The sequence below is a fragment of the Dipteris shenzhenensis genome, chromosome 18, assembly GCF_047967505.1.
Source record: "Dipteris shenzhenensis isolate YYH24624 ecotype China chromosome 18, Dip_SZ_1.0, whole genome shotgun sequence".
Lineage (NCBI taxonomy): Eukaryota > Viridiplantae > Streptophyta > Polypodiopsida > Gleicheniales > Dipteridaceae > Dipteris > Dipteris shenzhenensis.
Window position 1 is genome coordinate 18,594,044 of NC_141613.1, and position 124,766 is coordinate 18,718,809.

Here is a 124,766-nt window from a genome sequence, read left to right on the forward strand (position 1 = left end):
CAATGGAACTGTAATGAGGTTCTCTAACCTCATTGATTCTCACATTCAAACAAATGCAACATCTTCAAGAACAATGAATGATGGTTAAGTTTCCAATACAACACTAGGTTTGGAAACAAGTTTTCTCATGATGAAAATTCCATGTAGGTCCCTAGGTCTTCAACGAAAATATGTTGTACAAGTGAAGCCATCTGGCGAGTTTCACTTTACTCGCAAGCAAAGGATTGAGAAGATACATGGTATTGCTTTAAGAAGAGAGCAACGCAGCCCAATTATGAACACAAGTAGTTTGTTGGTTTCTTTACCAAAGCACGCTTAGACTTCAAGCATACATGCTTAGAGATCACGTTCAAAGGCAACTTTAAGCACACAAAAGATAAGCGCTACTGAGAATAAATCAAAGTTGCGATCAAAAGCGAAAGAAAGCAAATAACAATCATCATGATGAGCTTGCAACCTACGATGAGAGTGGATGTTTCTCACAAATGGAGCTAACAATCAAAGTTGGTATCTCTTTTAGAGGAGCTTTGATTTAATCAAATAATCAATCATTACAATGCTTCTCTAAAAAACAATGACATCACACAACGTGTTCCAAGAAATATATACCTCGCAACCAACTACCTTAGTGTAACACAAATCAAGAACAAATCTCAAGCGTCTTTGTTAGCCACCTTGTCATCGCTATTCAAGAGCTATGTATTATGTATTATGTATTAAGACGTCGAGTCACGTGGGTGGAATTGTGCCGTTATATACATACGAACGAGCTTGATTTTTTTGCCCAACTGGTTGTTCAACACCCACCAAAATAATCGTCTCAACCCAGCATCAGCCATCTCTTTTCAAATCCATAGAAGTTTCTTAACATACCATTTGCCACCCTGCCTCCTTACTTTCTTTTTTCTTAACTTACAATCGGAAGACTCGTTGAGATCAATGCCTCTACAGAATTCACAGTCAAAGCATCAGCACAACCATTGTCCAGCAGCACCAGCACTAGCTTCCGCTGCTCAACTTCCCCCTCCTCTTCCTGCCGCAAAGTAAGTCGTGACGGCCGCCTGTTTCTTTTTGGAGCTTCTGCCTGAATTACGTTAGTCTCATCCATAATCTCTCCGTTGACCAGCATCAGATTTCGGTGCTTCTGGAAGACGATCATCTACGATGTTTTGAAAGCTCGCCAATGGACAGAAACTGACAGGTATATAGTACATTTGCTTCCTTGAATACAACAAAATTAAAAACTTTATTAATTGCTTGTAATTGTAGCTACCATCATGTTCATTCATCACAAAATGGAAGGCTATACTTTATGATGATGACGCCTTTTGGATAGTCCTGAGTAAGACTAATCCGACAATTTCAATCTGAACAGCGATGTAGATTGGGACTTCTTTTGGTCAGATGTGACTTGGATGTACGAGTTCTTTGATCATATTCACTTGGCAGAACATCAGGTCCTCTCTCAAACACTAAGACTCCAAGATTGCTAGCTTTGCTTGGGATTTCATTTAAAAGTTGAATTTTTCTTTTACATTAAAGCATGGAGGTTCTGCTATATATTCAAGCGAACAGTACAATGTACAACTGCTTGAAAGACTCAAGGTTCTTTTAAGTTTTTTCCAAAGAAAAGAAACTTGTATTAATAAACTCCTTAGTGACACGGACACCAAGGAAAATACAACTCCCCAATGAAGGGCACGATATAACAAGAGAGCACATGATGTGCTCGACAACACTGCCTTCATTATTTTCGATGTTTTTTAGCTGTTATGGAGCGTTTGAATATATTGATCGAGGAGGCTGATGCGAGTTGATTGGAGAGAGAGAGAGAGAGAGAGAGAGAGAGAGAGAGAATAATCAAACACGAGAATGCAAAATGCAAGTAGCTCACACACAAGCAAAATTAGAATAGAAAGGAGTGCTTTTTTTTGGGAGACCCTTGTTTCCTTTCACCGCAAGTATTACAGGGTGGGACATGGAGGCCTGTTGCAGGTTGAGACAGGTAGGGATGGTATGGATGAGGGGGCCATGAGTGGCAGCGGATTACGGTAGTGGGCGGCTTAGGCAAGGAATGACACATTGATTCGGACAGAGTCTTGCCAGCCCCGGAGGGAGCAGTTTGGTGTTTGTGGCTCTAGGAGGGCCGGCCCCTCCGTGATATTTAGTGGGAACCGGGGGAGTGGTTTTGGCCAGTCACAGTGGGGAACTCGAGCAAGGTAGAGGAGGTGCCCTTTTTCTTGTACACGACTCACATCGGCCATGTCTTCAGCTAGAGGCAAATGCTTGGACACCCTCGTGGGAGCGCTATTGGGTCGAGTAGGAGGTTTCTCAGGAAGTCGCTCTCAATTCTGGCCTGGTCTCTGGACTAGCATGAGACCATGGAAGATCTCCTATTTCCTTTGGTACTGGGCCCGTGGGGGATTGCCCATTGGTCCCTGGCTAGAGAAGATGCGTGTAGATGGCAGATCCTTTTGTTGCATAGAGGGAGTTCTGGAGATGACATCCCATTGCCTATGGGGATGTCCTGCAGCTTAGAGGATTTGGCTCGTGGCCTTTAGGATTGAAGCCCACATGTAACAAATATGGCAAGACTTCACTTAGGGGATGCTCGCATGGCTCACGAAGGCATGCCTTCTTGATTGACCCAGTCTCGCTAGCGTACAGGTCCATGGCCAACATGTCTTTCGGATAGAGACTGATGACACATCGCTGCTTTCCTTGTACGCCCGACACCCTCACCAGAGGTTAGTGTTTGGGAGACAATATCGTGCATCATTGCCGAGAACATATGGGTCGTAGGGTGTAGTTAGGTGATGGGAGGTCAGTAGATCGCTCCATCAGCTACCCTTGTGCCATCTAGTAGGACATTATCTTACCTTGCGCGCCATTTGGGATTATGGTATTCCAAGATTGAGAGTGGTTGTCGAAAGACAGGAGCAGTTCCGCAAGGCTTGGCCTGCATGTGTCTTCTACACCCTTTCCGCAATGGATGTTACTCATGTCCCGAAGATTCCCTAGGCAGTGTGCTGGGTTCTCTAGGAAACAGGTTGGTTATTTTCTGATAGCTAGTTGTTTCTCTTGTACTTACCTTCCTTAGCTCCTTTTAGCAGCTGAGTTGTATGGTGTTTTTAACCATTAATAACAGCTTTTCTTTTTTGGGGGAAAAAAAGAATAGTAAGGAGTGAATTGAGGCAAGGGCATGGGATGAGTGTCCAAAATCGATTGAGAGGACATTTAAAAAAAAAAAGTATTCGTAGAATGTCTAAGAGTATGAATGATATCTTGACAAATGTCGGCTAGCGTCTTCAAGCCTGATGTGGTCTGTTGCACTATGGCCTACCTGTACATAGCTGTCCATATGGACCAGACAATGATGCTTACTATCAGCTCCCATCTATCGCAGTGCCTAGGTGTCCACATCGTGTCTGTTAATTCCCGAGTATGGAGAAAGTCAACTTGTGCCCTACCACTCTGAAGGACCAACTTCCTTGAATGTTCTTGTACCCATGAGTAGGTCCTCAGTCTGTAACCCAAGCCACTGCTCCCCAGGTCACACCATCTCATCCATAATCCTAGGGAAGACTATCCTCAAAGCTCTCTGCCAAATCTCCTGTGCTAATGGGCAATCCCAAATGCATTGCCTATGAGACTCCTCTGTGAAACCACATCGTGAGCATGTAACTGGAAAATGACCAAACCCAACTTAGGTGCCCATGGCAAGGGCTCTGTGTGCCAACAACCAAAGGAAGTGGGAGATCCTCCTAGCTATCCCAAGAAACCTCTAAGCGAGTCCTTGTCTGTGCCAATGCTTTGCTGCTAGTGTGCCATCGATCCTCCCCAGTAGGATCCTCCTTCCCAATCTCACCGAATAGCTAAAAAAAGGAGTGTCAGGGGCATCCTAAGTGAAAGGGAAACCACTAAGCCTCCTTTGCTTTGCATGGATTTGGATCAAGGTAACCCCTCCTTTGATATTGAGATATCTAGACTCTCTAAGATGTACATCCTCCAAAATCCTCCATCCTAAACTCATCTCTGCATTTTGATGTCGTCTAGCACCATAAAAATGTGAATGAGGACGACCTGAGGTGCCCACCACCAAAAGCAAGATGTCAAGTCTTGTAAAATACCCAAGCCGTGAATGAAGTTGTGCAACATGTGGCTCTTGAGCAGCTCTTGAGTCCTCATCAGCGATTGCACGCTTAATCTCCTCTAACAAAATCTTGAGCAGCTCTTGAGTCCTCAGCGATTGCACTCTTAATCTCCTCCTAACATAATCTGGGATCCGAAGTCCTTGAACTCTTTGTCTTTGAGCAAGTGGGGGTGACTTCGTGAGAAAAAAAGGGCTGGAGCAAAGGGCGCGCTAAGACCCTTGCTGAGTAATATGCTTAAATAAAAAAGTTCAATAACTTAAGTAGAATCAAGTACAAAACATGGGAGCTCCTAATCTCCCTCCCAAGTCCGAGACGTGTGGAGCCAGAGGAGATCTAACCGTATGATATGATTAATCTCATCTCGCGGGATCGACTCAAGGGGTGCATCCATACTGTACTCAAAGGGAGGGAGACTATCCATTTGACTCCCGTATCTGGCAAACCATGTGGATATATGTGCCTACCATGTGTCCTCCCCCCTCTCAGCTAGTCTTTTGGATGACTCCAGGGCCAGCCTTGGTAGTCTCCAGTGGGGTAGGTCCCAGACTCTATGAATGAATGTCAGTGTATGGAAGATGGTATCAGTCTGTAGTGGTGTCATGGTGAACTCTGCCTGTACTTTCTCATGAGGGACTGAGAGCTTGTTCTGAATCATCTTGTATCCCATAGTCACCTGTAGCCGCTCAAATCTCCTCCACTCTGCTATTGGTAGATCACAACCCCAAAAGGGTGTTGCATACATGACAATCGGTTGCACTAGCATATCGAAGAGCCATCACTTTGTCGGTGGATCCTGAAAGTGTGCCTGGAAGCACTGTCTTTCCAATCGTGCCAAAGCACCCCGTCCTCGTGTGAGTCGTGCGTGGGCTGCATGTGTCATAGTGAAAAGAGGTCTTGTGAAGTCTGCTCCCAAATATGTGTAGGACTGCACTATCTCCACTGGCTCGTCTCGATAGGTGAAGCTGAGCCGACGACGCGGTGCATGTGAGGTGTTGAAGACCATAACCTTGGTCTTCCCAAGGTTGACTATCAGTTCTCTCTCTCTCTTTGCATAAAACCTCCAGGGCCTCCAAATGTCTTTGCAGCCCCTCCGCTGAGGATGAGATAAGGACTATGTCATCAGCATATAGCAATATCTGTATCATGAGATCGGCCAGCAGTGATCCTTTGCCTCTAAGGCGGTCTATGAAGGAAGTGATCTCATCAATGTAAAGCCCAAAAAGGGTCGGTGAGAGGGGACAGCCCTACTTCACTCCGAGCGTACTCTCGACCCAGTACGATAGACCACTTGGGATACGAACTCTACCTCTGCCTGACTCATATAGGCTCATCACCCCCCATATTAGTATCTCTGGAATCTATAGCTCCTATAGTCTCCTGATCATGCAGGATTGTGGGACAGTGTCAAAAGCCTTCCAAAAGTCTACAAAGCATGTATAGACCTTCTGGTGTTTAGATCTCACCTCCTCAATGATAGCCCTCTGTTGAAGACTTAGTCTCCACCTACGTGGCCAATAACCCAGGGTCACCATAGGTTAGGATAAGTCAGTCCCATGGCACAAGGCGGTTACTAAGCATATAGTGGATACCACTATTTGTAACTGATAAGTAGTGGGCTAATGCAATAGTATGATGTTTTGTAACAAGGGCTGTTACTAAAAGATATAACTGACTGCAGACTTATAATAGTCGGAAGGGATATGGACAGCTATAAAAGTCCTGTAACAACCCATTTTGAGGTTGAGTTGTTGTTTATCTCTGCTGAAGCATAATACAAAATATTCATTTTGCAAATTCACGAGTTCTTTGCTGTTCTTTCATTGTTTAGTTCAGCCTACATGCAGTCCGACTCCTGTCAGTCTCTTGTCCAACTCCTTGCACCTGTTGCATTTGAGTTGACGTGTGTTCTGTATTTTCATTAGTTGAATGCACTCTAAACACATTTGGCGATCCTCACAGTGTTCATTCCTAGAGTCTCTGGTTCACGCTTCTTCACGCTGATAACAATAGCAGAGATAGCAAAGCGACAACTCCACAAAAACAAAAGCACGTCGAAGCAGAAACAATTTTACTAGATAATCTTCCTCTGCGAGTACGCCACTCATACAAACCCACAGCCCAACCGAATACGGTAGCGAGGCTGAAGCGGTGAACGATCATTCATAGTTCACACACCAAATCTACGTAGTTTGCATTACTACAAAAGCTGCTTACAATTCATTCACATCGAATAGCCAGGTGCAAACGACCACCGAGGCGAGCTACAGCCAAACAAGCTAGGCTGCATCAATACAGAATTCCTAAGACAACAATAGTCGGATTACCGGCGGAAAGAAGACCAACAACAGACGACAACAAATAAAGACATTAACAGTCAGATTACCGGCGGAAAGAAGACCGACAACAGACGACAACAAATAAAGACAACAATAGTCGGATCACTGGCGGAAAAAAGACGGGCAACATGCGACATTAAAAACAACGACAAGCAGCTACAACAAATACAATCCAACATCAACATGGAGTCGCAATAGGCAGAGCAGCATTCGAGGCTTCAAACTCAAGAACAATCAATTGACTGAAATCCGGTGAGTAAAACTTTCTCCATTTATTTCATGGAAAGCACAGTCCATGTCAAATAGGCTTGAGGAAGATATCTCTCCACGTCACGTTGGTATTGCATACTTCACACGAAATAGAAGTCGGGCAGAGACTGCATCACAAACGGAAGATCGAGGCGACATTCTACACGACTCTTTTTATATTCCAAGTGGCACAAGTTCCTCAGATAATTCATTACATAGCAGGGAACTGCATGAAGCACAAGCTGAATCACAAAAACTGATGCTGCCCAGTTCTACACAAGAACTCCTACAAAGAGCACTTGCAGCAAATATTGCAACTAATGTATTCGTGAGTGCAAGACAGAGGCTGAATTTCAATCCCCTCCCCAAACCTCCTAAAAAGAAGACCTCCCAAGTGCAAGCTAGTGCGCCAATACAACCAAAGATGCAGAACCCACTAGTCAAAGCAGCCAAATTTACTGGCAAAGATAAAGAAGACCCTGACAGTCATGTTGGACAGTTTGAGACAAGATGGACAGCTAGTGGATTTGGACAATTGTCAGATGCTACCAAGAAAGAACAATTTGCAGCTACCTTCAATGATAAAGCAATGAACTGGTTTTATGCAGTATGGTGTTGCTCATTTTGCTGACTATGACACATTAAAAGTAGCATTCTTGAGTCGTTTTAGAAAAGGGAAAACTCCAGAGGATATCCTCAAGAAACCGAGAACTATGAAACAAAAAGATATTATGGTTGAAGATTATTATCAGATGTTTCGAAACCTCAACAGACAACTAACAACAAACCAACAACCCACCCAAGAGCAACTGGGGGATTATTTTTGCAAAGGATTAAACAAAGAACTGAGAACTGCAGTAGGTGGCCGGGACCAGCTTGGAGGAGCCAATTACTTTAATAATATGGTAGAAGCAGCCCAACGGGTAGAAAGGAGACTTGGTACAGTATCAAAGTCCAAGAAGACAAAGAGGAAAAAGCATTCATATTCACAATCAGATTCAGATATGGTCACTGATACACTGATGAAGAAGAAGCTACCTCATTAGAAGAAGATGAGGATGATGAAGAATATTCCAAGAAGAAAAAGAAAGAGAAGAAGCAGAAAAACAAAGAAAAATTCACAGCAAAAAAGATAACAGATAAAATCTCTAAGCTGGAGAAAATGATCAAGGAGCAGCTTCAAAGCTTGAAGCCACCACCTCAAGCACCATAGCCCCAAAAGATTCCATGTGAATTTTGCAAGAAAGATAACCATGACAAAGAAAGATGTTGGTACAACCCAAACCACAGAGGGAGGGTACCACCTTATGTACAATAACAACACAATCAAGAGCCAGCTGTACCTGCCAATCAAGTAGCAGTAGTAAGGCCAGCCCAACAAAGATATCTAAATGCAGCCCCTAGAAGGCAATTTCAGCAACAATGGGGAAATCAACAACAACAGCAGCAAGGACAAACCCAGGCATGCACTTATTGTGGCATGGATGGCCATAGGCAAGGCCCACAATGTGAACTTTGGTGTAAACACCGTGGGAAAAGAAGTATGCAAATCATCCATTATGATGGAAGAAACAATCAAAATGGTCAACAACAACCACCTCCAGGAGTGAATAGGATGAACAAAAACAGCAGTCCGACACACTTCCAGCTGCTACAGGACTGAACAGAATCGGAACATAGTTAGAAAAGGTTCTGACAGGAGAATCTACAAAAAAGGATATAAATGCAGACAACAACGATGTAGAAAGATCTCTTGCTTCTACATCACCAGAACAAGCAATTCAAGAGGCAAAAATTCAGTTTGAAGAGCAAATGCAAAGGAGTGCCCGGGTAAGACAAGATGACTTGGAAGAAATGAATTTGGGAGACGATGATAACCCACAAACAGTCATGGTAAGTACAAATCTCACCCCACCATTCAAAGTGATTCTCATAAAGTTATTAGAACAGTACAAGGACATTTTTGCATGGCATTACACTGATATGAAGGAGGTAGATCCATCATTCTGTCAACATAGAATAAATCTAGAAACGAATGCAGTACTAATCATTCAAGGGAGATATAGAATGAATCCAAATTATGCCAAGTTGGTAAAGGAGGAAATTGACAAATTGCTGAGGGTTGGTTTCATATATCCCCTAACTCATGTGACATGGTTATCTCCAATTGTTATTGTTCCAAAGAAAAATGGGAAACTGAGAATATGTGTTGATTACAGAAAGTTGAATATAGCAACCATCACTGATCCATTCCCTCTTCCATTTTGTGATTCATTGCTTGATGCTGTGGCTGGACATGAGATTTACAAATTTTTAGATGGTTTCAGTGGGTATAACCAGATCACAATGGCTCCAGAAGATAGAGATAAAACTGCATTTGTAATAGAATGGGGTGTATTTGCATCCAATGTCATGACCTTTGGATTGAAAAATGCACCACCCACTTTCCAAAAATATATACAAGAGATATTTGCGGAGTACCTGACCTCATTCATGAAGGTATTTTTGGATGACTTCTCAGTATTTGAAAAAAGGATAGTTCATTTGCATCACTCGTCATTATGCTTTGCTAAATGCAGATTTGCTGGGAGCATAAACCCAACAAAATGTGCTTTTGTTGTTAATAGAGGTATTCTACTAGGACATATTATCTCACAAGAAGGCATGGAGATTGACCCTAACAAGGGCTCAGCAATCCAGAATGCTAAAGCTCCAAAAAATCTCAAGCAACTACAGAGATTCATTGGCCAAATAAAATGGCACTGCAGATTTCTGAGATATCTTGTTGATATATGTTATCCTCTTACTAAACTCACAAGGGATACCGAACCATTTATCTGGGACACTCCTTAAGAACAAGCTTTCAACATTCTCAAGAAAATACTGATGGGTGCTCCTATATTATAGCCTCCTGATTGGTCTCTTTCTTTTGAAGTCTTTGTGGATGCATCAGATTCAGCAGTGGGAGCAGTCCTCATGCAACAACAATCACCTAAGTGGTTCATACCTATATATTATGCAAGCAGAATCCTGATAAAACATGAAAAGAACTATGCAACTGTTGGAATACTGAAAGGAAAGAGTAGAGTTGACACAAATTCAGAATACTTGCTTATAGAATGAAGAAGAAAGAGGTCCTTAAGTAGGCACCTCATACAAGGTCACTGACATCACTGATGACCTCAGAGCTCCACAATCATCTCCTCAATCTGCTCCTAGATTCTCTCAATCATCCTATGTGGCTTTTCCACCACCTAACTGTGCTTGTGGGCACCTAACTGTGCCTCTAGCACTCACACATAGAAACATAAGGTGTGCCTGAGGCATACACCTTGAGATAAGTAGGCACCTCATACAAGGTCACTGACATCACTGATGACCTCAGAGCTCCACAATCATCTCCTCAATCTGCTCCTAGATTCTCTCAATCATCCTATGTGGCTTTTCCACCACCTAACTGTGCTTGTGGGCACCTAACTGTGCCTCTAGCACTCACACATAGAAACATAAGGTGTGCCTGAGGCATACACCTTGAGATATCCCAACAAACCCCCCCTCAAGGAAATGCCTCAGGCTATGTCAAGGATACATCTAGTCTCATAGTTTCTCATGCCATCTCATGGTGGTCAAGGATAAATCTATGGCTAGGTTCTCATGCTAGCAGGGGTTCCCTTGGGTGTAAGGTAACAAAAAGGGATACAAACAGACCTTCCAATGGTTATCTCCCTTGCATGTACATGCACACAATGTCTGCAAGAGGTACCATGGAACAAAACATACACATGGCCTACATCATAAGGTGACCAGAGGTGTTTACAAAACACACAACACACAATAATTTATTTTCATTCATTTTGGAGGACTATCCAGGCTGAGTACCTTGACATAAAAAGAGAGATCTGGAGCATACATAGAGATGAGTTTAAAATGCATAATCTTCATGGGATGCCTCATCTTGTGGAGGCAAAATATCCATGTCAAGGCAAGGTCTTACCACATGGGCAGTGTCTAGTGCCTTATAAGATGGTGCTATGATAGAATAAGTGGATCTGAAAGTCATATCCTTTAAGAGAACAATTATCTTGTCATCTCCATAGTTGTGTAGAGAAGCATATCTTAGGTGTCTGACCTTCATCTTTTTCTTGTACTTGGAGTCAAATAAAAATGCCATGAGAGGGTAGATCTCTGTAGTTGCTTCCTTTTTGGCAACCATTGTTTTGGCAATCTTCAACAAGGAAGTCAGGTTGGCATTTTCATCCTTTGTAGCATAACAAGACATTGCTTTATGTTTTGGCTTTTCACATATTTGGCATAAGCAAGCCATGAGAGGCTCTAACCCAAGTATTGGGTAGTGTCTTCTCTCTTACAAGGCAAAAATAACTGAAATACTTCCAAAGTATAGGCACTTGATGTAGCAAATAGTAGTGACTAGTTTTCAAACAATGATGCTACTTTTTGCATGCTTCATAGAAGTGAATGAAATAAACACTTTCCAATCACAACCAGGTCTAGCAAGTCAAAACAAAACTGAAGCAACACTTGTAGTGAAGTTATTGAAAACTTCAAAAGCTCAGAAATGCTAGAGTAGCATTTTATGTAGCATCATCCTCAAAACTTGTCCAAAACTGTCAAAAATGAAAAGCTGAACTTGGAGGGCTTGTAGCTCACTCTTCAAAGCAAGGAAAAGAGGGCTTTCTGAAGCAAAAGAAAGCTCATATACCAGAGAAGGTCCAGCACAGAGGTTGGACGAAATGGTGCGCACTTTTGCCCGGGAGAGTTGCTACAGGCTGAAACTGAGTTTTGACGATTTCTCCCTTGTTACTGAACCAAATGACTTGAAAAATGGCTCAAAATCTTCGTCTTGAGGTCGCCCATCTACTCCTAAGAGGGCTCAGGCAATGGCGGAGCAGGCAGGGAGTATTGAGCAACAGAAGAAATTCGCTGTTTGGAGAATGGCAGCCACCACAGACGTTTTTTCTTCAATTGCTTGCAGGTGGAAGTTCGCCCATACTAGAGGAGTTTCCAGCTCAGAGGGTTTGGGCAATGGTCGTTTGTAGATGGAGAACCAAGCTCTCAAAGATTTTGGGAAGAAAGAGGAAAATGGAGAAGAAGAAGATGAAGAAGAAGATGATGATGTGGCAAAAATGGGCTCAAGGGGGATCAAATGGCTCTGATACCATGTTGGAATACTGAAAGGAAAGAGTAGAGTTGACACAAATTCAGAATACTTGCTTATAGAATGAAGAAGAAAGAGGTCCTTAAGTAGGCACCTCATACAAGGTCACTGACATCACTGATGACCTCAGAGCTCCACAATCATCTCCTCAATCTGCTCCTAGATTCTCTCAATCATCCTATGTGGCTTTTCCACCACCTAACTGTGCTTGTGGGCACCTAACTGTGCCTCTAGCACTCACACATAGAAACATAAGGTGTGCCTGAGGCATACACCTTGAGATATCCCAACAGCAACAACAGAAAGAAAAGCGCTTGGTATGGTGTATGCTTTGAATAAATTCAGACATTATCTTTTGGCTAACAAAGTACATTTTCATGTTGACCACCAGGCTTTAATTTACTTGGTCAACAAACAGCATCTAACAGGAAGATTAGCAAGATGGATGCTATTGTTGCAAGAGTTTGACTACACAATTGTCCATAGACCAGGGAAACAGCATGCAATTGCAGATTATTTGAGCACGCTGCAGTCAGGAGAGCCTTCAACAGGTATATCAGATGAACTTCCGGATGCAAATTTGTTCATGGTACGAATTGATGAGCAGCCAAATTGGTATGACAAAATGTTATTTTTTCTCACTGATGGACTAATCCCAGAAACAATGAATAAAGAAGTTAGTCTTGCAAAGCATATCTTTTCTTATCATTGCTGGAGTGTTGCACAGAAGGGGCATTGATCAGATCATTTGGAGATGTGTCCAGGACCATGAGCAAAAAGCTGTATTAACAGAAGCACATGGAGGTACAGCAGGAGGTCACTTCTTAGGAGATATCACAGGTAAGAAAATCTTGCAGGCTGGATTATGGTGGCCCACAGTGTTAAAGGATGCCCACAAATATGCAAAATCATGCTTACCTTGCCAAAGAGATGATAGACTAATGGATAGTGACAGGATGCAACACCAACCCATCCTTCCATTGGGTCCATTTCAAAAGTGGGGATTGGACTTTATTGGACCAATAAAGCCTCCAGCAAAATATTCCGGTAATCGATATATACTTGGTGCTATTGATTATTGCACAAAATGGGTAGAGGCTGTTGCACTCAAAACATGTAAAGCTAGAACAGTTGCACATTTTCTATACCATAATATTGTTATCAGATTCGGTGTTCCAGTTGAGATTGTATCTGATAGAGGGATCCATTTCATAAACAGAACAATGAGAAAGATGACAAAAATGCACATGATGTTGCACAAAAAGTCTACAACATATTACCCACAAGCCAATGGTTTGGCTGAGAGTACAAACAAGTTAATGAAAAAGGTTTACAAAAGATCATCCAAAGGATTGGGATCAGCATTTAGACTCAGTACTTTGGGCACTAAGAACAGCTCACAAGGTAGCCACAGGATTGACATCTTTCAGGCTAGTATATGGATGTGAGGCAGTAGTACCCATGGAATTTATTGCAAGAAGTCTCAGAGTAGCAATTGACAACAAACTTTCCCCATAAGACTCCATCAATGCAAGATTGGAGCAGCTTTTACAATTGGATGATGATAGATTGACAAGCTCTCACACAGTTGACATTATTCAAAGAAGAAGAGCAGCATGGATAAATAGAAACATAAAGTTTAAGCTTTTCAAAAAGGGAGATTTAGTGTTGATGTTCAACGCCAAACTGGGAAAAATGCCAGGAAAATTCAAGCTCAGATATGATGGTCCATTCAGGGTACTTGAGGCATATGAACAAGGGACATTTCTTCTCTCAGATCTCCATGGTAATCCATTTGGCTTCAGACTGAAACCATACATTGAAGATCCTACAACAGAGATAAAAATAAATACAGTTTCTCTGCATAATTCTATAAATACAACAGAATATTTTCACTCCGTTTCAACATTTCAGGTTACCAAAGTACCAAGCATCTCCAAAGTACAAACTTTATGTATATCACATAGCCAAGCACCTGCAGAAGAACGTCACTTACAAGGATTTAAGAGATTACAACTGTTCATTCTACAGAAAATCAAAGCAAAACTATCTCTAGTGACAATGAAGAAAATAATGCAATATCAGAATTATTTTACACACCGACAGATGGAAGAAATCAAGAGCAGCAACTAAAGAGCATTATGCGAGGCAGCAGCAACAAAGATTACTACAAAAGCAGCAGCAACAGCAGCCACCCTGACAGAACAACTCCGACATCAAGCGGTAGCCCGCCCGGCACCGTGACACGGCCTGGTTGAACATCTGTGCTAGGACCTCCTTTCCATGTGCAAATTGCTTAGTCCATAGGCCCTCATGGTCTTGCGCTCTCCGATTGTGTAATCGATGAAGTGCAGCTTGTACATTCTATGTGGTGAATAGGTGACAAGTGGTGGGCTTGGGCATAGAGGAAATATCCTGTGGTGTCTGCATCTGGGCATCATAGAGGGAACATGCATACGTGTGCCACACATCTGGCTCGGTGATGGGAATAGGTGGCTTCCCCTCCGATAGAAACCCCCATCCGGTGGTCGGGTCTCCTCCTCGGAAAGATCTGACAATCTCATCCATCCTATGTGTGAGGAAGGCCTGCCTTTTACGGCGTGAGAATATCCTGTGTGCCTCAGGTGACGTCAGATGACCCAAAGCCCGCTCCTGTGTGAGGCGGCCTCTCACCTCTGTGCACTAGTCGTCGAGCCAAGGGTTTTGAGGCATCTTCCCATCTTGAACCTGCCTGGATCGGGTCGTGGGAAAGGATCTGGTAGCAGTGTCCTGTACCACTGAGACAAGGGTGCCAGAAGCGCTTAAGAGGTCTATATCGTCTCCAAGTAGGGCCGGGAGCTCCCAGGTGACTCACGTACACTGGGTCAAGGGCACAGTCAAAGTGGATTTAAGTGTGTGTGGGCATTGGGGGAGCTCTCCCTGTGGCTGGCATGGTGGTAGAGATATGGAAAGCCAAGTATGAGTGGTCAGCTCCGAGTGGGGGGGGGGGGTATGGCGAAGTCGTGTATTCGTGAGAGAAAGCCTAGTGGGCCTAGTAGATAGTCCACTGTACTAGACCCACCACCATGCGGGAAGCGAGTCTTCCAGAAGATGGCCATCTATGGAGACCATTAAAGATGATTAGGTTGTGGATTGCCCTTAGCTCAAGCAGATGTCATCCATATCCTGTCACTTGTGGGGCATCTGCAGAGTGCCTCAATATCCAGAGCTCAGCTGCATCTAGCTCTAGGACTATGTGTGGATCTCTGTCATCTATGAAGTCAAGCAGGCCCACCTGTCTAGTTCCTGTCCGTGCATTGAAATCCCCTAGTAGGAGTGTGTCTCCCTCTTTGGAGAACTCCGTGATGTCATCATGGATCATCTCATATGGGTTGTGTCCATCTGTAGTGACCTCTCGTGCAGGATGACATGTCTGGAGGGCAGTAGCACACCGCAATGAAGATAGGTTGAGCATCTGGAAGCTGAACTCGTATCCACATGTGTTGTGCATGCTCCTCTCTCTGGACCACAGATATGAGTGGTCTCAGGTGTGATTTGAAAAGGAGGACAGCCACCCCCCGGAGCCTCGTTCTTTGCTCTCTCTCCTCAACTCCCTCCTATGAGCTGACTTCCATGTATATCCTGTTACTGTGGGCAGCCCTCTCTTTGGGCTTTCATGCGTCTCGGTGTAGAAGATCATATCTCTATCATTATATGTCTCCAAGAAACCTCCTGGGTCAGACCATAGTGTGCCATTAGAATTCCATACTGCTATTTTCAGTTCTGTGTGTGCACACATCCCATGGGCTTGACACCATCATAATTCTCCCTCTTCCTTCTCTTCCTTATCCTCCTTGTCCCCTCTTTCTCGGATGATCACTCTACCATCCCTATATGCAGCCCATTTCACTGCTTCCCTCGCTGCCATTACTTGTACCATACCTCTTCGGTGCTCCTGTTGTAGAAGTTTGAGGTCGTCACCCAGGTAGATCCTGGTTCCCTTCAAAGTCGCTCTCGTGCTGATGAGGGTCTTTCTGTCCATAGCTGTCTGGAACTTCAGCACTAGTGGCTTTGTAATTGCCTCAGGTTTGCCCAGTCTCCAGGCTGTCTCGCAAGTGAGATTGACCCCTATTTTGGTGAACAGTATCTTGGCATCTGCCATTGGAGTGTCTCCCGTTGGTAGGCCCCTCACCAAGACATTTAGCGCTTTGCTGGTTCTTCTCTTTTCCTCCTCAAGTGCTTCGGAGATGATCTATTTTTTAGGGGCAGGTGTGCCTTTCTTGACCACATCCTTCCATTCCAACATTTTGGCTTCCTCCATGCTGATTTGCTGTTTCAGTTCAGCGTGTTTTCCTTGCATTGTGGCCTGCATAGCTGCAATATCTTTCTTGAGGCTCTGCTTTGAGCTCTTCCATTGCCTTGCATGTCTCTACCGGGGCTCCATTCATTTCTTTTATGTAATGTACTTCAATTTCCAATGCATGCACTTTACCTTGGAGGCTGGCAGCTACCCATTCCAACTTGTCTTTTTCCCATTCCTCTCGTTCCTCCACTCTTCTTGCATCTTCCCACCCTGTTTCTTCATTTCATAGAGTACCTTATCCACAAGTGCTTTCTCAGCCAATAAGCCCACAGTTGTAGCTTCCTGATTTAGTGCTAGCCTTCATCATGGCTGAGTCAGCCCTTCACCACGGAGTGCTAACAAAAACTCAGTACAAAAGATTGTATAAATGGATGCTCAAGTATGTGTGGGTGTGTGGATTTGTATGTGTGTGAGCATATTTTTATACTATGGTCTACACCCACTGTTGGGCGCTGATTACATCAGTGGGGATGTCATAGTAGCTAGTCCCTGCTATGCGTGATGGAGTTTATGGTTTTCAACCTTACGAGTGACTATCATGAGATTGAAATTGCACTATGTTGTGTTTTTAGAGGATGAGTTCGGGAATGTTCCTGGATTCATCTAGGTATATAGTATATATCTATCTTCTCAGTGAGGGCTGTGCAGACCTTATGAAGGCTGGTAAGGACACTTTCTGCAACCTTGTTGGGTGTCCCTGATGAGTAGGTTGCCATGGCAATATCTAGAGCCTGTTTTCCCCATTTATCTTCAACACAACCACGTGCAGGCATTTTTTGCAAACTTACTGTTTGCTGCCTGCTTGTTTGCAGAAATGAATATATACCTCACATATTTACTGCCCCGGATAATCTTCAAGCATGCTGGTATAGTTTCCAATCTCTCCTTGTCTGTCTTAGTGCTGCATTGTAATGATTTGCTGTTTGGGGTCGCCTCTTCAACCTTTCTTGCTTCAGATGTCGATTTTCTTGTAGGCCCTGAGCTGGTGTCGAGGCTAGGTGAGGCTGTAGGCAATCTCTTTAGGTGCTAGATGAGGGTATAAACAGGCAGGAGGCCTGTTTATCAGATGTCGCTGCTGATAGGGGTGTTGCGCCAAATATGAAGCAGCCTATGCTGCTGTTGGAGTATTGCCCAGGACAACGAGTGTGGCAGAAATTCCGAGGGTGGCGGGGGTCTGAGAAATGACGTGAAGGGGGCGGGGACAAGATGGAGTGCGGCGAGGGGGGCCCTCTGATGGTGGTGGGGGCCTGATAAGGTGTCACGAGGGGGCTAGGGTCTGGCGGGGAGGCTGAGTGGCAGCGCAAGAGGTGGCTGAGGTGGCGGGGGGGTGGTATGCTATAAAGGCTTAAATGCAAAATATCAAGTACATACCAAACTGTTGTACTGCTTGTGTGTTTGCTGTGAAAGCAAACCCTATACCTCATTAAGGCACCTACCAAGAGCATGTGTAATCCTGTACTATCCCCTTCTGAAGTACATCATGGCGGGGAGGCTATTGGCTGGTGGAGAGGCTAGGGATGGCTAAGGGGTGGCGCGAGGCTAGGCGGAGAGGCTGAAAGGGTAGCGTGGGAGGCGGAGGGGTGGCGTGGAGAGGCTGAGGGGTGGCGTGAGGGGGCTGATGTTGAAGTGGAACACTCCAAACGTGGCAACTTGCAAGAGAGCCCTATTTATAGGTACTCGGCCTACTTGACCTAACCGAGGTTAGGTCTGGTGACCCAATCTAGGTTAGATCAGGTGACCTGACCCACCCGACCCATGTTAGCCGAGTGACCCGACCATGGCCAGCCAAAATGCTGGCTTGGTTAACTGTTAGCCTTAGCCAGTTGTTAGAAAACCAACTTGAGACCAGGTTAGATCGGGTGACCTGACCCACCTGGCCGACCCACGTTAGCTGACTGAGCCGACCATGGTCAGCCAAAATGCTGGCCTGGTTAGCCTCAGCCAGTTGTTAGAAAACCAGCTTGAGACACGCCCTTAACTAGCCTATAGCCCCCCAAATTAACCGAGTGTCCTACTCCTTTCCAAGGTAGGCACACCCACATAGAAGCCCTCACTCTTTGTAACACTCAGTACTTATCATTTCGACATGACTATGTAGCACTCGACACTTATCATTCTGCATTGGAGTGGAGGCTCGTTTAGTAGCTCCACCCATACAACTTGTTTGTATCGGGATTTTTCATAGTCTCATAGACCCATTAGTCTTTCAAAGACTTTAATAAAGTTTCTTTCTTTTCTTTCTCCACATATGAGATGCTCTTAATTCTAACATGGCCACCCAGCTAGGGCGAAGGTGGCTTGGGACGTCATTATTCAGCCACAATCTAGAGGAGGGCTAGGCATTGCATCCCCAAAACGCTAGAGCAGAGCGTTGCTTGTGAAGCTCATTATCAAAGGCATGATGAGCTGTGGAAGGAGCTACTCCCTCACAGACCTCATGAGATCCTGCCAGAGTTGAAAGGCCCTTCGAAACCTAGTACTAGATGGATGTTTTCTAGGATTAGGGGTACTCGCTTTGGATAGGAGCTCAAAGGTGAGATTCACAGCAGCAAATATTCTCAAGGTTTGGAATGCAGTGCGAGAGACACTTTATCAAACGTTTTGGTTTGAACCAAGGGGTTTCTCAGAGGCCTACACCGACAGAGACACATGAGAGCCCAGAGAGGGAGCTACCCATAGTGACCTGATACACTTGGGAGTCAGCTCATAGGAGGGCGATGAGGAAAGAAAGAAAGAAAGAAAGATATATTAACGTCCACGGGAGACCTCACAGGAGGGCTACAGGAGGATTTTTTTGTTTCCCTTTCAACTAGGCTTTGACCCAGTTGAAGAGGACAGGCAGGGAGTTTCTGTTTTCATCAGGTTCCCTAGTCTCCCCTCAATTTATCACCGGCTTCTTTCAATTATTGGCGAGAGGTTTGGTGTGGTAGCAGAGACTCCCCCTCTTCCTGGCGAGCCCTCTTCGGCTGTTGAGGCGGTCAGGATGGATGGGGTACTCAGGGTTAGGGTCATTGTCAAGAACCCTAATATTTCAGATGACCACATCATGCTACAGCCACCCGATGGGTCCTTCTTCCGCTAGAGATTTGAGGTTGCAGGTCGGCAGGACCAGTGCAAGATTTGCAAATCCTCGGGGCACTTCGCCAGAGATTGCCCAAAGAAGAAAAAGAGGCCTAGAAAGCAACCAGCTCGTACTAGCTTACGATAGAGAGCAGGAGCAGGACCTACCACTCCACAGGCACCGCCTCAAACATAGGCTCCCCCCCCTCCTAGAGCTACACGAGTCCCTCCGGCACCCCGCACCACCTCTGGCCCACGGTGGGTTCCGATCGTGGTAGGCCCTCTACTTCAGATCACACATCCACCGCTTCGGAGGCTACCCCCTTGGAGCCTCGGGAGGAGACTAGTGTTTAGGAGCCTTGTTCGACTCCATCCCAGGATCAGGCTGTACCTTCCTTAGCAGCCCAGGTTGTTGGCATCTCATCCACAGCACTTCTTGATCAGGACTCAGTACAGGTGCCTCCTTTTGTGGATAGAGGGAAGGGGGTCTTACATTCTCTCCCTGCTTCGGTAGGAATCCTTCGTACCCCCTCCCTAGGACTGGATCAGTGGAACTCCTTTTCCGCTCTGGAGGACCCCTCTGACCTCCCGGATGATGATTTTGTACCTTCCACTTTCGGAGAGCCAGTTATCGGCATCCCTTTTGAGAGATCTTTCTCTATCTCACTTGTGGACTTTCCTCCCCTCGGACCTCGTGTGTATGGCAGGAGGTTAGCTCTAGTGGAGGGTTCTTTTTCCGCCACCAGGTCGGTTAAGGTATTCCCACCCGCTTCCTCCCGCTGATGAGGATAGCTAGTTGGAATATACAGGGATTGGGCGGCATCCCTTATCGCCGTCGTAGACAACTGATCAGGAATCAGCTCCATCTAGGTGTTTCAGGTGGTTTCCTAGACATGCTTTTTCTTCAGAAACACAATTTGGATGTCAGAAATTGCTCCAAGTCAGGTAAGTTGCTTTCAGGCCGGACTTTTTGGCTTCTTGCCTTGGGAACCAGAGGAGATACATGCATATCAGTTTCAGATTCTATTCTCCCTTTGATCATTGGACACGGTACCATAATCCCCTCCAGGGCCCAGTGGGTTCTACTTCTGATTGACGGATGTAAGGTTGGTTTCCTCAACCTCTATGCTTCGAACAATAGAGGGGACCGTGTTCTATTTTTGGAAAGAGTTGCTCTCGTGGGCTGACATTGCAGATTCGTGGATTATTGGAGGTGACTTCAATATGGTTGAGGCACCTTCTGATAAGCAAGGGGGCAGAGAAGATGGTATTCATTCTCTCGAGAGAGCAGCTTGGGATGCCTTCTTGTTCAGATTCAGTGGTAGAGATGTTTGGTCAGATGATGCATTTCATGTTCAGTCTCAGTCACTTTTGTTTTCATGGTCAAACCATAGGGTACAGATGCCTATCCATGCCTGGATCGACAGATTCTATGTGGATGACTGGGCTCTTGATAGAGGGGGGACAGTTTGCATTGCACCTGGTGTTTCCACTCCCGACCATTTTCCGGTAGTTTTGTCCATCTCAGAGCCCCCCCATCTGAGAGGACGGTCTCACAGTATAAGGATCCCTGATGCTTTATACACGGATGAGACCCTCACAGAGGCAGTCTTGGATCTCACATGCAGGGGGGGTGGCCCATCCTTCACATGTGGCCACAGCACTTGACAGTATCAGCGACTTTTTATCACTCAGTTGCTAGTGCTCGGCGAGGTGAGGTACTCAGGCGGGAGATTGGTATCCGCCGGCAGTTGGCAGCCTTGCAGAGGGAGGAGCAGAAATGACCATCAGATGCTTGGGTATAGGAGAGCCTTGCTACGGCAAGGGCTCACTTGCATACATTGCTTGATCAGAGAGCAGAGTATGCCTTCCATGCACGGGAGTCCTTTTGGATACAGATGGGAGGGAGAGTCAATAAACACTTTTTCTCTACACTTGGCCCCAGACATAGTAGAGAGAGTGTCAGGCAGATTATTGACTCTGACGGCATTTTGCAGTCTCATCTGGATACTGTCATGCACTTAGCGACAGCTTTCTATGCCTCCCTTCTTTCCGCAGATCCTGACACATAGGCCAGAGATGTGGCTAGAGATGAGATTTAGCAGAGTTTACGTGTGTTGGTCACACCAGAGATGATATGCTCACTTGTTGAATGCTTTACCAACGCAGAGTTCAAGAGTGCTCTCTCCTCCCTTCATAAGGGCAAATGCCCTGGTTCCGATGGTCTTACTCCTTTTTTTACAGCCTTTTGGGATATGATAGGTGATCATATTACTTCAGCCCTGCAGGGCATTTGGGACTCGGGTGAGATGATTGACTCACTGACCGAGGGACTCATACACCTTATCCCGAAAGGTGGCAACATGAATTTTGTATCCCATTGGAGACCCATCACTCTTTTGGGTACTCTGTACAAAATCCTCGCCAAGGCGATCAGCATCCGGTTGCAGCCCCTTCTTCCAAACCTCATCCATGATACTCATAAAGGCTTTGTGCATGGCAGGAGCATATTTGATAATATATTTTCCTTTTGGGAAGTCACAGAGTGAGCTATGCAGAGCGGGCAGAGGCTGGCAGTTCTACTCTTGGACTTTGAGAAAGCCTATGACAGAGTAGATTGGGGTTTTCTTGAGGGTACTCTTCTACGGTTTGGATTTTCAGATGCATGGATTAGAGGGGTGGCCTCGCTTTACAGATCAGCCCACAGCCAGGTTTTGAGTGGAGGGGTAAGGGGTGACAGGTTTTAGATTTCCAGGTCAGTTCGTCAGGGATGCCCTTTAGCCCCCTTCTTCTTTCTCTTTGTGGCAGAAGCTATGAGTATCTTCCTTAGATCTTAGGCTGAGCTTTATGGGTTGAGATTGCCCTTGAGACAGGAGCAGGAGCTTCTTGACTATGAGTTGGCTTATGACACTGCTATTTTTATTGAGGCCTTTTCGCAGTCATTTGATTCTTTTCGGACAGCCTTGGATTTTTTTTGCTCAGCTGCAGGGGACACATTAATTGGCATAAATCCTTTGGCTTTTGGATCAGTGATGAGGACACTCCAGGCTGGGGAGTTGACATTGGCTTTTCTTGGATTCATAGGGGTGTTCCTGTCAGATATTTGGGATGCCAGGTAGGATTGGGCATCTCTCCAGCACAACAGTTTGCCCCAGTACTAGAAAGTATAAGGAAAAATCTCCTTTTTTGGAGCTCAGGCAAACATGTTCTTAGTGGTACTGCTTCTACTCGTCGAGCTGTAGATAGCCTCCCGTAATACCCGCTTCAGCCTTCTCATTCGGAGTCATCTTTGGCTTGGACTCCTTTTTACCAAAAGCTTGGCCGTCTTTCTTTTGGAACTGGTTGTCCTTCTTCTGATCCTTACCCGCTGTGTTGTTTGACTGCTGCGGGGCTTTGGAATCTTTCTGGACCTGCTTGGGCTTTCCCCCGTTCAGCATCATCTTCTGATTCTATGCGAGAGTCAGCTCTTGCTCATAATCCAACGGGTCGAAGTTCCGAATGGTGAAACGTATGTTTGTATCCAATCCTCGAATGAATTGCTTCATTTTGACGCTCTCACTGTTGCGCCAGCGTGATGACCTTGTTACTGTATGTCAACACACGCAAACCATTCTGGGAGAGACGAGAGAACTCATCCTCCAGGTTAAACATATATTGGGGTGGGAGAAAAGGGGCTTTGAGGTCGGCCACAAACGTTACCCAAACGAAATTCGTCTTAAACGTTTTTGGGTCAGTATGCTTACTAGCCCAATGCTACCACCAAGTCACCCCCTCACCTGTAAGATGAGGGGCTGCCAGGTGGACTTTATCTTGCTCATCTTGAATCCACGCTAACGGAAAATGAGCTACAAATTGATGAATAAATTGGAAAATTGCTGAATGGTCACACTTACCATCATACTTAACAAAATTTGGAGTGGACCGAGTGAGTGGTGTACCTTTGTCGATGGCGAAGCTGTGGCGGAGACGGTTGCTGCGCTCAAACTTGCCTGCATAGCGGCTAACATTTGTTTGTGTTGGAGAAGCATTGCCTCTCGGTCTAGCTTTTGTTGCCTCTCTGCCTGGGCGAGCTCTGCGCATCGTAGTGTCTTCTCATTTTTGCGTTCCTCACGCATCAACAAGAGCAATTTTTCAAAATCTGTGGTTCCTCTTTCTTCCAACGGCTTTTCTGCTTCTTTTTCCTCCAGACGTTGTTTTGTCTGGTCCAGCTGTCTTCTGCTTTCTTCCAGCTGGGATGAATGTTCTTTGAGTTGCTACAGGAGAACCCGATTCTACTCTAGAAGGTTCACCATCACTTCTTGAGCATTTGGCGGAAGCGTATCTTGTTGGTAGTCTTTCTCCTCTTCAAAGTCTTCGAAGTTGAAATTTTTTCCTGACTCTTCCATGGCGCTTGATTGTGTGTCCTTTCTGGATCTCAACACAACCATACACTCGCGGTAGTCAAGCTGGATACAGACCAAAGCTCTGATACCAATGTAACATGCAACGCTAATTTGATTCTTTAATTCATAGCAAGACCTTCTTTAAACCTTGAGCGAGGAATGAGTGTTGTTTACCATAGAGAGAGAAAGGAGATGAGGATAGAGAGACAGTAGAGTCGACAACCGATTGGGTCCCTGTACCCACTAAGGGCCCGCTCCCCCAATCAGGGGAGAATTTGCTTTATACTTGGAGAACTGAGAAATACAAAGAACGCTCTTCGAGAGAGCACGGAATGCGCTTCTGAAGAGCTCAGTGTGCACACATATAGAAAACCCAAAGACCTGAGAGGCAACGCCGACCAATACCGAGACCTTGATGCTGTCCACATTGACGATGTAGGACGCTTCTGCAAGGTAAGGAAGAGGCTTGTGCTGTCTACCAGAATGCAGGGTCACTACGTGAGTGAGAGAGTGAAACCTGAGAGTAATAGATACTGAGAGAGAGCTGAGATAAGACTGAGAAAATAGAGCTAAGAAGTAGGCTGTGTAGCCTGTAAAAGAAAGCTGAGAGAGCTGAGGAAACAGTGTCCAAACCTCTCTCCGTTTGCTGGTTCAAACCTCTGACTGTTGAGCTGCGTGGTCACCTTCAGATCAGGCTGAACTGATGGCCAAGGGACTGAGGCTAGAGCAGGGCCAGATCTGAGGATCTCAGGGGCTGCACAAGGAGGCTGAAGTGGAGCTGTAGGAGAGCTGAAGGCAGGAGCACTGAATGAGGAAAGATGGCAGACAAGGGGCCCTTTTATAGGGCTGGAACTGAGCCAACCCAGTCTGTAAACAGCCGACTGAGTCAGTCAGCTGTAGGAGAGCTGAAGGCAGGAGCACTGAATGAGGAAATAGGGAAGCCAAGGGGCCCTTTTGTAGGGCTGGAACTGAGCCAACCCAGTCTGTAAACAGCCGTCTGAGTCGGTCTGTTTTACAGACTGGTTGGCCTACAACCAGCCTATAAAAGCCCTCCCTGGCTCATTTGCCAAGGGAGTTTTTGGGAAGCCTTTGCAGACTGCCTTCCCTGCTTACCTGTCCAGTCTTTGGGGGCCCTAAAGGGGCTCCTAACCTAGGCTAAGACCTAACCTACAAGATGGAAACACTTAACCTACTGTTCCCCAGCGGGTACTAGTGAACAAGAACTGAATTACTGACTTGACCGAAGGCTGAGAGACTGACCTACGTAGCTTGTGCCTGACTGTCCTTGGACAAGGGCTCACAAAGGGGTCATAGCATACAACAAAATCTCCTATCTAGGAACTATAATGCACTTGTCGATGTAGCCAGTGTATCACCTTGCACCCAAGTGGAGGGGTGCATGTGACAACTCTGGCAATCTGCAGCCAAGTATCCCACCTAAGCAATGAGACTATTGTGGCCGATCCACATAGATCTCCAAGCCCAAGTGTCTCTCCCGGAAACCTAGACCATGAGCTCCCAATGAGCTCTCAAGCAAGTACTTTTTTTGCTTCAGCACACTCTTTTCTGCTAGAGATGTTCCTGTCTCCACCATGAAGGCTTCAAGAAGTTCACCATATTCTCCTTCCCGCAACCTGCATCTAGGCTTCAAAGAAAGACCAATTCTTCCCTCTTTGCCTTCCAAGAAGGCTCTCACCCTCCAATCTCTCACAACCTGAGAAACATGAAGTATAGAATCTGCCCATAGCATGATATTAAAGTTTGAATGAACATACAATGAATGAACATACCAATAGATCCACCCACCTGCTTGCTTGCTTTGAGAACAAGTTATGTATTTTATGGTGGCATCCTGTTGGTGCTTCTCGAGATCGTGCATAGCCCAGCTGAGGAGACTGGTGCAGAACTTTCTGTGGTCTGGCTCAGACGGTTCTGGCACCACCAGAGCCCGGGTTGCCTGGCAGATGGTCATTTTCCCCCAGACAGAGGGCGGTCTTGGCATCATAGATCCAGAACTTCAGAGTCAGGCATTACTTGGCAAGTTAGTCATCCGCGGTCTGACCCCAGGAGGGCAGACGTGGAAGCTCTTGCTTTAGCATGGTCTTAGCGCGTGTATCCCCCAGAGAGGGGGTGATTGGCAGCCTTCTATCCGGTGGATTTTCACTTCAGCCCCGCTCCCCCGGGATCATGTGAGATCGGTGAGTGGTGTTGTCTTGCATGGCAGGCGAGTTATTAAAGTCCCCACACAAAAAAGCATTAGACAGCCATCCCCAGCCTCTTCTCGGTTTGGAGGAAGCTACGGCATAGCCTCTCCCAGGTTCCCCCCAGGTGCCGAGAGGAGATAGACAGACAGCCCCTGATTTGGAGCAGCCAGGTGACATATGATACAGGTCGCCAGCTTGGAGAGAGATCCCATATCCCATGGGCGATCTGGGCGCGTGGGCCTGCGCGCTCGCTCCGGGTTTGGAGGGACATCTATTTCCAGTTAGGCCCAGACGAGCTGGCAGCAGCAGTAGGTACGGCACGTGGGATCCAGGCTCGGCGAGCGGAGATCGATGCTGCCATTCCTGCAGGTTGGAGGATTCCCAGGATTACCAGACAGCTCCTCCCAGGAGATGAGAGGTGGCTAGGGCAGTTCACACCCCGCGGCATTCCTTTGGTGGTTGTAGGCCTTTTCTCGGACTCCTTGATTCATTTCTTCTCCGTCGCCAATGGTAGCCATCTCCAGAGCAGAGAGGCTGTGATCGACCGCCAGCTTCCCTGGTAGCACCTTCGCATCATAGGGCTGCAAGGGAAAGCGTGGCATATGGACCCCCTGGTTGTGTAGGACCAGGACTGGAGACTCTGGATTTGGGAGGGCCGCTCCTTGACAGAGATGGAGTGGGACCCAGGGGAGTGGCGCTGGCCACCACTGGAGACCTCAGAGAACCCTACCCCCTTCTTTTCATATAGCGCGCGCACCGGTAGGCGTGCTCTTGGGGCTCTCCAGGGCAGGCTACCTACCCAAGCACATAACTGGTATGCCCAAGGGATATCTCTGGTCTTTCTTCGTACATTCTGGAAGACTCTTTGGGCAAGCTGGCGGCCGAGGAAGATCTCTTACTTTCTTTGGATGGTGGTCCATAAGGGGCTACCAGTGGGGGGATGGCTGAGGCAGATGGGGCAGGAGGGGCACTGCCAGATGTGTTTTCAGGAGGAGGAATCCCTGAAGCACTGCCTTTGGAGCTGTTCGCATGCTCAGACAGTGTGGAAGGGAGTCATGGGGATCTTAGCGAGGGCTGCACCCGAGCTAGGACCGGTCACTTGGGGAGCCATTTGCTGGTGCAGCACCGAGGTGGGACACCACTTGGCTTATGAGTTCTCTCGGCAGGATCCAGTTTTCTTCATCATGTAGGCCACCTGGGCATACATGGAAAGCCTCCCCTACCATCTGACAGAGACAGATGCAGGAGTGATGACTCGGCACCCAGTTTGGGAGATCATAGGGAGTATTGTAGGTTGGCATATCTGGACTTCCAGATGCGCGCAGACCCTAAGAGATCAGGCTTCTTCTGCTACCCAGACCCTAGCAGACATCTGGAGCACGATCATTCACACGCTCAAGGGTCAGTGGGATCAGATTCAGGGGGACTCCCGGGCAGGGAAGGAGAAGAGACAGCGCTTCCTTCGCGACTGGGACCATCAAGAGCTTTTCTTCCAGCACTCTGCTCAGAGTCTTCAGTGGCATTACTCGCCCCTACCGTGGCTGTTTGTCCACACTCAGATGATTATGCCCTGAGAGGCTTGTAATTATTTTGTTACCACGGGCTGTATCCGTTTTGTGATTACAGCCCGCTGGCCTTTAGGTCTTCTTGTACTCTCGTTTTCAAGCAATATAACTAGCACTACTTTTTGCATTTAAAAAAAAGGTCTGCAAGTTGCAGAAATCACTTTATGGTTTGAAAAAGGCTCCTCATGCATGGAATGCAAGGATTCATCGTCGCTTTCTGACATCTGGGTTTTAGTCATTGAATTTAGATCCATCTGTTTATATAAAAAAGACTACAAAAGACATCCTTATAGTGCTTTATGTTGATGACTTGATCATCACTGACTCCAATGGACATCTCATATTTTAAAAAAAGAGTCAGCTAATCTTAGAGTTTGACAAGAAGGATATAGGATAATTCCATGATTTCTTAGTATAGAAATATGGAGGGATTACACTTTCTCAGGGAAAGTACACTCAAAGGGTACTTAAGCAATTTCACCTACATGACTGCAAGCCACTCCCTACTCCTATGGAATGCCATACCAAATTGTCACCACTTGACACTTCTTCACCTACATGACTGCAAGCCACTCCCTACTCCTATGGAATGCCATATCAAATTGTCACCACTTGACACTTCTCCAGCTTCAGATACTTTACAGTACAGACAGCTCATTGGCAGCTTGATGTATGTGACTATCACCAGGCCAGACTTATCATATGCAGTTAGTGTGCTCAGCCAGTTCATGTAGAGTCCCAAGAAAACTCACCTCCTTGCAACAAAGAGCGTACTCAGATACCTTCATGGTACATGGGATCATGGGCTACTTTAGTTTTGGCTCCATAGCTTAATCATGGCAAAGTAAGAAGCAACCAACAATGGCATTGCCTTCCACTGAAGCAAAATATAGAGAATCCACGAATGCAACATGTGAAGAAATTTGGTTCAGAAGAGTTTGCCAACCAATAGGAGTTCTAAGGGACATTGGGATTAAGAACTAATTAAGACATGTGGCATCCAGATTCGTCTAGGGAGATGAGGGCTTTGGAAAGCTAAGTGTGTGCGAAAAATGAACGTAACTATTGAAGCAGGCTTTACCAAAGATTGGCTGGGTGGAAAGATAGCATGCCTGTGCCCGTGATTTGACATGAAGTTTTTGGTGTTAGCAGTTGATTCGTATCATGGAATAATTCCTAGAATTCTTTATGAAAACAAATAGGAAAGATAGCACCATCACATGCCACCTAGAAAAATAAGTCCCCTCACCAATCGTATGAGTCAATAGGAAGCCAATGTGCGTGGAGTGCCAATAGAAAATATAGGGTTAATCTCCCAATCAGCCCATCTACCATGAGGTCTACCACCAAACTGGATGTGCTGATCGGCACCTCTCTGAACTTCACATGGAAAGAACTAGTTGTTTGTCTCTGTCTTTACGAGTATGGGATGGTGCTTCTGAAGAGACATGGAAGCTAGCTAGGAACGGAATGGAAAGCATAATGAAAGGCAGACTGGAAAGGAAAGAAAGTACAAGTGCAAGGCAATAACCAAAATACTCACAATGTATTGATAGCTTGATGTTGACTGTTGTATTAGACAATAGACAAGTACAACACTATATAGTGTGACACTAGACTCTAGAAAGTCACAATGTCTATGGGATATCTCCCAATATGACACGTGGCATGTCTAGGACTCACTAGACTATGAAACACCACCTAAACCACCTAGAACATTGATTTTAGACTCACTTTGGCTTCATATTCCAACACCTCCCCATGAAAGCAAGGTGAGAGACTACTGGAATGGAACCAAGAACAAAACATGACAATGACGGTCATCAAAACTGTGCATGCCGGTCTAGAACTAGACATGGTTCCCACACAATCTCAGAGGCAAGTGAGCATAGCTCAGAGGCTAGTGAGCATAACATAGAAATCTCATCTAGCATGGCTCGGAGGCTCATCATGCATGGATGCATGACCAACTTAGAGGTCTAGGAGACCAATGTACCAACATCCTAGAATTCTCAAGCCAGGCCTGATAAACAAATAGACTTATCAAAGCCAATACATATGGCTCCCAAAGTACATCCCCCCTTGGCTTCATAACGGGAAACCAGGATGAAGTCACACACCATTCATAAAAGAAATAACATCAGTTTAGGAGGACTATCCAAGGCTGAGTACCTTATAGACTCGATGAAAACAAAATACTCAATACATATCATTTTAGGGGGACTACCCAGGGCAGAGAACCCCAAAATACATCAAGCTGTAGGAATAATAAAAAATAGATCTCTTAGGATTAAGAGATGGCCTCCAAGTAGCCACTGCACATATGTGCACATGATGACTATGTCGATGAAGCACTAGGCATGGATGCCCCAAAAAATGTGTCGGTGAAGTCCATGGGGTAGCTACATGGAGCGGTCATGGCATGACTCTCAAAATAGAAGATGGAGAGTCACCAAAAGTCGATGTAGAGGCCTCAAGTACCACGAGCTATTAGAAGTCAATCAATGTGTAGTACCTCAGGCGCCAATTGGAGAAGCAAGGTCGGAGAAATCACATTTTGATGGAGAGTGGTCTACATCAAGCTCGAGGTAATGCACCAGTGGCGAAGCAGAAGAGAGTGACCAAGGGTAAGGGCAGCTTCACATGAATACTGGACAGGGGCTGCTCAATCGTGACCAGGTTGCTGAAGAGGAGTGAAGGAAAGTGGCGCGCTTTTGGGGCAGATATGCAGCAAGAAAAGTGTGAGCAGCAAGAGCAGCTGCGTGGGTAGTAAGTGAAGTGCGTGGGCAGCGGCAGCAGCTAAAGCTGCGTGGGCAGCAGGAGGTGCGTGAGCATCAGCGTGGGCAGGAGAGCGGGCAGAATATCTCTGATGGACTGTTTGCAGAAGATGGCGCACATTCCGAGGCTGGCTGTACGGGCAGTACTGCAAAAGCGTACGGACAACAGGCCTGTTTGTATGGTGCAACAGTCCGTACAGTCCATACGGCTGTACGGCTGACTGTCTGGCCTGTTTGTTGGTCATTGGAGAGGCATAGGTCTGGGCTGATACGGGCTGTTGTACACGAGGAGCTGAGGCTAAAGAGCAGTCGATGATGAGGCTTGCGTAGGAGAAGAGGAGCTCATGGTGGAGAGGCAAAGGAAGAAGAGGTAGTGCTTCAAGAAATGAGAGGAGAAGAGAGTAGAACTAGAGTGGAAGGGGCTAGTCTCTCCATAGGTCTGAGATGGGCTTCAAGGCCTCCTCATTCCTTGAGGAAAGGTAGCTTTGATACCATATGAAGAAACAGGGAAGCTAGCTAGGAATGGAATGGAAATATGGCAAGCATAATGAAAGGCAGGATGGAAAGGAAAGAAAGTACAAGTGCAAGGCAATAACCAAAATACTCACAATGTATTGATAGCTTGATGTTGACTGTTGTACTAGACAATAGACAAGTACAACACTATATAGTGTGACACCAGACTCTAGAAAGTCACAATGCCTATGGGATATCTCCCAATATGACATGTGGCACGTCTAGGACTCACTAGACTATAAAATACCACCTAGACCACCTAGAACATTGATTTTTTTTTGCAAAAAAGAGACTTCTATTAAGTATTAAAGAAAACCGTTAGAGCAAGCTCCATACGGGAATACGGGATACACCATGCAATGCATGAAAAGCTCAAGAGCCAAAAAGAAAGGATTGGGGCTGATAGTGCCATCTCAATCTGGTAGCAACCACCTAGAACACTGATTTTAGACTCACTTTGGCTTCATATTCCAATAGCTCCATCGCAAAGCCACTATAACATGCACCTAGGTAGGCACAAGAGACTCTTTGTAAAGGGATCGGATGATTGTCAAGGATGTATGCTAGAGTAGGTCCATTGGCATCCATGCAAGCCCAAGCTGCAGAGCACTCTGCAGTACGTTAGAGTAGATCTACTAGCATCCATGCAAGCCCAAGCTGCAGAGCGCTCTGCAATTTGTGGTGCCGAAGAAGCTTACTCGCGCAATGCAATGCATCTGTGAATTGATTAGTCCTAAGCCATCAGTAATCAAAGGAAATCGCATTAGGCTATTCCCATGTTGATGTTGTACTTGGCATGAAGCTGTTAAGCATAACTGAATAAAAAAGGTGGAAGATGCATCACGAGTGATGTGACTCGTGAGGTATATGATTTTGTAGCATGAGTTAGTTAAACAATTTGTGAGAATATAGGAGCTAGAAAGCTTGATTAGTGGGAAAAGAGATGGCCACATGGCAAACATGCAATGGCCTATATAAGCAATCTAATCAAGCTTTATACTAAGTCAGTCTCTATGCAATAAACTCTCACTCTTGTTTGTCTATTCAATATACAGTTCTTCTACAATTTGAATAAGTGTGGATTCCTCACATGGCACGTCAAAACATGATTAAGGTCAATGAAGAAGGGTCTTCGAACAATTGTTGCTAGCACAAAGAAATGTCCATTGCAGATTGCAGAAAGAGCTACGAGCGGCAAACACAATGGAAACATGGAGGCCTGGACAAAGAAGAAGTGGGATTGATCATTGAAGGCTTTGAAAGGATCTGTGTATATCACATCGACCCATTAGAGCCAGGGCCTAGAACATGAGGTTTGGGAGATTCTGCAAAATTCTGCTACAATTTTCAAACCTTGTATTCTCACTGATTGGTTTCTTCCTTAAAGAAAGGAGAACTGAGGACATAACAGAAGTGATACTCCCTCAATCAAGCCATCAGGTGGATAGATCACAGCCTTGGGCTACAAATTTCTTATCAGCCTCTGCAGCTGTGGAGGTCCCTTGACAGTTCTCTCGTCCTCCTACACTGAGCAGGTTTCGAGGTGAACATAGATGGACTCGACAGAGTGCGGACATAGCAACCTATCATTGCCTTTTTTGCCTATTCATTCCAAACGAGCTTTAAAATTAGCTGGTCGATGTATACCTGACATGGGCTCTTTGTCCGCTTTGAAAGACCATCCAATGATTGCAAACTTTTGACCTATTCTTACAGATAGATTTTGCACCACATCTTACTGTAGTGTAAATAAATGCTTCAGACCACCCCCCCCACCACAAAATCAGCTTCAACAATAGTAAGATTGCTCCTTGAGATATGAGACCATCTCAATCCTTAACACTTTTATGAATCCTATATCCCTTTATGAACCCCTATCAAGGGTATTTTTCTGCATGATGTAATTTCTAGTTGTCCTCATAGGTCTCTTTGAAATTTCACTAGTGCTAATCAACCTCTCTCTCTCTCTCTCTCTCTCTCTCATGAGGGCCCTAGCAAGCCCTCTGCCTCAGCCCAGGATGGCTTGTATGAGTTACTCTTTGATTGTACTTTGTCTCATAGGCCCACGAGGCCTCCCGAAGACATAAATAAATAAATAAATAAATAAATAAATGTATGTATGTGTGTTCACCTTGTGAAGTTTTCGCCCGTGTTGCGGCCTGCTTCTATTGTGAAAAATTCTTTCTATCTTAAGTGGTGCATTGCCCTATCAGCTAGATGGTCTAAGCTTTTTTTTTTTTTTTGCTTGGATGCTCGTTTGGGAGTCTAAAAGGAAATCTTTGAGTCTTCACAAGCAGTTCTATCTTGATGAAAAGAATGTTGACTACTTTTTTATTAGCCTTCTCCTCTAGTGCTAGCCTTTGTTATGGGCCATGGCTGAGTCTGCCCTTCATCTTTGGAGTGCTGATAGAAACTTAGTACAAAGACCTTTGTATAAATGGATGTTCAAGTATGTGTGGGTGTGTGGATTTGTATGTGTGAGAGCATATGTTTATACTATGGTCTACACCATAGTTACCAGGGAACGGCGCTTGGACATTCGGAACATTTGGAACGCCGTTTCAGGAAGCAGGCCGGAACCGAAACGGCTCCGGAATGTCTTTTTTTTTTTTGCTCTTGGAAAATTTCAAATGGGTATTTTAGAGCTTATATGTAAAGTTAAAGCTGTAACATAGTTTTCCGTCATATGATGACGTGTTGTGTATGACGTGGTGTTCCGGTTCTTGTTCCCCCGTTCCCCCTTCCTGGAACGCTCCCGTTCCGACATCTAAATTTCTGTTCCTTGGTAACTATGGTCTACACCCACTATTGGACGCTAATGACGTCAGTGGAGATGTCATAGTAGATCGTCCCTGCTATGCATGATGGAGTTTATGGTTTCAACCTTATGAGTGACTATCATGAGATTGCACTATGTGTTGTGCTTTTAGAGGATGAGTTTGGGCATGTGCCTGGATACATATCTCTCTCTCTCTCTCTCTCTCATGTAGCCACAGCACGACTCACACGTGGACGGGGTGCTCTAGCCTGACTAGAGAGACAGTGCTTCCAGGATCACTTTCAAGATCCACCGATGAAGGGCTGGCTTTTCGACACCCTAGTGCGGCCGGCTGCTATGTATGCAACACCATTCTAGGGGTGTGATCTCCCGGTGACAGAGTGGAAGAAATTCGAGAGGCTACAAGTGACCATGGGATCTAGGATGATTCGGAGTAATAAGCCCTCAGTCCCACATCAGATCATATAGGAAGAGTAGTTCGCTATGACACCACTTTAGATCGATGCCATCTTTCAGACAATGACTATTTTGCATAGAGTCTAGGAGCTACCCAGTTGGAGATTGTTGAGGCTGAACGGGGGCAGCACATCATGGTATGCACTTGTATCCGCATGGTTTGCCAGACATGGTATTTAGATGGACCGGCTCCCCACATTTCACTATAGCATGGATGCACTGCCAGAGTCCCCGATCCCCCACGAGATGAGATGAACCGTATCATACAGTTAGACCTCCTCCAGCTTTATATGTCTTGGACTTTGGGGGGGGGGACCAAGAGTTTCCCACCAAGATCCAGCTCTATCACGACCATTTCCTGAGAGTATCAGAGGATGGACTCATCATTAGACCCCAGTACCTTGAGGACAGAGGTGTCTCACATGCATTGAGGATTGCTATTGGATAGATGCGAGTCTCGTCACGTCAGTTGAGGATTGAGGCAGGGAGAGCTGCAGGTATACCCAGAGAGCAACGGACTTGCAGATTGTACATGATGGGGGAGGTCCAGACAGAGGAGCATTTTCTATGCGCCTACCTAGCCTACTATGAGATCCGAGGACGATATGAGTGCCTCTTCCAGGAGGGACTTTGGCTTCGGTCCACTCTCGTGACTGATCCACTTCTAGGACCAGGTTTGCATTGGGCTATACTTGATGGAGATGTGACGACACAGAGAGATCCTATTGTGATAGATCAGAGAGCAGCAGGAGATGACCATGCCATAGGATATTGAGGCAGACCGAGCACAAACGCAGGTCACGGACTTCTATGCATTTGAGTCAGCTCTAGGGCACAGTGGAGTGGAGGAGGAGGAGATAGCTGATATGAGGACATTTTGGATTAGGGGAGACAGTAGACACGGCGCTAGCGAGCGAGGGACACATAGACCGACAGGGAGTGGGGCCAGAGCACGCACGATCAAGGTCCGACCTATCTCAGCTCTCCTCAGAGGAGATTGCCAGAGACGAGACATCACCCTTGACAAAGCACATCGGATCCAGCAATCGAGGACATCACTCCCTCCTCCATAGCGCGAGACAGCCCGATAGATGCAGATCTAGGAGATCTTCATAGCACATCGGAGAGCTACCACGATGCCGGGTTTCGGTTTCTGAGTATTAGACCGCAGCTCACATTTGAGCTTGTATTTGAGTTTCTTTGTCTGAGCTTTTGAGTTTTTGAGCTCCGTATCTTAGCATAGCATAGCACTCAGCAAAAGGGCCGTAGCGTACCTTTGCTTTTGCTTCAGCCCCATGAAGCTTGTATGAACTATATTTTTTCTTGGTGTTTGGGCGCTGATGACATCAGTGGGGATGTCATAGCAGCTAGTCCCTGCTACGTGTGATGGAATTTATGGTTTTCAACCTTATGAGTGAATATCATGAGATTGAAATCGCACTATGTTGCTCTTGTGATGCATTTGCTTCTTTTGTAAACCACCCATTGCACAATGCTTTAGGCTTTGTTTGTGGAGATCAGGAGTGAGTTTTGAGTGGAAAAGAATGGAGAAAGTGTAAATTTAGAGTAGAGAAATCTTGCTTTTTAATTTCTATCCATAAAGCCATTTTTATACATTTGAGCTTTTGATGTTTGGTTGTACAAGAAGGTAGCTAATGTGATTGCTAAGCTTGTTTTATTGTCAGATCCGACTGAAAACACTAAAAAATGAAGAGTTGAGCCAAAATTTGAAGTGGTTTTTGGTGTGTGACAGTATCGAACTTGTGAAAACCACTCATTTGAGTAGAAAAAGTTATTGTTTTTTTGTATTTTTTGTTTGCTATAGGTAGTTTAGGTAGTTTGTAACACCCCTATGCACACAAACGTGGAACAAAACTTGAAAATCCACTAGGAATCATCAAAAGAGTCGGCAATGCCTTGTATTCTCAGATAACTCCTATCCCGCTGACTTGGCACCTTAGGCCAGCTATCTCGCCGGTCGATCTCATAAGCCCTTAACCCGTCGGGCTGAAGTAACCTAACCAGTTTCCTTAATTAAATATTTGTTAGGGGTTGGTCAGCCAGCTATCCCACCGGTCTGACAAGTATTGACCTGGTGCCACAAGGCTAAAGCACCAATCCGAGGGCATAACCACGCAACCCATCGACTGGTGCCTTCTTGGTATCTCTCTGAGGTAAGCTATCCTACCGATTGTCAACCCACTTCTTGGTGCCATCCGTCTATCCTGCCACCTTGTATTATCCCACCATCCGGTGCTTTAAAGCTATTCCGCCAACTCCCATCACGTCGACACGTGTCATTTATCATTCCACCTATCGGTGCCCATAAGGTTAACCGGGCAACCCGACAGCATACGGTTAACCCCCCGACTAGAAAGATAGCTTTGGGAACAAAATATAGAATTGGAATTGAGGCAGGGTGTGCCTAAGCAAGGACCTCATACATGCACTTGAGATCTAGCAGAATTTTGTCCAAAAACCTTGAGTCCAAGGACAACATTTCAAATTACATTAGCATATAATCCTTAGAAAAGATTGAATTTGTCCTAGGGATAGGCAAACCAAGTCAAGACGCATCAAGCTTTTGATTACTAAATTTCAGGCAACCAGCTGAGTAGAAGAGTGGGAGTAGATACAGATAATAGTTGCAAAATCTCAAACCATATCTGCTCATATATTCTAGGAGGTTCTCTATGGTGAAACCAGCTCTGTCTTTTCCTCTTAGATGCACCTGGTGGGCTCTACGTAGATTAGTGTAGCATACCATTCTGTGAGATCTAGTATAATGGCTCTTTTTGTGTTTAATTATTGTTTTTATTGCTCACTAAAGCGAGCAGCAGAGTGATTGCACACGATGCCTTATAGTTTTTACTGCTCGCTAAAGTGATTGCACATGATGCCTCACAGCATACTTGCAATTGGATGTAGTGAGTGTATCAGCTTTTGATCCCACCAGCCACTCTTGGTCTGTACAAACTGTGAAAAGCTGATATTTTTCTCTCTCTTTCGCTCCCTCTCTTCTCCCCTTTTATACCTCTACCTCTTAGTTGTCTCTTAGATTTCTTTTCGGATTTTATTTTTTCCATTTGTCAGTTTCAATATTTTGTAATCACTTGATGAATTCTGTGATACTAAACATTTGACATTCTTTGATTTCCAGAGGATCAATCACTTCCGAAACTACTATGAGGTTATTTAGCTTATCCCATCAGTTTAAGTTTCTAGGGTTTCTCCCTTTTAAGGTGGTAAGATACATCATTTTGTAGGAGAAAAATATGAAGCTAGGTACAAATGTAAAACATATGGATGTTAAACAGCTAGTTGGCTAAGGTTGCAGCTCACCCGGAAGGACTTGCTTATCAAGAATCTAAAGCGTATGAAGAAGGCCCTTGAAAAAGAGAATAGATCACAAGAGGCTGCTATGTAAGTAGAAAATGCTAAGTTTTTGTTTTTAAAAATATAACTTAAACATTAAAACCGATCTACACAATAGAATCAAGAGAGAATTCCTTAATCCAATATATCATATCTGGTAATCCTACTACTGGTTGTCTTGAAGCTGCTTCTTCTATTGGATTGTGTCATAGAAGATGATTCTTCACATTGACTGATAAAGGGAGATTCAAATGATTTACAAGATAGAGTGACAAGGGAAGGGAGATCTGCCATATCATCAATAGCTAAACAAGCATCCCAAACTCAAAATATTTTCACAATTTGCAAGAGCGCTAAGGATTTCAAACTGTTGGAAAGGTCACGTCCCCATTTGTAAGCCCCCAAATGAGGAGAGTATGGGGCAGGGAGACCTAGGGCAGGATGTGCCCAAGAGAGAAGGAAGAGAGGGGGCTGCCACATGGGCAGCACCTCACAGGATTGTGACCTGCAGATGGCGTCAGCATGGCGAGCCATATGGCGAGGGTAGTGGGCAGGCGAAGGGCCTGCAACAGACCCTGATAATGGCGCATAGGTTGGCGCAGCAGAAGCAGAGTGAACAACAGACAAAGGCGCTTATGTGGAAGGCATCTGTGTGCAGATGGACAGCCTGCAACAGGCCTACAGGTGGCCAGATGGAGCAGCAAATGGGGCTGCCAGTGGGCAGTGGCATGCCTTATATAGGCTGGGCCTTTGCCTAGAGTGGAGGGCCAAAGGGCCCCAGTTTTAGAGCCCTTAAAGGGCTGGACCAGCAGCAGCCTGGTCGGCCAGTATGAAGCTGGCTGGTTGGTTTTTTGACAGGCCCCTGGGGCCCTATAAAAGGAGAGGCTTGTTGCCGCATTTGATTATCACTTGCAGCAGCAGGAACCAGCAGATTGGAGCAGCCATGGAACCCTCTCTTGGGCCTATATATCAGGAGGTGAAGAAGGTGACAAGGAGCTGCAGACTGAGAGCTGGGAGAGGTGCCCACCTAGGCTGGTGCAAAGACAGCAAGGTGGAAGGGATCTGGACAGAAAGTCTACAGAAGCTCTAGGTGGAGCATGCGGGCACGAGTCTAGAGATAGCCAGTAGATAGGAGAAGGACCTTGTGGTAAGATCAGAGGACCACATCATTGGTGGTACTCTGGATCTATTTCTTTTGTATTGTGTCCATAGGTTTGGACGGAAATATATATTTTGGTGGTTTCTCTATTTGGCTGGTTCATTGTCTATTGATGAGTCTGCACATCTATTGTAGGCACATAAGTAAATAAGTGTGTGATTCCACACCTACACCACACTGTGTGAGCTCCTGGGCATTCTATAAGTCTTCCTCTGTGTGTACCCTCTGTTGGGTTCATTTCTAACACAAACATGTAGTGCTTTTGTTAGAGAAAATTTGCCCAACAAGCAGACACTATAATTGAACCCCCTTAGTTGTTTCTTCTTGACAACAAGCCATTGCAAAAGCTTTTATCTAGCTTCTAAACTGCCTACACTACCTCAAAGGAGATCTTCCCATCCTTTCCAACTTTGAGTTTGTAGTCACATTAGTCACATTTCTGCCCCCCCCCCCCCCCCCCCCCCCTCCCCCCCGCCCCCCCCGGAAAAAAAAAAAGAAAGAAAGAAAGAAAAGAAGACTTCTATCAAGTGAATGAGCAAAGCTCATCCAAGGTTGAAGCTGCCACCTCAAGCCTGTGGAGGACTATATGAAGAATGTGGAGCCACTCCACTTCTTGAGGAAAATAGTCTTCCTCCCCACCACGGTATGTAAAAATCTGTCCAAATACTGGCCAATGTGTGTGTAGGGTGGACTTGGACTTGAGCACCATGCAAGGCCTCTATGCATTTGGATCCCAAATATGCCATGTTGATAGGCTCGCCAGAATCTCCCATGAAGTGTTCACAGAGGCATGTACTAGTGTGTATAAGGAGAGCTAGAAACGTCATCCAGAGAGCATGACTCAACCAAATATTGTTGAACCAAAAGAGCCCACGAAGATTCATGTCTCTCATTAAACACGTGCAGCCCCGAGAAAAAGCTAGGCTAGTCATCAAGAAAGGAGAATGCATAAAGGTGCTCAATAAACTAGCAATCCCCTTCTAGATGATCCTCACATTTCTGCAGTCCCATAAGCAATGTTGAATAGACTCCTCAACAGAGAGGCAACAAATACAAGTAGAGTCTGCTCCGAACACGGACCTCCACTGGTTCATTGCAATCCCTCCGTGAATGGAAAGCCCAAAAAAAAAAGTTTTTTCTATCCCTGAGGGATTTCCAGAAGTCTCTTCCAAAAGGATTTCTGCAAGGTTGTAGAAATCTGAAAACTTTCCCAATGAGGACTCTGGTGGGCTTCCAACCTCTAAGGCTGAGCTGAAACTTCTTAGCAATACTGACCATTTAGTAAAAGAAGGGGAGGCTCTTCTCTTAGTGCCCTGCATCAATCTATTCCCACTCCCTGGGGTCCCATTGCAAATACTTTATGGAAACTCCATAAAGCCAAATCCTCCAAGAACCCAAGGGAATGTGATTTGCTCTAGGGTTTAGATACCAATTCGAAGCCAAAAAACACAGCTCCACATGACCTCCAATCCTAACAGGCTGAAATGGAATATGCATAACTACATCTTTAGTAGACTTGGACAACCTGCGCCAAGAATGAACATCAAAGACCAAGGCATCCCTATCTGATTGTCGAAATACTAAGATATGAAGTGGTATCCCGTTCTCGTGAGGCCCCAATCCAAGCAGATTGAGAGATGCTACCTGCGAGAACCCAATCCAAGGGTATGCCTGCATCAATCTTCTGAAAGGGGCCACTAAAAACGGGCACCATATCCCAAGGCTGATGTTCGAAAGCAAGAAAATAGATATATTACGTTGTCACTGCAAAGAGAGAGAACCCAACATGTAAAGGGCAACGATGGGAAGCCCGTGGCTATAGGCCAACAAACCAGCTATACATCCGAATGATTGGACTTGTGTAGCTATCTATGGTACGAACTCCACCGGTTTGCTAAGGATAGTCAAGATGAGTTTGTCTAACACTGGCTCTGGTTCTAGTGAGGGCTAGTGTCGTCGAGGAAGAAAGTCAGTGATGGATTGCTGCTGCTGATCAGCAAGCACATATTGTTTGGCCTCCCTCCTCTGTAGCCTCCGAGTGAAAGCTCGTCATGTGACAAGTGCTACCATCACTCCCTCTGTCTCGCAACATCAAGAGTAGAGAGGCGATGTCTGTAGTCCTCATGTGAGTGTCCACCTGAGGTCGAGTCTGTTGAGTCGTGCACTCCGGCTGTCTATTATGTCTAGTTCGTGATCATCCTTTGGCCGAGATGTAGAGTTTCCAACCACATACACGTGATTTTCTTGGACTTTTGAGAAAGCGCTTGCAAACCAGATTTCCAGGTCCCTCCAGTGCTCTACTCTGCGCTTGTATGAGATTCTCTCTCTATCTCTGGGCCTCAAGTGTGCATCAGTGATCAAGGTGTCGTGGAAACTCTTTGACTGGGGTCAAAACTACTGTTGAAAGGGCCGTCCACGGATCTCATCAATATGCTCATCTAGTTCATCATCTTCATGTATGGCATTAATAGTCTCATCAGATTCCTCATCCTCTGCTGTTACTACAGGGTGTTTTTCGTGGTACGAGTCATGTGTCTCCATTGTTGAGTCATGGACTTGGCTTTGAATCACCGCGCTGACCTCTCCACCACCTTGTCTGGTACTTATGGTCATCATCCGCTAATACATGTGGGGATTATTAGTACACAGGGCAGAGTGCTCCTCAGGCTCAATCTCTTGCATATGACATAAGTTGAGGGTCCATCTCTCACGTGGGATGCCCTTTCCCCTCCCTGTCTCAACATAGCCTATGTGAGGATACCTGAAACTGTCCAATTGAGATCCTTAATGCACGTGTGAGATGAATTTGGGTGTAGCTTGGTGTTCAATAAATCACTCCTTTGAGATCCATAGGAAATGATCTCTATAGAGGCTAAGTTTAACCGAAAGCTTAGTAGGCGCTAGCCAGGTCTTGTATGTGTGGAGCTGCACTAGATCCTTGCTAATGAGTTCACCTCATGGTAGGTGGGCGGAATGGAAGGAGCCTCAAGGCTATACTGAAATGGTGGCAGTCTATCCATTTGTAGTCCCAAGCCTGCAACCATCTGCGTGTTCGAGCATACTAGCTCCTTTGATTGCCCTCTACCTCTAAGTCCATAGATGAAGTCAGTGCTAGCCAAGGCAATCTGCGGTGTCCCGATGTTGTGGTACCAATGTCCCTGACTCTATAGAGATAAGAGACCATATGGAAGATTGCATTGAGCTGTACAAGGGTAGCCCCAAACTCTGCTAGTACGATTTGATGTGGGACCGCTCGAGCAAGAAGCAGAACCTTTAGTCTCTCTATATGTGATTAATTCATCTACGATAGTCAGTCCCAAAAAGGGATTGGTGTCTCACAAAAAGACTCGAGTGCATTCAAATGCCGCTAGAGACTCTGGCTGATGAGGAGAGTAGATTGACATTATCTACGTATAGAATTGGGATTAGGGAACCGACTAAAGGTGAGCTTGCTCCTCCCAGTGTCATGATGAAGGACTTGGCCTCGTCGATGTATAGGCCAAACAAGGTTGGTGACAAAGGGCAACCATGTTTGACCCTAATTGAGCTCATGATCCCTGATAGCTCTCATTGTGAAAATGTGATCTTGTGTAGCATGATTTGCCTGAAAACCGGCCTGCCCCATAGCTTTGAATCCTTTAGTGCTTATGCATAAATCTTGGAGATAACATGTCCTATCATGATGCTCTTGCAGTTTTCTGGACTCATGGGATCTCTTGCCTGAGGGATCAGGGTATTGTGTTGAGTGTTTAGATGTAAGGAAAACTGATGCAAACCACTTCATTAAATAGCTCTGCGAGGATCGGGGCTACGGTCTTAATCCCATGTGCAATGTACTAAGTACAAAGCCCCTCATGATCTTTGGCTCAGCCATTGTGTAGCTTGAGAGTACCATGTTTTATATCACCTGTGGTCTGTGGTGAAGAGTGAATAGGAGCTGTGATAGAGAGTAAGAAATGTGATCGATACGATTATATGACTACACAATGCACTACAAGTGATCAAGATAAAATGAGACGATTACAAGCAATAGACTAAGAAAGAAACTGGCTTTGTAGATATCCAACAATTGGTGAGCTGCAAAGGCCTAGATCTCCAAAGGCCAGTTCACAACCACAGCCACAGCCTCAGGCTCAGGCTCAACCACAGCTGCAGCCACAGCCACAGCCACAGCCACAGCCACAGACCACAGCCACAGCCATGTCCTTGCCCTTGTCCTAGCATGTTGTTAGACTTTTGAAAGCATGCTAAATGTTGCACGAGCTTGGAAAATCCATCTACAGAGTCTTTTATGATCATCTGAAAGTACTAAGTAGGCCTGATTTCAAATTCCTTTTTCAGTTTTACCAACATTAGTGACATTTTTGTGTAGCAAGGAGACATGTGGAAGCAGTACTAAGAAGATCCGTCCTGTTATGTAAAGCTTTTCAAAATGATGCAGAAATAGAGACATTAGTTTAGAGAGGCATTTCCACCGAATTTATAATATAATTAATATCCCAGTTATCTAATAGTGTTCCGCTTAATGCACATATATACTGGAGATGTTGAAGGGAGAGATTATTAATCATCATCTGCTTATCTTCCTCTACGGGCAGAGAGTTTCGGCATTAACAATTCATTGGTTACAGTCCTTCTGGGCTAGGAAAGGCGACAGGATGTGCAGAGAGTTCTTCAGGACTCATGGACAGAGGTCAGCAGGGGAACAACTCCGTTCTCTTAGGGCGCAGGATGGTAGTGTCAGGACAGATCCAGACGAGGTCCGGGACTTGGCGACAGACTTCTACAGATCATTGTTCTAGCAGGAGCCCCCAGACCCTCGTGGCCACATTTGCAGGGAGGAGGTGTGGAGATCTACACCGCGGCTCGTGCAGCCCAGCATGAGCGATGCCCTTCTCGCCCCTTTCACTGTTGCGGAGATGCAGGATGCGGTGAGCGCTATTGATGGGCAGAAATGCCCAGGTGAGGATGGCCTCTCTAGAGCTTTCTTCACCACCTTTTGGGAGCAAATCCACCGGCCCTTGCTCGCAGCCTTCCAGCACATCTTCTCCAGCGGGCAGATGCCAGAGAGCCTTGCGACATGCCTAATTTGCCTCATCCCCAAAGGGGGGGACCGCCAGGAGATCAGACAGTGGCGCCCAATCACCCTCCTCCCGACCGCCTACAAAATCCTCGCCAAGATGATTAGCAGCTGCATCCGCCCCCTGCTACACGACTTGATTCATGACACCCAGACTGGTTTTGTCCAAGATCGCAGCATTTTGGACAACATCTTCACTTTCTCAGAGGCGACGGAATGGGCCCAGCACAGTGGCCAGCACCTTGCCATACTCCTTCTCGACTTTGAGAAGGCATACGACAGGGTAGACTGGTCCTTCTTGGAAGGTACACTCTCTCGGTTTGGTTTCCCGGACGAGTGGATCAGAGGTATTGCTAGCCTTTACAGATCGGCCTCCAGTCGGGTTATCATTAGCGGCAGGATGGGGGAGAGATTCACACTCGAGCGCTCGGTGCGTCAGGGCTGTCCATTAGCGCCCTACCTCTTCCTATTTTTTGCGGAGGCCATTACCCACTTCCTTCGAGCCCGTACCACTGGTCTTCGCGGGATGCGTCTCCCTATTAGAGATGATGCAGAGCTTCTGGACTTTGAGTATGCAGACGACACAGCCCTATATGTGCAGGATGATGTCGAGTCACTGGAGCGTGTGAGACTGTCCCTAGAGATTTTTTGCCTTGCGGCTGGAGCGAAAATCAACTAGCATAAGTCAGTTGGTTTTCTTACGGATCCAGGAGCCAGCTCACAGTGGGGTATTTTCCTGGGGTTTCGCTAGATCCCTAGAGGACAGACGACACGCTACCTGGGATTCCAGGTAGGCCTGGACATCACACCGGCTCAGCAGTTCTTGCCGGTCCTAGCCTCCATACGACGGAAGCTTGCTTTCTGGAGCACGGCTCGGCCTTCCTTGGCAGGCAGGGCCCTTGTGGTCAACCAGGTCCTTCTTGCCACTGCTTGGTATGTGGCCTCTCGCTGGTGTTTCTCGAGGTCTTGTGTAGCCCAGCTGAGGAGACTGGTGCAGAACTTCCTATAGTCTGGTTCAGACGGTTCTGGCACCACCAGAGCTAGGGTCGCCTGGCAGACGGTCATTCTCCCCCAGGCAGAGAGCGGCCTCGGCATCATAGATCCAGAACTGCAAAGTCAGGCACTTCTTGGCAAGCTCGTCATCCGCGGTCTGACCCCAGGAGGGCAGACGTGGAAGCTCTTGCTACAACATGGTCTCAGTGCGTGTACTCCCCAGAGAGGGGGTGTTTGGCAGCCTTCTATCCGATGGATCTTCACTTCAGCTCCTTTGACCCAGCCCCGTTCCCCCTTCCTCCGTAGCCTCATCTCGGTCTGGAGGAAGTTGCAACACAACCTTTTCCCAGGTTCCCCCTAGCTGCCGAGAGGAGATAGATAGACAGCCCCTGATCTGGAGCAGCCAGGTGACAGATGCTACAGGTCGTCAGCTTGGAGAGAGATCCCATATCCCTTGGACGCTCTGGGCGCGTGGACCCGCGCGCTCGCTCCGGGTTTGGAGGGACGTCTACAGTCAGCTGAGCCCAGGCGAGCTGGCAGCAGCAGTAGGTATGGCACGTGGGATCCAGGCTCGGCGAGCGGAGATTGATGTTGCCATTCTTGCAGGTTGGAGGATTCCCATAGTCACTGGGACAGCTCTTCTCGAGAGATGAGAGGTGGCTAGGACAGTTCACTCCACGAGGCATTCCTTTGGTGGTTGCAGGCCTCTTCTCGGACTCCTCGGTACACTTCTTCTTTGTCACTGATGACAGTCGCCTACAGAGCAGAGAGGCCATGATCGACCCCCAGCTTCCCTGGCAGCGCCTTCGCATCGTAGGGCTGCAAGGGAAGACGTGGCATATAGACCCCCTGATTATGTAGGACCAGGATTGGAGACTCTGGATATGGGAGGGACGCTCCTTGACAAAGGTGGAGTGGGACCCAGGAGAGTGGCGTTGGCCACCATTGGAGACCTCAGAGAACCCTACCCCCTTCTTTTCTTACAGTGCACGCACGGGTCGGCGTGCTCTTGGGGCTCTCCAGCGAGGGCTACCCACACAGGCACATAGGTGGTATGCCCAGGGGATATCCTTGGTCTTTCTTTGCACTTTTTGGAAGACTCTTTGGGCTAGCTGGTGTCCGAGGAAGATCTCCTACTTCCTTTGGATGGTGGCACACAAGGGGCTTCCAATTGGCAGCTGGCTGAGACAGATGGGGCAGGAGGGGCATTGCCAGATGTGTTTTCAGGAGGAGTTGTCCCTGAAGCATTGCCTTTGGAGCTGCTCGCATGCGCAGACGGTTTGGAAGGGAATCATGGGGATCTTAGCGAGGGCTACACCCGAGCTAGGACCGATCACTTGGGGAGCCGTTTGCTGGTGCAGCACTGAGCCGGGACATCACTTGGCCTATGAGTTCTCTAGACAGGATCCCGTCTTTTTCATCACGCAGGCCACCTGGGCATACATGGACAGCTTCCCTTGGCATCTGATAGAGACAGATGCAGGAGCGATGCCTCGGCACCCAATTTGGGAGATCATAGGGAGCATTGCAGGCTGGCATATCTGGACTTCCAGATGCGCGCAGACTGTAGGAGCTCAGACTACTTCTACTACCCAGACCCTAGCAGACATATGGAGCACGATCATTCACACGCTCAAGGGTCAGTGGGATCAGATTCAGGGAGAGTCCTGGGCAGGGAAGGAAAAGAGACGACGTTTCCTTCGCGACTGGGACCACCGGGAGTTGTTCTTCCAGCACTCCACTCAGAGTCTTCAGTGGCATTACGCCCCTCCATCGTGGCTGTTTGTCCACTCTCCGATGATTATGCCCTCAGAGGCTTGGATTTAGCATTTTGACACCTCGGGCTGAATCCGTTTTGTGATTACAGCCCGCTGGCCTTTAGGCCTTCTTGTACTCTCGCTTTCAAGTAATATAACTAGCACTACTTTTTGCGCAAAAAAAAATAATTGGTTACCGTCTAGATAATAAAAACTGTTGTTCAACTCTAGTTGGTAGTTACGAGAGTTCTCTTTCTTACGAAGTAGCATTTCCCTACAAAATATCTTATACTGGATGTTTGACGTCAATCGATTAAGTGGTATGTCTATCAGTGGACGCTCAATTTTCATATACATTCAGGGATTTTGAGGATTACATAGTAAGAGCTGGCTGGGACTAGATTACAACCTCAAGTCCTTTTCATGTCTTGGTTGATTTTCAGCAAGTGTATTATCCTTGTTGCTCTAAATTTCTCCCCGTTACTAGTTCTAAACTTGATATTATAATTCATGTGTAGCCCTACCTTGTTCTTTGTTGTTCATCTTCTCATGGATAATGTATCATAGCTCTTCTTTGGGTCTTGTCATAGGGACATCCATCAATGGAGCAATCTTTAGAATACATCATAGCTCTTCTCTAGGGCTTGTAATAGGCACAGCCATCAATGGAGCAAGTTTTAGAACATGTCATAGCTCTTCTCTAGGGCTTGTCCTAGGGAGAGCCATCAATGGAAAAACTTTTAGAAAATGTCAATTGCAGGTGCACTGTCCTATGTGGACTATACTATGTTGACGAAGGGACCTAACCCTATCCACTCACCTATATATAAACCATTTCTCAGTGTATAGTAAGTTATAGGTGTGCACACTCCTTTGATATCCAAGCAGAGATTAAAGAACATGAAGCTAGACATGATAATGCACTGAAGATTAGAATAGGAGGGCTCCCAGAAGATTGGTACAAAGAGGAGGACACATATAGTGAAATATTGACAAAGCTCAAATCAAGCTTGCCCAACATTGAATGGGTGAATGATGATGAGCAAGATGATGATGACTCCAGGCCAGCTTCTATCTTGCACTATAGAGGTCATGCAATCCTTACACTGAAGTCAAAAATTATGCGGATCAAGCTTCTCTGACAATCTTACAAGCTGAAGGGCACCAAAGTATGGATAGCAGAAGAGCTTACACAAACTCAACTCAAGATTAAGGCAACTGAATCAGCTAAAGTCAGGGCTGCCAAAAAAGATGGAAAATGGGCAGTTTAGCGTGAAGGCGTAGCACTAATCAGAGAGTTTAAATCAAAACCAAAAGATTCTCAGTCTTAAACTGATGTATGGCTGTTTACTCTTCCAGAATATCATGTAGGTACTCTAAATAATTAGGGTTTCTTTTTGCACTCCTTGGGAGCTGCCATGTGCCCTCCCTGAAGTAGATGTACTAGAGGGTTTCTTGCTGTCCCATAGACCTTTTGGTCTCCAGTGGACGTTAATAGACTTTCTTTCTTTCTTTCTTTCTCCTTTGCACCCCTTTCTTCCAACATGGTATCAAATCTAGGTGAAGCCGTTTCATTGTCGATGCATAGGTCCTCCCTCCTATCATGAGGCATCCCTACTCCATCAAGTTATTTTCTAAGCTCATATTTTCCTCTTTGATATGGCCTAGAGACCTTCTGGAAATACAGTAGTCTGAAGTTCATATGTTGTAGTTTGTTTTCTAAGTTTTGAGAGAGAAAAAGACTCAGGAAGCTTAGAGCTTGAGACACAGACACTATCTCATTTAGACCATTTGCAAGGTCTAATCTCACCATTCACATTAGTGGAGACCATTCACACATTGTTTCAACTTGTGCATAACTTTTGACAAAATTGCACACTTGTTAACCTTCCAATCAAGAAGCAATAGCTAGGGGATTACTTTGTGGTGCTTGCTATGGCTGAGAGGATCATTGACATTAGGGGAAGAGAGTGCTCAAGTGGACCTTGGTAAGCAAAACGGCTCAAGGGATTCATACAAGGGAGGTGACGATGATGCAAGGCTAGACAATGGTTGTGCAAGCAATTCAACATTTAGTAACAGACTTGATAAGTGAATGGCTAGTGGTTACTCGGCAATTATGTATAAGGATCCAAATGGTGTGTGTGCTTGAGAGTGGACTAATCACTTCGCTTAAAAAAGAGAGATTCAATGAAGAGTTCGTGGATGGTAGTTACGAAAGGACAGTAAGAATCTATCATCTTCTCACAAGCATCATGTTAGTGCATTGGGATCGCCACAAGGGCCTCGGATGGACTCCATGAGATGTGGCCGATGACCGCACACATCGAGGAGTGGGGATTTGGAGAACTAGAGTGTCTAGATAGCTGGCACTTGCCACTATGTCACAATGATGGATGACTCGTAGTTTGCGAGACGAGTGCACAAAGTTGGCTATCTCCAATGATAACACCACTTCCAATAGAGTAGCCCATACGCATGAGTGCAAGTCATCTTGTGCTAACAAGCGAGGCTGGCGAAGCTGTGTCACAATCTTGGTTAGGTTGCCCCTAGCTTGAGCCTTTCCACCTTGTGGATTGTGTTGTTTTGATCTATCAATTCTAAGGTACTAGCTCACACCCAAAACCCATACCCCAATTTGGTTAGGCTATCTAGTGACCCTATGTTCTGGTGCTCGGAGAGATATGTAGGCGAAAGTGTGTACTCGTGGCACCCAACAATAATCTCTATTGTCTTGACTCAAGTGGTTTAACTCGAATAGGTCACCTAACCATGGTGGGTTTGTAGGTTGGGCCTCCGTTAACCAACTGCGGAGTTTTCTCCCCATCCCCATAGTTACCACATGGGTGGACATTAAGTCCTGGCCCAACCATCATCAATAATATCTGCAATTGTAAGGATGCCTTCAAGAAGAAAAATTAAAGAAACCATTAGAAGAAGGATACTGGTTTTGAGCCATAACAATATGGCCATGGCCTTAGGTTTACACACAGTGAATTTTGTGAATCTTAATGGAACATTGCTCTCTTTATTCAGATCAGAAATTAATGCATAATTTCAAGTCCTTTAGTTTTTCTGAGCAATGACAAAAGGATCTCGTTCTGGTATCTTTTAAAGTATGACCATGCACTTAGGTTTACTCACAGTGAGATTTGTGAATCTTAATGTTACATTCCTCAATTCATTCAGATCAGAAATCAATGCATAACTTGAAGTCCTTGTTCAGAAGAAGGATACTTGTTCTGAGCCATGACAGTAGGATCCATTTTGGTGTCTTTTAAAGTATGGCCATGAACTTAGGCTTACACATAGTGCATTTTGTAAATCTTAATGTAACATTCTCACTTTATTCAGATCAGAAAATTAATGCATTACTTCAAGTCCTTCAGAGGAAATAAAGGATTTTCACGTTGTAAGAAAAGTGGAGACTGTCTCAGCTGCATGCTGCTGCTAAATTTTCCCTCATAGATTTTAACATATGTAGCATAGGTAATACTGCTGGGAGCGTTTCAATCTGCCTTTCCAATTGAAGATTGAAATATTGCTGGCAGCATTTCAATCTGCCTTTCCAATTGAAGATGTTTCGTTTTCTTTTCAGGTATAATTTCTTTCCTCCTACATACGCATTGCCAGCTGAGTATGGTCTTTTTGTGGAAGAATTCAAAAGAAACCCTGTAAGTTGCAGTTTTGACGTTATTCTACGGTGAAACTAAATGCGTTACAAATGTTGACAAATGATGATCAATATTTTTGATGGGATGAAGAGGGTTTGCACATCAACAGTAACTCAATGATATCAGATAACACAGCTGACAAATAGATGACATGCCAGGCAGAAGAATGCAAAACCTCCTGGAGATACCCTTTTGCTTGGTTTTCTCTTTGCTGAAAACCAAGGCCATGGATTCTAGCTTGTATGGCCTTTGATATCTTTTGCACAGCTGAAGGTCCTCTCCCCGATTTCCTCTTCTCATCCTTGCCATCAAATATTCAGTAATCCGGTGAGGGAAAGCTATGCATGAGATAAGAGCATCCTCTCTCTGATTCCTCTTATTTTGTCTTTAAAGTTTGTTTTGCTCTGCATACATAATTCAGTTTATTCTGAATTCTGTCCCATGCTGTGAGCTTCATCTGCTTCACCTGGAATTAGTCAGTTCAGAATCCGTTCTACGTACATTAGTGGAGGTCACTGAGGATCTTCTCTCTGTTGCATTCTCTTTTCTTATGTAGATGTACCTGTGGTAGAGAGGAGCTCCAAAGGTAGATAATGACCTCCTGAATGTGGTCTCTTTCTAACATGGGGCTTTGCCTGTTCCCAAATTTGAACCTGGCATCTAGTGGGGGTGATAAGATGAGAGAGTCGAGGAAGCTGCCATATGAGCTCCTTTGGCCACAGACCTTGAAAGATCCCCTTATCCAAGACACACTTATGAAGGCGAGCTGTTGGCACTTGAAACGAAGGGAAAGAAGAGGAGGAAAGTGGAGACGAGGGAAGATGTGGGGTTGTTAGAGAGAGGAAGTGAAAGGAGAGAGGAAAAGGAGAGGAAGAGAGACGAAAAGAGGGGTTGTTAGAGAGAGCAAGAGAGGGGCTACCTAATGGGAGGATAGAAGGATTGAAGGGCAGGTTTGAGGTAGGAGGAGAGGGGTATGGGGGATAGGAAGTTAGGGAGAAAGAAAGAAAGAAAGAAAGTTTGAGGTAGGAGGAGAGGGGTATGGGGGATGGGAAGTTAGGGAGAAAGAAAGAAAGAAAGAAAGAAAGAAAGAAAGTTTATTAAAGTATTCAGAAGACCGATGGGTCTATGAGACTGCGAAAAACCTGGTACAAACGAGCTGTGGTGGTGGAGCTACTAAACGAGCATCCACACCAATGCAAAATGCAGAATGGTAGTACTAAGTACAACAGAGTCATGTCATTGGTTGACTATATATCAATCTCATCATCATCATCATCATCATCATCATCAGGACATCAGGGTGGATGAGGCAATGGGGGCATGAAATTGGCGATAGAGTGCTGTCGGCCACTCACAGGTGCAGCCCAACAGAGGGGGTTGAGGCAAACCAAACGGCTCACAGCAGAAAAAGAAGGATAGGGGTGGGCAGAGGGGAACCCCGGAGGAGTCACACAGACAAAGGCCCAACATGGGCTGGTAGAAGGCAGCCAACAGCCTGGTGAAGCAGAGGACCATCCAAGGGGTGATGATCAGCAGAAAACTGCGGGGGAGCGGGGGGGGGGGGGGGGGGGACAACAAGCGATGCAGAGGTGAAGAACCCATGAGTAGAAGCTAAACAGGAAGGGTGAGATCAGAAGGAGGGTCTCAAGGGGTGAAAAGGAAAACAGAAAGACAGGCCAAGTGCACTCTCCGAAGTCCCATTCCATCTCTCTGACGGGATGGTTCTCAGAGCCAAAGTCACGCGATGCAGAGGTGAAGAACCCATGAGTAGAAGCTAAACAGGAAGGGTGAGATCAGAAGGAGGGGCTCAAGGGGTGAAAAGGAAAACAGAAAGACAGGCCAAGTGCACTCTCCGAAGTCCCGTTCCATCTCTCTGACGGGATGGCTCTCAGAGCCAAAGTCACGCCAAGGATTGATGGTCTAGTCCTTGCTCGACCTCCCTATGACTCTAATCCCTTGCCACCATACTAAATAGAGCATGTGAGCTTCAAAGGCTCCTATAAGCAGCAAGAGGCTCTGACTAAAGAGCCATTCCAAAACCTATCCAATAGAATACTATAAGGGCTCATATCATGACAAGCCCATGTCCCATGCACCCTCGGTGGAAGCACCAGCAAGAGCAATGTATCTGGCCAGCAACACCTGGTTAACCACTAGTGGCCAGCTACACCTAGTTAACCACTAATGCGCTACCTACAAGGGAGGATTCGGCTGAGCTGCAATACAACAGCTTCTGGTGAACACTCTCTAGGGCTTCAGCCACTTATTGCTCAGGATGACAATCCCAACTTGGCACCATAGGTAGCATGTAGTTTGACGATTGGGGATCCATCCAAAACCCTGAGTCTTTCCTCAAGTGAGAGAACTCCCTGTTTCTGTGTAGAATCCCACTGACCTGTGCCAGTTGATCTTGGTGCTTAAGGCCAAACAATACTGCTCCAAGAGCCCTCTCCAAGTCACCTAGTTCCATGCTAGTTTGCAGAGGGATGTACCCTGTAAATTAGGACACCCTCCACAAAAGGGGATGTACCATCATCCGACTCTCAGTCTGGTACCTCCCCCTCCTGTCGCATCCCTACTAGACTTGCCTCTTGTGATGAGAAAGAAAGAAAGAAAGAAAGTTTATTAATGTCCACTGGAGACCTAAAAAGGTCTATGGGACAAAAGAGACCTGCTTATACATCAGTACAGAGAGGGCCATAGGCAACCTCCCTGGGAGTATCATCAGAAAGTGTCTCCAGAATGAAGAGGAACAGAAAGGGGCCAACGAGCATCTCTGTTGTATTGAGTGCAAAGGGAAAGACCTCTCTTGTATGACTTGCGAGGATTAATTGATTGGATCTGCCTATGTAGGGGGCTAAGGCCCCTGAAGCCCAATCTCCTCACATTATCCTCGAGAAGGTTTGATGAATCATATTAGTAAGAAAGGGTTGTAGTCCAAGGTTTGTAGCTTTCACTAGGGCCTTGAAGAAGACCCTACGAGGATGATTAATGCCAATTGCATAGTGTGTCCCCCTTTTGGGATGAGATGAACTACCCCATAGAAAACTCAGCCATTATACATTAAATATTCTGACAAGGCACCTGTGAAATCTTGACACGTGAGCTCAGTAGATCCCATTTGTAAAAGATTGTGGAAACACCATTCTTGCAAACACACCTTCTTGAAGGCAAGGCATGCTGAGCAACTAGCATCTCTTTCTCAATGTGAAGGACATCCAATGTACATCTCACAGTGTCAGTTAGGGTGTTTGAAAAGTGCAGCCATACTTGACATCGCCTTGTCTTGCTTTGCTATGAAAAGTTTCCATACGAATATCTTGGGTTGGACGTGTTGCCATCTGCACATCCATTGATCGTTATGAAAAGCTGGTCTACAATTGTGAAATCTAGGTGACCTGAAAATAGAGAAAAGCTCCTTGCTGAAATGCATGTAAAAAATCGGAAAACTGCTCCTGCTGCTGCTCCCTGCTCCTCCTGCTGCCCTCCCCTCGACTCCCCTCCTTGCTGCCTCCTCCCTCCCCTCCCTCCCTACCTGCTGCCCTTCCCTTCCCCTTTCCTCCCCTCTCCTTCCCCCCCGTGCTGCTGCTGCGCTACCCCCCCCGCGCTGCTGCCTCGCTACCCCCCCCGTGCTGCTGCCTACGCTGCCCCCCCCCCCCGCGCTGCTGCTTGTACCTCCCCGCCGCCCCCTTCCCTCTCCTCCTCTCCCCCCCTCCTCTCCTCCCCTCCCTCTCTCCTCTTCACTCCTTCCCCTCTCCTCCTGCTGTCCCTTTCCCTTCTCTCCCTTGCTGCCCTCCCTCTCCCCCCTTTCAGCTCCCCCCTTCTTCAACCTCCCTCCTCCTTCAACCTACCCTCTTCTTCTTCTGACTTGCTCTCTCTCCTCTCTCCCTCCCTCCTTCACCCTCTCCCTTCAGGTGTACCCCCGTTTTTTGGGGGTCTCTTGGGCATCAGGAAAGCGGACGGAGTTTTTTTTTGTGTGTTTGAGTCGGCCTTCCCCACCTCAATTGACGAATGGGCATCCATTTAGTCAATTTGTTACCGCGCACACCAGCCGCGAGAACCGTCACATTTTCAAAAGACGAGCTGCAGCAGTTGCAAAAGGACTTGGAGCATGAGTGTTCCACCACTCTCTTTGCACGCATCTTTGGTTCACACCCCTCCAGATCACAGGCTAGAGATTGGATGCTTGCGGCACTTCCCCAGGAGCTCGCCCCCCACCTTAAGGATGTTCGTTTGTTGGGACGAGGTTTCTTTCAGGTGTGCCTAGATTCCCCGGATGTCACGAGAGACTTGCTACAGGCTGGGTTTCTATTTCTAGGCTAGAGGAGGATTTTTTTGTTTCCCTTTCAACTGGGCTTTGACCGAGTTGAAGAGGACAGGCAGGGAGTTTCTGTTTTCATCAGGTACCATGGTCTCCCCTCAGTTTATCACCGGCTTCTTTTAGTTATTGGCCAGAGGTTTGGTGTGGTAGCAGAGATCCCCCCTCTTCTTGGCGAGCCCTCTTCGGCTGCTAAGGTGGTCAGGATGGATGGGGTACCCAGGGTTAGGGTCATTGTCTAGGACCCTAATATTTCAGATGACCACATCATGCTACAGCGACCCGATGGGTTATTCTTCTGCCAGAGATCTCTTCTTGGCGAGCCCTCTTCAGCTGCTAAGGCATTCAGGATGGATGGGGTACCCAGGGTTAGGGTCATTGTCTAGGACCCTAATATTTTAGATGACCACATCATGCTACAGCCACCCGATGGGTTATTCTTCCATGAGAGATTTGAGGTTGCAGGTCGGCAGGACCAGTGTAGGATTTGCAGATCCTCGGGGCACTTCGCCAGAGATTGCCCAAAGAAGAAAAAGAGGCCCAAAAAGCAACCAGCTCGTACTAGTTTACGACAGAGAGCAGGAGCAAGACCTACCGCTCCTCAGGCACCGCCTCAGACACGAGCTCCCCCTCCTCCTAGGGTTGCTCGAGTCCCTCCTGCACGCGGCACCACCTCTAGCCCACGATGGGTTAGGCCCTCTACTTCAGATCATACTTCCACCGCTTCGGATGCTTCGGAGGCATCCCCCTTGGAGCCTCGGGAGACTAATGCCTTGGAGCCTAGTGTTTAGGAGCCTTCTTCCACTCCACCCCAGGATCAGGCTGTACCTCCCTCAGCAGCCTCGGTTGTTGGCACCTCGTCCGTAGCACTTCTTGATCAGGACCCAGTACAGGTGCCTCCTTCCATAAATAGAGGGAAGGGGGTCTTACATTCTCTCCCTGCTTTGGTAGGAATCCTTTGGCCCCCCTTCTCAAGACTGGCTTAGCGGAACTCTTTTTCCGCTCTTGAGGACCTCTCTGACCTCCCAGATGATGATTTTGTACCTTCCACTTTTGGAGAGCTAGTTATCGGCATCCCTATTGAGAGATCCTTCTCTCTCTCATCTGTGGACTTTTCTCCCCTTGGACCTCGTGTGTATGGCAAGAGGTCAGCTCCGGTGGAGGGTTCTTTTTCTGCCACCAGGTCGGGTAAGGTATTCCAACCCGCTTTCTCCCGCCGATGAAGATAGCCAGTTGGAATATACATGGATTGGGCGGCATCCCTCATCACCATCGCAGATTGCTGATCAGGAATCAGCTTCATCCAGGTGTGTCAGGTGGTTCCTTAGACATTCTTTTTCTTCAGGAACACAAACTGGATGCCAGAGATTGCTCCAAGTTAGGTAAGCCGTTTTCGGGCCGGACTTTTTGGCTTCCTGCCTTGGGAACCAGAGGAGATACATGCATATCAGTTTCAGATTCTATTCTCCCTCTGGTCATTGGACACGGTACCATCACCCCCTCCAGGGCCCAGTGGATTTTACTTTTGATTGATGGACGTAAGGTTGATTTCCTCAACCTCTACGCTTCGAACAACAGAGGGGACCGTGTTCTTTTTTGGAAAGAGTTGCTCTCGTGGGCTGACATTGCAGATTCGTGGATTATTGGAGGTGACTTCAACATGGTTGAGGCACCATACGATAAGCAAGGGGGCAGAGAAGGTGGTATTCATTCCCTCGAGAGAGCAGCTTGGGATGCCTTCTTGTTCAGGTTCAGTGGCAGAGATGTTTGGTCTGATGATGCATTTCATATTCAGTCTCAGTGACTTTTGTTTTCATGGTCGAACCATAGGGTGCAGATGCCTATCCATGCTCGGATTGATAGATTCTATGTGGATGACTGGGCTTTTGATAGAGGGGGGATAGTTTGCATTGCACCTGGTGTTTCCACCTCTGACCATTTTCCGGTAGTTTTGTCTATCTCAGAGCCCCATCTGAGAGGATGGTCTTACAATATCAGGATCCCCCGATGCCTTATACACAGATGAGACTCTCACGGAGGCAGCCTTGGAGATTTGGGTTTCTCACTTGCAGGGGGGGTGGCTGATCCTTCACATGTGACCACAGCAATTGCTAGTATCAACGACTTTTATCACTCTGTCGCTAGTGCTCGGCGAGGTGAGGTACTTAGGCGGGAGATTGGTATCTGCCGGCAATCGGCAGCCTTGCAGAGGGAGGAGCAGAGATGACCATCAGATGCTTGGATACAGGAGCGCCTTGCTGCAGCAAGGGCTCACTTGCAGACATTGCTTGATCAGAGAGCAGAGTATGCCTTTTATGCACGGGAGTCCTTTTGGATACAGATGGTAGGGAGAGTCAATAAACACTTTTTCTCTACACTTGGTCCTAGACATAGTAGAGAGAGTGTCAGGCAGCTTATTGACTCTGACGGTGTTTTGCAGTCTCATCCGGATACCGTCATGCACTTAGCGGCAGATTTTTATGCCTCCCTTCTTTCTGCAGATCCTGACACATAGGCTAGAGATGTGGCTAGAGATGTAGTTTGGCAGAGTTTACCTGTGTTGGTCACACCAGAGATGATATGCTCGGAGCTTCACCAACACAGAGTTCGGGACTGCTCTCTCCGCCCTTCGTAAGGGCAAGTGCCTTGGTTCTGATGGTCTTACTCCATCTTTTTTTACAGCCTTTTGGGGTATGATAGGTGATTATATTACTTCAGCCTTGCAGGGCATTTGGGACTCGTGTGAGATGCCTGACTCACTGACCGAGGGACTCATACACCTTATCCCGAAAGGTGGCAACATGAATTTTGTATCCCATTGGAGACCCATCACTCTTTTGGGCACTCTATACAAAATCCTTGCCAAGGCGATCAGCATCCGATTGCAGCCCCTTCTTCCAGACCTCATCCATGATACTCAGACATGTTTTGTGCATGGCAGGAGCATATTTGATAATATCTTTTCCTTTTGGGAAGCCACAGAGTGGGCTATGCAGAGTAGGCAGAGGCTAGCTGTTCTACTCTTGGACTTTGAGAAAGCCTATGACAGAGTAGATTGGGGTTTTCTTGAGGGCACTCTTCTAAGATTTGGATTTTCAGATGCATGGATTAGAGGGGTGGCCTCCCTTTACAGATTAGCCCTCAGGCAGGTTTTGATCGGAGGGGTAAGGGGTGACAGGCTTCAGATTTCCAGGTCAGTTCGTCAGGGATGCCCTTTATCCCCCTTCCTCTTTCTTTTTGTGGCAGAAGCTATGAGTATCTTCCTTAGATCTCAGGCTGATCTTTATGGGCTGAGATTGCCCTTGAGACAGGAGTAGGAGCGTCTTGACCGTGAGTTGGCTGATGACATTGCTATTGTTATTGAGGCCTCTTCGCAGTCACTTGATTCTTTCCCGACAGCCTTGGATATCTTTTGCTCAGCTGCAAGGGCACACATTAACTGGCATAAATCCTTTGTCTTTTGGATCAGTGATGAGGACACTCTAGGCTGGGGAGTTGACATTGGCTTTTCTTGGATTCAGAGGGGTGTTCCTGTCAGATATTTGGGATGCCAGGTAGGTTTGGGCATCTCTCCAGCACAGCAGTTTGCCCCAATATTGGAGAGTATAAGGAAAAAGCTAATTTTTTGGAGCTCAGCCAAACTCGACCTTGCATCTAGAGTTGTGATAGTGAACCAGGTTCTTTTGGCCACCGCTTGGTTTGTGTGTTCTTGCTGGTGCCGGTCTAGGGATTGCATCACTTAGCTCATTAGACCAGTCATGAATTTTTTATGGAGTGGACTTGATGGCACGGTAGATGTTGCAGCGAGGGTGGCCTGGGAGACCATTTTTCTCCCTACATGTGAAGGGGGCCTTAATATCATTGACCCGGACTTACAGTGCAGGGCATTGCTTTTTAAGGTGGTGGTGAGGGGACTCATGCCTGGGCAAGAACCTTGGAAGGATTTCTTTTTTGGACGCATTCAAGCTTGCACACCTACCTTGGGAGATGATTGGGTGGACAGCCCTCGCTGGATTTTTACTTCAGCCTCTCTCAAATCTCCTGCCTCTCCTCTCTTGATTGCGATCCTGAAAGCTTGGGGGAACTTCAGGAACACTCTTTGGAGGGTTCCGTCCTCTACCTTTGAAGAGATTGATAGGCAGCTGATCATTTGGAATGATAGTATACTTGATGAGAGGTATACTCTCTAGATCCACGGATGATATCCTTCTAGAGGTTGCCTTTCAGCCTGTCAGGATTGCTGGTTTTGTGGACCATGGAGCGGGCTTGCAGTGGTACTTAGACCCTGACCCTCTGCTCCTGGCCCTGGGATCCTGGAGGTTGTGGTTATATGGAGGTGCACCTATCAGGTGCTTGCAGGGGGACCCAGGAGAGTGGGAGTGGATAGATCATGGGCACAGAGAGAGGGGGATTCCCTTTCTTCGTTTCACGGTTGGTAATGCCAGGAGATTACAGCTGAGCAGTAGGGGTTGGATTCCCTTCAGAGCCCCCCATTGGGACAGCTTCTTCATCACCGCAGAACTGCGTAGGAATTTCTGGAGGAGGCTCTGGAAATCCTTTAGGAATAGAAAGATCACTCTTTTCTTTTGGCTTTCTATTCATGGAGGGATTGCAGTGAACCAGTGGAGATCACGATTTGGGGCTGATCCCACTTGCCCTCGCTGTCATTCTACAGAGGAGTCAGTGCGACTTTGCCTTTGGGACTGCAATCAGGCGAGGACTGTTTGGAAAGGGGTTGCTCGGATACTCAGCATTTTTCATACTTCCCCTTTCTTCATGACTTGGGGCTCGGTCCCATGGTTATCCCTTACTGGGCCCGAGGTGTTTTATGAGGGTGAGCCTTCTTCTTGGGCACTCTCGGTCCGCCGGCAGGTGATAGAGCCCTTCTCCCTTTAGGATGTACCACTTACTCCCTTCAGAGCTTCTCATGCTTCAGTGGACACCTCTTGGGGGATTTTGGCTAGCATTTCCTCTTGGCACATTTGGAGAGCGAGATGTACATGCATCACAGGTGTTCAGGGGTATTTGGACTGACACGGTTCACACTTTAATAGCCATTTGGGCTAGCATGCAGGGCCCTTCACGGGCAGCCTCTTCTAGGAGGACTGTATTTCTTCGAGTTTGGAGGGGTTCTCCCTTTTTCTCGGAGGTTTGTACCGGATTGAGATGGCACTATCAGCCCCAATCCTTTTTTTTTGGCTCTTGAGCTTTTCATGCATTGCATGGTGTATCCCGTATCCAGGTTGCTCTAACGGTTTTCTTTAATACTTAATAGAAGTCTCTCTTTGCAAAAAAAAGAAAAGCTCCTTGCTCATTCTTTCTCACTGCTACATCCAGAATGAGCAAGAAGATGAACTAAAACTAAAACTAAAACTCTCTCGTCTTTGGCGGGGGGAAAACACAACTCTCTCAACCTCTAAAAAGTGAAGACGACTATAAAAAGATGATTTATGTTTCAAGAGTCCTATGTTCCTGTCCCATAAGAACTTTAGTGAAGCCAAATCTCCCTTGTGCTAATAAAGCTCCTGGTGACAAGTCTCTGCCTTTGTGTAACAACAAGCTGGTATGTGAGAGAGGGGCAGAGCAGAACTTCAGTGCATTGGAGTGACTAGGCCACCTCACTACTTGACCAAGCAGCCATCTGGTTACCAGGACAGTTAGAGGTGACAATAGACAAGGTTGACATCCGGGTGATCTGACCTGGAGGCCACTTGGTTGAGAAAACATGGAGGTGCACATGGAGGATGACAAGTTGTGTCAACCGAGATGATCTGACCTGGTCCAGCTCAGTACCAAGTCAGAGCCACTAGGAGGTGCACATGAAGGAGCTAAGGTAGCACCGGCGAGTCAAAGGATGGCACAATCAGGAAATCACCAAAGTTACTAGGAGATGGAGCGGCAGAATGGCTAAGGGAGATAGGAGGATAACCAGTGAGGACGAAGGAAGGAGATTCCACCAATGAGAGAAGTCTCAGATCATTGCCAGGGATAGGATGAAGGCAAGGGTGGAGGTGGAGGAGGTCATCATTCAGCAGAGGAGAGGAGAGAGTATAGAGCTATAAGCTTGCCGTGGAGAGTTGTATTGGTGAAGGTGTACCATTGAATGGGTCAATGGGACTGACTTATGTCTGTAGAAGCATTAGCTCTTCATACAAGTCACAGGATTTGGGTGTGTTCTTCTCTCTGTAAGTTCGTCATACCCCTTGTACACTCATATTATGACATTCCCTGTTGCATTCCTTCTGTGTTTTCATACTGCAGCACTCCTTGTACATTTGTATCACAGTGTTTCCCATTGCATCCCTTATTTTCACATTCATACCACAGCATCCCTACTTACCCACTACCAGGCTACCTGTGTACTCATCAAATGTTGTTTTGCATCACTTTCTGTGTCTTTGGTATCATGAAGTAGGAAGTCGCATCCTTGCACCAGTGGCAAAAGAGAACGAGCCTCCTTCAGACACGTGCATACCTTGTCTTAGTAATAAACAAGCTACAATCACTCTGCTCCAAGGAAGTAAGATATAAAGCAGCCAGCACAACCATGGAGGTATGCATTTGGGTGAGGAGGCCTATGTGTTACTTAACCATATTAGTATGTCGCAAAACCACTTTACTTTGATGATCAAAGCACAATTATGTTTGTAGGGAACTAGTACTCTGCTCAAACCAAGCACATTCAAATGCATTAGAATTATGTTTGAGAGCAAAATTTTTTGAAAGGGTGAAAGCAAAAGGTCACGAAAGGTATCAAAGTTTGTTTTAGTTAGTCATTTTCAATTCAAACAAGTGAAACCATGGTGTTTTTACACCAAGTACTCTTGGGTTCATTTCCATTGTGGGGGGAATTGGAAAAGATGCAATGGAAATCTACCTTATATGTTAGGACTTAAGTATGGGCCTTCACAGGCACCTCTATTTGTGAATGTGGAGGTCGAGCTGAGAAATCTAAACATGTAATATTTCCTCCATCACACACAGCCTTGGTAAATGGAGGTTTGTTTTGAAAATTGCTCTGGTCTTGGCTTTTATTTTGTGAATTGACCTTCTCAGCCTGATCAATGTCCTGTGTCTCGCATAAAGGCTTTCTGTTTGGCTTTCTGAGGACGTCTTGCAAGTGAGTCATCATTGTATTTGTATAGATGATCTATGAGTTGCAGGCATCACTCCTTTTGGGAGATCTCTAGTAATGTAGCTTACACATCTCTTCCCATTTCCTCCCTTTCTTCTTGCAGACTGGGTTGTTTGTTTCTTCTGAAACTATCATTTTGTTGTGTGTCTCTTCACAAATCTAATAATGCATTTGTGTGTTAAAACCTAAGTTGTGCAATGTTGTACTTAGGGAGTATGGATCATGAAGCCTGTTGGAAAAGCACAGGGGAGAGGCATTTTTTTATTCACCAAGCTAGCGCAAATCAGCGAATGGAAAAAGGACCATCGTTGGAAAACAGAAAACCCTCAGGTTTGACTACATCCCCATATGGAAAAAGGATCAAGTATGCTGAACAGGATGGCTAATATTATCTAGCTGATGGCTTTGATATGAACTAAATGAAAAACTACTTGTGCATTAGTACATTCCAGGGAACAGTCAGTACATACTTTTTGTGTATATTAGCTTTTCTCATATCATTTTATGTTTTTCTGTGCTTGAGTAGGTGGAAAATTATATTGTACAAAAGTATATAGACAATCCTTATTTGGTTGGTGGGAAGAAGTTTGATCTTCGCATTTATGTCCTTGTTCTTTCTTACGCTCCACTTAAGGTAAAATATTTTATGATCTTTTAGCTTAGCACACATTCCAGCTCACAATTTTCTGAGTCATTACTTCAAGTTTGGTAAAAGTATGTATTCAAACTTCAACTCTTTGCGATATGAATCATGCTATAGAACCAAGAAGAAATTGTAAGTTCACTTTCAAAAAACATACGTCCATCTCCTCATAGAGGCCTTTGACTCCATCTGATCCGCAATATTAGCTATAGGATTGTGATTGGATTTATTTCCTGTCTTTGAGTCACCCTGCTAGTGCTTGCTAAGCATTGTGTGATGTGTTCCATCTTGTAATGTCCTGCATTTATTGCAGGCATATTTGTACAGATCAGGTTTTGCAAGGTTCACCAATGCACATTTCAGCATGAAAAAGGAGGACATCTTGAATAATTATGTTCATCTCACCAATTTTTCCATTCAGAAACATGCTCCAACATATGATTCCAAGAGTGGCACAAAATGGTAACTGTTGAGGACTGCTAGTTGGGAAATAAACCCTACAATTTTTTAAAGTAATTCACAGCATAACATGCTAAATCTCTTTCAGGGCTCTGTATAATTTGAAGCTCCATTTGATAACAAAGCATGGAGAAAAGGCAGTTAATGATGTATTTTACCAGATACAGATGCTTATCATCCGATCACTTGTCGCAGTCCAGAATGTCATTATCCAAGATAAGCATTGTTTTGAACTCTATGGATATGATATTCTTGTTGACGAACTGTTAAAGCCTTGGCTTTTAGAGGTGAGCACAGTATGATAAACTTCTGATATGTTGTGGCAATAAACAATGATAATCTCTCCTATTCCTGGTCTTGGCCTAAACAGTTATACTTTGAAAGTATGGTGTTAAAGACGTATATGTTGTCAATGTGGGTGGGATTGGGTTAATGAAGGTAGTCAACCAAAAAAAGTTTATTCAACATCAATGAAAGCCATAGGATTCTCTAGAATCAAATCAGTTAAGGCATTAAAGCTATCGAAACAACTTTATCTGAACATACTGTATCAGAAAGGAATAAAATAGAGTGCTATCTAGTCAATCCTCCATTTCTGAGGACTTCTTAGAAATTGAAAGATTATTGTACTCCATATTTTAAGGTATACGATTTCAGAATATCTCTGTATTTATGGAAAAAGGATTACAGATTATATAAAAGGACTTATAATGTTTAGGAATGTCAGAAGAAATACTCACACTTACAGATTATTTATTTTTATTTAAGGTCAATGCATCTCCAAGCCTGGCATCAGACACCCCATCAGATTACGAGCTAAAATATGGCATGTTACAAGATCTATTGACGATTATTGATATGGAGCGGCGTTTGATGCCAAATGAGACTTTAAAACAAGTATGTGTCAGACTTATATTTCAAAGCGTTTTGTCTGCATATGTGGAAAAGTAGAACTACTATAACAATGGAATGACCTTGTAGGGTCATATAAGTGTCATATGGGACAATCATTTTCCATGTTTAGGGTTTGGAATTCGCTATGTACCTGTTCGGTCCGCATAAGCTCAAATCTGTGTGACCATCTGAAGGCATTATTCCATCTAATATTAAGTGAATTAATTAAATCGTTGTATAGGCAAGGAGCTGAGGAAGATGTGTGAGCTGAGCGTTGTTTACCTAGGCAAACACTTGAAGATATTGACATGAAACCCTCTAATTTCCAAGATACTGAACCATAAGAGCAAAGGCTGATTGTGCTCATGAGAACATTGTGATCTCGATTGATAAGTCTAAACTCTCTTTGGATCTCTCGCTAAGTTTTCCAATGAGCATCATGCTTGTTCCAAACATCGTCCCAAGTGTGAATGCCTTTTTTTGAGAGTTTAAAAGCATTCATTAAGTTAATCCAGGATACCATTTTGAGGGAAATGACAACTTGGATGCGAGAAATTGTGAAAGGGGAGGTCTTTTGCCTTCTCGGTATCCCTATGGACTTTCGTGTTACCATGAACCGGAGATGGGACTAAGTCTTAGTCGAAATTCAGATAAAGATAAAGAGAGAGATGGGCCATCACCTAAATTTCTCTTCGTAGGAAGTTTCTAAGGAGAGTCAACAATCTCGAGTCAAATTGTCCTTAATTAAAAGGGATTTTTGTAATTTTGAGAAAGGTCTTGGAGCCTTTGGGTATCATCGATATTCAGCAAGCTGCTCATAGACTGGCCTCCAAATGGATCATCAATACCTTGGCTAACCCTCTTAAAATTTCTTCCACTTTCCTAACTCAAAACTTGCCAAGATCAAACCTGGAAGACTCACCAAGTGGAAGGATTATCCCCTTCAGGTTGAAAAGCATAGTAAATTGCTTTATTGTAGTTGATGAGTTACCCAGAGGCTTAACAAAAGATAGACAAACAACTAACCGTGACTCAAGATCTCATAGTGAATCGGTTAGTATCGCATAAAGACCCTTGAGTTTTCACCATTAATTCCTAGGGCATCTGCATCAGCAAATTTATGGGTTATTTCTATCTTCCATCAGCCAATGAAATTCCATATAAGTTACCCTTGAAGGTTTCATAATGAGTTAACCATGCTAGGCATTTGCTGCAGTTTTGAACTGGTTCTACGGTGGAGAATATAAGCAAAACACTTATGATCTTAGTTCATTTAGTTCAATTGCTCAATGTGGAATACAAGATTCCCAATTTTCTTGTTTAGAATTTCCTTTCAGTTGGTATTAGGGCCAGCCATATGTCATTGCACTTAAAACAAGAGTTGAATGGCAGAAGGGTGATCTTTTAAAAAACTAGATATAAAGGGTCACGTCCTCTCTTATGGAATTTTTGTTATAGAGTTCGAATTGCACCCAAGACCAAGGGAAATTTTCAAAGTGAAATAAGGGTGGTGATGCATTCATAGATCACAATGTATGATATGATCAAACAAGAGTGCATGAGAGCATTCGGGCACTACCTCCTATTATAGTGGTAAAGCACTACCTCCTATTCGGGCACTACCTCCTATTATAGTGGTAAAGCAAGCGCTTTTGTATGCAAAAGAGAAAGCAAACGATTTGTTAAAGAGTTGGGCTGTTAAAAAGAAATTTATGTTGGCAATTTGAGACACAAAACTTTGTTAATTTAGTTTAGAATTACATGTAAGAATTCACAAAAGAGTTTTGATCCTCCACTATAGCACTAGCTCTAAAGAGGCAATGCTAATAAACATGAAAGCATTCCTATTCCAAGCACACCCACCATGGAATCATTGAGTGGTATCCATGTGTTGAACTCTTTAGTCTAGGACCAAAAGTGCAATCTAGCTTCAAGTAGAAAAGAAAGAATTTGAACCTACCTCCAAACACTCTCTATTTAAATCATGGACTTGTGCATGCTAAATTCACGACACACAGACCGGGTTTGTCCAGGAGTGCATCATCCTAGACAACATTTGGGAGGCTTTGGATTGGTCCAGTGAGGAGTCACAGCCGTTGGCCATCCTCCTCTTGGATTTCGAGAAGGCCTACGACAGGGTGGAGTGGTTCTTCTTGGAGGGTACTATGCGGAGATAGGGTTTCTCAGACAGATGGGTCAGAGGAGTTTCTGCGCTTTATGCGGGGAGCTCTAGCCAGATGCTTATCGGAGGACACACGGGCGAGGCCTTTTCTCTTTCTCGCTCGGCTTGCCAGGGTTGCCCCCTGGCTCCCTTTTTCTTCTTGTTTGTGATGGAGGCTCTGGGCTACTACTTGAGATCACAGGTGGCGGGACTCACAAGGTTGAGGCTCCCAATCAAGCAAGAGGAGGAGTTGCTTGACTCTCAGTTTGCAGATGACACGGCCTTGTATGTAGAGGGCACCACAGCGAGTTTGGAGAGAGTCAAGGGAGCCCTGGCTGTCTACTGTGAGGCCTTGGGTGCGCGGATCAATCGGACAAAGTCCATAGGTTTCTTCACAAGCTCTGAGGAGACACAGGAGATCCGTGAGTGGGGGAGCAACTTTGGCTTCAGATGGATAGTGCGGGGCCAGACAGCGAGATACCTCGTATGCCAGGTCGGTATTGACATTATAGCAGAGCAGCAGATCGCCCCGGTCCTTGAGAGTGTCCGGTGCAAGCTTTTCTATTGGAGCTCGGCCAAACTCTCCCTAGCAGGTCGTGCCTTAGTGGCAAACCATGCCCTTCTTGCCACGGCTTGGTATATCGCCTCCTGCTGTTATTTTCACAAAGGGTGCATTGGGCAGCTCCGACGGTTGGTTTGAAACTTCCCATGGGCAGGTTCGGGCGGCATGAGGAATATAGAGCCCAGGTCGCTTGGCAGACGGTGATCATGCTGCAGGCACTAGGAGGCTTGGGTATCATTGATTCGGAGATGCAGAGCAGAGCAGAGCAGAGCCCTCTTGGGCAAGTTGTGTTCGCGGCCTCACCCTAGGTGCAGAGCCTTGGAAGCCCCTCCAATTTGCGGTCGAGGAAGATATCCTACTTCTTCTGGCTGGCCGCCCACGGAGGCTTGCCCATCGGCCCGTGGTTGGAGCAGATGCGGGTGGAGGGGCAGTGCCATTGTTGCTCTGCTGATTTTCTAGAGACGATCCCGCACTGCCTCTGGAGCTCTCGTAGCGCAGCGAGGATCTGGATGGGAGCCCTCAGGATCATGACCCGCATGCAAAGTCTTCAGAGGGACTACACTTGGGGGATGGTGGCCTGGTTGACTGAGGGAGGACACGCGTTTCAGATTGATGAGGTCTCCCTAGCTTACCGGATACAGGGTCAGAGCATTCAGAGGATTGAGCTCGATGAGGCGGTCCCTCCTGATAGCCTCTGGAGCTGCCATAGCGCAGCGAGGATCTGAATGGGAGCCCTCAGGATCATGACCTGTATGTAGAGTCTTCAGAGGGACTATACTTGGGGGATGGTGGCCTGGTTGATTGAGGGAGGACACGCATTCCAGATTGATGAGATCTCCCCTACTTACCGGATATAGGGTCAGAGCATTCAGAGGATTGAGCTCCATGAGGAGCTCACACGCGTTCCAGATTGATGAGATCTCCCCTACTTACCGGATACAGGGTCAGAGCATTCAGAGGATTGAGCTCCATGAGGCGGTCCCTCCTGATAGCCTGGTTCCTCCTCCTCTGGAAGACAGCGTATGGGAGGTAGTAGCCAGTATCACTGCGTGGAACATTTGTGTTGCTTGCTGTAGTCTGGTGATGGGTGAGCATTCGGTTCCACCCTCGGCTACCCTGGTTGCCATTTGGCAGGATATCATCTACACCCTCCGCTCCACCTGGAAGCGTGGGACCCCAAGCTCTAGGGTGATGGTCGCGAGGTGTGCTCGTTTCTGCAAGGCTTGGCGTGTAGGGGTTTTTTACATTTTCACTCCGCAAGGGATTTGTTGGTTGTATAGTCCCCCCACCTGGCTGTTAGCCCCAGGACCAAGATCCCCTAGGTAGTGAGCTGGGTTTCTCTGGAACAGGCCGGTTTTTCTTTCAGCCTTTTCCCGGTTTTTCCCATACTTAGCACCTTCAGGGCTGTTGTTTTGTATGAAGTTTTTCAAGCATTAATAGAAGGTTCTTTTCTTTAAAGGGAAAAAAAGAAAAAGATCACAATGTCCAAGATCTCTATCTATCGCCACACAGATCACTCTATGGCTCACGCGGGACATTGTGAAGCGGCTTGGCATTGTGGTCATTGTGAAGCTGCAATGAAAGTGGCTTGGATTGGCTGTTTGTTTGTTGGCCTGTGTTCTTCATATTGGTTTGGCTTGTGTGGATGTTGGACTCAAGGTCATGTGTTAGAGACTGTCCACAAAGATCTTCTTCTATGTAGAAGCAATATGTGATCCATTGTTTTCTATTCTCTTGGCCAAGTGCTGGTCGCATTTGTGTGAGTTTATTGTGTGTGGCCCATGATGTAAAAAAAAGGTAGTGCATTGTTGGTTCAAGTGCTAGATGACCCCCACTCATATTCCGAAATTCCCCATTCAAAAAAAGAATGATACCTCCCATGAATTTTATAATATCATGGGCATCTCATAAGCAGATAGAGCTATCTCTACCTCCTACATATTGTATAGGAGACAAAGTCTCAACTTGCGGTGGTGGCGTGTGGCATTGACCTCCTACGTAGTGTCTGGGATAAGATCTAAAGATGGCCCATGGTTATCCATACTCCATGTGAGAGATGAAGTTGTAGATATTTTGATAGGCTGATGAGGGAACCTCATTGGTTAGATGGAGGGAATGCTCCCTATAGAATGGCATCCTAGTGGCATGTGGCTGGGTTTGAGATAACCAAGTCTATTGAACATAAACTTGGCACCAATCATCCTTGATGACCCCTTGAATCTCGTTTTGTGTTAAACTGAGAGTTGGCATATGAAGTGAGTACTGGTTTGAAGGGAGAGCCTCTAGTATGGAACCATGTATGGAACCATGTGGTAACATGTGAACAGCAACACCTTTTTCCCCCTTTGTTGCAAGTTGAATGGATGATGAGGGGGCCCCCCACGGTAACATCTAACTACCCGCCTTGGTTATGCCGTACCCTTTGACCTTGTCTAGATAGGTAATGATCTAAAAAGAGACATCTGTGTAGTAGGGGTCATGATTTGAACTCTGCAAGTATGGTTTCATGCGGGGTGCACCTCCTCCCACAAATCATATATGATAGCATCATAACTCGTAATCTCTCATACCCAACCCTCTCCATCCCTATAAGATCTACTTCCTAGAGGGTAACCAGGGAATTAAATAGGAATATCTTTGCGTGTGTATAATGGAATTGGACCTAAAAGCACTCTCTCTCTACTCTTGCTAATGAAGCATGTCCTCTAGCGACGACTGTGGCTCAAGTGGACGGTTTCATGCTAAACGAGGGTCTTGTGATGCATCCCAAGTATACATAAGATGTGACAATGTTGACCTTTTGTTACGCTCAAGTTGAGGTAACTTGACCTCGGAAGGATCAGTCGACATTTTCCTTTAAAGGATCAATATTTGTATTATATTTGTTTGGGCTTCATGTAAATGATAAAAAAGGAATAAAGGTCAAGATCCTTGGTGTGGGTGACATGGCACTAGACTAGGTGGATCTAAGGCTAAGGGACCTAAATGCATGAAATGTGCCTAGGGGCAAATGTTTTAAAGATATCCCAAGAGAGGGGTAAATAATGCATTCAGGAAGGACCCTACATTTATGACATGTGGCATACTAGATTCATCTAGGGAGTTTTGGGGCTCGTTGGAAATTGGTAAGCATGAGCTTTTAAAAAATCTGACTATCTGTGAGCTTGCTACCAACGAGGTTGGCTGGGAGGAGAAACCAAGTGCCCGTGCCCGTGATTCGACGATAAGTAGGAAGAAATCAGACAGGAGTCCGTTATTTGGTATCAGAGCGCTCAGGCTGGATAATGGGATTCATACGTTTGGCATACGAGTTGCGTACGAAGGGAGCGCAGGTTGTACGTGGCGTTGACGACGGACGATGGGTAGTGTGATTGATCAGCGCGCGCCAAGGGCTACTGTGGGATCAGGGACGTCATTGCAGCTACTACAGGTGATGGCGCAACTGTGGGGTCTCGAACGTCATCACCGTTGCAGGAGAGCAGGATCGCGTACAGCCGCAGGCTTATAAGTTGGTATCATACAAAGGATTGCAGGTGGTTACCTTCAAGACTCCATGACATCGCGGGAAGGGACAAGCTATCGCAGGAGCGTACAGTTCACGCAGGCAGGTGATGGAAGGCAGCCGTAAATTTTGGACACCCGCTGGTTTACGGTTAGCTTAGGGCCAGGGAACTGTGGCTCGTGATACTTACGTTACATGGAGGTCCTTCAACGCGATAAACGATCACTTTTTTTTTTTGGTTCATAATGGATCGTTAATGTTGGGCTGCGTGGGAAAATTCAATCGACAGAGGACCAAAGCGTAGTCACTCAAGGCTGGCAGTTGCCTAGGTCGAGGCCCTGCACGTGAACAGGCCCTTAGAAGCAGGGAGCGTACCTTGGTGGAGTCAATTACAGACACTGCGCAGAATCACGCTTATAGCATACCTCAACGTGTGTGGTTCGCGTGGAGATACCAGGGGGCTTTCGACTGTTTATTCCCCCTATTTTATTTTGGTTAAATTTCTAAAGCTTCGAGGTGTGTGAGTTGGATTGGGAACGAAATTATGCTTTTGGATTCAAGGGTTTGAGTCAACTTAGAATTGCAGGAGTTTCCCTGGTATAGGGAAAAGCGGGTTTGGTTTCAGTATAATATTTGCTTTGTCAGCTGTAAAGTTGGAAGTTGGACTTTCGATTTGTAATTACAGTTTCAAGCGGTGTTTTATTTATTATTATTATTTAAAAAAAAAACACCCATTGATCTGAATGGAAGTAGAAGAAGAAGCTTCCAAGATGGATCCCGTAGAGTCGGGAGTCCGGCCGACCCCGCAGGTGTCGCGCCCAGCAGGCCATACATTGTCTGGCAGAATTGCAATGTTAGAGGATGCCTTGCAACAGATTTTAGCGTAGCAATTACAAACAAATGTGGGGCAGTCTGAACTCAGGAAAATGGTGCATAGTATGTCTGCAAGACCATTTCGTGAGGAGAAAGGTAAATCTCCGATGGAACCGGAGTCCAGTGTTCGTACGGTCGAGCCTAGGAGGGCTAAGGTGCCTAATATTGCCAATTATAGGCCAAAAAAGTATTCTGGTCGGATGTCTGATCGTAGTTCCGATATCATTGATACCTGGTTACACAAATGGGACGAGGCATTCGCCATTTGTGAAATCAGGAATGATATGAAGAAAATCCGCGAGGCCACCCATATGTTTAATGAGGCTGCGGATAGGTGGTGGATAAAACAGCCCATCTGACTATGCATATACAGTCAGGATGGCAGACGGAAGTTCAACTGAAGTATGGGACCAAAGGGTTACCCAGTTGGAGCTTCGAATTCAGGACTATGTTGAGAAGCTTGATTTTGAAATGACTAAGCTTGCTCATGTAGACATAGCCCTGGGTAAGGCTTGGCATTCTAGGAAGAATCCAGCCATAGATTGAAAAAAGCACATTTATCAATTCAAGATAAATGATGTGTTGTATGTCTTACGAGGTGAAAAGGATATACCTCAAGGACCGTTGCTTTTCGTGATGGAAATTCGAAAAGCTCAAGAAGAGTTTTTGTTTCTTTGTACAGCATCGGTAGAGCCGGTTGATGATTCTTCGGCTAGCACTGATGTGGCTCAAAATGGAGAGATGGCCAAGCTGGCTGATCAAATAGCAGAGGAGTTCTCTGATCGTTTTAGGGATGAGCTACCTTATGGGTTACCTCTAGAGCGGAATGTTCAGCATAAAATTGAACTAATCCCGGGGGCAGAACCTGTAAATAGACCTCCCTATAGGTTGAGTTTTACAGAAGAAGCGGAGGTACGAAGACAATTGGAAGAATACCTCAAGTTGGGGCAGATTCAACCAAGTTTTTCACCTTTTGCTTCGCCAGTGATATTAAAAAAGAAGAAAGATGATACTTTTCGCCTCTGTATAGATTACAGAGCATTGAATAATATCACTATTAAGCACAGGTATCCGATGGCTCGGATCGATGATTTGCTAGATGCATTACATGGGGCCGTAATTTTCAGTAAGATAGATCTTAAGTGTGGCTACCATCAAATCCGTATTAGAGCCGAGGATGTGCATAAAACCGCTTTTAGAAGCAGGTTTGGACATTATGAGTTTTTGGTAATTCCCTTTGGACTTACCAATGCTCCAGCTACATTCGTCATGCTTATGAACGATTTACTACGTCCGTATATCGAAAAGTTTGTAGTACATTTTATTGACGATATTTTGGTATTCAGTAAGAGTATTACTGAGCATTATGAACACTTAAGAATAGTATTCAGTACTTTGAGGAAAGCCAGTCTTTATGTAAATAAAGAGAAAACTATACTGTGTATGGTAAGACCTGAATATTTAGGACTCATAATTACTCCTGAGGGGGTAGCAATGGATCCAAAGAAAATGGCTGCGATACTGACTTGGCCAATCCCTCAGAGTTTGACCGCTTTGCGATCATTCTTGGGATTTGTCCGATTTTATCGAAGGCATATCAAGGATATTCCGAAATAGTATCGCCATTGACTGATCTGACCTCAGATAAAGTACCTTTTATATGGAGACATAATCAATAGGAAAGTTTTAACACCATAAAACAAGCTGTGGTCTTAGGACCGGTGTTAAAAATAGTTGGTCCCCAGAAACCGTTTTTCCTTGAAACCGATGCAAGTGGCATTGCGGTAGGAGCAGTTCTCCTCCAAGAGGGAAGGCCAGTAGCCTTTGAAAGCAAGAAGCTTTCTCCCTCTCAATGAAATTGGCCAACTCATGAATTAGAGCTATATGCTATTGTCCATGCTCTGAAAACATGGAGACATTACTTGTATGGATCAAAGTTTTATGTTGATGTTGATCATGATACTCTGAAACATTTTTGTAAACAACCTAACTTGAGAGGCCGCCAAGCTAGGTGGGCAGAACTCATGCAAGAGTTTAACTTGACGATTCGGTACCGAAGAGGGAAGGATAATAAAGTTGCTGATGCGTTGTCACGCATTATGCATAACATGAGTTTCACGGTGTTAGAGAGTGCTCTAATGACCGAGATTAGAGAAACTTAAAAGGTGGACGAGTTCGTCCAGAGCCTTTGGCCTAAGGGTCATGTATTAAAACCCGGGGAAAAGGATGACCTGGCATCCAAAAAAGGCCAAACTTATGCAAGATATGCCATAAGGGATGATATGCTGAAAAGAAATGGCAAGGTAGTAGTACCTAATCAGGATCTCAGGCAGAGAGTCATTCGACAATGCCATGATAGCCCATGTGCGGGACATCCAGGAGTCGAGAAGACATATGATCTCGTGAAGCGAGATTTCTTTTGGCCAAAGATGAAAAAGCATATTTATGAATATGTGACACGTTTTTCGTGTCAGGTAAGTAAGGCAGAGCGGGTGAAGCCACCTGGACTTTTACAGCCCTTGGAGATTCCACTAGGTAAGTGGGAGAGTATTTCCATAGACTTTATTGTAGGTCTGCCTACGATACAAGGTGGGTATGATTCTATCCTTGTGGTGGTTGATCGTCTTACCAAGATGGCTCACTTCATTCCAACTAGAGAGTCTGTTAGTATCCCGCAAGTGGCGGATTTGTTTATTAGACATATATTTCGTTTGCATGGATTACCCAAATCCATAGTGTCAGACAGGGATGTCAAATTTACCGGTCATTTTTGGACTGCGGTATTATAAATACTAAGGACTGAGTTGGGAATGAGTAGTGGGGATCATCCAGAAACGGATGGTCAAACGGAAAGAATCAACCAAATTTTAGAGGATATGCTTAGAGCATATGTGTCATTGAGGCAACATACATGGAACAAGTGGTTGCCATTGTTAGAGTTTGCCTACAATGATAGAAAATATTCCTCTACAGGGTTCAGTCCGTTTGAACTGAACTATGGTTATAGGCTAGCAAATCCAACTATAGTTGGAATACCTCAGAAAGTGCCTAGTGCCGCGAACTTTGTGGTTCAGATGCGGGAGATGCTAGCACTTGCGAGAGCTAACATCCACCAAGCTATGGATAGAGCTAAGGCGTATGCGGATGAAAACCGATCCGCTAGAGAATTTAAGGAAGGAGAAAAAGTTTTTCTCAGAGTTTCTTCGCACTATAAGTCTTTGACTGCAGGAGAGTGTGCTAAGTTATCACCTCGATATTGTGGGCCATGGTTAATTCTAAAAAGAATAGGCAAGGTAGCCTATAAATTAGAATTGCCACAGGGTTGTAAGGTGCTCCCAGTGTTTCGTGTTTCTCGTTTAAAGAAATTTTTGCATACAGGTGACTCACTAATTGAGGGTGTTGTTTTGTTTCAGGAGATAGAGGATAATGCAAGACGCAAACCAACAAGAATCCTGGACTGAGGAACAATGCAAGTGCGCAATCAGAAGATACCCACGGTGTTGGTTGCATGGTATGGTCTACCTCTATCAGAAGCTACCTGGGAATCCGTATATCAGTTACGGAGAGTGTTCCTAGAATTTATCATAGAGGACGCTGATGCTGAAGAGGGAAGGAATGTTACGCTCAAGTCGAGGTAACATGACCTTGCAGTCGACATTTTCCTTTAAAGGATCAATGTTTGTATTATATTTGTTTGGGCTTCTGGGCTTGTTAGATCATGCCCCATTATGGATAAATCTGCAACTTGGTATGCCACTGGATGATTTACCAACTCTTTCCAGTAGATTGCTGCATGTTAATCAGGCTTATCTCCGACATCAATATTTCCAGCAAATGATCAGACTTGCAATTCATCCCTTGCCTTTGCATGCCCAGGAGGACATGGATTATGCTTGGGACAGTTTTGTCTCTCGTATACAGAATGTCATTAGGGAGTATGGAAACTGGCATATGGCTAAATGGAGGAATGAGGTCAAATGGGCAAAAAGGACAGCACAACAATTGACTGATTTTTCACATTTAAGGCCTCTCTCTGAATCAGAAAATGATTCCCTTTCACATGCTCGGATCAAACTGACTGATAATGATCAGAGGAAATTGCACAAATGGCAGATTAGAGCAAGAATGAAGCCCCTCATGGATAAGGGGTGCTCATCAAAAGCCTTCTTCTAGGGCCTGCATGCTACTCGAAAGAAAAACTCATGCCTAAGGGTAAGGAAGCTAGATGGCTCTTGGACGCACTCTTTCTCTGATCTTCAAGATGAATGCCAAAATTACTTCCAGAAATTGTTCTCTATCCCTGGCTCCCCATCAAATCAAATGACTGATGCGAGGACTGATTTTCTTCAATATGTTTCTGAGATAGTGGAAAGGGATGATGCTCTTACATTGGAGAGACCTTTTACTGACACAGAACTTGATAATGCATTGTCCCACCTCAGCAAATACAAGTCCCCTGGCTGGGATGGTCTTACGGTGGAATTTTATATTTCTTTCTGGGATGATTTGAAAGATGTCCTTTTACAAATGATCAATGTTGCCTGGCAAGAAAATCACTTGCTGCACCTTTGGAAGCATGGCATAATCAAACTTGTGCCCAAAAAACATCTGTGTGACCATATGTCAGATTGGAGGCCTATTACTTTGATGCCTGTAGTTTACAAACTCATTGCCAAAATGATTGTGTATAGGCTTCATGGGATTCTGAATGCGGGCCTTCATTCTCATCAGTATGGGTTTGTGCCGCAAAGACAAATCCATGACAATATCTCCAATGCATTGACTGCAATTGAATATGCTAAGTACTCGCATCAAGATGTGCTCATATTGCAGGTAGATATCACTAAGGCATTTGACACTGTTCAATGGGATTTTATCTCTCAAATCATGACAAAGTTGGGCTTTGGTCCCAAGATAGCAAATGCAATTTATTGGTTTTATTCTGGCTCTACTTCTCAGTGCATTCTTGGGGGTCATCTATCTCAGTCATGGACATTGGGTAGATCAGTTAGACAGGGCTGCCCTCTTAGTGCTCTCTTCTATGCCATTGCGACCCATCCCCTCTTGGTGTATCTTGATCATCTTACAAACACAGGACAGACGACTGGTCTTACAATCCCTGGGGCTGCATCTTTTTTTGCACAAGCATATGCTGATGATTCCTTCTTTATGCCACAGAACTCTCCCCGGGAAGTTTACATGCTAATGAGCACACTATCATTGTATGGATTAGCAGCGGGATTGGATGTCAACTTTGACAAATCTAAATTGCTTCCCCTGAAACAATGTGACTGGCATTCTATTCTCTGGCCAGGTCAGGTAGTACATTCCAAAGATGTAGTCAGGCATTTGGGATATCCTATAGGATGGCATATCACCAGGAAGCAGCAATTAAAATGGATCTTCCAAAGACTTCAACATAAATTGGAATATTGGAAAATTTCTACTTGGCCACTTCATGTCAGGCTCAGAATAGTACAGTCCATTGTAATGTCCTATGTTCAGTTCTTTTTGCCTTTGCTACATTGGTCCTCCAGAGATATTTCAACCTTTATGTCTCAAGCTATGGAGCTGTTATGGAGGACAAAAACTGCTGTGAAAGCATTGAGACTGATGAAGATGGAAATGGTGTGCTCTCCTAGGATGCATGGGGGACTCAATGTTCTCAATATAAGATATCATGTACTTGCAAGGAAGGCGACTATGCTCCATACTTTTTTCCGTCAACAACAGCCATGGACTTATATGATAGCATCCATGTGTGTCAACATGAGGACATCTGCTTATGGCCATTGGACTACTGATCATTGGGAGGTTGTCATTGGGAGATTTGTAGGGAAGATTCCTGGCTGCCCTTTCTCTACTGCTCTGATACTTGACTGGAAACAAGTACTTTCCAAGGTCAAATGGGCTCCTGATAATTGCTCGGGGACAAACTCAATGAGGAAAGAAAGTCTTGATTGGAGTGCCATCTTTGACATTCCACTTGCTTTACAGGAACCTGTTCGGGCATATAATCTCATGAAATTGGGAATTAGATACATCAATGATGTGGTAGATGATCAGGGTTATGTCTTATCTTTTCCTCAGGCCACTGCCTCCTATGCATTGGGAATGCATCATAGGTCGATATGGAAGAAAATTGCTGATCTGTTACATCCTCTTCTACCTGTCCCTCTTGTGGCTGACATAGACAGGCTTATGGATTGGCAATTGCAACCCTCTGCTACATGCTCTCATCCTGTTCCTCTGCTTGCTTTGACCTCCATCAAAGCCTACAAGCTTCTTCAGCCTGCTCCATGGATTCAGCAATATGCTAATACTTTGTGGCATATTAGGAAGCCCCTCTCATGGTGGCGGAAGAATCTCCGAATATTATGGAGGTGTAAAATGCCTTTGAAACAAAGACTTTTTCTTTGGAGATGCATGACTGGCACATTGTCAGTGGGAATCACACTTGCCAAACGTCACATTGCACCATCCACATGTTTACGGTGTCAGGATCCTTCAGAGACTGTCCCTCATTTGCTTTGGTACTGCCCGTCTTCTAGGGACCTCCTTGGGAAAATTTCAGATCATCTTCGGCTCCGTTTCCTGAGTCACAGATTTGGGAAACATTTTTGGTTATTTGGTAAACTTTGTCTCAATACTCACTATTTCTCTCATGGGTGAGATATTGGGCTCTTTGGACAATCTGGAATGAGCATAATTTGGCATACTTGGGCCGGCAGATTCACAAGTCATATGAATCTTTCCGAGCCTCATTGCGGCAATCCTTATATGATGCCTGCCATGAGGGTGATCTACATGCTTCTTGCATAGAGCTTTTCTTTTTATGCTTCTGATCTTTGGGATACTCTCCATTTTGGAGACTTTCCATCTTGTAAATTTATGAGAATATAAATACAATGCACTGGATTTTACCAAAAAAAATAAATTATGTGTGAGTCAAAAGATAAGGCAGCATGTACTTGGTGAAGCATCGATCAATCAATATCTGCATCGAGTTCTTGCAATATCTTATTGTATCTCTTGATCCGAGCTCTCTCTCTCTACAATATGGCAGTCACCTTCAATCCACCATAGTTGTATGCAGCTATCCCTGCATGTCAGCTTCTTCAAAATCCCCAAAGATAGAGTATCCCTTGGTTCTCCGAATCCGTGTATATCCTCATATAATGCCAAGAAATATGATATATGTACTCTACCAATAGAAATGCTAGCATGTACGGGAAAATAACGTGTGGCAATATACATGTCCATGGTGGAGGGCCTCCTGAGGTCATCCCTTCGAACAACTCTTAAAAGTTGTTTGGTGATAATGAATAGGCTCCCCATTTGTGGTCTAGAGAGTAATTGCCAAAATACTATTGGTTCCAAAAGCCTCGTCTCCCTTTTTGGTCCTATTTGGGAGAGGGTGGAGAATTCTTGTCTTGGATGATGACTTTGTCCTCTCTCTCTCTCTCTATATATATATATATATGTAGCCCACTTCTCTTTTACGCTAGCTTCCATCACTTTCTTAAGGCCCTCCTTCGCTGTATCAGCATGGGTGAGGTCTTTATTTATGAAATACTAGGGTGCCCTTCCGGTTGGTCCTTTTTGGGATGACATCCTATTTGTCTTTTGCATCCTCATACTTCAAGAAGAAGCAAAGGTTTTCACATCATAGTAGTAATCTGGTTAAATGAAAATTGAATCAATTTCAAATGGATGCGCTTGCAAACTTTTGCTACAGATAGTAGAGACTTTATTATTTCTATCATAGAAAAGGTGGCCTTTTTCTAACGCTCATGACAACTGAGGGACACTGGATGGCTCTCTGCTTCCTTCCTGACCAACATGTCTCGAGGCCATTTTATGGTTGACTCCTAGCATTGGCTACCTTGACATGGGGTGCCCTAGCAATGTTTTTTTGGGGTTCGGGAAGAGGAGCCACCAAAGCTCATCAAAGCTGGCTGAGACAAAGTCCTGGTCCCCTTTATAGCAGTGGCTCTAAATCCCCTGTTCTATTGTTCTTCGACCTTCTAATGATGACCATATTAACGCTTCCATTTGAAAGAGAAGAAGAGAAAAATCATATTATCTCATGATACATCTGAAATATTATGTACCTACTTCTAGAAGATTGAACAACCGAGTTTTGGATTTTTACATGTTGAACGAAAGCTGTTGCTGGTGTTGTTAAGTGTGTCAATCAAGGACAAGCATCTGAAGGCATGGTAGAGAGTTTAGTAGGCTTGATATGGCATCGGCTACATGTTTCTATAATGGCTGGGAGAAGTATGCTTTGTCAGTGTGGTACTGCTATGTAACAAATGCATGGATTCTACATTGTACAGGTAGGAGGCTTTGATTTGTTGATTGATCAAGGAAGAGAGGATCCCAAGTCACTACCCTCTCGACCATTACTTGGCTGCTTCAATGATCGAGTGGAGCAGTTGACAAATATCTTTAGTACTGAAGCAATCTAGTAGTTCTAAAGAATGAGCCAATGGAGATATTTTGAAGTTGTAAGGTACACATTTATACGGTGTATACTACCTTTTGCATGTTGGCATGTAAATCAAGTAGAGTATAAGAAATAAAGGATTTTTTGGTTAATTAGAGGTATTTATTGCTTGTCATTATTATTTTTCATTAACTTGAGTCTTTAAAAAAACTATTTATTTGAAGAGAGGATGTTGAGATTCTTTAATTGATTGAAAGACTGTACCTTTCTCCTTGAACCACATAGGTGATCATTTTGTTGTTTTTCCCTGAGGATCTCAATTTACATAAAAAAATACACGAGATCCTCATTCTATAGTATAGGCTCAGCCAAACAGGGAGATGAAATCCAAGTAACACCAAGTCATAAAACGGGAAAAGGAAGTATAAGGAGCATAGGTCCAACAAAATATCAACCTATGATGGACTATCCAGTAGAAAGTTAGAGGAACCTGGAGAGAAGGAACAGTAGAGTGAAGCAGTAGACGTTAAAGAAATGACAAAAAGGGTGGGAAACCTTCAAGGATCTCAATATGTGAATGACAATGGGTTAATTCATGGAAATGGCATCTTACTGCAAGTGATTCTTCTCCCAAAACTTTGCAGAGCTGTCCATGGTCTTTCACAACCAGTTGAAGCTGCAACAAAGATTCTACAGGGTGGTTTCCATACACCAAAGGACTTAACAATTTGTCCCTATGCAAGTGTACAGGCCATCTATCCATATTTGATGGAAAACTATGAACATCCTTAAGTTAATAATCTATACACTAGGTGGAATTTGATTCAACCTTGTCTATTGCATCTAGCTTGTAACATTGACTTGACATGGAACACGCTTTGGACAATGCATCTCATCACATTTGGTATGTAGATTAGCCCATTTATTTATTTTTCCGCGGACAAAAAAACTTTTTATTTATTCTTGAAAAAACCAACCATGCAAATCAGTCAACCCCAAGGGTTGTTGATCAAGGAGGAAAACTAGAAATACTGGTTGTCCAACCAGCCTATTGTCAGAGAAGCCAACTCGCTGCCTAGGGGCATCTTGGAAGCAGGGACTAGCAACAACCAGGGTATACATCCAGCAAATGCCTCGCAATGTGAATATATAGAAGACACCTGCACTTGATCCCTTGTAGAACACACCTACCTCTCAGTGGTCATCTGAGAATCTGGCATCCCACACTCCCAAATGGGACGTAGGGTGTACATGATGTGCTGCCAAATAGCAACTACCGTGGCTGTCGGGGGACCAATGTGGCCTCCCATCACCAAATTGGAGCAGGCAACCCAGATCTCCCATAGGCTATCCTCTGGTGAGGGCAACATGCACTGTCGGTAAGGAGGCATCACATCATGTGCCTTTATCGATAAAACCTGCTGCCCTTGAATCTTGTATCTGGAGAGGCCGGGTCGATGGAGAAGGCATGACCCCCGTGCACCAACAAGGCAACCTTCCCCCAAGCGAATCCATGCTGCATCCTCTACGTCCTGGCAACAATCCATAAGGACCCCAACTAGATCCTTTGTGCCGCGGGGCAGTTCCAAAGACAGTGTGGAATCGTCTCCAAATCTTTGTCCGTGCAATGGTGGCATCTACCATCTATAGGCATCTGCTCCAACCATGGATCAATGGGCAAGCCTCCATGAGCCACCGTCCAAAAGAAGTAAGAAATCTTCCATGATCTGTAGTTGGTCCATAAGCACGACCAAAATCTGGAAATAATCTCCAAGGGAGCCTACTGCTCGACCCAGTGCTATAATTTGGAGGGAGTCCAGGCTGCCGCCTCCAGCTGCATGCATCGACCAATGCGTGTTGTGTACTACGAGGATAGCTTCTCCTCCCCTATTCGAGTAGAGCCACCATCCAAAAGAAGTAAGAAATCTTTGTCTGTGCACCTAATCCATAAGCATGACAAAAATCTGGAAATAACCTTCAAGGGAACCTACTGCTCCACCTAGTGCCACTCTTTGGAGGGAGTCCAAGCTGCCGCCTCCAATTGCATGCGTTGGCCAATGCATGCTGTGAACGAGAAGGACACCTCCACCACCATATCTGAGTGCCCTACATTGAGGGCTAAAACCACTCTCCTGGACCCCATAGTACCTCACCAAGAGGTGGGCTCTCCCATAACCAAAGCGCCCAGCGTGTCTCGGTTCTGCTGTCCTCTAGAGATTAGAATTGGGTTGATGGCGTAGTCCTTACCCAAGAGGCCCACTACCCTGATCCTCTACCATGCAAGAAAATCCAAGGTCCCATCAAGCTATGGGTCTTCATCTATCTCGGGCTGAAGAAGGCCTCCATGTCCACTCTTTACTACCTGGAATGGTAGGAACCAAAGGATCTATGCACAAACTAGATCTTGAGAGGACCCCGGTCTAGAGAACTCAAGGAGGGGCTGAGGCTGGATGCGAACCCTCCTACCATGACTGTAGGATCGTAGAGTCGATCTCCATCATCCTAACACCAGCCCCCCTCAGTGGAGACAAGGTTCGCACTCGTGCCTCTGCCTCTTGGGGAGGTAGATCCATAGCCCAAAGAAAGTGGCTGGTCCACCATCCCATTATGCCCGTCCAATGTGAGTTTGTTGTCCTAGCATGAGACCCTCTTGATCACGGACATCCGGAGGCCTAATGAGGGGCTGCTGCTCAAAGTCCCCCAGACATCGCGGGCATGCCTGAATGAGACTTCCAACCAAATTACACTTTGTGAAGGCCATCCTTGTGAGGGGAGCCTCTAAAAAATCCACCTATGGGACTGCTTCTACTAGCCTCCATGTAAGGTATGTTCTTGAGAAGCCCTCACTTAAGCAAGAGCTTCTTGGGCTCTGAGCTTGGAGTGAGACATCGACCCACCAGCTTGTCCAAAAGGGCTTTGCTTTGCATCTTTGAGTCAATGATGCTAAATCCTCCCGTCGTCTGCCAAGCAACCCTGGCTCTAGTGCTATCTGAGCCTGCTCATAGGAAGTTGTGTACTAGGTGCCTAAGCTATCCCATGCAGACACCATCATCGAAGATCATATCTCTAGAACCACCTTGGCAGATCTCTCGAGCCCTTAAAGTACTGAAATCAAAGGTTACGGAAGAGAATCCTTAAGCCAAGAAATAAACTTGGACCCATAGCCTGGTATTTTGATATCCAAGCCTTGGTTTTGGTAATTACGTCAACTTCAAATTGGTGCCACCACTATGTTCCCAAAATGACATCCGCTGCTTGAGTGGGTGTGACCTTGGTGGCCGACTATCTAGCCACCTTTAGATCTTCAGAGTGGCTGAAGAGATCTCCATATTGCTCTCTATTTGCTGCCCCGGAAATGCACCATTCAAGGCGAATGGTATCCATCGGTGTAAGAGTCGACTAGGCCTACTTGGCGGCTTTGGTGCAAATGATATCTTTGGAACCTTTTGAATCTGCAAGGATGAGGACCTTTCGACCACCAATCTGGCCGTAAAACTGAAACATTGTGGGAAACGTGTGAGGCTCCCCCTTTTGCTGATCTTCAATCTCCTCGACGACCACTGAGGTTGTCCTCATGAGAGTGGATGAACAACCTGACATGGCTCCTTCTACCTTGAGCTTCTTGAAGTGAGGCAATCCTTCTTCTTGTGGCCCTAGACATGACCATGGAAGCATCGGTTTTATTTGGCATCGGTCGCTCAAGCTGTCGCATCCAAGAAACTGCCATAGCCATCGCTATCCTTCATCATCCATCTCTTCTTCTACTATCCGTTCCCACCATCTCTGGACATGGTGGAGTCCTCGGACTTCATGCTTTTGGATCCTTGACCCTTGTGCATGAGCTCAAAACTATGGGCAATCTCATATGCACTCTCATAATCTTGTGGCGTGAAACTTCGAACATACCATTGGAAATCCTGTACGCAATCCATGGAGAAACCTACCTAGCTTCTGGTGTTCCTCTTGCTGCGGCTGTATGGACACCTTTGTAAACCCGTTAGTGTATTGGTTCACTATCTTGGTTTCCCTCTGGTGCATCTTGAATAACCGACCCTGCAATCTGTCCAGGTATTGAGGTAACGGGAATTGTCTTTGGACGTCCTTCTCGAACTTTGTCCACCATAATGAGGTGTCTCCAGGTTGGCATTGTAGTTTCCTTTTGCCACTTGTGCCACAAGGTGACTGCCTCGCCTATGAGGTGCATTGATGAGAGAATACACCTCTCGTTGTCTTTCATGGGCACAACTGAGAAATAGCTCTCGGTCTGGTTGAGCCAAGAAATCAACACTAACGTTTCGGTCTTACCATCATACCAAAGAAAATTGAGCTTCCTAAGAAATGAAGCTTTGACAGGCCGCGGAGCTCCCTCCCGTTCCTCATCTCCCTGTGGGAGGAGTAGAGAAATGAGAAGATGTTGGTAGCTGTGCACTCTCTAAGCTCCCTGGCTTCTTGCGCCTTGTCACTCTTCTTTTGTCTCCCAGGTTGCTTGCTCGTGCTCTCTGGCAGCCTACGCACGATCATTCCACATCTCTTGGAGCTAAAGCATGCGAGTAAAGAGACTCTTTTGCTTCATCTGCGTCACGGCATCTTGGCTACCATGGTGAGAATTGCCATCGAGGCCTCTGCAGCCGGAGTGGATTCTGTGGTGGCAAGGCTTGGGAAGCGGATCCTTCCTTCCCATCGAAGTTGGACTAGTCATTGTTCATGGTGTCCTGACTCCTTTCTGGATCTTGTTTGTACCATATAACAACGGTTGTCCCTGATTTGAACCTCCCTATCTTAGGAAAGAAAGTCTGAAGCTTTGATACCAATGAAAAGTGGTGGGGGAATAATGGGAGGGAGAAGTGGAGAGGTAGGAGGATGTGGTGATGGGGGCAAGGTGGAGGAGGAATAGTGGGGGAAAAGTGATGGTGGTGGAAAAGTGGTGGTGGAGGAGAAATGGCGGTGCAAGAGAGGCAAAGAAAGGATGGTGGAGGGAAAGTGGAGGAAGAATGGTGGAGGAAAGTGGACTTGGTGTTGGGAGTGATTTGGAAGATTCAAAAAAAGAGGGGGTGTGTGAAAATGAATGGGGAAGGATTGAAAATAGGGGGGGGGGGATTGTTTATAGAATGTGGGGTTTAAAGGGTTAAGATTTGTGTAATTAGTTGTTGATTTGCTTTATGGATGTCACCATCCTGGAGCATGTTAGTAGGTTAGAATTTTGTTAATTCAATATTATTTAAAAGGTTAAGCTTTCTGTGTTTAGTTGTTGATTTTCTTTATGGATGTCACCATGTTGGAGCATGTTAGTAGGGTAGCATTTTGTTAATTCAATCAAAATCATTTTTAAACTCCTTTTCCTTAAGCATTGTACCATGGATAATTTCAATAGGCCACTCTTTCTCATGTAAGCAATATCACAAGATCCACATTGGCTTAAGGCACTAATCTCGCTGGAGGGAGGAAGCCTAACTCACACTCTCTCCTACTCACTACTAACCGAACTGAGAGAATAATGCAGTCAAACACAAGTGGAGCTGTGGAGTGAGTGTAAATGAGGGAGGTATATAAGGGGCCTCCGAAGAGGGAAATGAATAACTGAATAACGGTCTTCCCAAAGGGATGAATACAACTGCAATAACTGAAAGACTAAGTACTGTAAGAAGGGACTAAACCCTCATTGCAAGGGAATATAGGAGGATTGTAGAGAGGGAGCTGAACCCTCATTGTAGATCTGCGTACTGATGGCTGCTATAAGGCAGACCCTTGCTGCTGCTGTATTTTGACCTTAACTAGCCTGGAGGAACCCTGTAGATGCTGTTGATGGGGCAGATCTTCTTCTGCCTGATCTAGGCCTAATGCGACTGTGAAGGCTGCTATTGGCTGAAGCTGAATCTGTCCTGGAGTGGGCCCTGAAGGTGGAGGAAATAAATGGGCAAGGGGCCTGTCTTATATATGCTTTTAGGGCAGACTAGCCGACCCTAGTCAGATGGTCAATGCCAACCGTTGACCTTGGTATGCTTGGTCAACTCTGATAGTTGACTAGCTTGACCAAAAGTCAACAGTCACAAAAAAGTCAGCACGTTGAGCTTTTGATTGGAAGTCAACTCTGCGCTTTTTGACCTGCATTGTCTTTCGAGGTTGCCTCACGCGGTATTTGCTAGTGCTGCAACCTGTAGGCAGCATGCCACATCTCTTCCCCTAAATCATACAAGATAGCGTCATGACCTAATCTCTCAAAATTAGTGCACTCATCTTCTCTAAGGTCTACTGTCCAAAATGCTTCTGCATATAAGGTGGTGGTCGAATAATCGAGTGAGAGAATTAAAGAGGAGAGATCTCGTGCTCGTGTGCCGGAAGTGTGCCTAAAAACAGTCTCTTGAATCTCGATAATGATGCATGCCCTCTGATTAAGCGTTCTTGCGCTACTGGTTTCATGGTAAACATGGTAAACTTGGGACTTGTGAAAGTGCACATGGGATCTAACTATCTCAACTTGCTCCTCTACAAGTTAATTGAGCTTCATTTGGTTTTATCTAGGTCAATCTTCATGTCTCGGCTCTCACAAAATTATGTAATGTTGTCAAATGTGTTTGTAGCCCCTCTACTCTATCTAAGGTCAACAACACATTATTTGCATATGGTAGGATGGGTATGATAGACTATAACAGAGCCAATCATCGACCTCCTAGGGTATTCACAAAAGATGCCAGCGGCCAAAGAGGGTGGGAGAAAGAGCACCCTTGCTTAATCCCAATGGTGCTGCTCACCTCCTCGGATAACCCCTATAATCTCTCTATAAAGCCACGATGCCCATGTAACATCATCTGCAATGTCCTCGGCTTAAAGTCGTGTAATGAAGCAAGCTCGTGGTATCGATTCAAAGGCTTTCCGGAATCCCAGAATAATCTTGTCTAAAAATTGCTTGCCCAATCGCTCACATGTTCTCTTTGAGAGTGCTCTCAACAGAAGCAAGAACGGAAGAGGGAGAGAGAGAATCAGAGAGCCACACAGGGTGCAGAACCACCCTAATCTTCTTTTTCATTTATTTATATATGTGTTTGAGTATTGTACATAACCGGGGTAAAGGCACAGTGACCTTTAACCCCCACAACCTCCCACTAGAAGAACAATGTGCCTTTAAGGGAGAATAACCAGTGAGCATACTATCCAATGCCCATCAATACACGACAATACTCAAACTGCTGACTAGGTAGACTCTTCGTCAACATATCTGCAGGGTTATCATCTGTATGATGAAACGGTACCTGACCTCAATGTGTTTGGTCTTTGCATGAAAGACCGGATTCCGTGCTAGCTGAATAGCACTCATGGAATCACTATGCAATGTCTGTACACCTGTATGAATCCCCAAGTCTCCCACTAGCCGATCAAGCCATATAGCCTTCTTGCAACCCTCTGTGGCTGCAACATACTCAGCCTCTGTGGTAGACAAAGCAACGCATTTTTGTACGCGAGACATCCACGACACTGCACCACCTGCAAAGGTGAATACATAACCAGAAGTGGATCTCCTACTATCCACATGCCCTGCATAGTCTGAATCTATGTACCCAAGTACACGCATGTCTCCTCTACCAAAGCAGATGCACATCTCCTTGGTACCCTTCATGTACCTCATGATGCACTTAACTGCCTCCCAATGCCTCTTTCCTTGATTAGCCATATACCGGCTAACAACTCCCACTGCAAATGCAATGTCTGGTCTAGTAGCTGTCATAGCATACATAAGACTCCCAACTGCTGATGCATAAGGAACCTTGGCCATCATGGCCCTCTCCTCATCTGATTTGGGACTATCTGTATGACTCAGTTTCACATATGGAGGCAATGGAGTACTAACTGCCTTTCCCCCCTCCATATTGAAACGCTGCAATACTTTTGTAACATACTCCTTCTGTGAAAGCTAAAGGAGTTTCCTACTCCGATCACGCGTGATGCGCATACCAAGAATATGACCTGCAAGTCCCAAATCCTTCATATCAAAGGCCTCATGCAACTTGGCCTTTAATGCATCTAGCTCATAAGTATTCTTGCTAGCTAATAGCATATCATCCACATATAGTGCCAACATTATCAGGCTATTATCCTTAGCCCTTTTAGTGTAGAGGCAGTGATCAATTTCACTTCTTCTAAAACCCTAGGACTAAATGAAAGCATCAAACTTCTGATACCATTCTCTAGGCGCTTGCTTAAGACCATAGAGACTCTTCTTCAGCTTGCAAACTAAATGCTCTTTGCCTTTCTTCAAAGCCTTCCGGCTGCACCATGTAAATTTCCTCATGCAAATCCCCATGCAAGAAAGCTGTCTTGACATCCATCTGCATAAGCTCCATATCCTCTAATGCCACTAGTCTAAGCATGCATCTAAGTGTGGTCATCTTCACAACTGGAGAGAATATCTCATCAAAGTCCACACCCTTCTCTTGCTTGAACCCTTTAGCGACCAAACGGGCCTTGTACCTAGGCACATCATCACTTGTGACCTTCATTTTGTAGACCCATTTACATGGCAATGCTTTCTTTCCATGTGGCAAAGAAACCAAGTCCCAAGTCTTATTCTTCATAAGTGAACTCATCTCTGATTGCATAGCATACTCCCACTTGCGTTGATCCTCACACATCATAGCCTCTCTGTAGCAAGAAGGCTCCGCGCAATCAGTAAGCATCACATAGTCTACCCCTGGAACAAACTTATCAGGCGGTCTAGACACTCTAGATGATCTTCTCAAAGGCATTTCAGCTTGCTGTCCCACCTGCATATCAGCCACATTTGGCTCCATCTACCCTTGATTGTATACCTGTGGGAGTACTTGGTGGTACCATTTCTTGCACATTTGGTGCATGGACAGCTTGCTGTCTATTAACATATGCAGGTGGATTCACATCCTGGAAAGTGATTCTCCTCATTTCCACATCCCTCATGGGTGCCTTATGCATCTTCTTCTCATTGAAGACTACATCATGGCTGCGTATGATCTTCTTTGCTTCTAAATCCCATAGACGATAGCCCATCCCTCCACTTTTACCATAACCTAGAAAGATGAGGATCTAGCTTCTTTCGAAGCTCTTTTGGCACATGTGCATATGCCTCACACCCAAATATACGCAAATGAGAGTAAGAGGGCTTCTTGCCACTCCATGCCTCTTCAAGAATACCACATCCAAACTCTTACTAGGTGATCTATTGATCACATGCACTGCAATCTTCATTGCCTCAGCCCAAAAACCACCAGAAAGACTTGCATTGGAAAGCATGCATTGCAACCTTTCTTGAATGGTACGGTCATCTTTTTTGCAACTGGATTTTGCTCTGGAGTACGAGGGGATGTGAGCTCCCTCTTAATCCCACGTGTATCATAGAAATGATGAAAGTCATGAGAGAGATACTCTCCACCATTGTCAGTCCGTAGGCATTTAAGCGTTCTACCTGACTGATTCTCAACCAAGGCCAGCCATTTCTGAAATACCTGGAACACGTTGCTCTTCCGAGCTATAGCATAAGCCCTTCACTTTCCTAGTTGCATCATTAATGAATGTCACATAGTATTCAGCCCCGCCTAATGACTGTGTAGGCATGGGACCACATACGTCTAAATGCACCAAATCAAGCTTTTCAAACTCTTTCTTTTCCCTTCTTTTATGGGCTGATTTAGTCTGCTTCCCATAGAGACACTGCTCACAAAATTCAAAATCAGAGAAACTCAAATGCGGTACACAACCCAAACGGCATAAGAGTTTCATTCCATTCTGGCTCATTGCCCCAACCTGCAATGCCACAAAGAAGTGCTTGGCTGCTCGGTTATTGCAACAACATGATCAAATACCCTTGATACATGTAAGGGATACAAAGTCCCACACTTGGCACCCTTGGCCAAAAGCATAGAGCCCTTCTGAATTTTCCAACTCTGAAAGCCAAAAGTGGTGTGAAAACCAGCAACATCTAGCTAACCCACTGAAATAAGAATCTTGGTCAACTTAGGCACATGTCTCACATGTTTCAAAATAAATGCAGACCCATTTGTAAAAGAAAACTTTATGTTACCTACTTCCACTATGTCACATGCATAGTCATTTCCAAGATGCACACAACATGTCTTTCCACTGTCATAAGTGGAGAACCATTCCCTATGGGGAGTAACATGGAATGAAGCACCAGAATCCAAAATCCAATCTTGGGAATATGCATCATCTGAAGTGGTAAGCAACTCTACAAATAAACTAGACATGAAGAGAACGTCATTATCACTATCATGTGTGACTGCATTGATCTCCTCGATCTTCACTTTTCCTTTGTCCTCCCTTGGACTCTCTTCCTTTTGATTTGCACCCCAATTTGCATTCTTTTTCTTATCCTTTTGCTCTCTTTTCAGCTTGTAGCAATCCTTTTTCATATGGCCCTTCTTGCCACAGTGGTAACACTCAATGTTCCGTGCCCTGGATTTGCTACGAGACTTCTCTCTTTCTTGGGACTTCTCCTTGAATTGTGATCTGTCCCTTTGCACATTTAAGGCTGCATCCTGCTTGTTGCCGTCCATAGACTTCCGTCTAATCTCCTCGGCCAACAAGCTATCCACAACATCATCAAATTTCATTACTCCACCAGGTGCAGAGTTACTGACAGCTGTACGGAAGGTATCCCATGAGGATGGCAATGAACATAAGAGAAATATTGCCTTGGTCTCCACATCAAAATTCATCTTCTGAGCCTGAAGCTAGCTAAAAATAATATTGAATTCATTCAAGTGAGAAGCAATGGAGACCCCTTCCTTCATCTGTAGCTTAAACAACCTCTTCATGAGGTAAACTTTATTAGAGGCAGTTTCCTTTGCATAAGTGGCACACAGTTTCTTCCACAAATCTTTCGTAGTTTGCTCATTTACTACTGTGAAATAAACTGACTTTGCAAGATGAAGTCTAATAGTAGATTTTGCTAATGCATCCAACTCATTCCAATCATCCTCAGACATATTTGCAGGCTTAGCTTCAATCCTTGCCAAGAATTTAATCTGCTTGAATAAGCACATCCCTTATTTGTTCTTTCCATAAAAAAGTTTGTCCCATCAAACTTTTTAAAACTCCTTTTCAGACATGGAAGAGGATGCCATAATGCAAATAAAGCAAAATCCCAAAATGCTAGTGCCTGTAAGAGAGAATCACACCAAATACCAGGTGCACCCAAATGTGTATGCCACAATAGAGTGAAATATCACCAAAACTCAAAGCTCAAAGCATCAAAAGATGCAGTTGACTCATGTGCATGTACTATGCATTCATATGAGCAAATCTGGTCCAAAAGAAAATGCCAACTACAATGGCAATCCAAAATGCCAATAAGTGTCAAATGACTCAAGCATAAACACCGTCCACTGGCATATGCATCAATAATATCTCATCCAAGAGAGCATAGCATCATCTGCAATGTGTCAAAGCTGTCCCTCAGCATAAAATAGCATCCATGTGCAAAGCGTCTATAAAAATAGCATCCCACAAGGCAATTTGGGCCTATCAGCGCATCCAATAAGGACCGCAATGCATCCAAATGGCCTATAAATCATCCATTGTAACCCAATGCACACTGCGAATGAGCGCACACTGCTCAAACTGCAACCAGAGTGATCTGCATAAGGTATGCTCAAGAAATCATGGTCCCACGGTAATGACTGCTACTGAAAATAGAACTTGAGATGCCTCAAAACATGAGCGCCATTGCATAATTAGACTCAGTAAGAAAATCTACAAATATCTCTCTTCTGTCGGAACTCCAAAATCCCAACCGATGAGTGAGAAATGGGAGTCAACACTTATCCACTGCCATGTGGCATAAATCTAAGGTTTCAAAACCTTAGAATAAAAAATGCATAACAGAGAGACGAAATCGAATACACAGAGATCTATATCTCTGAAAATCCTCCACCGAATCGCATAAGAATTGACAAGTAGGGGTTTTTGGGCCTCCGGAACGCAATGGGACAGGCGGTTTTGGAAACCGTGGTCTCAATCACTGGGTCCAACACACAGACTGAAAAACGTTTTTGGAAACAGAGCTGTTTGTAAACTCCACCAGAGTGCGAATGATGAGCAACATAGAAGTTTTAGGACCTCCTGAGTCCATCAGAACTGACAGATCTGCAAATGGTTGCTTCAAACTTGAGTTCCAACACCCAGAAAAACGTAGAAATTGACATAGTGAGTCAGAAATCCAATGAAATGATCCCGGGTTCAAGAATGAAGGTTTTTCCAAGCTTCTGAAGTGAAGTGGACAGCAAAAGCAGTGAAGTGGACAGCAAAAGCAAGCAATAGTTGCCTCTACAAGTCAATACGGAGTCTCTGTTATCGAACGGAACAGGGAAAAGCTCAAAAAATGACTTTTTCTTTGAAAACACTTAACAGGCTCTCAAAAGCACTTCGCAAAATCAAAGTGACTTTTTTAAAGGTTCCTCCAAGGTCTCTACACACTCGGATGCAAGTAAAGTCACCCACAAAGCTTTCCACAGAGCTTCTTCTTTCTCCCACAGAGCTACTGAGCTTTAAGCATTCACGCACGCTCAGCTAGATCACCCGGGCTCTGATACTAGTTGAGAGTGCTCTCAACGAAGCAAGAACGGAAGAGGGAGAGAGAGAATCAGAGAGCCACACAAGTTTTGGTGGGTGCAGAATCACCCTAATCTTCTTTTTCATTCATTTATATATGTGTTTGAGTATTGTATATAACCGAGGTAAAGACACAGTGACCTTTAACCCCCACACTCTCAACGTGCTCATTGATTTGTGTCTCTAGAGCTGAACCATAAAACTTGGCCAATCATAATAGTTTGGTAGTTATTTGAATCCATGGGATAGCTTGCTTGCCTTGTGGAATGAGTATGATGATGCTTGTGGTCATAAGGTCAGAAAACCACTGTAGAAGACTTCGTTAAATAATTTGGGTAGGATTGGAGCAAGTATACCCCATTGGTGGGTTAGAAGTTCTGCATGGAGTCCCTCCTGATCCTTGGCTTTGGCATTCTAAAGCTTCTTAATGGCCTCTTTCATATGTGTTGTGGTGAAGAGCATGGAGGTGGTAGGATGAGAGATGTTCTCTTAGTTGGGTATGGTGTGGTTAAGCACACCATAAATTGTGTCTATGTAAGCTTTCCAAAGACTAGGGGCCTTGATAGGACATGGCGACCATCTTTGCAAAAGCTTCTAACAAAATTCTTTGGAATACTGCTATACAAGACACTAAAGATCTCTTGTGATGGCAGGCTAGAAGCTATCATTTCTTTCATCACACCAAATGTTGATACTCTTTCTCAATTTGTTCTTGGTCCGTGTATTCTTGTTTGGTCTCGGAGTGCCAATGTTGCCTAAGCGCTTGTCATCATACCAACTCTTTTGAGGTGTAGATACTTTGGGCGGATTTTCAGTGTTTTTGATTGCGTAGGGTAAGGAGTGTTGTGTTGTGATGTGTATGGAATTAGTGAGAAAGAGAGCTTTGGCATCTATGTCATACTATTAATCTATGTGCTCTAACAAAATGGCGAGATAGCTTTATATATGTCGTAGAAGGAGTGTTCAATGTCATACTAGTAGTATTGGATGGTGTGGTCCTTTGATGAATTCCAGATGTGTTGCCTACGACTTCATAAATAAGGTTATTGTTAGAATGAAGATCCAATGTTTGACTCCTCTTATTCACCTAGTTAAAAGGAGTTGAGAGGAGAGTAAGAAGGGGTACAAAAAATTAGTTAGAATAATATGAAAGAGGAAGGGAAAGGTGATGGGGAGAGCACTCACTAGCAAGGGAGAAACAAAGAAAGAAAGAGAGCAATGGAGAGTGATAGAATGGAGGATAGATTGGGGAAAGCAAGGCAAAGGAAAGATAATGCAGAGAGAGAAGCAAGGAAGAGAGAGCAATTCAGAGAGAGAAGCAAGGAAGAGGGCGGGGGGGAGGATTGTGGATAAAAGTAAAAGCACGATTACTCTCAGCATACGACTCAGTAAGCAAATAGATTAGATTGCTAGGAGCTGTAATTGGTAGGGGCCATAGCAAAACACGTATTGTTTTAGTGGTTGGGGGGTTGTTCAACCCTCTAATGACTCCAAAAATATCATCGTGGTTCTTCTCCCTTTAATTACCCCCGAGTTGGGTGAACACATATGTGGCTATCTCATAGCATTTAAATTATAGTTTGCCTTCTGCATGCAAGTCAATCACCATTTCTCTGTTTCTTTGATCATAAACTTTTCTAAACATTAGAATAGGACATTTTTTTCCATTCTCCTGGTTCCAAAGACATGCAATAAAATAATTATTGGACAAAACACCAAACATAAGCATACATGACATAAAAGAGTAATCTGATCGAGTATTGATTTGCCAATTTGAATTTGCAGACAATGATGATCTAATCAAGTATTGTTTGGATGGAGGAGGAAAGCAAGAGTATGTTGGAACCATACAAGATACCATGACAGTGATGTTTATTTTGGATATCAAATGTTCAAAGTGCTCTATATAGAGGTGCTTAAGAGATTGTGAGAAAAGGATGGAATGGTTTCTTTGCCATTCAATGCACGTAGTTATGAGATGATCTATGTTCCACTTCACCATTGTGAATAGGTATACTCTGTGTTTTTTATTATTTGTAAGTGTATAACTTTATTGAGTATAGATTATTAATAGATTCTACAACATAATTTCTCTCAAGTTAATTTTCAACCCCAAATGGTGGTATGTGATTATGCCTAGGAATTGAACTTTAAAGAGGTGGAGGTTAAGAAAGAGATGCAAAATTTGTCTCCATAGATCACACGAAAACAATCACTTTGAATGCATCTCCCATCTCTCATGAACCAAAATAACCTCCATAGGATGATGATAGTTCAAGCTCCTCAAGCCATTATGTAGTACCGGTGCATTACTCAGAATTTGTATATAGATGTAGACCTAGATATGGGGCCTAGTTTTTTATGTAGAGGACATCACAACCTTAACGTGAGATGAACATGAGGCCATGATGTGTTATTCGAGGAAGAGCAAGGTTTATCCAATGGTTCACATAACTAAGGCACACACTTTTGTTATGTTATGTTCATCTCAAAAAAAAATATTTATTTATTTTCTCTCTTGTTGTATGCATCCACTTTTTGCACATCCTAAGGTGTTAATTCCTGCCCCTAGGTTTTAACTTTATTTAAACCAAATTCTTATGCTCCTTTAATTGTTTTTTGTGGATTTTGATTCTTATTTTGACACAAGATCTAGAAAATTTTTAATGCTTATTTGAATGTCCATTTTTTAAAATTTGAATGGCCATCATTTCGGTGTGAAGAAGTCACAAACTAACATAGAAAATAGCTAGAATGGTAGTAATTACTCGTCACTCTACCACATAGGATCTTATTTAAATTCTTATTAAAAGTGGGCTCTCATGTTTGAATGAACATGTTAAATTTGCATCTTTGAACCTATTTAATGTCCACCCCTACCTTTTATGAGGTTCAAGGTTCATTGCCCTAAGAAAGCTCCGTGAGCCTCTACTCCCCTCTTCTACTCATCTTCAACCGCCCCTTTCTTTTAGTCTGGCAAGGTTTTGAGTGAGCTCCTTTAAAGTCACCCCTTTCCTTTATGAGGTTCAAGGTTCCTCCCCTAGGAAGAACCTTGATCCTGTACTCCTCTTCAACTCATCTCAACCCCTTCCCCTAGGCTCCCCTTCCTCCTACACATAGAACTCTCTCATCCTCACTCATATTTACCCCTCATCTTTAACACACTCTCTCTCACTTTTCCTTCTCTTCATGGACATTGTGGTGGCTGTGATCGTTGCAGTACTATCAACAATACCATGCATTGCTTGTAATATCTCTTCTATATTGATTGAAACTATGGACAAAGAAATGTAGCCTCTCTCATAATGGTATTTACATTGTCATCTATTAATGGCCCTATAGTGTGCGGATCACCTGTTAATGATGTTTAGATTGTCATTGAAAGTATCGATGAATAAATAAATCCCAATATAGAATCAAAACATGAATGCAACTACCATGTCAACAATGAAGAAGAAAACACATGGTACATTCACAATGACATCATAGAAATAATGGTATACAAAAACACTACCTTTGGAAGGGTCCAAGAATGTGATCTAGAGAAGTATAAATGATGTAGTGTAAAATCTTAGCAAGAATCTCTAGTCAATTGGATAGGTGATACAGAGATATCTTTGATGGAAATGAATGCAAATTTGATAATCATGAAGGATATCAAATTGTTATGAAAGCTATTAAAAAATGTAGCTTATTTAAAATGCTAGCATTAGTACCGAATCATCATGCAATGTTAGCGATGAAACGTTTTAAACTTATGGCATTAAAGATTTCGACATGTCAATTTCAAAATTTTAACACAACTCAAACCTTAGAATACGACAATTGCAAAACGAAGACTCAGATTTGTTGGAGAATTTTGTCAATAATGTTGCTTTGAAAAGCAAGCTAGAGCTAAATTTGATAAACTAGAGTAAGAGTTACTCTTGACTTAATATAGTTTGCTACTACTTTATTAATACAGTTTGTCAAATTTGATAAACTAGAGTAAGAGTTACTCGACCTAATATAGGTTGCTATTACTTTATTATGTAATATTCATTGGTAACTATAGTAGAAATTGTATCTACTTTCTTAAATCTAAGTCTGAAGTCTTTGATAGATTCAAAGAATTCAAAGTCATGGTAGAAAACCAAGCAAGCAAAAGAATCAAGGTACTCTGATCGAATAGTGGAGGTGAATACATGTCCATAGAATTCATGAACCTTTGCAAAGATCATGGCATTAGATAACAATTTACTTAACATCATAGCAAATTAAGTTGTATGACAAAATTGAATGCGAGTAGATAGTGCTACACAATGCGTAATGAAAAACCATCACCAAATTAGTATTGGACAAAAGCCATTAACATAGCCAATTACTTGATCAACAGGATACCTACAAAACTTGCACAAGGAAGAACACTGTTTGAACCAGTAACAAGTTATAAGGCAAAAATTTGGCATCTCAAAAATATCCAATGCATTGCATATGCTCATATATACGATTATTTTAAAATTAAGGCATCTCAAACTTTTCTAATGCATTGCATATGCTCATCGTCACAAAAGGAAACTATTTGTAAAATCAAAAAAATGTATTATCATGGTTGCAATGAGTAAATCAAAGTCTATAAGTTGTATAATTCAATTAATAGAAAAACCATAATCTCCAGAGATGTAGGTATTTAATGAGGATTTAGAATGGAAAACATTCATATCATAGGAAAATGATAGTAGTAACAAAAGAAGATACTAAAAAACAAGCAAAACAACAAGAAGAAGAAGAACAAGATCTATCAAAGAAGTGAAAAAACCAATAAGGTTGACTTATGTTTATATGTGTTGGAAGCACAAATAATTCTCTTACTACAACTATAATGAAAATACAAGAGCCAATGTTTTGAAGATGCTATTTTGTAGGCAGAGTGGTAAAAAGAAATGGATGTTTTGTATAAACATAGCACTTGGCAATAGTGTAGTTTTCCACCAAGCAAGAAAGCAATTGCATATAAATGAGTTTACAAGGTTGCATTAAGGGACATATGTAAGACTTGTTGTCGCAATATAATTGCACAATAGTATTGAAAAGACTATGAAGAAACCTATTCTTCAATAGCCGAAATGAATTGTATTATGTATTTGGTCTCATGGGGAACCATCAGCAAATGGAACATGCATCAACTAGATGTCAAAAATGCATTTCTCGATGGGTATATTGAAATTTCTAATAAATCAAGAACGTAGATTAAAGAATAGAGTCTATGGTTTGAACAAGGACCAAGAAGAATATTTTTCTAATCTTGAAGATGCAAAGTCTAATGTGAATCATACACTACTATAAAATTTAAGGACAAGATATTACCATTGTACTATTATATGTAGATGATATGATAGTAATGAAGATACCATCAAAGAACTCAAACAAGATCTAATCTTAGAGTCTGAAATGAAAGATCTTGAACTTATGTATTATTTAACTTATAGTATTTTGAAGGGATACATTCATGAGTCAATACAAATATGTGGATAATCTATTGAAGAAATTTTCAGATGCAATTGTAGCTACACTGGAATAAAATTTGAGATTAACAACGAATAAGAAAAGCCTATAGTCAATGATAGGGACTATAGGCAACTCATTGATAATTATCTTACAATCATCAAGCTAGATATTTATTATGTAATCAATAATCTAGCCCAATCTTTGTCAAATCCAAAGCAAACATGTTGAAATGCAACAAAAAAAGTGTTAGATATATCATAGTTTGGATATAAAGGAAAAGAATTTGGAATAAGATACAAAGAAAATTCATACAAGACTACATGGATACTATGATAGTGATTATGCTAGTGTAAGATGATCAACACAAGGATATGTATTTTTCTTAGCACAAGGTGCTATCTCTTGTTTATCAAACAAGCAATCTAAAATTTCTTTGTTCTCTAAAATTTCTTTGAGCAGGTGAAGATATATGGCTTAGGAGAATCTTGTAAAAAAAAGATTACTTTGATGATACAAAGTCGGCTACTATATACTATGATCATGAGTTCAATCAAGGCCTAACAAATAATCTAGTATAAATCTCAAGGAAAAACATATCGATGTGAGAGAGCATTTTATTTGTGAAAGATAACCTTGTAGAAATTTTTACCATTCCCATTGAATAGTTTTTTGGGAAACATGGACAAGATCTTGGTTTGTTGACTCAGAGGAGGGACATTTCCATTACCTGAAAATGAAAGAGCAGTAATGGTAAGTCCTTCTTCAAACCCCTAAAACAAATCTAGAGGGAAGGCCTACTTCATGATGTTAATCGTTAGGAATTCAATCTCAACATCATGGTTTCTATTATGAATAAGCACTAACCTATAGTGCTAAAAAGTAAAAAGCAGAAATAAGATATAACCCTAATCCTAACCCTAAAGAGTTAGTATATATTCATTATTAAAATCTAATTCAGTGTACAATAAGTCATTTGTAGTGTGCTCTCTAGCTATGCACCCTCATATTCATCTTCCCGCTATTCTCTCCTCTTTCCATATTTTATCATGTACAAGATTGCAAATTTTGATTAAGTAAATTACAGTTCCACATGCTTATGCCACTATGGAAGGGGAATTATCTTTTCATGTGTCATGCATGATGTGGGTTCTCCTATGAATCTATTCTTTCTTTCTGCAAGTCCATTATATGGAGAAGTATATTTGCATTGTCTTTGAATGCCATGATGTTTGCATAACTGAATGAACTCATGTGATTCTTATTCTTCTCCATTGTCACATTGGAGGTTCTTTATGTACTTTCCAAGTTGCTTTTTCACCAAAGATTTGAACTCTATAAATGCATTGAGTGCATTTGATTTTTTAAATTGAGAAAGTATATCCATGTCCCTGTTAGTCTCTCCTATTCCCTTCTTTGAGGATTCGTTGGAGATGGAGGATGGAGATCAAAATGGAGATAGTAGTGGGATTGATGGTGCTAGTCACCGTCACTACACTCCTTTCCCCCATCTAGCTCCCAATTAGTTGTACGGACTGCATGATTTTGTTGGAGATCTCGAGGTTTGACGAGGTCCTAAGAAGCCAAGAGGTAGTCCCATAGGCATAAAAATAGGACAAAGCAATGTAGCAAAGGATTTTCTCTAGTTGTCTGCTTATGAGGACTACACATTTGCTGATGAGATTGCATTTTTTATACTAGCCAAAAGCCCAATCACGCCTGTTGAGAACGAAGAAATCCTTCCCCTCCCGCCTTCACATGGAATCTTTTTCTCGAGTAGTCAAGGAGGCAGAGGAGGAAGTCTTGCCCACCCCTCGTATGCACATGCAGCTCAGAAGCCATGGGGGGGCTTCTTCAGCCTCCCCCTCGAGATCACACCTTGCTCCTGGTCTTACTTATTCAGATGGGTCTCTGGCTTTCAATTTCATATACCAGGCCTCGTGCTTTAGCCCTCCCCAACCTAGAAGATGTGCAAATAGCCCAAGGGAAACAAGAGCCACTATCTACGCTATTGAGAGCAGAGTCCTTGCTACTCCAAGTGAAGGAAGAAACATAGGAAATGGCCCCACAAGAGATGCTAGACATAGCCATGGACCAGATGGTGGGAGACCCCCCGGTGAAACTGGAACTGGTGGAGCTGGCAAGCAATCTAGAAATGTTGGGACAATAGTAGATAGCTCCCCAACAAGAGGAGATGGTAGAAGAAACCCGAGAGAGGATGTTGCAGATGCTAAGAAGACTTCGAGCGAGGAGAGGATTCCCCCCCCAGCGAGACAAAAGAGAAAGCTACGACATCTCAAACTGATCAAGGAGTAAGAATTGAAATGCCACCAACTAATAGAAGAGCACACCAACCTACTGGAGAGGGTAAACCACTGGGCAATGGTAAGTCCATCATGGCTTTTTTGAATGACAATCTACTCTCTGACTTTGTAAGGTGGCTTAGCACACATGCACTAGTTGGTTTCCTACCTGGAGTTAGACCTCCAGTGGCTTTTCTTGAACTTGGATTGGGCCAAACTGGGTGAGGAAGGGAATAAATGTGTTGAATGTAAGATTTCTAAAAATAGGGTTCTTTGTCTTTCTTTTTGAGAAACTTGAGATGGCAGCTAGAGCTTCACAGTGTGGTCTTTAGACCATTAGGAATCCACCCTTATACTTGGAATGGTGGGCTAAGGATTTCTCTCTTGATGCCCCTAGATCCACTAGAATCTTTTTCTTCTGATAAGTTTAAAGGACTCTTTAGTGGGTCGATCTATTTTTCCTGACCACCAATCTGTGGAGCAAACCTTGGTGTCTTGCAATCTAATCTATTCTTGTTTTTTGAGCTTTTTTTTGGCAATAAGTATCTCCCTTTGTGTATTTGTATTTCTTGATATGGCCTGCTGCTCCAAGTTCTTAATTTTGCTATGAATCAGATCCAGTCTTTGAGCCCTTACCCTGGCTCTATTTTTCTTGGCTATCTTAATAATTTTTTAAGTATCCTCAAAAGCCAAAGGCCAAGCATCTGCAATAGAACTATGGTCTACCCTTACCAAAAGCATTTTCCTGGGCTATTCACTCTCCCTCTTAGTATGGTATGTTCCTTGAGCAGTTGGTTAATTAGGAGCTCTTGATTCTTGGTTACCCTGGGACGCTGACACATTTGCTTTTGCCTAGCTGGCCATGGGTATCCCCTGCTCATTTAGAATCTTCCCAACAGGTTCATGATATGCTCTTTGTCCTCCTGTGCATTCCTCTTAGGAGTATCTCCTCTTGTTTCATTTCTTCCAGTTCCATCTTTATTATTGGCTCCTCCTCCGGTTCCATCTTTATAGTTGGCATTCCAATCTCTGGGTTCACTCTATCGGTGATGATTGTCACTTGGGGAGGTAGCTCTTCTATCCTCTCCTCCTTCACTTGAACTAAGAAGGGATACTACATTGCTGAAGGTAGCTACAAACAATCTGTCTCCCTCTTCAATGGCACTACTTTCACCACTTCTGTGCTGGGGAGTGTTAACGACAAGGCTTAGCATACGCGTCCTAGAGCCAGGGAACCCCCATATGGATTGGTAAGGCTAGTAGAAGCACGTGATCTTGAGGGAGGCTAAAGAAGCCCCCCCTGTGCTTTTGAGCTGCATGGGAGTAGGAGGGTCGAGCCACTCCTCCACCTTGACTGTTGCCCCACTAAAGAGTCCATTATGCCGATAAGAGAAGAAGTGAACTTCTGCGACAGAGGGCACTTTGGTTAATGTAGGAAAAGCTCATTCGTCTGCTATCTCAAATTTGTCAAAAAATAAAAGGGGGAGTAAGTCCTTGGAGTTTCTCATTCGTGCGGCGATGTAACTCTCTTTCTCAATCTCGAGACCAACAGTACCATGTAGCAGAGGTCATGCATTGGGATCTAGATGGGGAAATGAGGGGTAGCGATGGTGACCTGTTTGTTTGTCATCCTCAAAACCACTACCCTCTCCATCTCCATCCTCCATCTCTCCTAAGGCCAACCACATTCTTTTTGTTATTTGAAGTTTCCCCCATTTAGGCTGGATAGACACCCAATCACAGAGTGTGTGCCTAGAATGGTGCCTAGAATGGGCATTGTGTGGATTTTCTTCCTACTTTGAGGTCACATGTGTAGTTTGACACCTGGGTTGATGCAATGTTGCCCTAAGAGACTGGACATTGCTTGTGGGACTGCCAAACCCTGTGTAGCAAGCTAGATGCCTTGTGGAATGCCTGGACAACTTTGCAGTGGACACAAATAGTAGAAAAATGCCTTAGTCTTTCTTTGGTAATTGGGAACTAGTGTGTGCACCAAAATCAGATGCAGGTTGAGGCCAAGCATTGGCTCTGATAGAAAAACTGTAGGAAGCACAACACAAGGGTGAGCCCTTGTTGTAAAAGCAAATTGATTTTTTCCAAAGAATTAAATATATATCAAAAGGCCACAACATTTGGGGCTAATGGGTGTCCCATATCTGATTTCATTGATCAAGGGCATTCTAGCCTTCATCTGATATTTTTGCAAGTTTATTTTATAAGTGGTTTCATTGTAATTAACTGGCTGGAAGTTATGGAATATGGCTGTAATTGATGTAGTTGTCAATTTAGTCACAGTACACTACCCTTTAGATTCTTGAAGGCCAGTTTCACTCACATCAAGCCTTCCGCTAGCCTTACCACCAAGTTAGCCAAAGGACCATCATATTGAGCTCTTGCCTGGTTCATCACCCCCCAGCAAGCATCCTTACGATCTCGGTAAGACGATGGAAGAGGTTGAGCAGTAGTTAGAGGAGTTGTTATGCAGTGGCTTCATCCACCCCAGTAATTTACCGTATGTAGCTCTGATCCTTTTCATCATGAAGAAGGACAACTCAGCTTGGGATGTGTGTGGATTACCATGCATTGAACAAGCTGACCATCAAGAGTAGGTTTCCCATGCCAAGGATCGACTACATCTTGGAGCGCCTAAAGGGAGCCAAGATGTTCTCAAAGATTGATCTTAAGAGTGGGTATCATCAAATCTAGATTCATGAGCTCGATATCCAATGCCCTTTGGTCTCACAGAGGCACCTGTGCCTTCAAGGGTATGATGCTCTAGATCTTCAAACCTTTGATCGGTAAGAGTGTCTTTGTGTTTCCAAATGACATTTTGATTTTCTCAAAGGATCTACCGCAACATGTGAAACATGTTTAGCAGGTTCGTCAACTTCTACAAGATGACCAATTGCACATCAACGCCAAGAAAAGCGGTTTCTTCTTGGAAGAAGTACATTACTTGGGGTACATTATCACTCTGATAGGTGTTTTCCTGGACCAAGCCAAGGTGAAAGATATAGTGGAGTGGGAGGCACCTACCACAGCTTAAGAGGTTTGCATATTTATGGGCATTTGCCAGGCATACTAGAAACATATCAAGAACTTGGCAAACATCGACCTTTTACAGGGAGTAAAAACCAAGAAGCAGCCTATCACCTTTACTCCAGAAGCTCTTTTGGCCTTCGACCAGCTAAAGGAGATAGTAACTACAGCACCGTGCCTAGCATTGGCACAATGGGATCAATCCTTTAATGCACTCGCCGATGCCAGTGATTATGCCATTGGAGCAATTCTAGAGCAAAGTGGTCACCCAATCGCATTCGAGGGATGCAAGTTGATTCCAGTAGAGACTAGATACTCAGTCTATGACAAGGACTTGTGGGTAGTCATCCATGCCCTCAAGATGTGGAAACGTTTTTTATATGGTTGGGATTTCATAGTATGCATAGATCATCAGGCCTTGCAGTGGTGTCATACCATTCCTGACGCTCAGTAGTCCCTGATCGCCAGATCAGATGAAGCTAGACTTTTCAACAATTTGGTGGCATGATCAAGTATCAACTAGGATCAAAAAATGTTGTGGTAGATGCTCTTAGCAGACGAGGAATGGTCACCTCTATTTCCATAGTACATGAGACCTCCATAGCAGAGATGCACAACCAATGCCATACAAATCAAGATTTCTAGACACTTTGGTACAAAGTCATGTTGGACACACACCCAAGTGACTATGCTATAAATGATAGGTGGTTGTTCTTTGAAGGATGCTATGTGTGTTGCCCCCATACCGTGCTACCATCCTCTATGCACAATTCCCAAGTAGGTGGACAACATAGAAGAGTTGCAAACACTCTCAAGAAGATTGATGGCAAATTTTTCTAGCTTCATTTATGTAGTGATGTTCATTAGTATGTATCTCATTGCTAGGTGTGCCGGCAAGTGAAGGTATCCCATAAGAAGCTACTAGGATCACTCTAGTCCCTTAAGATTTTGGATCGGCCTTTTAAGATAAGCACTGATTTTGCTACTAACCTTCCACCAGCTATTGGTACTTGTAACACCATGTGCTTGACCATTGTGGGCAAGTTTAGCAAGTTTGTCATGCCTATTCCATCCAAGGGTACCATTGATCCACAGGACACATCTTTATGTCCATGGATGGTATTTATGCCTTAGACATTTCACTCTTATTGGCATTGGGTTTGCCATTGTTTTGTCATTGCAGGTTGACATTTTCTTTGCGGCCAAATTTGCTCATATGGATGCATAGTATATGCACATGAGTCAGATGCATTTTTTAATGCTTTGAGCTTCGAATTTTGGTGATATTGCACTCTATTGTGGATACATATTTGGATTCACCTAGTATTTAGTGTGATTCTTTCTTGTAGGCACTAGCATTTGGGGTTTTGCTTTATTTTGCATCATGGCATCCTCTTCCATGTCTAAAAAGGAGTTTTTCACCATTAAAAAGTTTGATGGGATAAACTTCTCTGTGGAAAGAACATATAAGAGATGTGCTTATTCAAAAGAAGCATATTCAACCCTTGGAAGGGATTGCAGCTAAGCCTACAGTTATGTCTGAGGATGATTGGAATGAGTTGGATGCATTAGCAAAGTCCACTGTTAGACTTCATCTTGTAGAGTCAATTTATTTCATAGTAGTAATTGAGTAGACTACATAAGATTTGTGGAAGAAATTATGTGCCACTTATGAGAAGGAAACTACCTCTAATAAAGTTTACCTCATGAAGTGGTTGAAAGGGATCTCCATTGCTTCTCACTTGAATGAATTCAATATTCTTTTTAGCAAGCTTCAGGCTCAAAAGCTAAATTTTAATGTGGAGACTAAGGCAATATTCCTCTTGTGTTCATTGCCATCCTCATGGTATACCTTCTGTATAGCTGTCAGTAACTCTGTACCTGGTGAAGTACTAAAGTTTGATGATGTTGTGGATAGGTTGTTGGCCGAGGATATTAGATGGAATTCTATGGATGGCAACAAGCAAGATGCAGCCTTAAATGTGCAAAGAGGTAGATCATGGTTCAGGAGGAAGTCCCAAGAAAGAGGGAAGTCTTGTAGCAAATCCAAGGCATGGAACATTTAGTGTTACCATTATGGTCACATGAAGAATGATTGCTACAAGCTGAAAAGAGAGCAAAAGGATAAGAAAAAGAATGCAAATTAGGGTGCAAATAAGAAGGGAGTCCTAGGGAGGACAAAGGAAAAGTGAAGATCGAGGAGATCAATGCAAGCACTAATGAGTCTTATTTCAATGGGTCAGCTAGATGATATTGGTTTTCAGACCACCTTTGGCTTTGAGAGTTGGAAAATTTAGAAGGGCTCTATGGTTTTGGCAAGGGGTGCCAAGTGTGGGACACTGTATCCCTTACATGTATCAGGGGTGTCTGATCATGTTGTTTCAATAACCGAGTAGCCAAGTACCTCTTTGTGGCATTGCCATTTGTGGCACATGAGCCAAAATGGAATGACTCTGATTTGAATTTTGTGAGCACTATCTCTATGGGAAGTAGACTAAATCAGCCCACAAAAGAAGGGGAAAGAAAGACCTTGAAAATCTTGATTTGGTGCATTGAAAAGTATGTGGTCCCATGCCTACACGGTCATTAAGTGGGGCTGAATACTATGTGACATTCATTGATGATGCAACTAGGAAAGTGTGGGCTTATGCTATAGCTCAGAAGAGCGGTGTTCCAAGTATTTCAGAAATGGTTGGCTTTGGCTAAAAATCAGTCAGGTAGAACTCTTAAATGCCTACACACTGATACAGGTGGAGAGTATATCTCTCCTGACTTTCAGCATTTTTGTGATACATGTGGGATCAAGAGGGAGCTCATTGCCCCTCGTAATCCAAAGTAAAAATCCAATTTCAGAACAGATGAACCACACCATTCAGGAAAGGTTGCAATGTATGATTTCCAATGCAAGTCTTTCTGGTGGCTTTTAGGTTGAGGCAATGAAGACTACAATGCATGTGATCAATAGATCACCTAGTAAGAGTTTGGATGGTGGTATTCTTGAAGAGGCATGGAGTGGCAAGAAGCCCTCTTACTCTCATTTGCATATATTTGGGTGTGAGGCATATGCACATGTGCCAAAAAAGCTTTGGAAGAAGCTAGATCATAAGTCTAGGAAATGCATCTTTCTGGGTTATGGTAAAAGTGGAGAGATGGGGTATTGTCTCTGAGATTGAGAAGCAAAGAAGATCATAGGAAGCCATGATGTAGTCTTAAATGAGAAGAAGATACATAAGACACCCATGAGAGATGTGGAAATGAGGAGAATCACTTTCCAAGATGTGAATCCGCCTGCATATGTTGATAGAAGCAAGCTGTCCATGCATCGATTGTGCAAGAAATGGTGCCACCAGATACTCCCACAAGTACACAATCAAGGTCAGATGATGGATCATCTATTGGTGGAAATGATGAGCCTAATGTGGTTGATATGCAGGTGGGACAGCAAGCTGAAATGCCCTTGAGAGAGTGTCTAGACTGCCTGAGAGATTTGTTCTAGGGGCAAACTATGTGATGCTTACTAATTATTGGGAGAATTCTTGTTACATGGAGGCTATGATGCGGGAGGGTCAGCACAAGTGGGAGTATGCTATGCAATAAGAGATGAATTCACTCATGAAAAATAAGACTTGGGACTTGGTTTCTTAACCACATGGAGAGAAAGCATTGCCATGTAAATGGGTCTACAAGATGAAGGTCACAATCAAGGCCCGTTTGGTTGCTAAAGGGTTCAAGCAAGAGAAGGGTGTGGACTTTGATGAGATCTTCTCTTTGGAAGTGAAGATGACCACACTTAGATGTATACTTGGACTTGTGGTAGCAGAGGATATGGTGCTTATGTAGATGGATGTCAAGATAGCTTTCTTGCATGGGGATTTGCATGAGGAAATTTACATGGTATAGCCGGAAGGCTTTGAAGAAAAGGGCAAAGAACATTTGGTTTTCAAGCTAAAAAAGAGTCTGTTGGCCTTAAGCAAGCAGCTAGAGAATGGTATTAGAAGTTTGATGCTTTCATTCAGTCCCAAGGTTTTAGAAGAAGTGAGATTGATCACTACCTCTACAATAAAAAGGGCTAAGGATAATAGCCTGATACTCTTGGAACTTTATGTGGATGATATGATATTGGCTAGCAAGAATAATTATGAGCCTATCTCCATAACTAAGAACTCATTTGAAGCTCTTCGAGAACAAGGGGGGGACAAGGAGAAGAGGAAGAGCCAGGATCTTGATGATCAAATGATCATAGAGGCTAGTTGGTCAAAGGATTTTGAAGAGGAAGTTAATAGAGATGATGTCATGTAAGGGGAGGATATCAGTGGAGAAGACTTAGAAGAGGAACAAGGAAAGGGTACCCTAGAAAACAAAGAAGATGCAAGTCAAGGTAAAGCCTTCACTATGGTGCAAAACAAGAGAAGACAATCCAAGGCAGCTTCTATTCAAGTGAATAGCCCTAACCCCAAGGCTAAGAAGGGGTGGAAAAGGAATTCCAGATAGAAACATCTCCTTCTTGACTCTTAATGTTAGAGGGTTGATGGACATTGGACCCTGGTAGAGGAGAGGAGACAGCTCATTGGTTCAGGTCTCTCTCCTACCTTTCTAGCATTTCAAGAAGTCAAGGCTAGGGGAGTTAACTTAGAGAGTAGATTAAAAATTATTCATAGAAGGAGAACTTGGTATTTTACTTCCCATGCAAAAGGGAAGGGAGGGATTGCTATTGGAATACTCTCCCATTATCAGGCGAGGAGCCATTCAATTAGTGATTGATGTCCTGAATAGATGGGTGCCACTCAAATGTCTCATCAAAGGTAATGATTTTTTTGTGTGCTCTCTATATGCCCCAAACATTGCAACTGAAAGAATATTATTGTGGGATTCTCTAACACATGCAGAAGGCAATTATTTTGCCATGGGGGACTTCGATATGGTAGAAAGAAAATGTGACATATGGCTGGAAAAGGCCAATGTAATTAGAGGAACTGAGTTAATATCTTGTTAAGATCTCAAAGAACATTGGCAGTGGGTGGATGCCAGACTTTAATTGGTGTAATAGTCAAATGGGAGAATTCAAAAGAGAAGCCAGGTTAGATAGAACTATCTTTCCCAAGGGTTGTTGGGTAACATTAGCTCTATGAAGAATCAAACCGTTTCCTCTCTTACCTTATCCAAACAACAAACTTGCCCTTCTTACTTGTGATTTTGGCAATGGCCATATATGATCTTCATGGTTTAAAGAAGACCCAAAGTTATTTGCAACAATCAAGAGTGTTTAATGCATGGTGAAAATAGTTTGGGAGGCTACTTTTGGTGAGGGTAGAACTATTGCAAATACTTGAGCTATGGCAGTAGAAATACCCAAAAGGTGTTAAATGCAGCTAGAAAGAATGGGGCCAAAAGTAGAGCTCAGAGGGAAGACCTGGCAAGAGATTAGGAGGGAGTTTGCTTCAAACAACCAAAAGTCAGCACTTATCATGAATAGATTGGAGCTTTGGCAAGGAGATGCCAATTGGAAGGGTGGCTTAAAGTTACTATTTCACAAAGAGTTTAGTTGGATAGGTGGCTCATCTATCTTCCCTATTCCCACACCAGCTAAGGACATGGGAGAGATGTTTAGGACCCTAAATGCCATATGGTCATTGTAGAATAGCAAAGAAAGATGGTATGAGAGATTTGGCAGGCTTTGGATTAAACAAGTTTCTGGAAAAATATCTTGCCTTGCATGGCTTATCTTCATGAAGCAATTTGGACTAATGCCAGAGGATTCAGAATTGGCAAGGGGGATGGAAAGTGCAGAAGATGCCTAGGAGTGCTAGAGGACATTTTTCATTAATTTGTTGCTTGTCCACATGCTAGGAAGGTTTGGAAGTATACTCAGATTGAGTGTGGGGATCGAGTCAATTGGAAGGTCATACTTTTAGGTGATCCTTGAAAAAATAAACAAGAGCTTTGGTTTCTCATAAGGGCACATGCATTATGGTTTATATACAAGTTTCTAAAATTTTGTGCATAATCCTCCACTAATAAGTCTTTCTGCTTCATGTTGCAGAAGTCTTTGAAGCACTGCATCCGGTGTCTTTTCCTTCCAAAATCTTTCCAAGAAAGATCCCTTTAAATCATCATATGTGGCAAAGTGTGGTAGCCCATACTACATGAACAAACTCATTGCTCTCCCTTCCATTGTGGCTGCAAACTGCTCCTTCTTTACTGCATCTGCTAAACCCTAGAAATTGCTCGCAATCCATTGGGTCTCAAATTGCCCTACATGACTATCAGGGTCTTGTCCTTTTTCCCCTTCGAACTTTGCGGCTTTCACCTGTGGATTTGGGTTTGCCATGATGACAGGTAGTGGAACAGGTTGTCTCCTTCTTGGCTGAGGTGGCAATAGATTGAACAAGTTTCTTTGAGCTACAACACAAACTCTTGCTGCTAAATAAGATCCATATGTAGTTCTAATGAAAGTTTTGGATGGTAATGCTGGGGTTAGGCTTGGATTTTCTTCCTCCACTTCTAAATATTCTAAACTCCAAGTAGAATCCGTAGAAGATCCTTCTCTACTCAGCACATAGTCGACATCCTCACTGCTTTCTCCATCTTGTTGTTATTGGAGGTTGGTTTGACTTGAGGCTTTGGACCTTACTCTTTCCCTGGTAAAATAGGTATGGCCTCTTCGGGAAGGAGTCTCCTATTCTCCTGTGTCTGACATTCACTACCCAATCCGCCATGAAGACAATGATCACCCTCAGTCAAAATTCGATCGGATCTTGTCTAATCTTCTTTTGCTGTACTATCTTTCACATTTATTGCTTGTAGATCTCCCATCTTCCATCAATTCCCTTCCAAGATGGAAGCAACTCTTCATTTTTTATTTGCACCTAGCCGTCTTTCCTTCATTGTCATTCTCCTTTGCCAATTTCATCAAGATGTTCATCAATACTCGATTTTCTCTTTTTGCTTGCCCATTCCCTTGTGGGTTGCAAGCTTGCATCTGCTTTGGCTTGTTCTCTTTCTTCATCGCCTTGCTACCACTTCTACACATCTTCCTAGCACTTTCCGATCTGCAACATCAACCTTCATTGATCCTTTCCATTTTGAGGATTTTCTAAACTCAAACCAACTACAGGATCACCAAATGTATTCAGGGTGGTTATACCCATATCACTTCTACATCAGACTTCAAACAAATACTTCCCATTAAGGATTCAGACACAGAGTCAAAACTAAATTAGACAAAAGTCAGAACAGATGATAACATAATAGCGCATTGAAAATAGTAGATACAAATCAGAAAGTGTTTTCCATTTATTCATCATTATCACATCACAATAAAAGATCAGAATAGAACTGATAAACATAGTATCATTGCAATCCGATCCATCTTTGAGTCTCGTCCGACTACTAAGACTCATAAGAATGAGTATAGTAGTTACATGCATGTAACTGAATAACTATTTTAGTATGCTGACTATGATAAATAGTACCTAAGAGTACTACTTAGGAGTAGAGATAGTTATAGGTGCCTAGCTAACCCCTAACATGGTATTTGGTGTGATTTCTCTCTTCAGGTACTAGCTTTTGGGATTTTTCTTTATTTGCATCATGGCATCCTATTCCATGTCTGAATTGGAGTTTTCCAACATTAAAAAGTTTGATGGGACAAAATTTTCTTTGTGGAAAGGATAGATAAGGGATGTTCTTATTCAAAAGAAGCAGATTAAACCCTTGGCACAGATTGAAGCTAAGCCTACAGATATGTGTGAGGATGATTGGAATGAGTTGGATGCATTAGCAAAGTCTAATGTTAGACTTCATCTTGCAGAGTCAATTTATTTCACAGTAGTAAATGAGCAGACTATGGAAGATTTATGGAAGAAATTATGTGCCATGTATGAGAAGGAAGTTGCCTCTAATAAAGTTTACCTCATGAAGAGGTTGCTTGAGCTATAGAAGAAGGAAGGGGTCTCCATTTCTTCTCACTTGAATGATTTCAATATTATTTTCAACCAGCTTTAGGCTCATAAGATGAATTTTGATGCAGAGACTAAGGCAATATTCCTCTTATGTTCATTGCCATCCTCATGGGATACCTTCCGTACAACTGTCAATATCTTTGCACTTGGTGGAGTTGGCTCAAGAAAATGTGACTAGTATGGAAAGAATGGTTTATAACTTGCTGATCCAGGAGGATAAGAGGGAAAATCAAAAGGATACTGATGGACATAAATGTCCGCAACTAAGGGGTGGGCAAAAATGATAGGTAGATTTTGAGGACCCCAATTTTGAACTGCTAGTGGTAGGAACGAATATTATTATTGTACATACTAGGTGATGTTTTGCATGCTAGGACTAGATGCTTATTTGCATGATGATAGGAAGTTATTGTTGATTATGTGGTTAATGGTAGATAGGCTAGTGGAGGCGTGCGTAAAGAGTATGCAACTAAATAAATTAGTCACATCTCCCCCAAAAGGGCAATAGTCACTAAATTTGTGATTGGTTTGTAACTCAGATTTAGGAGCTCATTATTTTGTTACAACACTAAAATATAGTTCTACAACTCTTTAGAAGAAGTTGGGGCCTAAATATGTAAAAAAGAGGGTCAAAATAGAGAATATGTCATGCAATGGTTTATGTTGAGACAGGTTGCTCCTATCTTGTAGCAAAGATTAGACCTATGGGAGAAGCACTCCCTAGCATCAACGCTGATCCTCTTGTCAGATGTTATGTATGCTTGTCTTTATGGGAAATACACTTGAAGGATTTCCTAAATTATGTTTGCAAAGATTATGTTTCCAACATAGAGCAGTCTAGAGAGTGTGGGATGTTGCAAGCGATTGATGAAATATACAAGTTATGGGTTCGTATCCCTGATGCTCTTATTGTGTTTCTGAGTTAAAGAGCTATTATAGTTGTCACTTAGAGTCTCTTGGTTTCTCCTATGAATAGTGCTTCCCATCTCCTACCAAGATAAGAATGTTACAACAATCTTAGATGGAGGAGTAGGTGTAAATATAGTCACTCAGTAGTGCTAGGCCAAGTGGGGATAACCTAAGATGGGACAACACAAACCTCATGGTCAAATTGGATGATGGAGCTATGACTCAATTAGTAGGAGTGCTAAGGGATATCAAGATTATGACCTTTAGTATGACTGACCGAGTGTGGTTTTCATAATGGACTTACACAACCAATTGGATAAGTATAATATGATATTGGGTAAAACTTTCATGTGTAGTGTAGGACTAGTCCATGACTGGAGCTCGAATAGAATATATTTATGCAATGATGAATAGGTCATGAGGTTTGACCTTTAGACATGGAAAGCCCACCCTATGGTAGGGAACCTATTTATCGCTAAATGAGATGCCACTCAACGAACCACCTTAGTAAATGTGGTATAAGCATGTAATGAAAAAGACACAAGCAAGGATTAGGATGACTATTAGTATGCTCTATTCCCCAAAAAAAGGTGATCACAAATGGCAACTCCTGATCCTTAGGTACTTGGGGCGGTAGTGCCATTGAATATGATCAATGTGTTGAGGGCATACAAGGAATAGAATGGAGACATGAGGGTAAAGTTTGACCTTCATTGGCTTAGGTGTTGCATGTGGAGCCTGATCTTTTTTTTCCAAAAATTATTTTTGGCTATGCTTTGGACCTAGGCATGCTTATACCCATTCTATCAAAGGGGGGTAGGGGGGCAACCCCCCCCTAGGACATCGCCGAGGGGTTCCAATGGGGGATGGCAACATGCATTAAGTCCCCCTTGGTTAGGGTTTGGGGGCAGCACCCCCGAAGCCAAAAGTAAATGAAAACTGGTGCATGAGTTGCTTATGACTTATGTGGTCAAAGTTGCAAGATAAGGGTATGGCTCACATAGCAGAAAAGCAGTGGACATACTACTTGCATTTTGTATCTTGCTTGTTGCTGCTGGATAAGAAAGATGCAGGACTACATATTTCTCCATGGACGTAGCCCACACTGGATGAACCACGTATATTGGTGTCTCTGTCTCTTCCATTCTACACGCTTTCTGTATTGTGTATTTTACACATTACGCATCTCACATTGTTGCTCTATTATTGTGTTGCTCCTAACAATTGGTATCGAAGCGTTTGTTTGAGCAACATCCATTGACTCATTTGGAAGGAGGTTCTTGGTTCAAGTAGGAGCAATGACGGAAGAAGGCAAGCTAAAAATCGAGAAGTTCAATGGCAAGAACTACCATCATTAGAAGATGTAGATTGAGGATTATCTATACCAGAAGGACCTTTTCTTACCATTAGGTGGGATCCCAAAGAAGCCTGCGAGAGTATGTCAGCCAAAGATTGGAAGGTTCTGGAGGGTAAGTGGTTTTCAACATTCTTGAATAGAAGACAACAAAGGACTTGATGAGCACACTGGATACACTGAACAAAAAACCATCAGCTTCTAACAAGGTATTTCTTATGAAGCATCTATTCAATTTGAGGATGTTAGAAGGTGGGTCAAGTAGTTGATCATTTGAATTAGTTTAATACGAATACAAGCCAACTAAGGTATGTAGGAGTAAAAGTTGATGAGGAGGTTTGAACTCTCTTAATTTTTTGCTCATTGCTGAAAAGTTGGGATAGCTTGATCATGGCTGTGAGTAACTTTGTTTTTGAGTCAAACACTTTAAAGTTTGATGATGCTGTTGATGTTCTCCTTAGCAAGGAAATGCGACAGAAAAGCATAAGTGAAACATCAAGTAATGCTTTGAATCTTGAGAACAAGGGAAGACAAAGGGAGAGAGGAGAGAGCCCAAGACATCATGACAAGTCAAGATTCATAAGCAAATACAAATCCAAAGGGAACTTGGAGTGCTGACATTGTGGGAAGAAAGGACACCTGAAGAAAGACTGTTGGTCACGAAAGAAAAAGGAAGGAGATGGACAACATAGAATATGCAGGAAGCAAATGTAGCAGGTAGTGTGTTGCAAGATGCCTTAATTATTTCATTGCATGGGTAGTGGACTCAAGGAATTTAGTTCATGCTACACCTCATAGGAAATACTTTCAAGACTATCTTCAAGGTGATTTTGAAGTTGTCCATTTAGGTGATGATGAAGCATTGAAGGTTTATGGAAAGGGCAAGGTGTTGATAAAATTGCATAATGGAAAGTTGAAATCAATGGTTGCTAAAGGAGGTAAGGTATGCTCCTGATTTAAAAAGAACTTAATTTCAGTAGGACAATTGGATGATGAAGGCTGCACAACTACATTTGCAGGAAATTTGTGGAAGGTCACAAAAGGGTCAATGGTAATAGCAAAAGGACCCAAGGTAGGTACGTTGTATTTATGTACCGGTGGTAATGCTCACTCCTCTATTGCTTTAGCTTCTACAAGAATAGATATAGCTATATGGCATCATAGGCTTGGACACACGGGTGAGAACGGGATGTAGATTCTTCACTCAAGAAAGTTGTTGCCAGGTTTGAAGCAAGTTGATTTGGACTTTTGTGAGAACTGTGTTATGGAAAACATAAGAGAGTTAGATTTCTCAAAGTTGGGAAAGAAAAGAAGAGAGAAAAGTTAGATCTTGTGCATACGAATGTATGGGGTCCTGCTGATGTATCATCTCTTGGTAGTTCTCACTATTATGCTACTTTTATTGATGACACGATGAAACTAGAAAAACTTGGGTTTATTGCATCCAAAGAAAATCTGATGTCTTTGAAATTTTAAAAAATGGAAAGCTTTGGCTGAAAATGAGGTAGGGAAGAAGTTGAAGGCTCTCAAATTTGATAATGGAGGTGAGTATTGCAATAAAGAGTTTGATAGTTATTGTTCATACAATGGAATTCGTTAGAGAGAAGACAACTCCAAAAACACCATAAGAAAATCATATGTTAGAGAGGATGAAAAGAACAATCATGGTGCAAGGAGCATGAGACTACACACAGGGTTGCCCTTGCAGCTTTGGGCTAGTTGTTTACTTGATAAACAAATTGCCTTCAAGTTCCTTAGATGGTGGAATTCCAAAAGAGGCATGGATAAATAAAAAGGTTAACTATTCTTTTTTGAAGGTTTTTGGTTGTGAAGCATTTGTCCATGATGATAAAGAATTGAGAACAAAGCTTGAGGCAAAATCCAAGAAGTACATCTTTATTGGATATGGAGGTAGTGAGTTTAGTTATCATCTGTGTGATTATGAAAGTAACAAAATATTAGGAGCAGAGATGTTGTATTCAATGAGACTATTATGTATAAAGATCACTTGTAGGAAAGGAAGAAAGAAAATGTAGATACAAAATACACAACTCTTGATGAAATCACAGGAGATGAAATTCCAAAGGTTGCAGAAAATGAGAATGTGGAGCAGCACTAGTAGCAAGAACCTCAAATTCCTCCAGGTGCACTTAGAAGGTCTACGAGGGTAAGTAGACCACCTGCGCAATTTTCTCCTTCTTTCAATTATGTTTTGTTGACTAATTCTGGTGAACTAGAAACATATGAAGAAGCAGTGCAGGTAGAATCCAAAAAGGAGTGGGAGCAAGGCAAGAGGAAATTGACTCTTTGCTACAAAACCAAACTTGGGATTTGGTTTGCTTGCCAATGGGAAAAACAACATTGCAGAATAAATGGGTTTACAAGGTGAAGGAAGAAGATGGAGGAAAAAGGAGATACAATATTTTTACCTACTTAAATGCACTGCAGAAAAACAACAATTTGATCAGGGCAATCTTGATGATTGGGGAAATGTCATAGCGAGGGATTCTTATGTCATTAAAGATATCTTCTACAAATAAATAGATCACTATTTCTTTAAACTCCTCACAACTCAACCAATAGTCCACATACTCTCGCACCTTGTGCGTTGCATCACGATACCTATGGAGGGTCTAACAAAATGAAGAAATGTTTTCTCAATCACTCCAGATACCTATGAGGTCATATATAATAGCATGCCCTTTGATGTTGACATGTAACAATATATTCTTTGAGGAATAGTTGCAATACGAAGTGTTTGGAATTTTTGCAATACGAAGTGTTTGGAAACATTCAAAAAGTAATCTGTGTATGCTAACATGATTACACTTATATAAGTATGCTATCAAGTTTCTAACTTTAGTATCTTGACATAAGTACACTAACATAAGTATGCTATGAAGTTTCTAACTTCAGTATCCTCACATAAGTATGCTAACAAGTATGCTAACATAAGTATCTTGACTTCAGTATCTTGACATAAGTATGCTAACACCAGTATCCTGACATAAGAATTCTAACATAAAACATGTATATGCTAACACAAGTATGCTAACATTAGTATCTTGACATAAGTATGCTAACGTATATATGCTAACAAGTATGCTGACATCAGTATCTTGACATAAGTATGCTAACATAAGTATGATAACAAGTGTGCTAATAAGTATGCTAGCATAAGTAATTGATATGGCCCTTGAGGGGTCCCCTTTAGGGGCAAGGGCCATATCGACTTGCCATTGGACATATGTGGCATGTCTATATGGCCCTTGCCCCTAAAGGGGACCCCTCAAGGTCCATATTGACATAAAAGCGAACCCATTGAAGCAAAGTAGTATTTTGTATATTACAAAGTTGTTTTAGCCTGCATCCTTTTCTTATGGTTCATTATGCTCGTATGTTTATTTCAAATCTAACTATAATCCTTTTCTTATGGTTCATTATGCTCGTATGTTTACTTCAAATTTGACTATAATCTGCTTAAATCTATTCAGGTTTGTCCATCATATTGTCAATGGTTCCTTTTCTTTGCATCCTTGACATCATTTAATAGTAGTTGCACTGATAAACATATTGTCCCTTATTGTCCCTACAGTAGTGTGTGTTGCTAAAATCTTGGCCTACGCCCCTTTTATGATGGTTCTTTTCTCATACTCTAAATGGCTACCATGTTTTTAGGACATATATATATATATAGTGATTGAGTGCTACTAGTGGTTAGTGATGCTGCTGCAAGTGGTTAGTGCTATTGGTAGTGGTTGGTGCAACTACTATAGTGCTGCTGCTAGTACAGTTACTAGTGGTTGGTACTGCTAGTACTACTATAGTGCTGCTAGTGGTTGGTGCAATTGCTATAGTGCTACTGCTAGTGCAACTGCTAGCAAGGTGCTAGTTTTAGTGCTATTGTTAGTGCAACTACTAGTGGTTGGTGCTGCTTCTAGTGTTTTTGTTAGTGCTACTGCAAGTGGTTGGTTCTGCTGCTCAGTGCTACTCCTAGTGGTTAGGGATGCTGCTAATAGTTAGTGATGTTGCTAGTGGTTGGTGCTACTACTAGTGCTACTACATAGAATTAGAAGATAATAGCTTGTCATGCTATGTGCATTCCAAGGACATTGTACTAATTATAATAACATTAAACTATAATAGCGAAATTGCCTTGCTAAACAACATCATTACATTGAAATAGCTTGAATATAATATTTCCATGTACTAAGTGTGAGACCATTGCATTGAAAGAACAAGGGCATTGCTCATATGTTATATTATAATAATATTGAAACATTGCCTTGCTATACAAATGGTAGCCTTATTTGGTTGTTGCATTCCAAGAAAGTTGTTATGAGCACACATGAAAGGGAAAAAGTTTCAAAGACACCAAGCAAGAGTTGAAATAATTTTATGCTATGGAGAGTACTAGTCCAGAAATTTGCCTAATGGGGCCTATAACCCCACTCTGCTCGTTGTGTGGAACCCAAGTTGATTCGCATTATCACCTTCTCTGGCGTTGTGTTGCTGTGAGAGGTAAATTGTCGTGTTGCAAAGGAAAATTAAGTATCGACTATGGTGTCTTTTGCGAGCTCTTGTTCTATGCTCTTTGTGGCCCCAGAGATATCTATTGGTGTTTCGCAGGAGCCCGACTCGCTCAGCTTCCTCTCCATGCTGAAAACAGAGATCATTGAAGTATTACAGTTTTATGGCTCTTCGGACCTTCCCTTCGCAGTAGCCTTTATGAAGCTCCTTTTTTATTTAATTCTTGTTTTTTTTTCCGAAGGAGATTTGAAATGTGAAGATCTATAAGAGAGGGAGGGTGTCCTATAGCCCCTCTTCTTTTGCTCAGTCGTTTCATTTAATCGTTCTGTCGAAAAAAGAAGTGGAAGCAACTCAGATTCAGTGTGTGGTCCTGCCCACAGCTTTTTGTGGGTATATTGTTGCTTCGAGTGAGGAAGACCAAGGATAGTGTATGGAATTCTGTGATGCCTTTGGCCTTGGCTTAATTTGTAGCTGGGCGAAGACCTTTGCTCTTAAGTGTGGATCAATCTCCCCTCTCGCTATCTCGGAGCACCTTTAAGACTTGCATTGTCGTGAAGAGGTCTGACTGGTATAAAGAGAAAGAGAAACAGAAAATGAAGCAAGGTTTGTCGTTCAGCATATTTGATGGCTTCGACAACATATGTAGCCATATTGTGGAATATGTCATTGGGCAAAGAAAGCGAAATTATTCCGCGCTTTCCAGATATTAAGCTTCACTACATCCCATGGGAAGCTGTGAAAGCCCTCAGTTAAAGGGTAGGTTGGGTCTACCCAACATTGGTCTCGAGAACATTGCCTGACTCCCTCGCCTGTTAGAATGCGATGCCCCATGGCATGAAATGGTTCACTGAAAATGGTGAAGCAGTTGGGTAATGGCAGGGCCTTCCTTGGTATGACCCATTGTGCTCTGGATTCCCTTGAGTAATTGTGGTTCTGATTTGGTGACCAGACTCCTACATGCCTGGACGCATTGTTGTGCGCTTACATGGAAAGGAAGGAGTGGACTTCGGAGTGATGCCAATCTCTATGAGCACGTGTGGTGGAGTTGAGCGGTCACGATGGCAGGGAAGTATTTAGCAAAGTTGGATTCGATGTTTGGCACTTCTTGTTGTAATGCTTGAGGGGTGGCCCTCGAACTACATCTAGTCTTACAGCTAGGTGGCGAATAAATGATCCCTTGGCCGCATCTGCTTGAGGAAGATCTCTGCTAAAGCTATCTATCGAAAGTTGTATAAGGGAATGAGCCATGGGATGACTTTCTTAGGAGAAAAGTCCTTGGAATATGGTGAGTGGCCAAATATATTTTACCTGGTTCCCAACCCATTCCTCATTCTATCCCTTAGGGGGTAAACCGAAACCGGTGGAGAATCGGTATCGGTAAGAATCGGGGTATACGAGTTAGGTCTCTTCCTCTTAACCAAACTCGTAACCTGCATTAGCAGACTCATTCTCAGTAGTTTCTCTGATCAAATTAGAAGTTACCAAAGAACCATGCATAGCACTGAGTAGAGAGCCGCCGAATATGCCAGCTACACCCAACATGTGGAAGGGATGCATAAGGATGTTGTGCTATATTTGGCCACTCACCATATTCCAAGGACTTTCGTCCTAGGAAAGTCATCCCATGGCTCATTGCCTTATACAACTTCCGATAGCTCTAGTAGAGATCTTCCTCAAGCAGATGTGGCCAAGAGATCATTGATTCGCCACCTAGCTGTAAGACTAGATGTAGTTCGAGGGCCACCCCTCAAGAACCCACCTAAGCATTACAACAAGTCCTTGGAATATGTTGAGTGGCCAGAGGCCACAAGCCGGATTCCAAGGATTTTCCTCCCAAGAAAGTCGGACCATGGTACATTTCCCACGTGAAATGCCTTAGGGAGGTTAGGGAGGGTAACTAAAGGCAAAATTGTTCTCTAAATGAACTAAGAGGCTAATTGAGGGTTGGTTAAATTAATTGTGGGCTGGTTAGTCATTGGGAGAGGAGCTTCCCATTCCTAATATGCCAAGATCTAATGGCTAGTATTACATCTAGCCCAACTGAGGACTTTTACGGTTGAGGGGCAGCCTTTAATCCCTAATCTGAACAAGAATGGGATCTAAGGTGGAGTTATGGCTAAAAGATATATGGAAGGATTGTCACTCAGGGAAGGCAAGCTTGCTGCTATGAAAGGTGATTCACTATGGCTGTCACTTAGAGAGAGGCCAGCATTGTTGGTTAGTTGTTAACCTGTCTATCCCCTTTGTGGGAAAGCGGTTGAAAAGGTTCATCAATTTTTTGGGGATTGTCCAATAACTCGAAGTGTTTAGCTCTAAGTTGAGACTGTCGCTTAGAGGGCTCAAATTCTCTCTTTGGTTTATTCTTGGTGCCTAGTAGAGAGCTACTCTCACATGTGACTCAATCGTCTTTCCCTCTATCCTAGTTGCTTTGTTGACCCTATCTTTGGATTGTTGCGGCACTAGCGATGTAGAGAGTTCATAATCATGTGTTTTGGAGGTCTTTGAGTATAAGTGTTAGGGAGTTTGTGATTATGTCCGGTTTGATTTTGGTCTTACCAAGATCTCTCTTGGCTTACTAGTAATCAAGACGGTCTTATCAGATTGTGTATTCACGATAGTCTAATCAAATTGTGTATTCGAGATGTAGTATTTTCTAGCTCATAATTTGCTGCTTTGCAACGTTGGCTCAATGAGAGCTTGAATTTTGTATTGATGGCATTATGCTACTCTCTTCTTTTTTGCCAAGTTTTGTACTGGGATCTTTTTGCGGGTTGACCCCTCTCTAACATATTAAACCCACTTGTTTATAATAATAATAATAATAATAAGTGAGTTCAAGTACTCGTGAGCACTGCCTTCACATTGATTCTGTCAAAGCAAAACAATTGTCAAGATGATTTGATGATTAATTTGAAGCACGAAGCCCGTGTGTAGATTTGCAAACTCTATGTGTGTGTGTGTGTGTGTGTGTGTGTGTGTGTGTGTGAGAGAGAGAGAGAGAGAGAGATTAAACCAAAATGTAAGGGGGAAACTTGGAAAGAAAGTGTGTGGGACAATTTTTTACAAAAGTGTAACTATAGCACTGTCTGGAAGGCAGTGCTGCTAATAATAAATTATGACATTTGATCTTCGAGGTCAATTGCAAGTACTTAGAGGCAAGGTGAGCAAGATGCTTCGGAAGTTACCCTGATTAAGGAAAGTCAAGGTGAATGGGCAGACCTCCAATCTATGAAGCTTGCAATGATGGCACACACCCTAAAGCTTCGTGCGGAGTAGCTGGCTACAGCACAGTGATGCATCCAGCATCCAGGCCATTGTCCACAGGTTATGATCCAACAAACTTTTTGTGGATTCTCCATGTAATGTTGTTCCTTGAGGGACTATGGCATTCATAGCGTAGCATTCGAGATGAAATTCAGCATTTAGGGGAAGAAAGCCAAGCAAAAGCCAAGTCGATGATGACGATGCGTGAGGGAGCACCCCATAGTGCAATTCGAAACTCCTTGATTCCTACCTTGAAAGCACCATTAATTATCAACGAGTATGCAGCAGCTTAGAGGAAGAATATATGGAGCTCAGTTCCCTGCCTGTCAGCCAATCCTAACATGCAGTAGCATTCTAAAGTAACCTAATATCTTTGCATGTCAACCAACCATGCTGAGAGTCAATTAGATTCCCTTCTTACAGTTCTTTGTCAAGCTTTGCATTAGGATTATGCATTCATTGCATAATTGGAGCTTACCATTGACCAATAGGTTGACAACAAACTGTGAGCCTGCTCCATGGCCTCTGGATGTTTCCTAGCTTGTTTACTTCCGACCTAATCATACTTTGCCTGTCTGCCCATCCTGCTTAGAGCACAGGTGGGATCATTTTCCCTTGTTGCTATTCTGTCATATTTCATGCGTCAAGTAAAGCGTTTGATATTTGCTCATTCTACTTTATACACAGTTATTTTTGGTCCGTTGCTTTTCGGATACGATAGTTGCAATGCCAGGCTGCTGAAACTACAAAAGAGGGGGAAACTAGCCTAACAGCCGACAGATATCGACATTGAAACAACAGCAAGGTGAACATGTCACCCTAAAACTGGCCAAAAGGAGATAAGGGCAGCTCATTTCCCCTGGTTTCACGGGCCAGTAAAGTGACGGCTATTATATACCTTTCATTTACTACAGCTATATACGATCTTTAACGGTTTGTAGGCCTCCCTTGCCCCCCCAGGACGCTTGCTCGCACACAAATGTACACGCAGGAGCGCGTCTGCCCTTCCTACTTGATAACAAACTATTCTGTGATCCTACAAAAACGCCAGTCCTAGAGATTAGTAGAGATCTGCAACCGAAAAACCATAAAGAAACAAGCATTCACAGAACCGCTCCATCAATCCCTCGAACACACAAATCGTACTAGCCATTCCACACGACACGTCCAAGGGAAGAGAGACTCAGCAGTGATCAGATGGATATACGCGTATGAAGGCCATCATACCGGCGATCAAACCAATAGGGAAAATTTACACATCATGTCACTGCAAATTCAGCTCAGGTTGGTATGAGAGGCGTGATAGCAGCGTTATCGACAAACTGAAACTTGAAAAACGATACAATCGCGTCACTCTCACCTCAATGAGTGCACTCTTACATATATCGTTCTAAATTAGGGCTAGAGAGTCAGGTTAAGACATTAACGCTACATTAGGGTTCCGGTTAAGGGCCTCTCTAGCAAATTGCTGTTAAATAAGAGCTTGTTCCCACATGACAGCTGGTTCCAAATCACGTTGCACTCGCATTTTAGTTCACACGCTAGTGGTTTGGAACGAATTTTCGTGTTGTAGCCAGTTTTCCAAAAAACCACGTAGCCTTGTCTTGCTTGCAGGCACAAAATTGCAGAAATTGATGGGTTGCTGCCAGTTAACAGCAATCATTACACTTGGTTTTTTCATGAGTCCCTCCTGGGAAGTAGGCACTCAAAAAAAAACCAGTTTCTTTCGAACTAGCAACCCATTGGCCTCGCATGAATGCTTCGATTACAAACCATGCTCTGTGGTTTGCAATTCATGCCTTTGACATGAATAGGCTCTAAATTTGTTGGTAAGGAGGGTTTTTACAAAATAGATCAACCTATGGTGTACTCTACCTTGTCAGGCCTTCTTGTGAGGGAGACCTTCCGGCCTATGCAAATGCAACATGAAGCTAACCTACATTTTCAAAAGGATGCAAAGCTAACCATCAGCCTTCCTTTTTGTATCAAGTCTTCTTTTTTGCAAGATTGACCATTAATCAAATAAAATATATATTTTATGAATGTATATATCTTTTTATCTTTTCATTAATGTATTATTTTAAACAAGGTGAATGATTATAAATCATTCATAAGGCCTGCCCTAGATTCAAAATAGCAAGGAAGATGTGAAGTGCGGAAAAGAGGGCGGAGATGATGACTTGAAAGCTCGTGAGAGAGAGAGAGGGCGGGGGGGGGGGGGGGGGGGCTAAAATTGTGGAGAATTTCTAGAGGGAAAAATAGCATGTGAGAGGGAAGTGGATGGTAAAATCATTAGAGATTTTTTGGAAAATTAAAAATGGATATTTTCGCTTTGTTGTGAATCGCCTTCACTTAGTCCTTCCTTTCAGCAGGCCAAAAAAGAGGCTCATCTAGACCCTAAACTCTAAACCCAAACTAAAAATGAGATTAACTAAACTTAAGGTTGGCTAAGTTAACTATAAAGCTAAACATATGACTAACTAAAGGAACAAAAAATTCTAAAGAATTGACATACGGAACACCAAACATAACTAAAAGACTAAAAACTAACATATTCAAAATCTTAATTTCCATATTTATACCTATGCACCATACTTAATATCCATCGGCATAGCCTTAGCTGAACCATAATTGCAGCCTCATAATCTTCATCACCTCAAGTTTGCCAATGCCTTAGCTATGTTGCCAAAGCTGAACTCACCTAAATTATGCCAAAGCTCAATCTTAAGGTGCATCACTCAGGTGCTCCATAGCTCCCTCATCTTACTATCAGCTATTGTGAAGAAGGAAGCTCTATACAGCATGTCAAGGTGGAGAGGATTGAATACTTGAAGAGGGGTGACTCCCTTGAGGAGAAGGAAGGTTTGCACAACATCTTGGGGAAGAGAGGATAAGTACGCACACCATCTTGAGGAGAAGGAAGGTCCGGACAACATCTTGAGGTAGAGAGGATTGAAGACCTAAAAAGGGGTGACCCTCGTTGAGTATGAAGCTACACTACCTATGTTATAGTCTAATTATAATTGCTGAGGCTATTGTTGGATAAGGATCTTAAGGGAAGAAGAACTGAGATAGTGGCTAGAGACTCGTGTTGGTCTCCTGAGGCTTTGTTCCTTTGGAGAACTACATTGTGCTACACTTGCACATGTGGCTTCTCCCACTTCTCCCTCTGCCCCTCCCTCTCCCTCCTTCCCTTTCCCCATTCTACCTTCTTCCCTTCCTCTCTCTCTCTCTCTCTCTCTCTCTCCTTGCTTCCCTCCCAAAGAAAGAAGAAGAGAGAGAAAAGGTATACTATGGGGAAAGGATAAGACATGAACACCTAAAAAAGTGGTAGTGTAGCATTTCTAGTACAACATTATGAGGTTGAAACTAACAAGTTGGAAAAAACTGATGGAACCTCCTTGGAACACTACAATAAGGTATTGCTACAAGATTGGGCATCATGTTCCTGTAAGAAGAATGCAATCAAGGAGGACGTGTATGAAGAAGTTTTGGATGTCCAATGATATGGATATATGTGTTGAGAGAAAGCTCACTCAATAGTATGGAGTTGAATACTGAAAGGAGGAAAGAATCCCAAGAAGGTCAAAATTCCACCTAATATGCATGAGAAACCAGAAGCAAGCTTATGGTTTGATGAAATAGTAAAAATTTGTGTGGATGGAGCTATAATTCAATTATCTTAATGTGTTTTTGTGCTTTGTTTGGCTAAGAAGCTAAGCCAAATGTCTTTTTTTTTTCTAATGACTTAGAATGTTGAAGACCTTGTGGTATGATTAGCAAAGTGGCATTCCAAAATGAGAAAAGAAGTATGATTTAGACGTATATCTTCTAATGAATGACAAGGGTATTGAATGGTCTTAAAATACAATTGTTGGTGTCAAAACTATTGGAATATTTTGAATAATCATAATATTGCAACATCTATATACCTCATTCCCAAAATTAACCAAACATCTTTACATTCTCTCAATAGAATATCTTAATGAAATAAATAAAGATAATATGCATCATTTCCAAAATTAACAGAATACTACATAGATCCTCTAATTAACAAGACTAAAGAGCCTATATTAGTTGGACAAGAGATTCTCAAAATTAACAAGACTAAAGAGCCTATATTAGCAGAACAAGAGATTCTCAAAATTAACAAAATTGACGTACTTGAAAGAAGATAAAAATGAGCAACAAAGATGAGAAGAATGTGAGGAAGAATCCTTAAAATGGGAAATACAATGTTAATTCCTCTACTTAAAGGGTCCTAGATCTTTCAAAATTGTAACTCAATGTGCATA

General features: G+C 43.8%; 2 protein-coding genes and 1 non-coding gene across 4 annotated transcripts; 2 read left to right on the forward strand and 1 right to left on the reverse strand.

Moving 5' to 3' along the window:
- Positions 1-803: 803 nt before the first annotated feature.
- On the forward strand, positions 804-79,093 carry LOC147890898 (uncharacterized). 2 transcript variants are annotated; one of them, XM_087389984.1, is made up of 11 exons: positions 804-1,043; positions 1,127-1,201; positions 1,376-1,457; positions 37,334-37,419; positions 49,959-50,034; positions 61,698-61,817; positions 62,014-62,121; positions 62,444-62,592; positions 62,678-62,876; positions 63,358-63,486; positions 78,924-79,093. In XM_087389984.1, exons 1-11 carry the CDS (start codon positions 940-942, stop codon positions 79,053-79,055), a joined length of 1,260 nt encoding a protein of 419 aa, XP_087246110.1. In that variant the 5' UTR covers positions 804-939; the 3' UTR covers positions 79,056-79,093. The 2 variants fall into 2 exon arrangements, with proteins under 2 accessions (XP_087246110.1, XP_087246109.1); XM_087389983.1 differs by lacking the exons at positions 37,334-37,419; positions 49,959-50,034.
- On the forward strand, positions 76,285-77,930 carry LOC147890899 (uncharacterized). Its single transcript, XM_087389757.1, has 2 exons — positions 76,285-77,212; positions 77,911-77,930. Exons 1-2 carry the CDS (start codon positions 76,285-76,287, stop codon positions 77,928-77,930), a joined length of 948 nt encoding a protein of 315 aa, XP_087245883.1.
- A 42,565-nt stretch (positions 79,094-121,658) lies between the features above and the next one.
- On the reverse strand, positions 121,659-121,741 carry LOC147890900 (small nucleolar RNA Z102/R77). Its single transcript, XR_015542666.1, has one exon. It is a non-coding gene; the product is annotated as a small nucleolar RNA Z102/R77 (small nucleolar RNA).
- Positions 121,742-124,766: the final 3,025 nt, after the last annotated feature.

Excerpts from the sequence above, each read along its gene's own strand:
- LOC147890898 (XM_087389984.1), top strand. The coding sequence starts at position 940 with ATGCCTCTACAGAATTCACAGTCAAAGCATCAGCACAACCATTGTCCA. Across the intron at positions 1,458-37,333 it reads TTCACTTGGCAGAACATCAG|CTCACCCGGAAGGACTTGCT; the intron begins GTCCTCTCTCAA and ends CTAAGGTTGCAG. Across the intron at positions 61,818-62,013 it reads GGAAAACAGAAAACCCTCAG|GTGGAAAATTATATTGTACA; the intron begins GTTTGACTACAT and ends GTGCTTGAGTAG.
- LOC147890899 (XM_087389757.1), top strand. The coding sequence starts at position 76,285 with ATGCTCCATACTTTTTTCCGTCAACAACAGCCATGGACTTATATGATA. Across the intron at positions 77,213-77,910 it reads GAAACATTTTTGGTTATTTG|GCTCCCCATTTGTGGTCTAG; the intron begins GTAAACTTTGTC and ends GATAATGAATAG.